This window comes from Bombina bombina, chromosome 9 (assembly GCF_027579735.1).
Source record: "Bombina bombina isolate aBomBom1 chromosome 9, aBomBom1.pri, whole genome shotgun sequence".
Classification (NCBI taxonomy): domain Eukaryota; kingdom Metazoa; phylum Chordata; class Amphibia; order Anura; family Bombinatoridae; genus Bombina; species Bombina bombina.
This window is the reverse complement of record NC_069507.1, coordinates 129,813,043-129,957,221: the sequence shown is the minus strand read 5'-3', so window position 1 is coordinate 129,957,221 and position 144,179 is coordinate 129,813,043. Positions and strand designations below refer to the sequence as shown.

At 39.4% G+C, this 144,179-nt stretch overlaps 2 protein-coding genes across 2 annotated transcripts in view; one reads left to right on the top strand and one right to left on the bottom strand.

Moving 5' to 3' along the window:
* The window catches only part of LOC128640063 (uncharacterized), a 248,683-nt gene extending 243,139 nt beyond the window's left edge, over window positions 1-5,544 (bottom strand). Inside the window, exon 1 of the mRNA XM_053692382.1 lies at window positions 5,527-5,544. The gene's annotated coding sequence lies outside the window, so the exon portion shown is untranslated. The remainder of the gene's footprint in view (window positions 1-5,526) is intronic.
* Window positions 5,545-25,743: 20,199 nt separating this feature from the next.
* Window positions 25,744-96,703, top strand: CAPG (capping actin protein, gelsolin like). Its single transcript, XM_053692380.1, has 10 exons — window positions 25,744-25,965; window positions 26,075-26,104; window positions 27,843-28,012; window positions 28,204-28,358; window positions 65,624-65,788; window positions 68,625-68,774; window positions 69,930-70,025; window positions 80,671-80,797; window positions 96,288-96,376; window positions 96,456-96,703. The coding sequence occupies exons 2-10, from the start codon at window positions 26,082-26,084 to the stop codon at window positions 96,519-96,521; spliced, it is 1,041 nt and encodes a 346-aa protein (XP_053548355.1). The 5' UTR covers window positions 25,744-25,965; window positions 26,075-26,081; the 3' UTR covers window positions 96,522-96,703.
* Window positions 96,704-144,179: the final 47,476 nt, after the last annotated feature.

The following is a 144,179-nucleotide window of genomic DNA, read 5'->3' as shown; positions in this document are numbered from 1 at the left end:
GGTTTTCTTAGTCAGGGCAGCATCAGTATGGGAGGCGCAGTGAGAATTATGTCCCACAAGTTCCCATTGCTCTAAAGCCACCAAAAGCTCTACTGTAGAGACTGATATGGACTACGGCTACACCCTAAAACAAAGCAGCACTCTCTGGTACTACTTTAAAAATAATAAACTCTGGATTGAAGAATCTAATCTAACACCTCAATTTACCTCTTCCTATAACTAACGTAGGCAAAGAGAATGACTGGAGTGGGAGGGAAGGGAGGAGCTATTTATCAGCTCTGCTGTGGTGCTCTTTGCCTTCTCCTGCTGACTAGGAGGTGAATATCCCACAAGTAAGGATGAAATCCATGGACTCATTGTGTCTTTAAAAATAAATATTTATAAGGGGAACCTTGTATCCAAGCTTCAGTGTGCGGGGGGGGGGGGGGGGACTGCATGAAGAAGGATCGGATAGAAGAGAGATCTGATGGTACACAGAAGACGGAAGATGGGAAAAAAAGGACCTCCACCATCAAGAAAGAAGAGGAGCTCCACCTGAGCTGATCCCATAGGACCTGGAGTCAAGTTGAGTGAGTAGAAACATTGGGGGGGAGTTTCCTTATGTTTTTATTTTTTGGGCAAAAAAGCTATATTCCTTTAAGGGCACTGCCCTACCAAATGCCCTTCTAAGGGCAATGCCCAACCAAATTCAGTGCAACCGTTTTTTTAATAAATTGCTTTTTTATTTTATGGATAAAAAGTGCTATATTCACTTTAGGGCACTGCCCTACCAAGAGCCCCATTTCAGGGCAAACTTTTTTTAGGATAGGGTTTTGTTTTTTTTACTTAGGATTTTTTTAGAATATGGCGTTTTTATTTTATGGGCAAAAGAGCTATATTCACTTTAGGGTGCTGCCCTACCAAACGCCCTTATCAGGGCAATTGTTAGAGTAGGTTTTTTTTTAAGGTAGGCTTTTTATTTAGGGGGTGGGGGTTACTTTAGTTTTAGAATAGGGAATTTTGTGCCAAGTAAAAGAGTTTAATCAATTTAGCCACAACTGGGTATTTTTTATTTTTGGTTGTGCTTTATAGTGTAGGGCTAGTTTGCATTGGGGGGTTGTGGTAATTTAGGGGTTAATAGGTTAGGGGGGTTTATGGCCATATAGGGGTAAAGTAGTGTAGGAGTAGTTTGCGGTGGGGGGTTATGACTGTATAGGGGTTAGCACGTTGGAAAATGTATTCCAGTGGGCTATTGGCGGTTTATGAGTTAATAGGTTAGGAGTTTGCGGTGGTGGGTTATGTCGGTTTAGGTGTGCATAGGTATATTTATTAGGCTTGTTGCTATATATTTAAAATGGATCATTTACTTTACATCGCCAATGTCAGTGCTGATGCTGCCAGCATCGCCACTCATTGAGATATATAGTAATACGCCTCTCACTGCCTTTAAACAGTAATATCGGCACTTTTGAATATTTCACAGAAATAAAACCTTTAGGAAAAGTTGCTCACCCAAGCTCTATTCCATTAATGAGTAATGTTAAACAGGTGCAAAACTACAATACAATTTAAAATATATATATATTAAGCAAGAAAGAGAGGTGTTTCATTAAGAACCCCCCATAGTTACCAGCACACTGGTTTGTTAATAAATTAAGGACATTTTTTAAATTCTACAAAAGGCAAAATTTTATTATAGAATAAATATATACCATGTTAAAAATAGAATCAGAAAAAAATCCTAATGGCCCCTCACAAATATAGCTAAAGCCGGCTATAGAGTATATTTTTATACCTATATAAGCAGTCCTGAAATTGCCTCTGTTAATGAGTCTGAGGTAATTAGGACCCAGTTTGTTTGTCTGCTGCCAATACTTTTTAGGAAATGGCTGCAAAATGGAAGCAGGGTACTTACCTGTTTGTGGTTTGCAATGGGGCTTCTTTTGTACATACGTTTTAATCAGTTTGTTTAGTAAGATTTTAACGTCATCTTTGTGATGAGGTTATCAGTGGTGTCTCCAAAACTTAATTATTAGGGGGCACTTCCCAGAGGCCCACTTGTGTTTTGTGGGAAGGGTTGTGACAGGACAGGAGGGACATGTGGTTAGTGGGTGGGGCTGGGAGGAGCTGGGGGAATCGAGTACAGATAGGTGGTGGAAAAACCGAGAGACAATCACAGTTAGGGGGGTATATGGAGGTGACACCACTGGCCGGTATCCTTCATAGTTCAACATATTCTATGCATTGAGACATGGCCACCCTTAGCATTTGTGGGGCCTTGGGCAAGAAAAATGTGTGGGCTTCACAGACCAGTCCCCTTATTCAACTCCCACTGTATGCCCTGCCCCCTGTATAGCCCACCTCTGTCCCAACATTCAGTACAGGATGTACATTGCACTTTCTCATACCCTCACCCCTGATGACAGTGCAGGCCCCACGAAAAAGGGGCTGTGCCCCTCGCAGCCTACATTAAGATTTTAATGATTAAGATACTTAATTTATTATAATTGGAAGTGACACAACTCGTGGGACAAGGGGTAGATTCATTCTTTACGATTCTGCAATTTTCAGGTTGTGATGTTGCACCAAGTTTTTTCTACACGTTATTACCTTTTATGAGCAGGTTTTATTGAATCTATGCCAGTATATTAAATAAATGCAAATATTATAAACTAATAAAAGTTTTTTTAAGACAATTATAAAACCAGGTAATAAAACAACAGCTTAGCTATAAAATAATAAATGATATGTAAAACTCAGAGTTACTAATACAGAAATACGTAATTGTGCAGATCTTGCAGCAGGCTAAATTGGCCGGCAGCCAGTATGTCAAATTAAACATACTTCTATGAAGTTAATCACAAAGCTGCCTGACGGGAAAAAAAAAAAACTCGCAGGCAGCCACAAGTGTTTGCAACAAGTATAGTGAATGCACGTGAAAAACACTAAAGTGAAACTTAAAGGGACAGTAAAGTCATAATTAGACATTCATGATTTTAAACAACTTTCCAATGTAGTTATATTATTTAATTTGCTTCCTTCTTTTGTTATCCTTTGCTGAAAGCTTTATCTAGGTAATCTCAGGAGCAGCAAAGAACCTAGGTTCTAGCTGCTGATTGGTGGCTGCACATATATATACCGATAGTCATTGCCTCACCCATGTGTTCAGTTAGAAACCAGTAGTGCACTGCTGCTCCTTCAATAAAGGATACAAAGAGAATGAAGAAAATTTGATAATAGAAGTAAACTGGAACAGTGTTTAAAATTGCATGTTCTACCTAAATCATGAAATATATTTTTTGGGTTTTGTGTTCCTTTAAGGTTATGACCATTTAAATAAAAGAGTCAAGGGCTTGTAATGTGAAGGAAAGGAGTATGCAGGAGCCAATGAAACGCCGGCTAAACTTGAGGAGAGATGATTTTGAGCAGAGGTAAAATGTCCGTCGATGTGCCTATGTAGTTAAAGGGACATGAAACCCCAAAATTATCTTTCATGATTCAGGTAAAGGATGCAATTTTAAACAACTTTTCAATTTACTTCTCTTTTATTTAATTTGCTTTGTTCTCAGTGTCCTTTGTTGAAAAGCATACAAATGTAGGTTCAGGATCTGGGTGCTGATTGGTGGCTGCACATATATGCCTATTGTCATTGGCTTCACTATGTGTTTACCTAGCTCCCAGTAGTTCATTGCTACTCCTTTAATAAAGGACATCAAGAGAATGAAGACAAATTGATAACAGAAGTAAATTGGAAAGTTGTTTACAAATGTACACTCTATATATGAATCATGAAAGAAAACATTAATGTCCCTTTAAAAGTCACTGTAGTAAGGAATGTGGCAAAATATAATTATGGTTTCAATTCAAATAGAGAGTAGTGAAAGGGTGGCAGGAAAATGTGAATATGCGATACTGAAACTTCTAGTGTCTACACAACAAAAAACAGAAAAAGAAACTTGATTTCCGATTTGTTGTATTTCTGCGTACAGTGGCAAATGTATTTTCTAGTTAAATTTGTTTTTAATTTGTTGAGGTCCATTCATCATTGAGTGAATAGAACTACTGACAGTATGTGTGTGTCATTCTATATGCACAAATTCAGTTTCAAATTTATCAAAAAAGGGTCCATTAAAGGGACACTGTACCCAAAGTTTTTCTTTCATTATTCAGATAGAGCATGCAATTTTAAGCAACTTTCTAATTTACTCCTATTATCAATTTTTCTTCGTTCTCTTGCTATCATTATTTGAAAAAGAAGGCATCTAAGCTTTTTTTTTTGGTTTCAGTACTCTGGACAGCATTTTTTTATTGGTGGATGAATTTATCCACCAATCAGCAAGGACAACCCAGGTTGTTCACCAAAAATGGGCCGGCATCTAGACTTACATTCTTGCATTTCAAATAAAGATACCAAGAGAATGAAGAAAATTTTATAATAGGAGTAAATTAGAAAGTTGCTTAAAATTTCATGCTCAATCTGAATCACAAAAGAAATTTGTAGGGTACAGTGTCCCTTTAACATAACCAATAAATAGCAACCCCTTAGTTGACAGATGTTTATTATCACCTACATGCATGTGTTTTTTCTCTCTCTTTTAATCTTAGTTGGATGTATAGAATTTGAAAAGCCCAGAAATCATTTGAAACTTTGCATGAAAAGTGTTTTCTGACTGACTGATGGATTATCCCTATGAAAAATACGTTTTAGAATAAATTTGAAATTGAAAACCAATGAGATGTAGGTGTGTGTTAAAGGGACAGTCAACACCAAAATTGTTATAGTTTAAAAAGATAGACAATGCCTTTACTACCCATTCCCCAGCTTTGCACAACCAACATTGTTATATTAATATACTTTATAACATTTAAACCTCTAAATGTCTGCCTGTATCTAAGCCACTACAGACAGCCTCTTATCACATGCTTTTTATTTGCTTTTCACAACCAGAGATTGCTAGTTCATGTGGGCTATATAGATAAAAATTTGCTCATGTCCTTAGGTTGAGCACAGCACACTGAACAGCACTAATTGGCTAAAATGCAAGTCAATAGATAATAAATAAATAGTCATGTGATCAGGGGGCTGTCAGAAGATGCTTAGATACAAGTTAATCAAAGAGGTAAAAAGTGTATTAATATAACTGTGTTTGTTATGGAAAAACTGGGGAATTGGTAATAAAGGGATTATCTGTCTTTTTAAACAATTACAATTTTGGAGTTGTCTGTCCCTTTAACTACTGTACCAAACGGTTTCTGAGCTTCCACTAATTTTCTTATATACAGTATAGCCCAGATTGCTTACTTTATTATACACAGAGCTTTCTGGGCACATGACTATCCAAGATGGACTTTAACCTTTTATTTCTCTCTAGGTTTGATATGATTTAACCACAGAGGATTGTTTTACTTTTCTGCTATAAGGACTGAATTTTAAAGGGACAGTATACACTAATTTTCATCTAACTGCATGTAATAGACACTACATTAAAGAAGAATATTCACAGATGCTGATCTAAAAATCCAGTATAAAACCTTTTAAAAACTTACTTAGAAGCTCCCAGTTTAGCACTGTTGATGAGGTTTGGCTGGGACACCCAGTAAAAGGGGCTGGGAATTCAAGAAGAGCAGAGACTTCCCCCTCTCCCACTTCCCTGCAAATTAAAAGACAGCATAAACAGGAGCCAGCTGGAGTCTGTAAATGCATGTATACATCTGACACTGTGGGGCTTGGTTAGGAGTCTGAAAATCAGCACAATGTTATTAAAAAAATAAGCAAAACTATACATTTTTATAAAAACACTCCCAGGTTGGTTATATAAATGAATCATCTACAAAAAATGTGTGCAAAGAAAAATTTAGTTTACAAAGTCAAATTTAAGTTTTTACAAAATCAAAGAGAGGCTCTGCTGTTCATGCTGATTTTTTTTTTTTTTTTTTTTTTTAGCTTTACTATAAATCGTGACGTGAGGCACTTGTGCAAACATGAATCTTCTCAATCCCACTTCCTTTTGTGGGTTATGTTTTGCAAGATTAAATATGTTTGCTTGTTATTCAACCACATGAAGTGCTTTAAATATATTTTACTTTAGGTATTGAAACTAATATTTCATGTTACGGTTTACATATCAAGCTGTATATTTCAGACTCTTTAGCTGCAATTAACTGTTCTCTGTTACTAATTAAATGTTTTTAATATGCAACAAATTGCCATTGTTTAATTGTAACCTACACCTGATTATTATAAGCATTTAATTATAGACTTCTAATATGCTTCAAGCTAATATAAATTCAGCGCAATTTCTATACAGTGCTATAAAAATGTAGTCTGCATTAAAGGGACAGAATACTGTAAATAGTTTTTCCCTTAACGTATTTCCAATGACTTGTTATACCAGAGTATAGAATGTATGATAAATTGCATTTTCAGGTTTATTTGTGCATATAAATAAGCCGGTTTTGTGCTTTTAAACCACAGCCTATTCAAATGGGTTTAGCTTGCAGGTAAAATCAGATCTCATTATTTTATCACTTTGTGTACCGAAGGTGGATTCTTTCACCACCCAGCCATTTTCGGAATCCACCGGGATGCAGCAAAGGGAAACAGAGCATTACAAAAGCAACAACTAACCGCCTGCATCAAGTATTAAAAAAAAAAAAAGACTGCACGAAGTATTAACCCATACACTGCAAACCATCACATCGCTAAATAATAAAGTAATTAACCCCTTAATCACTTAAACATCAACCACCCACATTGGAATACACCTAATTACCCTATTAACCTCTAAACCGCAAAACCCCTACATCGCAATCAACCTAATTATCCTATTAACCCCTTAACCGCAAAACCCCTACATCGCAATTATTATTATTATTATTATACTTTATTTATGAAGCGCCATCATATTCCACAGCGCTGTCCATGGATACAGATAATTTAAATAAAACAATAATATAAAACTTCTAAGACTAAGAGATAGGACAGAATTTACAAACACATACAGGAGGAATCGAGGGCCCTATTACAGTGGGATCTTACAATCTAGAAGGGTAGGAGGTTGAGAAGCATGAGGTGAGGACTGCAAGATTGAGAAAGATGTTAATGCAGAGTTAGATGAGAAAAATGTTGTTAGGTAAGACAAATATTATTGAGTTGGGTGGTAGGCTTCCCTGAACAGAAAAGTCTTCAGGGAGCATTTAAAGGAAAAAATATTAGGGCAAAGCCTGACAACATGAGTGAGAGTGTTCCAGAGGGTCGGTGCTGCACGACAGAAGTCTTGCAGTCTAGCATGAGAAGAGGTGATAGTTGAAGATGCAAGGAGAAGGTCATTGTTGGATCTTAGTGGGCGGGCTGGAGTATACTTGTTTATTAGAGAGGATAGGTAGAGAGGAGCGGTGTTGGTGAGTGCTTTGTATGCAAGGGTGAGAATTTTGAATTTAATTCTGCTGTGTATGGGGAGCCAATGAAGTGACTCACAAAGAGGTGCAGCAGATACAGAGCAACGGGAAAGGTGGATCAGTCTGGCAAGGGCATTTAGGATGGATTGAAGAGGGGAGAGGCGGGAAAGAGGAAGGCCAGTAAGTAGGTTATTGCAGTAGTCAAGTCGGGAAATAACAAGGGAGTGGATTATTTGCTTTGTGATGTTAGCGCACAGAAAAGGTTGAATCTTGGAAATGTTGCGTAGATGGTTGCGGCAGGATGTAGAAAGCGATTGGATATGGGGGGTGAAGGATAGATTTGAGTCAAGTGTAACTCCGAGGCAGAGGACTTTGGGCGATGGGGAAATGGTGATGCCGTCAACAGGGATAGAGAAGTCGCAATAAATCTAATTAACTTATTAACCCTTTAAACCGCCAAAACCCACAACGCAAATAACAATTTTAATAACTAAGTACCCTAACCTAACACCCCCTAACCTAACACCTCCTAACCTAACACTCCCTTAAATTATCCCAAATTACCTAAATTCATACATTCTTAAGTTACAAAAAAAAAAAGTTTACAAAAAATTAAAAAGGCTAACATTACAGAAAATAAAAAATCAAATTATCAAATTTAACAAAATTAAACCTAATCCCTATGAAAATAAAAAAGCCCCCCCAAAATAAAAACACCCCCTACTCTAAGAATAAGATACCAGTAGCCCTTAAAATGGCTTTTTGCAGGGCATTGCCCCAAGATAATCAGCTCTTTAACAAAAAATATACAAAGTCCCACCTAACAGTAAACCCCACAAAATAAAAGAACATAACACTAAACCTAAACTACCCATTGCCCTGAAAAGGGCTTTTGTTTGGGCATTGCCCTTAAAAGGGCATTTAGCTCTTTTACTGCCCATTTCTAATCTAAATAAAACAAACCCCCCCAAAAAAAAACCTTAAAAAAACCTAAGTCTAACCCCCAGGTTGCTACTCAACGTTCCTGAAGTCTGGCGGAGAAGGTCCTGTTCCAGGCGGTGAAGTCTTCTTCCTAGAGAAACCTGGTGACCATGGAACTGAAGGCCGATGACCGTGGAGCCATGGAGCATTGAGGATCCTCTTCGTACAATCTCCGCCGTACACTGAATAGTGAATTCAAGGTACGCGATTAAAGATGGCGTCCCTTGAATTCCTATTGGCTGATTTGATTTTAGAGCTACTCAAATCCTATTGGCTGTTCAAATCAGCCAATAGGATGAGAGCAAGTGAAATTCTATTGGCTATTCAAATCAGCCAATAGAATTTCACTTGCTCTCTTCCTATTGGCTGATTTGAACAGCCAATAGGATTTGAGTCGCTTTCATTCTATTGGCTGATTTGAATTTGAAGAATCAAATCAGCCAATAGGAATACAAGGGATGCCATCTTTAATCGTGTACTTTGAATTCACTATTCAGTGTATGGCAGAGATCGTACAAAGAGGATCCTCCCTGCTCCATGGTCGCCGGTCTTCAGTTCCTGGGTCGCCGGTCTTCAGCTCCACGGTCTTCAGTCTTCAGCTCCGCTCCACGCAGGATGTTCCTGGAAGAAGAGGTAGCGCTTGGAAGAATACTTCACCGCCTGGAACAGGATCTTCTCCGCCGTGCTTCAGGAACGGTGAGTAGCAACCTGGGGGTTAGACTTAGGTTTTTTTGGGGGTGTTGTTTTATTTAGATTAGGGATGGGCAGTTAAAGAGCTAAATGCCCTTTTAAGGGCAATGCCCAAACAAATGCCCTTTTCAGGGCAATGGGTAGTTTAGGTTTTTTAGTGTTAGGTTCTTTTATTTTGGGGGTGGGGGGTTTACTGTTAGGTGGGACTTTGTGTATTTTTTGTAAAAGAGCTGATTATCTTGGGGCAATGCCCTGCAAAAAACCCTTTTAAGGGCTACTGGTAGTTTATTCTTAGAGTAAGGGGTGTTTTTATTTGGGGGGGGGGGGGGCTTTTTATTTAATAGGGATTAGGTTTAATTTTGTTAAATTTGGTAATTACATTTTTTATTTTCTGTAATGTTAGTCTTTTTTTATTTTTTGTAACTTTAGAATGTATTAGTTTAGATAATTTGGGTTAATTTAAGGGGGTGTTAGGTTACTTAGTTATTTGAATAGTTATTTGCGTTGTGGGTTTTGGCGGGTTAAAGGGTTAATAAGTTAATTAGGTTTATTGCGATATGGGAGTTTCGCAGTTTAGGGGTTAATAGGGTAAATAGGTTTATTGCAATGTGGGGGTTTTGCTGTTTAGGGGTTAATAGGGTAATTAGGTTTATTGCGATGTGGGGGTTTTGCTGTTTAGGGGTTAATAGGGTAATTAGGTTTATTGCGATGTGGGGGTTTTGCTGTTTAGGGGTTAATAGGGTAATTAGGTTTATTGCAATGTGGGGGTTTTGCTGTTTAGGGGTTAATAGGGTAATTAGGTTTATTGCGATGTGGGGGGGATTGCGGTTATATTTAAGACAGTAGTCCATTATAATTATAGTATTGCTACACCTGTAGCTTAAATATTTATATAAAAGAACAGTTACAAAACAGGTTGTTTCAACATCTGTAGTTTAAAAAAGAATTAGACTGCCCTCGGTATATGTATAAAATGTGAACTCCTGCACATGCTCAGTAGGATATGGTGCATAATTTCATAATGGAAGAAAACAGAAAAGTCTAATAAAACTGCTTGCTCTATCTGAATCATAAAACTTTAATTTTTACTTTAGCGTACCAATTTTAAACAATTTTCCAATATACTTCTATTATCTAATCTGCTTTGTTTCTCATACGTAAGTATGCTCAGGAGCAGCAATGCACTACTGAGAGCGTTGCTTTTTTATCTAATTTACTTGTACGTTTCTTTGTACGATATATCACTGTTGTTGATGTTTCGTACTGAAAGACGAACTTTATACCCACCGCGGGCGAGAGAATCAACCTCATGGAACCAACAAGCTCTGAAACAAATAGGAAAAAGAATCCACACAATAGCTTGTTCCTTGTTTAGAAACATTTTTATTATTGCTTTCTATGAATATAATCGATTGTTGTTAGTTTTAACCTAGTAAAGGAACATCTGTTACATAAAAAAACTGTAATACATTATTAAAGGGATATGAACAAAAACCTTCTTTTGTGATTTAGACAGCTTAACACACACACATATATATATATATATATATATATATCAAATATATATCAAATTTGCTTTGTTCCCATGATATTTTTTGTTAAAGAGATACCTAGGTAGGCATTTGAAGTACAGTACTGCATGCCAGAAAAGAATGCTGTCATCTCCTGCTCTTGCAAATGGATAACATTCTTGCAAAACTGCTGCCATATAGGGTTTCATAAACGGACAGGCTTCTAAGCTTAACCCATTTGAGTGCTAAGCACTTTCCCACCTGGGTGCTAAGCTGATTTAAGGGGTTTTCTATTTTATTAAATATATATATATATATATATATATATTTTCTAACTTTTTCTTTTTCTTTCAGATCCCCAATACTTATACCGTTATTATTACCTTTCCAACGGTGGGTCTTGGGGGTCTGTAGCTGCATAGATGCCTGAGATACAGGCTTCTATGCAGCATGCCCCCTTCCCCTATACTGTACATTGTCTTTTTTTAATAAAGTTGCACAGTGATGTCATCACGTCATTGCGCTTGATGTCACCACACAAAACGTGAAGTCCCGGCGATGCCTGTCACTATACAGGGCCGATCGCCGGGGTAGGAGCGGGTGTGAGCCCCCAGATCTCCCTCAAGTTGGGAGAGTGCTAGCAACGGCTCTGAGCCGTCGTTAGCACCTGAGTGGGAAACTCTGCGACGGCTCAGAACCGTCGTTAGCACTCAAGGGGTTAAAGGGACATGAAACCCATATATTTCCATTCATGATTCAGATAGAACAAGCTATTTTAAACAACTTTTTAATTTACTTCTATTATCTAATATGCTTCATTCTCTTGATATCCTTTGCTGAAAAGCATATCTAGACAGACTCAGTAGCTGCTGATTGGTGGCTGCACATAGATGCCTTGTGTGATTGGCTCACCCATGTGCATTGCTATTTCTTCAACAAAGGATATCTGAAAAATGAAGCAAAATAGATAATAGAAGTAAATTGGAAAGTTGTTTAAAACCGAGTTCTCTCTCTGAATCATGAAACATTTTAGGTTTAATGTCCCTTTAAGTCCCTATTTTTCAACCAAAGATACCAAGAGAACAAAGAAAAAATGATAATAGAAGTAAATTAAAAAGTTGTTTAAAAATGCTTGCTCTATCTGAATCATGAAAGAAAAAAATTGGTTTAATGTCCCTTTTAGTGTCTGCTTTCAGAAGCAGCAATGTAATGTGGCTTTATAATGTCCAATTTTATTGTCTTTCACAATGAAAAAACAATCTTATTTTTACACCCAGCCCTAGGTTAGTGCAACACACTTGAACGCCCTGCTTGAGAATTACTGCTTTTTGATTTTCAGAAATAGGAAACAGCAGAACCCTGTAGAATGGAAATGAAAATGACCTCTGTATTTTTTAATCCGGTTCTCACATTTTCATTCATGTGTGCATGACTGGTCATGACTCCTTGTTCTAACCTTCTCATCTATATAACTTAGCAAACATCCAGAATCACTCCTCATCAGAGCAGAATACATGACACCAGCATGCTTGGATGACCTTGCATTGAAAGAGCAGTGATTTATGTAATTTAGAATCTATACCACCCAATCAAGTAGTCAGTCAAGAAGAAGAATTATGAAAAGCTCAACCATCATGCACTTGAATGACCATTAAAGGGACATTAAACACTACATAAATGCTAGCTAGAATGAGCATTCAAAGAAAAGATTAGTTTGAAAATAACATGTAGATGTATTTTTTTAAAGTTTCATTAGTTGTTTAAATATTGACAAAATAATTGTAAAGTTTTAGTGTCTATAAAACAATGGGAGCTGCCATGTTGTAACTTAGGTTACCTTCTCTGCTGTGGCTAATTACGGACAGGTATAAATAGGTCACTAGAGTGTGTAGCCAATGGTTGTGTGGTTGGGCACTTCCATTTCTAACAGGAACTGAAAAGCTCACAATTTCAGAATGAAATTACAGGAAAAAGAGACAAAATAAATAATGATAGTATATTGGAGACTTTATATATATATATATATATATATATATATATATATATATATACACACACACACAAGTTATCATTTTATATTACCATCTGCAGAGATTTAGATAGAAGGTAATCACAGAGGTAAAAAGTATATTAATATAAGGGTGTTGGTTATGCAAAACTGTGGAATGGGTAATAAAGGGATTATCTATCTTTTTCATCAGTAAAAATTCTGGAGTAGACTGTCCATTTAATCCAGAGAACGTGGGCCAAGTATCTGAGTGGCAAAGCTGAAGATGAGAAAAAAATAAACAAGGGATTTAAGATAATTAGGATCTTTTGAGAATTAGTAAAAGGGTTTAGGGCTTCAGAAGTCATTAAACACTTAATACATTTTATAAACATAGAAATGAGGTTATCCTATTCCTCCTTGGGTGCCGCCATGTTGAAATCTAGCTTTCACTATATTCCAGTGCTAATGTGTGTTTACACATGTGCAGTAACTCTCCTTCACATACCTGCAGTGAAACCAAAATGGTGGCACCTATAATTAGAGGGAGGTGCGCACAATTTATTTAGGCCTAGATTTAGAGTTGGGCGGTAGCCGTCAAAACCAGCGTTAGAGGCTCCTAACGCTGGTTTTTAACGCCCTCTGGCATTTAGAGTCAGTCATTAAAGGGTCTAACGCTCACTTTCCAGCCGCGACTTTTCCATACCGCAGATCCCCTTACGTCAATTGCGTATCCTATCTTTTCAATGGGATCTTTCTAACTCCGGTATTTAGAGTCGTGTCTGGAGTGAGCGTTAGAAATCTAACGACCAAACTCCAGCCGCATAAAAAAAGTCAGTAGTTAAGAGCTTTCTGGGCTAACGCCGGTTTATAAAGCTCTTAACTACTGTGCTCTACAGTACACTAACACCCATAAACTACCTATGTACCCCTAAACCGAGGTCCCCCCACATCGCCGCCACTCTATTAAAACATTTTAACCCCTAATCTGCCGACCGCCACCTACGTTATCCTTATGTACCCCTAATCTGCTGCCCCTAACACCGCCGACCCCTATATTATATTTATTAACCCCTAATCTGCCGCCCCCGCTATCGCTGACCCCTGCATAATATTATTAACCCCTTATCTGCCGCTCCGTACACCGCCGATACTTACATTATCCCTATGTACACCTAATCTGCTGCCCCTAACACCGCCGACCCCTATATTATATTTATTAACCCCTAATCTGCCCCCCACAACGTCACCTCCACCTGCCTACACTTATTAACCCCTAATCTGCCGAGCGGACCGCACCGCTACTATAATAAAGTTATTAAGCCCTAATCCGCCTCACTCCCGCCTCAATAACCCTATAATAAATAGTATTAACCCCTAATCTGCCCTCCCTAACATCGCCGACACCTAACTTCAAACATTAACCCCTAATCTGCCGACCAGAGCTCACCGCTATTCTAATAAATTTTTTAACCCCTAAAGCTAAGTCTAACCCTAACACTAACACCCCCCTAAGTTAAATATAATTTAAATCTAACAAAATAAATTAACTCTTATTATATAAATGATTCCTATTTAAAGCTAAATACTTACCTGTAAAATAAACCCTAATATAGCTACAATATAAATTATAATTATATTGTAGCTATTTTAGGATTAATATTTATTTTACAGGTAACTTTGTATTTATTTTAACCAGGTACAATAGCTATTAAATAGTTAAGAACTATTTAATAGCTAAAATAGTTAAAATAATTACAAAATTACCTGTAAAATAAATCCTAACCTAAGTTACAATTAAACCTAACACTAGACTATCAATAAATTAATTAAATACAATACCTACAATTATCTACAATTAAACCTAACACTACACTATCAATAAATGAATTAAATACAATATCTACAAATAAATACAATTAAATAAACTAACTAAAGTACAAAAAATAAAAAAGAACTAAGTTACAAAAAATAAAAAAATATTTACAAACATTAGAAAAATATTACAACAATTTTAAACTAATTACACCTACTCTAAGCCCCCTAATAAAATAACAAAGCCCCCCAAAATAAAAAAATGCCCTACCCTATTCTAAATTACAAAAGTTCAAAGCTCTTTTACCTTACCAGCCCTGAACAGGGCCCTTTGCGGGGCATGCCCCAAGAAATTCAGCTCGTTTGCCTGTAAAAAAACACATACAATACCCCCCCCCAACATTTACAACCCACCACCCACATACCCCTAATCTAACCCAAACCCCCCTTAAATAAACCTAACACTAAGCCCCTGAAGATCTTCCTACCTTATCTTCACCATACCAGGTTCACCGATCGGTCCTGGCTCCAAAATCTTCATCCAAGCCCAAGCGGGGGCTAGACATCCATCATCCGACGGCTGAAGAAGTCCAGAAGAGGGTCCAAAGTCTTCATCCTATCCGGGAAGAAGAGTAGATCCGGACCGGCAACCATCTTCTTCCAAGCGGCATCTTCTATCTTCATCCGATGAGGACCGGCTCCATCGTGAAGACCTCCAGCGCGGACCCATCTTCTTCCGACGACGTCCAACTGAAGAATGACGGTTCCTTTAAGGGACTTCATCCAAGATGGCGTCCCTCGAATTCCGATTGGCTGATAGGATTCTATCAGCCAATCGGAATTAAGGTAGGAAAATTCTGATTGGCTGATGGAATCAGCCAATCAGAATCAAGTTCAATCCGATTGGCTGATCCGATCAGCCAATCAGATTGAGCTCGCATTCTATTGGCTGTTCCGATCAGCCAATAGAATGCAAGCTCAATCTGATTGGCTGATCGGATCAGCCAATCGGATTGAACTTGATTCTGATTGGTTGATTCCATCAGCCAATCAGAATTTTCCTACCTTAATTCCGATTGGCTGATAGAATCCTATCAGCCAATCGGAATTCGAGGGACGCCATCTTGGATGATGTCCCTTAAAGGAACCGTCATTCTTCAGTTGGACGTCGTCGGAAGAAGATGGGTCCGCGCTGGAGGTCTTCACGATGGAGCCGGTCCTCATCGGATGAAGATAGAAGATGCCGCTTGGAAGAAGATGGTTGCCGGTCCGGATCAACTCTTCTTCCCGGATAGGATGAAGACTTTGGACCCTCTTCTGGACTTCTTCAGCCGTCGGATGATGGATGTCTAGCCCCCGCTTGGGCTTGGATGAAGATTTTGGAGCCAGGACCGATCGGTGAACCTGGTATGGTGAAGATAAGGTAGGAAGATCTTCAGGGGCTTAGTGTTAGGTTTATTTAAGGGGGGGTTGGGTTAGATTAGGGGTATGTGGGTGGTGGGTTGTAATGTTGGGGGGGGGGGTATTGTATGTGTTTTTTTACAGGCAAAAGAGCTGAATTTCTTGGGGCATGCCCCGCAAAGGGCCCTGTTCAGGGCTGGTAAGGTAAAAGAGCTTTGAACTTTTGTAATTTAGAATAGGGTAGGGCATTTCTTTATTTTGGGGGGCTTTGTTATTTTATTAGGGGGCTTAGAGTAGGTGGAATTAGTTTAAAATTGTTGTAATATTTTTCTAATGTTTGTAAATATTTTTTTATTTTTTGTAACTTAGTTCTTTTTCATTTTTTGTACTTTAGTTAGTTTATTTAATTGTATTTATTTGTAGATAATGTATTTAATTCATTTATTGATAGTGTAGTGTTAGGTTTAATTGTAGATAATTGTAGGTATTGTATTTAATTAATTTATTGATAGTCTAGTGTTAGGTTTAATTGTAACTTAGGTTAGGATTTATTTTACAGGTAATTTTGTAATTATTTTAACTATTTTAGCTATTAAATAGTTCTTAACTATTTAATAGCTATTGTACCTGGTTAAAATAAATACAAAGTTACCTGTAAAATAAATATAAATCCTAAAATAGCTATAATATAATTATAATTTATATTGTAGCTATATTAGGATTTATTTTACAGGTAAGTATTTAGCTTTAAATAGGAATAATTTATTTAATAAGAGTTAATTAATTTCGTTAGATTTAAATTATATTTAACTTAGGGGGTGTTAGTGTTAGGGTTAGACTTAGCTTTAGGGGTTAATACATTTATTAGAATAGCGGTGAGCTCCAGTCGGCAGATTAGGGGTTAATGTTTGAAGTTAGGTGTCGGCGATGTTAGGGAGGGCAGATTAGGGGTTAATACTATTTATTATAGGGTTAGTGAGGCGGATTAGGGGTTAATAACTTTATTATAATAGCGGTGCGGTCCGCTCGGCAGATTAGGGGTTAATAAGTGTAGGCAGGTGGAGGCGACGTTGTGGGGGGCAGATTAGGGGTTAATAAATATAATATAGGGGTCGGCGATGTTAGGGCAGCAGATTAGGGGTACATAGGGATAATGTAAGTAGCGGCGGTTTACGGAGCGGCAGATTAGGGGTTAATAATAATATGCAGGGGTCAGCGATAGCGGGGGCGGCAGATTAGGGGTTAATAAGTGTAAGGTTAGGGGTGTTTAGACTCGGGGTACATGTTAGAGTGTTAGGTGCAGACGTAGGAAGTGTTTCCCTATAGGAAACAATGGGGCTGCGTTAGGAGCTGAACGTGGCTTTTTTGCAGGTGTTAGGTTTTTTTTTCAGCTCAAACAGCCCCATTGTTTTCTATGGGGGAATCGTGCAAGAGCACGTTTTTGAAGCTGGCCGCGTCCGTAAGCAACTCTGGTATCGAGAGTTGCAGTGGCGTTAAATATGCCTGTACGCTCCCTTTTTGGAGCCTAACGCAGCCATTCTGTGAACTCTCAATACCAGAGCTATTTAAAAGGTGCGGCCAGAAAAAAGCCAGCGTTAACTACGCGGGTCGTTACCGACAAAACTCTAAATCTAGGCCTTAGTGTTTAATGTCCCTTACAGAGCTTATTTTACTAAAAGGGGGTTTCTATAGTGTGATGGAAATTGGAGAATGCAGAGTTGGGAAATGAATAAAGGATACAGAGGATGATATAGTGGTGTATATTGTGTGAAATGTAAGATCTATAAAAAGAAGTTTGGATAAAAGTGACCTGGAAAAGAAATGTGATAAAGATGTGAGGTTTATTACCACAACTAGACTCTTGGAGCCCAGAGAGAAGAGTAAGTACCAGAATTAATTAGCCATTCTGATGGATGTAGAATGAGGTCTGATTGCTGTTAGTAAGGAGATGAGTAGTGTCAGGGAGGAAGCAATAGGTGACTAGATTTGCATGGAAGAACAATCCATGTTAGAGGTGATTATAAGCTACATAGGTTTGATTGGCATGTGTATGTGTAGAGAGTGTCTGGTACTTCTGTATCATTTTTCTTTTTCTGCGGTATACGCACATATGCTGTGAAAGTGCACCAGCATTTAAAGGGACACAAAACCCAAATTTTTTGTTCATGATTCAGATAGAGCATGCAATTTTAAGCAACTTTCTAATTTACTCCTATTAGCAAATTTTCTTCATTCTCTTGGTATCTTTCTTTGAAACGCAAGAATGTAAGTTTTGATGCCGGCCCATTTTTGGTGAACAACCTGGGTTGTTCTTGCTGATTGGTGGATAAATTCACCCACCAATAAACAAATGCTGTCTAGGGTCCTAAACCAAAAAATGGCTGGCTCCTTAGCATAGATGCCTTCTTTTTCAAATAAAGATAGCAAGAGAACAAAGAAAAATTGATAATAGGAATAAATTAGAAAGTTGCTTAAAATTGCATGTTCTATCTGAATCACGAAAGAAAAAATGTGGGTTCAGTGTCCCTTTAAACATCATGCCTGCTCAGCAGTGGCATGTATAACAAAAAATAAGTCTTTACTAGACATGTGCATGGCGGAAAAATTCGGTTCGGATCGATTCGGAATTTTTCGAAGTTCGGTTCGGATCGATTCGAATTCGGAAAATTATGAATCGATTCGTTTCGGATTCGTTTCGGATTCATTCGGATTCGAAGAAATTCGGCTGGATTCGGTTCGATTCGGTTCAATTCGGTTCGTAAATTCGGCATTTCGGTAAGTGTCAGGTGGGATTAGACTAGTATTATACTGTATATTAGGTGTTAACCTAACATACTGTACAATACTAGTGTAATCCCAATGGCCATCCGAATTTACGAATCGATTCGGTTCGATTCGGTTCGATTCGGAAAATTCGGCAGAATTTTAATTCGGAAATTCGGTTCGATCCGAATCGCCGAATTTTCCGAATTTTCCGAATTTCCGAATCGAACCGAAACGAATCGCACATGTCTAGTCTTTACAGGCACAATAAACACCACTGCCAGCTATTGAGCTTCAGCACGGACCCTACAGCATATGTAGCTCAAAAACAGTAATACATTTTACTAGAAGCATTTTTGGTAATGGAAGCATAATGCATTTCAATTTTGACCTTTCTATCCTTAAAGGGATACTAAGTCCAACATTTTTCTTTAATGATTCAGATAGAGCATGCAAGTTTAACCCCTTAATGACAGAGGACGTACCAGGTACGTCATAGGAAAAAACTCCCTTAATGACAATTGACGTACCTGGTACGTCCTCTGTTGTCTGAAGTGCAGGAAGCGATCACGATTGCTTCCAGCTGCTTCCAAGGGATTGTAGAGATGCCTCAATATTGAGGCATCACTGCAATCCCCTATTTTACATACCGATGCAGAAAGGGCCACTCTGTGGCCCTTTCTGCATCGGCCACTGATACTAACAATTTTGTTGGTTGGTGGGAGCAGCCTTTATCTGTATTAGCCTCAGTTAATTTCCCAAAGCGATCTGACTTCTTTTGCTGTTATTACCGGAGCGGCGTTTGCGGCTGGGGGGGCAGGTGTGTGCGCGCGTGCGCGCGCAGGCAAATTATGCCAAAAATGAAAGTAAAAAAAAAAAGACCGATGTGGAAGCAGGGGGATCTTAGCTCTTTAGTAAGGGATCTGGGAGGGGGAGGGATGTAGATCGTTTAGGGGGGCCAGCTACACTACAGAAAACAAGTATTACATATAAAAAAGTAAAAAAAAAAACTATTTTGGGGGGCAAATTGGGTACTGGCAGACAGCTGCCAGTACCCAAGATGGCGGCAAATAGTTAGAGGGGGAGGTTTAGAGAGATGTATTGGGGGGGATCAGGGAGGTTGTGGGGTAAGGGGGGATCCATCACTGCAGACTGTATGAAAAAATTAAAAAAATAATAATAAATTATTTTTATTTCAGTACTGGCAGACTTTCTGCCAGTACTTAAGATGGCGGTGACAATTGTGAGGTGGGGGAGGGAAGAGAGCTGTTTGAGGGGGGTCAGGGGGGGATCAGGGGGTGGGATGTGTCAGGTGGGAGGCTGATCTCTACGCTAAAGCTAAAAATTAACCCTACAAGCTACCTAATTAACCCCTTAACTGCAGTATTAAACGGCCTTATTATTACCAAAAAGCAACGCCAAAGCCATATATGTCTGCTATTTCTGAACAAAGGGGATCCCAGAGAAGCATTTACAACCATTTGTGCCATAATTGCACAAGCTGTTTGTAAATAATTTCAGTGAGAAACCTAAAATTGTGAAAAATGTAAGTTTTTTTTTTTTTATTTGATCGTATTTGGCGGTGAAATGGTGGCATGAAATATACCAAAATGGGCCTAGATCAATACTTTGGGATGTCTTCTAAATATAAAAATATACATGTCAAGGGATATTCAGGGATTCCTGAAAGATATCAGTGTTCCAATGTAACTAGCGCTAATTCTGGAAAAAAGTGGTTTGGAAATAGCAAAGTGCTACTTGTATTTATGGCCCTATAACTTGCAAAAAAAACAAAGAACATGTAAACATTGGATATTTCTAAACTCAGGACAAAATTTAGAAACTATTTAGAATGTTTGTTTTTTTTTGGTGGTTGTAGATGTGTAACAGATTTTGGGGGTCAAAGTTAGAAAAAGTGTGTTTTTTTTCAATTTTTTCCTCATATTTTACATTTTTTTATAGTAAATTATAAGATATGATGAAAATAATGGTATCTTTAGAAAGTCCATTTAATGGCGAGAAAAACGGTATATAATATGTGTGGGTACAGTAAATGAGTAAGAGGAAAATTACATCTAAACACAAACACTGCAGAAATGTAAAAATAGCCATTGTCATTAAGGGTAAGAAAATTGAAAAATGGTCCGGTCATTAAGGGGTTAAGCAACTTTCTAATTTACTCCTATTATCAATTTTTCTTCGTTCTCTTGCTATCTTTATTTTAAAAAGTGTGAATGTAAAACTTAGGAGCTGGCCTATTTTTGTTTCAGAATCTGAGTTATGCTTGCTTATTGGTTGGCTGAATATAGTGACCAATAAGCAAGCGCTATCCAGGGTACTGAACCTAAAATGGGTTGGCTCCTAAGCTTTACATTCCTGGTTTTTTAATAAAGATAGCAAGGAACAAAGAAAAATTGATAATAGGAGTAAATTAGAAAGTTGCTTAAAATTGCATGCTGTATCTGAATTATGAAAGAATACATTTGGGTTTAGTGTCCTTTTAATGAGGAAACAGAGTCGTAGGTTAAAGATGTCCACAAATTTTTTTTTTTTTTTTTAAACTTGTCAATCTCCCACAGTTAAATTGTGTATTTGACTCTATCAAAGAGTCCAGAACTGATGTATTTTAACAACTTCAGATTTGTTAGTCTGTTAGTTGTGCTTGCCGGGACAAAATGCACCTTGCAGCCTTTTAAGAAATTAACACAATGTGTGAGTTTAAAAATGTTTGTAATGCATTATAACCTTGTTTCCTGCAATTGTTATTTAATAGTTAAAGGGACAGTCTACTCCAAAATTATTTTTTGTATAAAAAGATAGATAATCCCTCTGTTACCCATTCCCCAGTTTTGCATAAACAACATGGTTATATTAATATACGTTTTACCTCTGTGATTACCTTGTATCTAAGCATTTTTGACAGCCCCCTGCTCCCATGGCTATTTATTCATTATCTATTGAATTGCATTTCAGCCAATTAGTGCAGTGTCATGCACAACTCCACGGGAGAGAGCATAATATTATTTATGTGACACACATGAACTAGCAGTCTCTTGTTGTGAAAAGCTTATAAAAAAAAAGCATGTGATAGGAGGCTGTCTGTAGTGGCTTAGAAACAGGCAGAAATTTAGAGGTTAAATTGTTTTAAAGTATATTAATATAACATTGTTGGTTGTGCAAAGCTGGATAATGGGTAGTAAAGGCATTATCTATGTTTTTACACAATAATAATTTTGGTGTTGACTGTCCCTTTAAATTCCACCACTTGCGTTATTCAGAGGACCCAATACTGATTGATAGCTGGAATAGACAAAATGAGCCACTGTCATTATGTTAGCAAAATCAAAACAGTTCTATTTGCAGATCTCTGCTGAATCCAAATAGGGACTGATAAGTGGCAAGGTTAGGTTTTTGACGCCTGCCATGTATCCTTTCTGTTGTCAGATTTGGAATAACATCATTTTTATTCTAAAATGACAGAAAAAGGGGCAAAATAAATAATACAATTATATTGCAAAGTTGCTTCACCACATAAAATTAAACATATTATATTAAAATCACAAAAATGTTTACTGTCCCTTTAAAGGAATATTGTAATGTAAAATCCACCCTGCTTTTTATATTATATTGTTTACAAATAGCTCTTTTATCTTAATTTTGTTTTTTTAAAATAGCTGATTTTGCCCATTGAAACCACCACCTATACTGAAAAGCTATGTAAACAAGAGGCAGCTAAATAAATCTACCTCCCAGCAGGGGGGGGGGGGTGCTTTGAATACAGTGAACTCTTATCAGCTCCTTGCTCGAGTGTATTGTCCCTTTAAGGGTGAGAATTTTAAAATCGCTTTACAAAACCTGAATATGGAGTACTCTGAGAATCTGGATTGGCTGCACATTCCAAACCATTGGTGGCACTAGATATAGGCAGCTACTCCACAGCTGGAGTTAGCCAATGTCATTATCTGTCACTCTCTCCCAGGATGTAATGTAGCTAAAACTAAACACATACTTGAAAGCTTAAGTTAATGTGAGTGCATTCCATATCCAGGTTTTATATTTAGTCTCTGGGAGAATTGCATTTTAGTAGGAGCACCCTCACAGGTGTTGTCTGCATCAACAACCAACAAGGTAAGCGAGAGGATGTATTATCGCTTGTCCAAAAGCTGTAACTGAATCCTCACATAATTATTTTACAGTCTGCCCCAGGAGTTAGTGTGAATTAATCTACCTGCTTCTGTTTAGAACCCCTGTGAATAGAATAAAGGTAATTACCACATGGATACTAAATTCCAGTCCATGTGTTTTAACCCTGGTCATTAAACTTTTTTTTAAATCTGTCATTACTTGGTGATCAGACAGACCACATAAAAAGAAAAAGACATCACTAATTTAACAAACTATAAAAAAAAAGATACAGTATATTCTATATAACAAATTCAGCAGATGTGGAAAAATCCAGACCTCCCCTAAAAACTAAGGAATTTCAGAACTATTTTTCTTTTCTTTAGCAAGAATTCTAATATTTTATTTTGGAAAAATAAAAGGAATTAATTCTGTGTGGAACTAATTCTTGTACTCTCACTTGCTTGCACTAAATCAAGGAAGTCCCATTTCCATGTGATACGTTTAAAAGCTATTTTGATTTACCATATTACTGTGTCATCATATAACATGTTTTTCAGTCTTGGCCAAGGGTAAATAATTGCTTTTAAAGTTTATTTTAAAAATGTTTTGGATGATTTCTATGTTGTTTGTGCATTTCTTTATTTTTTATATAAAATAGCTATTTTGTTTCTAAAAACAGTTCTGAAATCCTTTCTGTGCGGTGCTAAATTACTTTTATTTCAACTGGTCCACATTATCACAGTTCAAACAAATTTAAGCTAATATCTATAAAAACACTCACACTGCCCATGTAACATTGCTGCCAGGTATATAAACTTCTGCTAACCCCATAGGGCTATGATGCAATAAATTCAATGGCTTTACTCTATCCATAACCCGCACTGGGAGGGTATAAGCTCCTGTTAACCAATGTAACCACTCACCTGTTTCACAATGGGTGACCAGCAGTTTTGTTGGTTAGTGATGTAATAGACTGCAAAATCTCATTCCAACCACAGGGCTTGTGGCAGTTGTTAATCTTGTGATTTCAAAATAAAAAAACAAAAAGCTCAGGATTAACCCTTTCCTGCCGGGACTAACTTGTCTACTTCGGAACAAAGTTCTAATGTAAACAAATTTAAATCACGCAATCGTTCATGCGAGCGCGCAATTTCAATGTTGGGATCAGGTCGGGGGGAGTGCCTATGACGCTAGGCACACCCTCCAGCCTGCGATCCCATTTACCAAGCTGCTATGGCTTCATGCCGTCCTAACGATGCTTAAGCCCAGCGCAGTTAGGACGGCAGGGAACATCCTAACAGTGGGAAGGGGTTAAAGGGATAGTCTAGTCAAAATTAAACTTTCATGATTCAGATAGAGCATGTGATTTTAAGTAACTTTCTAATTTACTCCTATTATCAATTTTTCTTTGTTCTTTTGTTATCTTTATTTGAAAAAAGCAAGAATGTAAGCATTGGAGTCGGCCCATTTTTGGTTCAGAACCTAGGTAATGCTTTCTGATGGGTGTCTAAATGTAGCCACCAATCAGCAAGCTCTACCCAGGTGCTGAACCAAAAATGGGCCGGCTTCTAATCTTACATTTAAATAAAGATACTAAGAGAACAAATACATTGATAATAGGAGTAAATTAGAAAGTTACTTAAAATTGCATGCTCTATCTGAATCAAGAAAGTTTAATTTTGACTTAACTATTCCTTTAACCCTTTCCTCCCGAGGATAAAGTGTCTACATCGGAACAACTGTTCCGATGTAGACAAATTGAAATCGCACGATCGCGAGATTTCAATTATTGGATCAGGTCTGGGGAGCGTCCCTATAACGCTAGCAAAGCCCTCCAGACCGCGATCAAATCCAGGAAGCTCAGAAGGCTTCAGGACAGCCGTTAGCTATGATGTTGTATTCCGTCATAACGCGCTAAAGCCCAGTGCCGTTTGGACGAAATACAACAGCATAACAGCGGCAAAAGGTTAATGGCATGCAATGTGGTTATTTTGCGGTATGGTGATTACGTCACAGGTGATCAATTTTAATAGTGTGCAGCAATAGGTGACGTGTGCAATTAACCTGTTGTATTAAAAACAATAGAGATGTGTGTATGTCTCTTTAAGGGATTTGAATGGGGCATTATCTGTATAGTGGGTATGTGTGTGTTTGTTGGGTTATGGATTTCACTCTTATTTTTATTAGTGTAAAAGTGCTTAATTATTTATTTAATTGATTGAGCAGGAAGCATTTGTATCTGGTGACTATATCATTGAATATAGTGGAGCGTGGGGGTTTTGTGTGTTTTTTCCTGGTGCAGAACCAAAATTACATTTTGAAAACTTTTGGGACACTGTTTTATAAAATCTTTCTAGCTTCTGAATTCGATAAGTTTAAAAAAACGCTGCGTAAATGCGTTGTTCATTTAGTGAGAATTTGGATTATGGTCAGGAAAACAGGACTGGCACATGAGATAGAGAGATATATATATATATATATATATATATATATATATCTAATTTTCAAAGAAACCATAATAAAAAAAATGCTGCAAAAAATGATTATGATTACATGACACTGAATATGGATCCATAAACAATAAGGATCACATGATAGATTCAAAGAAATGTTGTTCTAGTAACATGATATTGTATCTGTCTATATGACAAAGCAAATAGGGGCACGCCCAAGAAGATGATCTATCCTTGTGTATTACTCAATTCAGACAAACCACAGGGTGGAGTGAGGCCTCAATTATATCTATATATATATATATATATATATCTATATCTATATCTATATCTATATATATATATATATATATATATATATATATATATATATATATAAATATATATATATATCGTCCAGCAATCTCTAATCTTTAGATCTATATATCTGCATTTTAAGTTTCTATTCCCAAACAATTGTATATTTTATTAACTTGATATATTCTCTTTTTGTTGTAAAAACTTCTTAGTCTCTCTTTATTTACTTATTTTCATTTTCCTAGTTTCCTTTATATCTTAATCCCAACGCCCTCTTCCTCTTTCCTAAAGCCCCCCCCCCCCCTCTCCTCTTTCGACTCTCTTATTACGTTCTTGTCATTTGCAGGAGTGGTAGTGTTTTGTTACCTATTCTCACTGGCAAATGAGAGAGGTTTCCTTCTTCCTGTCTGTGCAAAAGAAGGTTTCACAAGATATTGAGTCACTCTCATAGCTAAACCCCCCCCCACCCACCTCCTTTTTACTTGAAAAAAACCACACTTCAAACAACATTAAAACAGGCGAGGCAGGACAGAGGGCTGTTGAAGTCAGAAAAGCGTAAACCGAGGTGAGAGAGATTCAGTGAAAATTCAGAAATCAAATTTAAAGTTTAAGAAAGATTTATATTTCAGCTCACTGTGCTTTATATTTTATCTTCTCTTGTTTTTTTTCTGCAGCGTTAAAATGTACGGAGCCCCCAGTGCAAAGTAAGTAGATGGCAAGAACGTGCATGTGAAAATATTAAAGCTACAGTAAAGTTAAAATTAAACTTTTAGGATTCGGATAGAGCATGTCCTTTTAAACAACTTTCAAATATGCTTCTGTTATCAAATTTGCTTTGTTCTTTTGGTATCTTTTATTGAAGAGTAAACCTATATAGGATCATAAGAGTTCAGGAGTGTGCACGTGTCTTTAGTACTTTACGGCAGGAGTGTTTTGCAGCATTATTTGTAGCTTTGTTATATAATGTTGCAAAACACTGCTGCCATAGAGGGAAAAAAAAGTGCACACTCCTGAGCTCTTATGATTCTACCTAGTTTTACTCTTCAATAAAGATACCAAGAGAACAAAGCAGATTTGATACCAGAAATAAATTGGAAAGTTGTTTAAAATTGCATTCCCTATCTGAATCATGAAAGTTTAATTTTGACTTTACTGTCCCTTTAAGATGCCAAGCAAGAATTTTCTAAAATCAAGTTATTTATATGTTATCAATGTATCTTTATAACCTGATTTGGTCTAGAAAGTAAGAATAATTCATATAGCAATATTCCATAATCTGCTTGTATGCAAACACTTGTCTTAATAAATATATATATATATATATATATAGTCAGGTAGAAAACAGCACTCTCTGGACTTAAGTTTTAAACAAATAGTTTAATTAGTAACGTTTCGGGGAATGCTCCCCTTCATATGTATATGTGTGTGTGTGTGTGTGTGTGTATATGTATGTATGTATATATATATATATATATATATATATATATATATATATATATATATATATATATATACACACACACACACACAATATAATATGGATAATGCAGAAAGCTAAATTGTATTTCATGTTGTTTGCATACACCAAAGACTTAAAAGGACACGAAACACAATTATTTCCCCACTATTTAGATAGAGCATACCACTTTTTGCATAATTCTCATGGTATTCATAATTTTTTTTTTTTTAAAAAGAATATATCTAGGTAGGCAGGTAGTGTGCATGTGTTTTGGAGCACTATATAGCAGCAGTTTGTGAAAACACTGCTGCCATCTTGTGTTCTCGCAAATGTACATTGTTAAAAGCATTCTTGCAAAACTGCTGCTATATAGTGCACCAGACATGTGCATGCTCATGAGCTTGCTTATTTGCTTTTCATAAAGGATACCAAGAGAACAAAGTAGATTTGATCATTTAAATAAAATATATTTATTTATTTTTAAATTGACACTCTGGGGCCGATTTATGAAAGTCCACCGCACATCGATAAATGCCAACAGCATTTATTATTGCACAAGCATTTCACTAGAAATGCTTGTGCAATGGCGCCCCCTGCACATTTGTGGCCAATCAGCCGCTAGCAGGTGGTGTCAATCAACCCAATTGTATGCGATCGGGCAGATTGCTGTCCGCCGCATCAGAGCAATTTTAAACATCTTTGATATAAAAATGGTATATTTGCTTCATTTACTTTGTATGCTTTGTTGAAGGAGCAGTTATGCACAACCAGATGAGCCAATGCCAAGAGGCATATATTGCAGCACACAAATCAGCAGCTAGCTCCCAGTAGTGCATTGCTGCTCCTGATTAAGTATGCTTTTCAACAAAGGCAACCAACAGAATTAAGCAAATTTGCAGATAATTGTCACAATTATGTTATCACTCCCTGTGTTTTTTCTTTGACTTTGTAGCTAATTATAACCTCCTTGTTTCTTACACCAGGGATCTGATTTTTCCCTCATCTGTGTCGGACCTTGGCTTGCATGTCTTCCGAATTGAGAAGATGAAGCTGATACCAGTATCCACTGAAAGCCATGGAGTTTTTCATTCTGGGGACACCTACCTTCTGATATACAACTCTCCTGAGGATCACAATATTTATGTTTGGAATGGTGAGATGGGGGGGGATAGGGAATTTTATGTATGTTTGACTATGGATTCAGAAGAAGTAGACGAAGCGTACAGCATCAATGAATGAATGAAGAAATTAATTTATTAAATATTGTTGCCTGAAATGTGCTAAACCAAAGTACATTTCCTCTCTTCCTCATCACTGTAATGTCTACCCTATTTCTAATTTCAGGGAGTGATACCTCTGTGGATGAGAAAGTAGCGGGCGCCATTTATAGTTCACAGCTGCACTTGCACATGGGAGAAAAACCTACTCAAAATCGTGAAACTCAAGCGAATGAAAGCTCAGAATTTATGGCACTTTTTCCTCGTGGCATAACTTATCTGGTGAGTCTGAATCACAAAAGAATTAATGAATGCATAACAATGTTATAACAGTATATGAGCTCTTTCTGCTTTAAATGTCTGTTTCTAAACATCGAAAACACACTTTTTTTCAAAATTTAATTAAAGGACACTATCAGATTGTATGTTTTGGATGTTCATTTTAGGGCACATATGAGGTCTTTAGCAGATCCCCAGCATATTGCTGATTTTCATGTTCCTTTAAAGGGACAGTGTACTGTAAAATTGGTTTCCCCTTAAAGCAGTGGTCTCAAAGTACCGGTCCTGGGGCCATATGTGGCCCTCAAGATAGTTTAATCTGGCCCTCCCTTGTTTATTAGGTAAATTTATTTGGCCCCATCACATTTTTTAGGGTTCTAAGAGGTGTAACAAGTTGATGTTCTATATAGGCACATTAAAAACATAAATATAAAGTCAAGTGTTGACTCCCATTATGCACTGATAATTGACACTTTTTATTCAGTTCCAGAATGATCACTTCACTTGGCACTCACAAGTTCCTACCATGCATTGCTACTTGGGTAAATGTCACTTCCAGTTTCTATTATGACCAGTTCCAGAACACTCACTCTATCCAAGTGGCCCCCATAGGAGAAAAACACTTGATACAATGAGCTTGATACCCCTGCCTTAAAGGGATACTAAACCCACATTTTTTTTCTTTCATGATTCAGATAGAGCATGACATTTTAAGCAACTTTCTAATTTACTCCCATTATCACATTTTTCTTTGTTCTCTTGGTATCTTTATTTAAAAAGCAGGAATTTAAAGTTTAGGGGCCAGACCATTTTAGGTTCAGCACCCTGGATAGCGCTTGCTTATTGGTGGCTACATTTAGCAAACGAATAAGCAAGAGCACCCAGGTTATGAACCAAAAATCGGCCGGCTCAGGGACAGTTCACACCAAAATGTTCTCCCCTTTACATTGTTCCCAATGATTTATTTTACCTGCTGGAGTGTATTAAATTGGCTACAAGTAGCTCCTTTACCCCTAATTTGGCATTTAAAATACTGAAAGTTTCTATACTGAATAGCCTAAGGAAACACAGCCAGCAGAAGAAATTACACTCTCAGTGGGGTGCAGGATAGTTAAAGGGACACTGAACCCAAATATTTTCTTTTGAGATTCAGATAGAGCATGCAATTTTAAGCAACTTTCTAATTTACTCCTATTATCAATTTTTCTTCGTTCTCTCGCTGTCTTTATTTGGAAAAAGGCATCTAAGCTTTTTTTGGTTCAGAACTATGGACAGCACTTTTTTATTGGTGGATGAATTTATCCACAAATCAGCAAGGACAACCTAGGTTGTTCACCAAAATAGGCCGGCATCTAAACTTACATTCTTGCATTTCAAATAAAGATACCAAGAGAATGAAGACAATTTGATAATAGGAGTTAATTAGAAAGTTGCTTAAAATGTCATGCTCTATCTGAATCATGAAAGAAAAATTGTGTTCAGTGTCCCTTTAAGTAATAAAATGATAATTTTCCATTGTTCTCTCTAAGTATTGAGCTTTGGTTTTCTAGACAAATATAAGATAAGGAAGCAAATGTGTGTACACAAAGTTATAACATAATGAGATCTGATATTACCTGAAACTAAACCCATTGTAATAGGCTGTGGTTTAAAAGCACAAAACCAGCTACTTCATAAACACAAACCTGATAATGTAATGTCTCATACTTTGTATACTCTGCAGCTGGTATAACAAGTCATTGAAAATACATTCATATAAAAACAATTTCACAGTGTACTGTCCCTTTTAAGCTTTACATTCCTGCTTTTTAACCCTTTCATGACATAAACGAAACCTTGAATTTCAGCTATATGTCTTTTCAACCATAATTTACCCCTTTCACATTAAGTGCACCCACACTAATTATATATTGTTTTTTAGAGGACAGATAGGGCTTTCTTTTGGCATAAAAGATTTATTTCTCAACTATAATTTTATATAAAAAAAATCAAAGTAAGTGTGAGAAATTAAGAAATTTGAAGCTTTCCAAATGATTTGATTGTGAATATCATCATCCTGATATATGTTACTGCAATAAAACACCCATACTTGTGTTAAGCGATGTCCCATGAGTATAACGATACCCCCCATGTACAGGTTTTCTGAGTTTTCTGGAATTTACAAGGCCCAACATACGGCCTACCCATTTACATAGAAATCTGGCACATTCATTTTCTGGGCTTAAGTTGCCTTTCATACATTATAGCAGCCCAGGAATGAAAATGACCCCATCATGGCATACCATTTACAAAAGTAGACACCCTAGGTTATTCCAAAAGGGCCATGTCACGTCTTTTTGTGAAGCCCCTTAGTCACAACACCTGGCCAAATGTAGTGGTCATTTTTGTTGTATGCGTTTTTTACACAAACACTGCACTTTGGCTGTTTGTCATCAAGCTTTTATGTTTTGCTGCTATAAAACACACATATTAGTGTTTGTCAAGGTCCTACGAGTAAAACAGTACCCCCCATGTACAGGTTTTATGGGGTTTACAGAAGTTACAGGGCCAAATATGGGGTCTGCCCATTTCAGTTTTTATGCATGGAAATTTGGCACCTTAATTTTCTGTGCCTATGTCCTCTTTGAGACATTATAGCAGCCCAGGAATGAAAATTACCCCATCATGGCATACCATTTTCAAAAGAAGACACCCTAGGGTATTCCAAAAGGCCCATGTCACATATTTTTGTGAAGCCCCTTAGTCACAACACCTGGCCAAATGTAATGGTCATTTTTTTTTGCATGCGTTTTTTGCACAAACACTGCCCTTTGGCTGTTTCTGTCATCAACCTTTTATGTTTTGCTGCTATAAAACACACATATTTGTGTTTGTCAATGTCCTAAGAGTAAAACAGTACCCCCCATGTACAGGTTTTATGGGGTTTACAGATGTTACAGGGCCAAATATGGGATCTGCCCATTTACATAGAAAATTGGCACATTCATTTTATGGGCCTTTGTCCTCTTTGAGACATTATAGCAGCCCAGGAATGAAAATTACCCCATCGTGGCATACCATTTATAAAAGTAGACAACCCAGGGTATTGAAAAAGGACTATGTTTAGTCTTTGTTTGTAGCCACTTAGTCACAACATCTGGCCAAAGGTAATGTTCATATTTCAGTTTTAGTTTATCACAAAAACACTGCCTTTTTGCTGTTTATATCATCCTTTTATGTTTTACTGCTATAATACACCCATCTTTGTGTTCAGCGATGTCCCATGAGTACAACAATACCCCCTATGTACAGGTTTTATGTGGTTTTAGGAAGTTACAGCGCCCAATATAGGGTCTGCCAATTTGCATGGAAATTGGGCACATTGATTTTATGGACCTTTGTTGCCTTTGAGACAGTATGGCAGCGCAGGAATGAAAATTACCCCACCATGGCATACCATTTGCAAAAGTAGACAACCCAGGGTATTAAAAAAGGACTATGTTTAGTCTTTTTTTGTAGCCACTTAGTCACAAAACCTGGTCAAATTTAGTGGTCATATTTTTTTATTTGCTTTTTTCACACAGACTTTGCATGTTTTCTATTTAGATCAACATCATTATATTTTTTACTGCTATATAACACCAATATCTGTGTTCAGTGATCTCCCATGAGTGCAACAATACCCCCTATGCACAGGTTGTATGTGGTTTTAGGAAGTTACAGGGCCCAATATAGGGTCTGCATAGAAATTTGGCACATTGATTTTCTGGCCCTATGTTGCCTTTGAGACAGTATGGCAGCCCAGGAATGAAAATTACCCCCCTCATGACATACCATTTGCAAAAGTAGATAACTCAGGATATTCTAAAAGGAGTATTTTAGTTGTTTTGTATAACTTATAATGGCCTTAGAGTGGATGGGCTTAACATATAAAGGGACAGGACAAGGTCAGGGGATTTATGAAGTTAGGAATACAGAATAATAAAATAAAATAAATTAGGAACACATACAGATTGCTTTCAAATTAAAAGTTTAACTCTGTGTGATATATTCGAAAGCAATCAGTGATACAGAGGCCAGGTTGAGAGGGGCAGTCAGGGCAATGGTAACTAGAATCCCTCCTCCCTCCTTTTTTATAGCAGACTCTGCATCTTTTCTGGGGTGTTAATTTGCAGGCAGTGGGGGGGATCCTAGTGGGAAAATGCCTGCCACAGAGTCGCTCAACATTTTCAGATTGAACAGTGGGAGGATTAGGGGTCTGGTTAAACAAAATATCAGATGTTACATTTAACACAAATTCCAAAAAAGTATAAGTTTTCCCTGTGCCTGTTTTTTTGTACAGCACATATGCATTATATACTGCGATCTGCATAATATAAAAGGCTACTTTTTTTGTGCCAAGTTCTAGTTTTTCTTTGAATTAGATATGGCTGCAGGCACTGGTCAGCTAAATCTACCCCCCCCCCCATGTTTTTGTTGTACTCCACAATGCACTTTGGCTTTCGGATCTGTGCAGATCTTCCCTTCACAGACACTGGCACTGTAGCTTCATCGTGCATTGTGGAGAGCATGTACACATCTTTTTTATCAGTGTACCGAAGGGCCAGTAGCTCATTGTGGCGTAAAGCTGACGTTGTGCCCCTACTTTTTTTTCCATATGTCAGCTTCTGGGGGAAACCTTTGCGATTTTTTCTTGTTGTGCCACAGGCCACGGTTTCAAAATAAAACAAAAATTTTAATAGCTCTGTGCTGGTGTAAAAATTATCGAGCCACAAATGGTACCCTTTATTTAGCAGGGGTAGTAGGAGATCCCACACAATTTTCCCACTTGTGCCAACTGAATCTGGGCAGCCAGGTGGATCCAAGTGGCTATCCTTTCCCTGGTAGATGCGAAATGCCCTGGTATACCCAGTACTGCATTCACAGAGCTTATAAAATTTTAACCCATAGCGGGACCTCTTGGATGGTATATATTGCTTGAAAAGCAATCTCCCCTTAAATTTCATGAGGGACTCATCAATGCAAATGTCCTGCTCAGGTATGTAAACTTCTTTAAATTTTTGGTACAGGTGGCTTATCAGGGGCCTTAGTTTATATAACCTGTCATGCAGGGGGTCATTTTTGGGGGGGCACTTGGTATTATCATTAAAATGGAGAAACCGCAGCAATTGTTCATATCTGTCCCTCTTCATAACCCCTGGAAAAAGAGGGGTAGCCAGGATGGGGTTCTGGCTCCAGTATGAACGAATGCTGGGTTTCTTCACAATCCCCATTATTAATGTCAGGGCCCAAAACTTTTTAATCTCTGGTATGTCAGTGGGGTGCCAGCTATTTTTTCTGACATACAGAGATTGGGGATTTTTGGACAGATACTGGCTGGCATAAATTTGTTTGAGCAACTATATGCTCAAACATGGTATCTGTCAGAATCAGGGACATATAGTTTATTGGCTCACATACTGGAACATCACTTGTGATGCCAGGAGTCTCAGTAAATTCTGGCATTTCTGGGGCAGTGAAATTTGGGGGTATCCAATTTTGGTCATTTGTGCGACGCCTCCTTTTAGGTGGCGGGCAGGGAGCACCAGCATCAGATGTATCACTCAGGGGCTCTATATCTGATGCCGTAAGGGTTGCGCTGTCAGACAGAGCAGAGAGGGTTTCACTCCCTGAATCTGCGGCAAGAATGGCATAAGCCTCTTCTGCTGAATAGCGTGCCATAAGGGATTTTTTTCAGTACAAATTACCACTTCACCACCACCAATTACCACTTCACCTTCCCCAAAATCCCACTAAACCACCCCAATTACCACCCACCCTATTCCCTATTTTTTTTTTTTTTATTTTTTTTTAATTATGATTTTTTTCTATATATATATATATATATATATATATATATATATATATATATATATATATATATATATATATATATATATTATATATATATATATTATATATATATATAATTTTTTTTTTTTTTTTTTTTTATTTTTTTATAAACTAAAAAAAAAAAGGAACTGGGAAGGGTAGTGATTGGGAACAGCAGGGAAGGGGTTAATAATAACTAAAGATCCCCACAAATAAACTTTTGGGCAATGATCAAAGCCCTGACAGGCTGATCACTGTGATATTAGGCTGATCACAGTAGCAGCTCAGTGATCAGCAGCAAAAACAATATATATATATATATTTGTAACCCCCACAAATAAACCCCCAACGCTTTTGATCAACACTGATCAAAGCCCTAACTGGATAACCAAGTTATATTAGGCTGATCACAGTAGCAGCTCTGTGATCAGCAGCAAAAAAATATATATATTTTGTTTGTAACTATATTTTTTTCTCCCTCTCCGCTTTCTACAGCACACACCAACACTAAACTGTCTTCCTCTCTCTCTCAGATCGCACTGAGAGCAGAGAGGAAGCGGATACACTTGTAACAGCCAATGATTCCACTCATTGGCTGCTACAGTGTTACAGGGGACAATCGATACACCCCCTCCATGCTGATTGGATCCTGGGGGAGTGCCAGAGGTGCTAGGCACATCCCCCAACCGGATCCACAACAAACAAAATATCGGAGGGGGCACAGGAGCTGAAAACCGTTATGCCGTTCTATTCCGTCATAACGGCTCTATAGCCCAGTGTAATTATGACGGAATGGAACGGCATAACGGCGTTAAAAGGTTAAATAAAGAAAGCAAGAGAACAAAGAAATTGATAATAGGAGTCAATTAGAAAGTTGATTAAAATTGCATGCTCTATCTGAATCATTAAAGGAAAAATTTGGGTTTAGTGTCCCTTTAAGCTCAATTACTGTGATTTTATTTTTTTAGAACTCTGTTAAAAAAAATCTTTATTAATAATAATTATTATTATTATTATTATTATTATTATTATTATTATTCAAGTAGTAAATAGATATTGCCCACATTACCTATATGCACTAAAACTGGAATAACCTTAGGGTTGCCACCTCGGCCATGGTTTCTTGGACACTTATGAGTTACACATGCTGCAGGGTGTTCAGAGGGGAACATGAATTGCACCTCTGGATAGCACACAAATAGTGATCCTGGAAAACACTATTCATGTTCCTCCCTGCAGGATGTGTAACTCATATGTGTCCAGGAAAACATGGCCGAGGTGACAACCCTAAATAACATACATTTTCACCTATTTTACTCTTATAAAAACTTGCAAACCCATTTTGGCTTATCCAAACACATTTTTGTTTAAGAAAGCATTGCTGAAATCAAACTTAAATGGACACTAAACCCAAAATGTTTCTTTTGTGATTCAGGTAGAGAATGCATTTTTAAAGAACATCCCAATTTACTTCTATTATCTAATTTGCTTCATTCTTTAGATATCCTTTAGTTGAAGAAATAGCAATGCACAAGAGTGAGCCAATCGGATGAGCCAACTATGTGCAGCTACTGAGCCTATCTAGATATGCTTTTCAGCAAAGGATATTAAAGAGAATGAAGCAAATTAGATAATAGAAGTAATTTAAAAAGTTGTTTAAAATGTCATGCTCTTTCCAAATCATGAAGAGAAAATTTGGGTTTCATGACCCTTTTAATCTATAAAACTTGTAGTCAGATTTAAATACTCACATCAGCACATTCATTTATGATATGTCTGGACCTGTCAGTTATTACATTAATCATTTCATACCATTTCAGTAACTGCATAATGTAGTCAAACAGTAGATAAATAGGGGTGAATTAATTATCTGACATGGTTTTTACTTTTTGTTTTGGATGTGTATATTTTGGTTCCTTGAAGGTGTGTTACATATTTTAACACAATTTTTTTTTTTTTTGTATTTGTGTAGGTGTTTTAAAGGGACATACACCATAAACATTTTTCTTTCATAATTCAGATAGAGCATACCATTTTAAACAACTTTCTAATTGACTTGGTATTCTTTGTTGAAGGAGTAGCAATGCGCTAATAGGAGCTAGCTGAACACTGTGTGAGGCCGTAACAAGGGGCAAATATGTGCTTTCACTAATCGTCAGCTAGCGCCCAGTAGTGCACTGCTGCTCCTAAGACTACCTAGGCATGCTTTTCAACCGAGGATACCAAGAGAATGAAGTAAATGACATAATAGAAGTAAACTGGAAAGATGTTTAAAATCACATTTTCTGTCTAAATCATGAAAGAAAAATTTTGTAGACCAGAAGCAAATTAAATAATAGAAGTAAATTATAAAGGTGTATAAAATAGAATGCTCTATCTAAATCATGCAAGTTTCATTTTGATTCTACTGTTCCTTTAAATAGTAAATGATATGGCAGCAGCATTTAATTAAAACTGTGGCAGCTTCTTTGATTAACTGAAATGGCTGAGGAAACTTGGCAAATAAAATCACACAACCTTTAAAGGGACACTGAACCCAATTTTTTTTTCTTTTGTGATTCAGATAGAGCATGACATTTTAAGCAACTTTCTAATTTACTCCTATTCTTCATTCACATTTTCTTCATTCTCTTGGTATCTTTATTTGAAAACATAATTTATGTAAGAACTTACCTGATAAATTCATTTCTTTCATATTAGCAAGAGTCCATGAGCTAATGACGTATGGGATATACATTCCTACCAGGAGGGGCAAAGTTTCCCAAACCTCAAAATGCCTATAAATACACCCCTCACCACACCCACAAATCAGTTTAACGAATAGCCAAGAAGTGGGTTATAAGAAAAAAGTGCGAAAGCATAAAAAAAAAAAGGAATTGGAATAATTGTGCTTTATACAAAAAAATCATAACCACCACAAAAAAGGGTGGGCCTCATGGACTCTTGCTAATATGAAAGAAATGAATTTATCAGGTAAGTTCTTACATAAATTATGTTTTCTTTCATGTAATTAGCAAGAGTCCATGAGCTAGTGACGTATGGGATAATGACTACCCAAGATGTGGATCTTTCCACGCAAGAGTCACTAGAGAGGGAGGGATAAAATAAAGACAGCCAATTCCTGCTGAAAATAATCCACACCCAAAATAAAGTTTAAATGAAAACATAAGCAGAAGATTCAAACTGAAACAGCTGCCTGAAGTACTTTTCTACCAAAAACTGCTTCAGAAGAAGAAAACGCATCAAAATGGTAGAATTTAGTAAAAGTATGCAAAGAAGACCAAGTTGCTGCTTTGCAAATCTGATCAACCGAAGCTTCATTCCTAAACGCCCAGGAAGTAGAAACTGACCTAGTAGAATGAGCTGTAATCCTCTGAGGCGGAGTTTTACCCGACTCAACATAGGCATGATGAATTAAAGATTTCAACCAAGATGCCAAAGAAATGGCAGAAGCTTTCTGGCCTTTTCTAGAACCGGAAAAGATGACAAATAGACTAGAAGTCTTTCGGAAAGTCTTAGTAGCTTCAACATAATATTTCAAAGCTCTAACAACATCCAAAGAATGCAATGATTTCTCCTTAGAATTCTTAGGATTAGGGCATAATGAAGGAACTACAATTTCTCTACTAATGTTGTTGGAATTTACAACCTTAGGTAAAAATTCAAAAGAAGTTCGCAACACTGCCTTATCCTGATGAAAAATCAGAAAAGGAGACTCACAAGAAAGAGCAGACAATTCAGAGACTCTTCTGGCAGAAGAGATGGCCAAAAGGAACAAAACTTTCCAAGAAAGTAATTTAATGTCCAATGAATGCATAGGTTCAAACGGAGGAGCTTGAAGAGCCCCCAGAACCAAATTCAAACTCCAAGGAGGAGAAATTGACTTAATGACAGGTTTTATATGAACCAAGGCTTGCACAAAACAATGAATATCAGGAAGATTAGCAATCTTTCTGTGAAAAAGAACAGAAAGAGCAGAGATTTGACCTTTCAAGGAACTTGCGGACAAACCTTTATCTAAACCATCCTGAAGAAATTGTAAAATTCTCGGAATTCTAAAAGAATGCCAGGAAAAATGATGAGAAAGACACCAAGAAATATAAGTCTTCCAGACTCTATAATATATCTCTCTAGATACAGATTTACGAGCCTGTAACATAGTATTAATCACAGAGTCAGAGAAACCTCTTTGACCAAGAATCAAGCGTTCAATCTCCATACCTTTAAATTTAAGGATTTGAGATCCTGATGGAAAAAAGGACCTTGCGACAGAAGGTCTGGTCTTAACGGAAGAGTCCACGGTTGGCAAGAGGCCATCCGGACAAGATCCGCATACCAAAACCTGTGAGGCCATGCTGGAGCTACCAGCAGAACAAACGAGCATTCCTTCAGAATCTTGGAGATTACTCTTGGAAGAAGAACTAGAGGCGGAAAGATATAGGCAGGATGATACTTCCAAGGAAGTGATAATGCATCCACTGCCTCCGCCTGAGGATCCCGGGATCTGGACAGATACTTGGGAAGTTTCTTGTTTAGATGAGAAGCCATCAGATCTATTTCTGGAAGTTCCCACATTTGAACAATCTGAAGAAATACCTCTGGGTGAAGAGACCATTCGCCCGGATGCAACGTTTGGCGACTGAGATAATCCGCGTCCCAATTGTCTATTCCTGGAATATGAACCGCAGAGATTAGACAGGAGCTGGATTCCGCCCAAACCAGAATTCGAGATACTTCTTTCATAGCCAGAGGACTGTGAGTCCCTCCTTGATGATTGATGTATGCCACAGTTGTGACATTGTCTGTCTGAAAACAAATGAACGATTCTCTCTTCAGAAGAGGCCAAGACTGAAGAGCTCTGAAAATTGCACGGAGTTCCAAAATATTGATCGGTAATCTCACCTCCTGAGATTCCCAAACCCCTTGTGCTGTCAGAGACCCCCACACAGCTCCCCAACCTGTAAGACTTGCATCTGTAGAAATTACAGTCCAGGTCGGAAGAACAAAAGAAGCCCCCTGAACTAAACGATGGTGATCTGTCCACCACGTCAGAGAGTGTCGTACAATCAGTTTTAAAGATATTAATTGAGATATCTTTGTGTAATCCCTGCACCATTGGTTCAGCATACAGAGCTGAAGAGGTCGCATGTGAAAACGAGCAAAGGGGATCGCGTCCGATGCAGCAGTCATAAGACCTAGAATTTCCATGCATAAGGCTACCGAAGGGAATGATTGTGACTGAAGGTTTCGACAAGCTGAAATCAATTTTAGATGTCTCTTGTCTGTCAAAGACAGAGTCATGGACACTGAATCTATCTGGAAACCCAAAAAGGTTACCCTTGACTGAGGAATCAATGAACTTTTTAGTGAATTGATCCTCCAACCATGATCTTGAAGAAACAACACAAGTCGATTCGTATGAGATTCTGCTAAATGTAAAGACTGAGCAAGTACCAAGATATCGTCCAAATAAGGAAATACCACAATACCCTGTTCTCTGATTACAGACAGAAGGGCACCGAGAACCTTTGTAAAAATTCTTGGAGCTGTAGCTAGGCCAAACGGCAGAGCCACAAACTGGTAATGCTTGTCCAGGAAAGAGAATCTCAGAAACTGATAGTGAGCTGGATGAATCGGAATATGCAGATATGCATCCTGTAAATCTATTGTAGACATATAATGCCCTTGCTGAACAAAAGGCAGGATAGTCCTTACAGTTACCATTTTAAATGTTGGTATCCTTACATAACGATTCAATATTTTTAGATCCAGAACTGGTCTGAAGGAATTCTCCTTCTTTGGTACAATGAAGAGATTCGAATAAAACCCCAGCTCCTGTTCCAGAACTGGCATAATTACCCCAGCCAACTCTAGATCTGAAACACATTTCAGAAATGCTTGAGCTTTCACTGGGTTTACTGGGACACGGGAAAGAAAAAATCTCTTTGCAGGAGGTCTTATCTTGAAACCAATTCTGTACCCTTCTGAAACAATGTTCTGAATCCAAAGATTGTGAACAGATTTGATCCAAATTTCTTTGAAAAAACGTAATCTGCCCCCTACCAGCTGGGCTGGAATGAGGGCCACACCTTCATGTGGACTTAGAAGCTAGCTTTGCTTTTCTAGAAGGCTTGGATTTATTCCAGACTGGAGATGGTTTCCAAACTGAAACTGCTCCTGAGGATGAAGGATCAGGCTTTTGTTCTTTGTTGAAACGAAAGGAACGAAAACGATTATTAGCCCTGTTTTTACCCTTAGATTTTTTTATCCTGTGATAAAAAAGTTCCTTTCCCACCAGTAACAGTTGAGATAATAGAATCCAACTGAGAACCAAATAATTTATTACCCTGGAAAGAAAGGGAAAGTAGAGTCGATTTAGAAGACATATCAGCATTCCAAGTTTTAAGCCATAAAGCTCTTCTAGCTAAAATAGCTAGAGACATAAACCTGACATCAACTCTGATAATCTCAAAAATGGCATCACAGATAAAATTATTAGCATGTTGAAGAAGAATAATAATATTATGAGAATCATGATCTGTTACTTGTTGCGCTAAAGTTTCCAACCAAAAAGTTGAAGCTGCAGCAACATCAGCCAATGATATAGCAGGTCTAAGAAGATTACCTGAACACAGATAAGCTTTTCTTAGAAAGGATTCAATTTTCCTATCTAAAGGATCCTTAAAGGAAGTACCATCTGCCGTAGGAATAGTAGTACGTTTAGCAAGGGTAGAAATAGCCCCATCAACTTTAGGGATTTTGTCCCAAAACTCTAATCTGTCGGACGGTACAGGATATAATTGCTTAAAACGTTTAGAAGGAGTAAATGAATTACCCAAATTATTCCATTCTCTGGAAATTACTTCAGAAATAGCACCAGGAACAGGAAAAACTTCTGGAATAACCACAGGAGATTTAAAGACCTTGTCTAAACGTTTAGATTTAGTATCAAGAGGACCAGAATCCTCAATTTCTAATGCAATTAGGACTTCTTTAAGTAAAGAACGGATAAATTCCATTTTTTTTTATCAGCATCAACCTCTGAGACAGAATCCTCTGTATCAGAAGAATCATTAGAATCAGAATGATGATGTTCATTTAAAAATTAATCTGTATAAAGAGAAGTTTTAAAATACTTTTTATGTTTACCAGAAGGAGGAATAACAGACATAGCCTTCTTAATGGATTCAGAAACAAAATCTCTTATGTTATCAGGAACACTCTGAACATTAGATGTTGATGGAACTGCAACAGGTAATGGTACTTTACTAAAGGAAATATTTTCTGCATTAACAAGTTTGTCATGACATTTAATACAAACAACAGCTGGAGGAACAACTACCAAAAGTTTACAGCAGATACACTTAGCTTTGTTCCAGCACCAGGCAGCGATTTTCCAGTAGTATCTTCTGACTCAGTTGCAACGTGTGACATCTTGCAATATGTAATAGAAAAAACAACATATAAAGCAAAATTGATCAAATTCCTTAAATGACAGTTTCAGGAATGGGAAAAAAATGCCAGTGAACAAGCTTCTAGCAACCAGAAGCAAAAAATAACGAGACTTAAATAAAGTGGAGACAAAAATTGACGCCCACATTATTTGGCGCCTAAATGCTATTAGCGCCAAAAATGACGCCACATCTGGAACGCCAACATTTTTGGCGCGAAAAACGTAAAAAATGACGCAACTTCCGGCGACACGTATGACGGCGGAAACAGAAAAAAATTTTCGCGCCAAGAAAGTCCGTGCCAAGAATGACGCAATAAAATGAAGCATTTTCAGCCCCCGCATGCCTAACAGCCCACAGGGAAGTCAAATTTTAAGGTAAGATAATGATATATTCAAATGCATTATCCCAAATATGAAACTGACTGTCTGAAATAAGGAAATGTTGAACATCCTGAGTCAAGGCAAATAAATGTTTGAATACATATATTTAGAACTTTATATAAAAAGTGCCCAACCATAGCTTAGAGTGTCACAGAAAATAAGACTTACTTACCCCAGGACACTCATCTACAAGTTGTAGAAAGCCAAACCAGTACTGAAACGAAAATCAGCAGAGGTAATGGTATATATAAGAGTATATCGTCGATCTGAAAAGGGAGGTAAGAGATGAATCTCTACGACCGATAACAGAGAACCTATGAAATAGACCCCGTAGAAGGAGATCATTGAATTCAAACAGGCAATACTCTCCTCAAATCCCTCTGACATTCACTGCACGCTGAAAGGAAAACCGGGCTCCAACCTGCTGCGGAGCGCATATCAACGTAGAATCTAGCACAAGCTTACTTCACCACCTCCATAGGAGGCAAAGTTTGTAAAACTGAATTGTGGTTGTGGTGAGGGGTGTATTTATAGGCATTTTGAGGTTTGGGAAACTTTGCCCCTCCTGGTAGGAATGTATATCCCATACGTCACTAGCTCATGGACTCTTGCTAATTACATGAAAGAAATGCAAGTTTAGATGCCGGCCCATTTTTGGTGAACAACCTGGGTTGTCCTTGTTGATTGGTGGATACATTTATCCACCAATAAAAAAGTGCTATCCAGAGTTCTGAACCCAACAAAAGCTTAGATGCCTTCTTTTTTTTTTTTTTTTTTTTTTTTTTTTTTTTTTTTTTTAAAGATGGCAAGAGAACGAAAAGAAAAAATGTATAATAGGAGTAAATTAGAAAGTTGCTTAAAATTGCATGCTCTATCTGAATCACAAAAGAAAAAAAATTGGGTTCAGTGTCCCTTTTAATAAAATGCTTTCACATAGGAATTCTGATGATTTTGAATAGGGGCAATTGATTGCTAGAATTTTTAAAACCGTAGAAAAAATAAAATACAAGAAAATTGAATATATTAAACATTACAGTATAATTTTAATTACTAACAGAACTCAATGCTAGTATACACAGTGCTGATTCCACTAAGTGCCCAATTTTGAAATCTTTCATCTCAAGTGGTTATGTAAAAAAGATCTGTCAGTGTTAGAAGATTAGTCACAGAATTCTATCAAATGTTACATTGATAGCTGTGCATGTTGGTAAAGGGCATATACCCTACATTAAAGTAAAAATTATAATTAAAGTATGCATTCAAATTTGTATGAATTTGCAAACAGAAAAAAAAGTGAATTTAAGTTTTGCAGCAAATTAATATTATGGTTTGTTTACAAAGCAAGCAGCAACATATTACGCAGCACTTTAACATTAAAGGGACAGTCTACTCCCAGAATTTTTATTGTTTAAAAAGATATATAATCCCTTAATTACCCATTCCCCAGGTTTGCATAACCAATACTGTTATATTAATACACTTCTTATCTCTGATTACCTTGTATCTAAGCCTCTGCAGACTGCCCTTTTATTTCAGTTCTTTTGATAGTGCTGGCTTATAAATAACTCCATGGAAGTGAGCACAATGTTTATCTATATGGCACACCACATGAACTAGCGCTGTCTAGCTGGGAAAAAGAGAGAGCCTTTAAGGGCTTAGAAATTAGCATATGAGCCTACCTAGGTTTAGCTTTCAACAAAGCAAATTTGATCGTAAATTGGGAAGTTCTTTTAAAATTGCAAGCCCTATCTGAATCATGAACGTTTCAATTTGACTAGACTGTCCCTTTAAGTATATAGTTGTAGAGTACAATAATCAGGATAGATTTACATAAAGGATAGAGGAAGAGGACCCTGCCCTTGAGTCACTGTAAGTTGTAAACCATCTTTAGGTAAGAAGAACAAAGTATCCTGGAAAAACTGTATTTTATGTACACAGTAAACGTGTTTTTGAAATCACATTGTATATTAAATGAAGTTAAAATCCAGTATAAAATTCAAAGCATGCTTTGTTTGTTTTATAGTAAAATGATTGTTGCAGCACTGAGCAGTGGGATGATCCAGCATGTTCCTTGGGCATGTGTGAAGGTTTCTCACAGCTGTCATCCTATACTCTAAGCATGCTACACCTGCAGGTCTTGCTGCATTATTTATCAAAATATAAACTAGAGAGTTTATCTTAAAATATGCAATGTGCATATTGCATTGTGTAAAAAAAAAAAAAAAAAAAAAAGTGTGAAACTAGAAGTAAATGTAAATTATGCAGAAAACAGCACAATTTGATTTGCATTTCCTTCAAGAAAAAAATGTATATGCGGGGTGCTTCTGTCACATTCACTCCCCCTGCGAGATTCTACATTCCAAAGAGCTTCATTACTTTTTGGTTAGCAGCTCTCCAGTCAGTTGCACTTTTAAGTTGAATTGAGTAAGGTCTACCCATGCAAGGGTCAGTGTGATATTTTAATCCATGTCAGTAAACTTTAGAGAATCAGCCCCTCAAACTCTTCCAAAATATGTAAGGGCGGACTGTCCCTCTATGGAGGGCACCTGTAGGCACATGCCTACTCTGCCTTATTAAAAATCCAGCCCTGGGGACATGCCCATCACACACAATCTGGGTTTACTTGGCTGCATGCTGAATCCTAAAGTGATGGTAAATTCTCCAGCATAAAATCACATATTATTATAAAAGCTCCTATGCTAACTGGCATATCGATCTGCTTTTAGCATTAAAAAGTCCAATCTACCTTAATAATTAAGGTTTTTGTCCGTCTCCGTTAAAGGGACAGTCAAGTCCAAAAAAACTTTCATGATTTAAATAGGGCATGCAATTTTAAACAACTTCCCAATTTACTTTTATCACCAATTTTGCTTTGTTCTCTTGGTATTCTTAGTTGAAAGCTAAACCTAGGAGGTTAATATGCTAATTTCTTAGACCTTGAAGACAGCCTCTAATCTGAATACATTTTGACCACTAGAGGGCATTAGTTCACATGTTTCATATAGATAACATTGAGCTCATGCACGTAAAGTGACCTAGGAGTGAGCACTGATTGGCTAAACTGCATGTCTGTCAAAAGAACTGAAATAAGGGGGCAGTCAGTAGAGGCTTAGATACAAGATAATTACAGAGGTAAAACGTGTATTATTATAACTGTGTTGGATATGCAAAACTGGGGAATGGGTAATAAAGGGATTATCTTTCTTTTTAAACAACAAAAATTCTGGTGTTGACTGTCCCTTTAACTGCTGTAATGCAGCCTCTGTCACATAATTTCTCTTTGGCTTGTTTGACTGGCAGTTGTTTTAGCCAATCGGAGCCTCATCATGCGCCCCATGTAAAGTATTGACTGCAAGAAGAACTCCGCATGCGCAACTCGCTACGCTGTTTGCACATCAGAAACAGTAAACAGTGATTTCTGTTGCACAAACAGCGTAGCGAGTTGCACAGTTCTTCTTGCAGTCAGTTACAAGCACGGTAGCGTGCTGTCAATACTTTACCTGGGGCGTATGGTGAGGCTCTGATTGGCTAAAACAACTGCCAGTCAAACAAGCCAAAGAGAAATTCTTTGACAGAGGCTGCATTACAGCAGTTATCGGAGCCGGACAAAACCCTTAATAATTAAGGTAGATTGGACTTTTTAATGCTAAAAGTAGATCGATATGCCAGTTAGCACAGGAGCTGTCATAATATGTGACTATATGCTGGAGAATTTACCATCTCCAGACTAAATTTTCCCAGCATGTCCCTTGATGCAGAGGAGAGATGTGGTTTAATAGCAAACAGTGAATAGTGTTAATATAGGTGGGCTTAAAGGGACATGAAACCCAATTTTTTTTCTTTCATGATTTAGAAAGAGCATGCAATTTTAAACAACTTTCTAATTTATTTATATTATTTAATTTGCTTCATTTTCTTTATATCCTTTGGTGAAAAGCATATCTAGATAGGATAAGTAGCTGCTGATTGGTGGCAGCACATAGATGCCTTGCTATTTAAGCAACAAAGGATATCTAAAGAATTAAGCAAATTACATAATAGAAGTAAATTGGAATGTTGTTTAAATTTGTATGATCTATCTGAATCATGAAAGAAAAATATTGGGTTTAATGTCTCTTTAAAGTTTTGTGCAATGTAGTGGCCTATGCACTGCTCTCATACCAGGTACCTGCAGAGACTGTTTGCTTAGGTACACAACCCGGCACAATCATTGTATGTATTTATTCCAAAGTGCCAGGTCTAGTGGTATTAGTTTGTTTGGGGATCTGCCTTACATTTTAACGACATGTATGAATTTTTTTAATTGTTTTGCTATATGTCCTTATTGTTGTTCATTTTTTCCAATGGATCAAGCAGAAACAAATAATTAGTTCAATCAGTAGTGGTCTGGTAGTGAATACTAATAAAATATATATATATATATATATACTGACCATATTGCCGCTTTAAAAAGGGACACATATGAAAAATACATATGTCAGGACTGTTTTCAGGGCTGTTTAAAGAAATGTTTTGTATAAGAAACCTGACATATGCATTTTTCATATGTGTTCCTTCTTAAAGCGGCAATATGGTCAGCCTATATATATAATTATTACAATATATTTGTCCAGAAAATTAATGTGGTCACTTTAAACCTTGTTAATTTAACTAGTAATGAAATGCGGCAGGTTAACCATAGTTACAGTTCCCTAATGTTCTGCACTAATATACCACATGCACTAAAAATGAAAATTGCTTGTTTTGCCTCTATTCTTGGACACTACAGGACATTAAAGCACTTAGCAACTAATGAAGAATTAGCAATGTGCACAGTATGCATTGTTGCTACCAAACCCAAAAGATCAAACAATGATTGTACTCTAACACCACCAAAACACTATGTATCACTTACATTGGAACAAAGCACTACCCCTGCTCATGTAACACAAGCTATCTATTAGCAAAGATGTACTGAAATGGTAGCAACATTATAACTAATTATATGTCCAGCCACTGGAGAGGTCAGACAAGGCATCAAACACTAGTTCAATAACACTACACTTAGGGCTCGATTTATCAAAGCCCTACAGCTGCAAGTTCTCACAAGAACTTGCTCACCGTAATTTAACAAGCAGCAGTCACCAGACTGCCGCTTCCCTAACCTCTTCGCCACCTCTAAGGTGGCGAAATTCAATCTTCGCAGTCTAGACCGACCGAGGAGATTGACAGCTCCTGCCCGCACGTGATTGGCTGTGCACGGACAGGGGGCGGGATTGCACGCGAGCACAAAATTTCACTTGTGTGCAATGGGGATTACCTGCGGGTAAATTCGCCCCGCCACAGGCGAGCTGAGGCGTACAGGGGCGCATATACGCGCCCCTGTCCACCTCAGCTTTGATAAATCTAGCCCTTACTCATTCAACATCATGTGATTTATAACTATTAGATTAGTGATCTTGTGAATACCTTATGTTCTCAAAAGAAGGTCAGGGTTGTAAGGATTCCTAGTTTCACATAACCAACACGGTTATATTAATATACTTTTTTACCTCTGTGATTACCTTGTATCCAAGCCTCTGCTGACTGTCCCCTTGTTTCAGTTCTTTTCACAGATTTGCATTTTAGCCAATCAGTGCTGACTCCTAGGTAACTCCATGGGAGTGAAAACAATGCTATCTATATGGCACACACAAACTAGCGCAGTCTAGCTGTAAAAAAAACGTTCAAAATGCACTGAGATAAGAGGGGGCCTTAAAGGGCGTTGAAATTAGCATATGAACCTACCTAGGTTTAGCTTTCAACAAAGAATACCAATAGAACAAAGTAAACATCATGATATAAGTTAATTGAAAAGTTTTTTTTAAAATGGCATGTCCTATCTGAATCATGAAAGTTTAATTTTAACTAGACTGTCCCTTTAAAGTTTCACCCACAGCATTCTCCTGCAGATGGGTTAAACACAGAATCATGCTCCAGGTACACTCCTGTGCTGATCCATGTCAGGATGCAGCCTGTAAATATGGCATACATATGTATGCTTGCCCCTTACTGGCTCAACAGCTTTATCCGAATTTGGAGTGCAACTTTGACTGTGATTAAACCCATGGCTATTCATTCCAAGCAATTTAGAATTAGCACAGATCTTCTAATATAGTGGAACAGACTTCACCTTAAAGGGACATACTACTCCATATGCTAAATCACTTGAAACTGATGCAGTATAACTGTAAAAAGCTGACAGAAAAATATCACCTGAGCATCTCTATGTAAAAAAGGAAGATATTTACCTCACAATTTCCTCAGCTCACCAGAGTAAGTCCTGTGTAAAAAGTTCTACTTCAGCTGCTGTCCAGCTGCAGGTAAAAATAAATTAAGAAATGAACTGCAACCAATCAGCATCAACAGTGCAAGGTCATTAAAGGGACATTAAACACTAAATACATGCTAGATAGAATGATGCATTCAAAGAAAAGATTAGTCCATGACTAACATGTAGATGTGTATTTTAAAGTTTCATTAGTTGTTTAAAAAGTGACAAAATAAGTGTAAAGTTTTAGTGTCTATAAAACACCGGGAGCTGCCATGTTGTAACTTGTGTTACCTTCTCTGCTGTGGCCAATTAGGGACCGTTATAAATAGGTCACTAGAGTGTGCAGCCAATGGTTGTGCTGGATTTAACAGTGTTCTGCACTTCCATTTCTATCAGGAACTGAAAAGCTCACAATTTCAGAATGGAATTACAGGCAAAGAGGACAAAATAAATAATGAAAGTATATTGCAGAGTTGTTTTATATATACAATTTATCATTTTATATTACCAGCTCAAAGTGTTTAATGTCCCTTTAACTCTTTTACTGTGATCTCATGAGATTTCACTTAACTCTCGTGAGATTTCATAGTAAACTTCCTTAAACTGAATAGGGAAATAACACGTGTGCATGAGGCCCACTCCCTTGCAGATCCCGGGACAGCCATACTGATTTGCTGCTTAAAGTCCTTTACAAAGGGTTGTGAATACTTAGGATATTTTGAGGTAAAATGTCATCTTTCTTTTTTACATACAGCTTTTTACAGCTATGCTGCATCACTTTCAAGGGTTTCAACATTTGGGTATCATAGTCCTTTAAGAACCAAGAAATTGTTTAAAAATAAAATTTGCTGATGCAATAGAACATTTTTCCTTTTTTACTAGTATGTCCTGTTAAAGGGATTGTAAAGTCCAAATTAAACTTTCATGATTCAGACAGGGCATGTAATTTTAAACAACATTCTAATTCATTTTTATCATCAAATTTGTTTTGTTCTCTTGCTATTCTTAGTTGAAAGCTAAACCTAGGTAGGCTCATATGCTAATTTCTAAACCCTTGAACGCCGTCTCTGCATTTGACAGTTTTTCACAGCTAGAGGGCGTAAGTTCATGTGATTTATATAGATAACATTGTGCTCATGCATGTGAAGTTATTTAAGAGTCAGCACTATTTGCCTGAAATGCAAGTCTGTCAAAAGATCTGAGATAAGGAGGCAGTCAGCAGAAGCTTAGATACAAGGTAATTACAGAGGTAAAAAGTATATTAATATAACCGTGTTGGTTATGCAAAACTGGGGAATGGGTAATAAAGGGATTATCTATATTTTTAAACAATAAGATTTTTGGTGTTTACTATCCCTTTAACGACACGTCGTACAGGGTACGTCACACACAAACGGGTCTTTAAAGACCAGCGACGTACCCTGTACGTCGTTAGGGGTTTAAAGCAACTGGAAGCAAGGTATTGCCGTGATATCTCAATATTGAGGCATCACTGCAATACCTTTTTTCCAAGACCGATGCAGAGAGAGCCACTCTATAGCCCTCACTGCACCGGTAGCGATGGTGCCGATCGTTGGTGGGTGGGAGCAGCTGTAGGAAGGCAGGTGGGCGGCCCATCGCTACCCGGCATCTGGTTCCTGTATGGGCAATGTGCACGCCAGGAGCATGCAGGGGGGGGGGGCTGCAGGAGGCACAGCAATCACTGCCACCAATGTACTTGAATAGGAAGGAGGGAGAGGGAAAAATGATCAAAAGGATCTGGGAGGGGGAGAGGGGTATTGAGTGGGGCAGCTACACTACAGAAAAATTTAAATGATATAAAAACAAACAAAAAAAAACACCTTTTTTTTGGGAGGCAAACTGGGTACAAGTGCCAGTACCCAAGATGGCAGCAAATAGGTAGCTGGGGGGGGGATCAGGGAGGTTGGGGACTGGGGGGGGGGGGGATCAGGGAGGTTGGGGACTAAGGTGGGGTCCATCACAGCTGAACAGATATATATATATGTTTCTATCAAGGGGTCATGAGCTCAAGCTAAAGGGTAGTAGATTCAGGAGTAATTTGAGGAAGCACTTCTTTACAGAAAGAGTGATTGATTTATGGAATAAACTTCCTCAAGAGGTAGTAGCAACAAACACTGTGGGGGACTTTAAAAATGCATGGGACAAGCATAGGGCTATCCTACGAACTAGATAAGTTTATACTGTTAGGTAAGGTGGGGCAGACTTGCTGGGCCTATGGCTCTTATCTGCCGTCAATATCTATGTTTCTATGTTTCTATGTTTCTATATATATATATATATATATATATATATATATAATTTAAGAAGAAAAAAAAGCCTTTTATTTTAGTACTGGCAGACTTTCAATTGTGGGGGAGGGAAGAGAGATGTTTGGAAGGGATCAGGGGGTGGAGTGTGTCAGGTGGGAGGCTAATCTCTACACTAAAGCTAAAATGAACCCTTCAAGCTCCCTAATTAACCCGTCACTGCTGGGCATAATAAAAGTGTGGTGCGCAGCGGCATTTAGCGACTTTCTAATTACCAAAAAGCAATGCCAAAGCCATATGTCTATTTCTGAACAAACGGGATCCCAGAGAAGCATTTACAACCATTTGTGCCATAATTGCACAAGCTGTTTGTAAATAATTTCAATGAGAAACCCAAAGTTAGTGAAAAAGTGAACGTGTTTTTTTTTTTATAGATAAATATATCAAAATGGGCCTAGAGCAATACTTTGGGTTGTCTACTACACTACCCTAAAGCTAAAATTAACCCTACAAGCTACCTAATTAACCCCTTCACTGCTGGACCTAATACAAGTGTGGTGCGCAGCGGCATTTAGCGGTCTTCTAATTACCAAAAAGTAATGCCACAGCCATACATGTCTGCTATTTCTGAACAAAGGGGATCCCAGAGAAGCATTTACAACAATTTGTGCCATAATTGCACAAACTGTTAGTAAATAATTATATTGCGAAACCTAAAGTTGGTGAAAAAGTGAACGTTTTTTTTTTTTTTTTTTTTTTGATCGCATTTAGCTGTGAAATGGTGGCATGAAATATACCAAAATGGGCCTAGATCAACACTTTGGGTTGTCTACTAAAAAAAATGTAGACATGGCCTTGTCACTGTCTGTAACATAACTTCCTGTGATGTGACAGAATATGCAAATATGTGTACACAATGAAAAAAAAATCTCATGTTGACAGGGTGTAAGGTGTATTTTCCCACGGGGGGGTGTCAGCGCAGGCCAAAGCCTGGGGCCTAGTGTACCACCTGAGGCATATGTAGATTATCTGATAAGGGCCCCTTAGAATGACTCAGACCACGCAGCATTATGATCGAAAGCCAATTCTGTTTATTGCACAGTGCAAGCCTTTCTTATAGTGACATACAGGGTTAAGGGGATGACACGTTAGGACCGCGTCATCTTACACAGTTATACAGAGCAATTTACAAGGAAAAACTGGAACATGAGTTTCTCATAACAATATTTACAGAGTCATAACAAACTACCATCTGCAGAGACAACCGAGTGTCTAAAGCCTCTTGTTTACATTATCTTATTCTATCTTACTTCTAGGCATTAGGCCAGGGTACATTGGCAAGGCCGAATAGCTAAAGAAACTCATAACATGCATATAATTCTCACTGCATAATACCCCAGTATAATAAAGTCTATTCATTACAAAATGGCTGCGAAGAACAAGATGGCTGCGAAGAACAAGATGGCTGCCATCAGGTTCATATTACCCCTAACATACCATCCTTTTATTCTAACAGAATAACATAAAAATAGACAGGCATAGAAAATTAGTAAAGCCTTATATTATGGTAACAGAACTCTATAAGAATACTAAAGAGAAAAATATTCGCATGTCGTGATATACTTTTATAGGCTAATTGTCACTGCATATAGGTACAGTCCCTCCAATACCTTCCATCTATCTTCCAGCCTTCCCAAAACTACCGGTCCACCGGCACAGAGACCCAACCAGCCCCCATCTACCCCCAAACAACGCTGCATCTTCTATCTCTCCACCTGCATTGCTAGCACCCCCCAATATGTCCAACAGTTCCTTTTCCACAGTAAAGCATGACATAGCAACAGCACAACTGTCTCTAGGTGGCCTCTGATCACTTTAAGAACAGTCTTTGTCCATTTGAGAGCGCTGCACCTTGACACTTTGCTATAATACAGTTCTCCAACAGTTCATTTGCAGTAGGGGTGCTTATCCACGATTCTTCCGCAGGGAGATACTGGAAATCTGATGGTTTGTTCATGGGGTAGACAAGGCAACCAGTGGATACCCATGGCAAGCAGACACTCGAGTCACAGGGAGTCTAGGAAGCAAACAGAAACAGTACAGGATGAGTACACACCGCAATACAATCACAATTATGTCCAAATAAAACGTCACTTTCATCCTATGTCATTTAAAATCAAACAAAACATTGTTGATATATAATACAACCTAAATACATTGACATTTCTCAGAGAATAATTTACAACTTCTCTATACACTTTTAAATGATACTTCATGAATACTACGCAAGTGAAAACCTGTCAGACTTCCTCAAGGGCCTGACTGTTTATGCTAAAACTCATGCTAAGGCCTGCCCTGTAGTAAGAATGGAAAAAAGAAAACAGTTAATGAAAATAAATGAATTTCTTTACAATATCACTTTGAACTTCTAAAAAATAAAAGAACCTTGTGTTGCTTTATTCTGGATGGCTGCTATCTATAATGCTTATAATTCTCCAACCTAAATTCTCTCACACTCCTATATGAGGAAAGCATACAAACAGAACATCATTTAAAACTACAAGCTCTTTTAAAGGTAAACACATCTTTATGGTAAGAATTACTCTCTTTGACAAACATCAGGAATGACCAAATTCACTTTGCAGATACCATACTAATTAATAAAAGGGAAAAAATACCTTTGCTTTCATAAACTATAATTATGCTATTCCCTGAACAAACATTTCTCTGTATATTTACTATAAACTTCTAGCTTAGATGTGTCCTCCTTATGTTCTAAAGGGTGAAGGGTCTAAAATATTATGCTATGTTGCAGCATTTTCCTTGAACATATTTTCTTATACTCAGTGGGCCATTCAATAGAGTACAATACTGCGAAGTTCACAGTTACCTTTATCTAAAAAGTTACTATGTTAAGCACATAAACTACAATGTGCACTAATACCAATGAAGCATATGATTTCTTAGACCAAATATGATCAATAAAAATAAAACAAATACAAGAAAATACAAAACAAGCAATATAAGGAATGGGGTTAAAACAATACTCCCCTAATTTAATTGGTTGACCCTGTAACAGCATAACAGGACTTCCATATCGAGCGGTAAGGCACAGTCCAGAGAAGGATAGTCTTTATGTCCTGAAGACACACATCAGAGGAAACAGTCATGGATTACCCAGAGTCCAGTTCTGGGGCTGGTACCAGCATGCAAAGCAAAGAATGGATCCAAAGATAGTTCAGTAACTTTTTTTTTTACTGCAGTATGATGGTTAAAACAAGCTTGACAAAAGGTCTTTCATCTTTATCTTTTCTTTCTTTAAAGGTTTACTTGCTTTCAATCTTTAATCTTTTGAAGAGTGCACTTATGGAATTTTGCCTGTACAGATTTTACCTAAATATGGAAACTCAAAAATAATTCAGTTAGTGTGTTTCAATCTCTGAAGACAGCATACTCTCATCCTGCAAATACAAATATAGTGTTAAGAACCACATAGAAAAATAAAACATTTTAGGCATGTGAAATTAACACAATAACATTGTACGAGGAGATTCAAAACGTTTTAGGTTCACCTCCTAAAAGCAATCACCCCCATTACATAAAGATATTCATCAATACTCATCAATACTTCCCCCATGTTTGCGTGAAACATCTCATGTGACACGCAAACACAAGATAACAAGAAACTAAACGATAACTCATGCACTCCACTCATGCAGAGACAATTCTCAATAGCAAGCAAAATGAAATACACTTCACAATTCAATATGCTGTCCACAAAAGAGAAAAACATAACAAACAATGAAAACCAATCGTTCTTGTCTTACACAAAACGAAACATTAGCTGCTGACACAAATTTCAAACAACCACAATTAACTTAGAATGCAACACATATTCTGACATTCGCTGAAATGCAACACACTCAGAACACGTCAAACAATTAAAAACATCCACTATGTACAAAACTTTAATATCACACAAAGAAAGCAATCACAGCAGATGCCCAAGAAACTTAAGTTGCAGATTGCACAAATAAAATTGCGCTTATTTGGGAAAGATCAGATAACCACAGTAGCCACTGTTAAAGGGACATTCTAGGATAAATGAAAATTCATTATTCAGATAGGACTTTTAATTTTAACCAACCTTCCTAGATTAAACCAAACATAGGTAGGCTCATATGCTAATTTTTTAAACCTTTGAGGACTGCCTCTTATCACAGGCTGTATAAATCTCATTACAACACCAAGAGACAGAATACACGTAAGCCATATAAATAAAACTAAAACTGTGATCAGATAAATTAGCAAGTTATATAAATGCAGTAGAATCAGATAAACTGTGCATCATTTGTTTTAGGGGTGTTTATTTCTAGACACCTTATAGACCACGGCTTAACTGTTAAGCAGCAATCAAAGTCATTGCAATAATAATGGTAGACTAGTTAATAACCAAATAACTATATATATTTTAAAGTGTCACTGAAATCACTTCATTAAATAATATCTCATTTATTTATTGAACGCAGTGGGGGTTATTTTAAATAACAAAGAGTTATATCTGTGAGATACAGTTTGACAGCCACAGAAATAAAATTATCATTTTTAAGCTATATTCTGTGACAGAATATAATATAAATACTTGTTTCTTTGTAGTGAGCAATTTATATTTATCATTTTTTTATAACATAGAACACCAGTACTGCCGCTTTAAATGTACAGTGCAAATTGTTCTCTCTGTAACAAAGCCAAACACAAGAGAGAAACTTCTTTTCTTTTTTTTTTTAAAGGAAACCAAAACATGCACAGTGTTATCAGTCTTTCTCAAGGATAGTGAAGCAAGCTCAAAGTTTCATTTCTACTTAAAGGAGAAACACTGTTTACTGCTTAAAAATATAAAATTCACACTAAAACTTGATAAATGCTAATTAGTTTAACCACAACAAAATTATTGGATTTAACGTTGTATATAATTTGATATTCCCCATTCTGCAGCTCTCCAGCCAAATATAACAACCGCATATAACACAAAAAAAATAAGCTTTCTGAAAAAGAAATACTAATACAATTTCCCCTTTAAATTAATCCCAATGATCCTTATAATAAAAAAATGTATACTGACGTTCATTAAATAGCCTAAACAAGCATAAGCAGCATAAGAACGCACTCACAGTGGGATGCAGGCTAATTAAAGGGACATTTTAACCAAACTAAAAATAATCTGTAATTGAAACTGCCAACACAGTGAAATATACTAGTGTTAGGCTTACAGTAAACCTCATCGTCTTTTATGTAAATATTCCCTTAAATTCTCAGATGTTATACCAGTTTTCCTGTATCCCTTTAAATATTTTCTCTCCTGTTTTTTTCTGGTTTTTTTTTTTTCTTTTCTGTCCACTAGTCTCACGGATCCCTCCACTAAAATTGTAGACAACTTATCACTTCAGTTTGCATTACAGAGAGAATTAAGTTATGCTGCAAAAAAAATATCTGCTATCTGAACAGCAAATTTAAAATAAATATATACAAAGAAAGGTCTCTAAAAATATATTTAGCAAACTACTAATACAGGGTTATTGCACTGGTTCTTTAAATAATAAAATGACAATTTTCTATTGCTCCGTCTACGCACTGAGCTCTGATTTTCCAGACAAATATAAGATAATATGCCGCTTGTATAACAAGTCATGGACAATACATTAATAGCAACACCTTGTTACAGTGAACCGTCCCTTTAAGGACTAACCATTCATCACGCAAATTACATATGTATATCCTAACCATAATTTAGGCTGCTTGTATGATTTACCACACCAATTTCACCTCTGTACTGTAGCATGACCTGCAGATTAATTTACTTGCAACAAAAACGGACGCCCTTTTAGAAAAACTTTCAATTACAGCCTATAAATATATTTCATTGTGTGCACCCACGCCGTGCACAGACCTTACAAATATAACATACGTTAACCCATTAATCATACCAGAAACAATTTCATATTTACCAGAGCGTGACAAAAAATCACACACCATCGCACTTTCAAAGCCGTTACTTCACTTGCAAAAACAATATCATATCTTTACATGCCGAACAACAATTATCACTTAAAAATAAAACTGCATATGAATACCACATACTTAAAACATGCTGGTGACTTTAAAATACAGGTATATAAAATAACATTACCAAATATCTTCTAAAAACGTCTGATTTCCCAGCAGAGAAACAGAAGGAAACATTATTACGATACAGACACACAAGTTCATTCCATCTCGCATACCAGAGATTCACTCCCTTTTTTCCTTTCTCAGAAAAACATCTAATTTCTAGCGTACGACATACATATATATATATAAAAAACACTAGATTAACTTTTCACCATGTCCACAATGTATTTTTTTTTTTTTTTCCGATTCCACGCAAAATGGCCATTTTTTTTGCCTGGAGTGGGATAATCATTTTCAAATAATACATTCTGTTTTTGGTTTAAAGCAAATCTGTTACACTCATACCACAGTGAGAACCTACAGACCATCACACATTATGCATCTCAATATACAAAATTTCATTTTTGTTACTGCAAGCAAACAAAAAAAATCTTACAAACGGAGACAGGATTTCTTTTCTCTCTTTTTTTTTTTTCTTTTCTTCTGAGCTATGTGCGCTCTCAGTGGTGGCCCCCCTTCTTTGCCTGCTACATTCTTTAACACAGAGATTTCTCTATTTATCAAACAGCAGTACTTACTGACAGTGTTTTAAAAAAATATTTCTGTCTTTTGCAGAAACTATTAACTCTTCTTTTCTTTTACCTTATACATGTAATTTTCTCTGTGCATTCTTATCAATAAGCAGTTCCCCTTTCTCAATACAATAATAGCCACAATAATAACATGCACAGCCACTTAATATTTTCTATGCACAGCATCAAAAAACACACAAACAAAGCAAAGCAAGCATCAGATATCAACATGAGCTTCAGGTGGGTAGCAAAACTCTATTATGGGAATGAATATGGGAAACTTCAACACACGTGAGACTTACTCACTTCACTGCCAAGTTCGCCCGGAGTAGCTTATCTTAAAAGCTCCCCGTCAACTGGCATACATATATTACTTGCGCGCTTATCACCGACAGGACTCACAATACCTGTCGTGTCCCAGCACAGGACTGATTACCTGTCTGGAGGGGTATCACAACTGCCGGCAGGACTCTAACCTCCGCAAACCTGTGCTTCAACCACAGGAACCCCTTTAACCTTATATCATATATTACACCTTTTTTTTTTTTCTTTTTTTTTAAAAAAAACACAAACAACTAAATTTAGGTTCAGATTCACAGAAGGAAAGCATGGTAAAAGCACTCATACTTACGCACTGCGAATCCCACAAACTGCCACCAAGAATTGTAAGGTGTATTTTCCCACGGGGGGTGTCAGCGCAGGCCAAAGCCTGGGGCCTAGTGTACCACCTGAGGCATATGTAGATTATCTGATAAGGGCCCCTTAGAATGACTCAGACCACGCAGCATTATGATCGAAAGCCAATTCTGTTTATTGCACAGTGCAAGCCTTTCTTATAGTGACATACAGGGTTAAGGGGATGACACGTTAGGACCGCGTCATCTTACACAGTTATACAGAGCAATTTACAAGGAAAAACTGGAACATGAGTTTCTCATAACAATATTTACAGAGTCATAACAAACTACCATCTGCAGAGACAACCGAGTGTCTAAAGCCTCTTGTTTACATTATCTTATTCTATCTTACTTCTAGGCATTAGGCCAGGGTACATTGGCAAGGCCGAATAGCTAAAGAAACTCATAACATGCATATAATTCTCACTGCATAATACCCCAGTATAATAAAGTCTATTCATTACAAAATGGCTGCGAAGAACAAGATGGCTGCGAAGAACAAGATGGCTGCCATCAGGTTCATATTACCCCTAGCACAGGGCTATAGTAGAAACTTCTTTTTTTAGTCTACATCAGTGCAGGCCAACTTCCTAATAGGTGGAGGGCCACAAATCAATTTATTTTTAAAAGGACATTAAATAAATGCTAGATAGAATGATGCACTCATAGGAAAAAAATAGTCTGAGAATAACGAGTAGATATATTTCTCTTGTTAAGTGTATCCAGTCCACGGATCATCCATTACTTATGGGATATTAACTCCTCCCCAACAGGAAGTGCAAGAGGATTCACCCAGCAGAGCTGCTATATAGCTCCTCCCCTAACTGCCATTCCCAGTCATTCTCTTGCACCCAACGAATAGATAGGATGTGTGAGAGGACTGTTGTGATTATACTTAGTTTCATACCTTCAATCAAAAGTTTGTTATTTTATAATAGCACCGGAGTGTGTTATTCCTTCTCTGGTAGAATTTGAAGAAGAATCTACCTGAGTTTTTCTATGATTTTAGCCGGAGTAGTTAAGATCATATTGCTGTTTCTCGGCCATCTGAGGAGAGGTAAACTTCAGATCAGGGGACAGCGGGCAGATTAATCTGCAAAGAGGTATGTAGCAGCTTATTATTTTCTGACAATGGAATTGATGAGAAAATTCTGCCATACCGATATAATGTAAACTCAGCCTTAAATGCAGTAGCAGCAACTGGTATCAGGCTGTCATGTATGTATATTTTACACTTCAGTATTCTGGGGAATGGCACTTCACTGGAATTATACTGTATGCATAAGACTTTAGCCTAATTTGCAGGGACTAGCAACAGGCTTTTTAATAACACTCAATTTATTAATGTTAAACGTTTTTTGCTGGCATGTAAAATCGTTTAATTTTCTGAGGTACTGGGTGAAAAAATGTTTTGGGCACTATTTTTTTCCACTTGGCAGTCGTTTTATTTAATTTATGACAGTTTACTGATCTCTCTCACTGTTATGTGTGAGGGGGAGAGGTGCTTTTGCTACGCATCAAAAAATTCAGTCAGAAGTTTATTGTCTTCCCTGCATGATCCGGTTCAGAACTCAGGGGTCTTCAAAACTTGTTTTGAGGGAGGTAATCACTCACAGCAGAGCTGTGAGATTGTAGTTGACTGTGATAAAAAAACGTTTATTTCTGTATTTTTTTTATTTTTATTTTTCTGCTATCAGGGTTAGTTATCCTTTGCTAATGGGAGCAATCCTTTGCTAAAATTGTGTTTTTTACAAAGATTTGATGCTATAACTTTTCAGTTTATTAATTTTCAACTGTCATAACTTTTTCTGTGCTTCTTATAGGCACAGTACGTTTTCATATTATAGTAAATTACTTGAAAAGTATTTCCAAGTTGCTAGTTTATTTGCTAGTGTGTTAAACATGTCTGATTCAGAGGAAGATATCTGTGCTATATGTGCTAAAGCCAAAGTGGAGCCCAATAGAAATTTATGTACTAACTGTATTGATGCTACTTTAAATAAAAGCCAATCTGTACAAATTGAACATATTTCACCAAACAACGAGGGGAGAGTTATGCCGACTAACTCGCCTCACGTGTCAGTACCTGCATCTCCCGCTCGGGAGGTGCGTGATATTGTAGCGCCGAGTACATCTGGGCGGCCATTACAAATCACATTACAGGATATGGCTACTGTTATGACTGAAGTTTTGGCTAAATTACCAGAACTAAGAGGTAAGCGTGATCACTCTGGGGTGAGAACAGAGTGCGCTGATAATATTAGGGCCATGTCAGACACTGCATCACAATTTGCAGAACATGAGGACGGAGAGCTTCATTCTGCGGGTGACGGTTCTGATCCAAACAAACTGGATTCAGATATTTCAAATTTTAAATTTAAGCTGGAAAACCTCCGTGTATTACTAGGGGAGGTGTTAGCGGCTCTGAATGATTGTAACACAGTTGCAATACCAGAGAAAATGTGTAGGTTGGATAAATATTTTGCGGTACCGGCGAGTACTGACGTTTTTCCTATACCTAAGAGACTTACTGAAATTGTTACTAAGGAGTGGGATAGACCCGGTGTGCCGTTCTCACCCCCTCCGATATTTAGAAAGATGTTTCCAATAGACGCCACCACACGGGACTTATGGCAAACGGTCCCTAAGGTGGAGGGAGCAGTTTCTACTTTAGCTAAGCGTACCACTATCCCGGTGGAGGATAGCTGTGCCTTTTCAGATCCAATGGATAAAAAGTTAGAGGGTTACCTTAAGAAAATGTTTGTTCAACAAGGTTTTATATTGCAACCTCTTGCATGCATTGCGCCTGTCACGGCTGCAGCAGCATTTTGGTTTGAGTCTCTGGAAGAGACACTTGAATCAGCTCCATTAGATGAGATTACACACAAGCTTAAAGCCCTTAAGTTAGCTAACTCATTTATTTCAGATGCCGTAGTACATTTAACTAAACTTACGGCTAAGAATTCCGGATTCGCCATTCAGGCACGCAGAGCACTGTGGCTAAAATCCTGGTCAGCTGACGTTACTTCTAAATCTAAATTGCTTAATATACCTTTCAAAGGGCAGACCTTATTCGGGCCCGGGTTGAAAGAAATGATCGCTGACATTACAGGAGGTAAAGGCCATGCCCTGCCTCAAGACAGAGCCAAACCTAAGGCTAGACAGTCTAATTTTCGTTCCTTTCGTAATTTCAAAGCAGGAGCAGCATCAACTTCCTCTGCACCAAAACAGGAAGGAGCTGTTGCTCGCTACAGACAAGGCTGGAGACCTAACCAGTCCTGGAACAAGGGCAAGCAGGCCAGGAAACCTGCTGCTGCCCCTAAGACAGCATGAATCGAGGGCCCCCGATCCGGGAACGGATCTAGTGGGGGGCAGACTTTCTCTCTTCGCCCAGGCTTGGGCAAGAGATGTCCAGGATCCCTGGGCGTTAGAGATCATATCTCAGGGATACCTTCTAGACTTCAAATTCTCTCCCCCAAGAGGGAGATTTCATCTGTCAAGGTTGTCAACAAACCAAATAAAGAAAGAGGCGTTTCTACGCTGCGTACAAGATCTTTTATTAATGGGAGTGATCCATCCGGTTCCGCGGTCGGAACAAGGACAAGGGTTTTACTCAAATCTGTTTGTGGTTCCCAAAAAAGAGGGAACTTTCAGGCCAATCTTGGATTTAAAGATCCTAAACAAATTCCTAAGAGTTCCATCGTTCAAAATGGAAACTATTCGGACAATTTTACCCATGATCCAAAAGGGTCAGTACATGACCACAGTGGATTTAAAGGATGCTTACCTTCACATACCGATTCACAAAGATCATTACCGGTATCTAAGGTTTGCCTTTCTAGACAGGCATTACCAGTTTGTAGCTCTTCCATTCGGATTGGCTACGGCTCCGAGAATCTTCACAAAGGTTCTGGGTGCTCTTCTGGCGGTACTAAGACCGCGAGGAATTGCGGTAGCTCCGTACCTAGACGACATTCTGATACAAGCTTCAAGCTTTCAAACTGCTAAGTCTCATACAGAGTTAGTACTGGCATTTCTAAGGTCGCATGGATGGAAGGTGAACGAAAAGAAGAGTTCTCTCTTTCCACTCACAAGAGTTCCCTTCTTGGGGACTCTTATAGATTCTGTAGAAATGAAGATTTACCTGACAGAAGACAGGTTAACAAAGCTTCAAAATGCATGCCGTGTCCTTCATTCCATTCAACACCCGTCAGTAGCTCAATGCATGGAGGTGATCGGCTTAATGGTAGCAGCAATGGACATAGTACCCTTTGCACGCCTACATCTCAGACCGCTGCAATTGTGCATGCTAAGTCAGTGGAATGGGGATTACTCAGACTTGTCCCCTACTCTGAATCTGGATCAAGAGACCAGAAATTCTCTTCTATGGTGGCTTTCTCGGCCACATCTGTCCAGGGTGATGCCATTCAGCAGGCCGGACTGGACAATTGTAACAACAGACGCCAGCCTACTAGGTTGGGGCGCTGTCTGGAATTCTCTGAAGGCTCAGGGACAATGGAATCAGGAGGAGAGTCTCCTACCAATAAACATTCTGGAATTGAGAGCAGTTCTCAATGCCCTTCTGGCTTGGCCCCAGTTAACAACTCGGGGGTTCATCAGGTTTCAGTCGGACAACATCACGACTGTAGCTTACATCAACCATCAGGGAGGGACAAGAAGCTCCCTAGCAATGATGGAAGTATCAAAGATAATTCGCTGGGCAGAGTCTCACTCTTGCCACCTGTCAGCAATCCACATCCCGGGAGTGGAGAACTGGGAGGCGGATTTCTTAAGTCGTCAGACTTTTCATCCGGGGGAGTGGGAACTTCATCCGGAGGTCTTTGCCCAAATACTTCGACGTTGGGGCAAACCAGAGATAGATCTCATGGCGTCTCGACAGAACGCCAAGCTTCCTCGTTACGGGTCCAGATCCAGGGATCCGGGAGCGGTTCTGATAGATGCTTTGACAGCACCTTGGACCTTCGGGATGGCTTATGTGTTTCCACCCTTCCCGATGCTTCCTCGATTGATTGCCAGAATCAAACAGGAGAGAGCATCAGTGATTCTAATAGCACCTGCATGGCCACGCAGGACTTGGTATGCAGATCTAGTGGACATGTCATCCTGTCCACCTTGGTCGCTACCTCTGAAACAGGACCTTCTGATCCAGGGTCCCTTCAAACATCAAAATCTAATTTCTCTGAAGCTGACTGCTTGGAAATTGAACGCTTGATTTTATCAAAACGTGGTTTTTCTGAGTCAGTTATTAATACCTTAATACAGGCTAGGAAGCCTGTTACCAGAAAGATTTACCATAAGATATGGCGCAAATACTTATATTGGTGCGAATCCAAGAGTTACTCATGGAGTAAGGTTAGGATTCCGAGGATATTGTCTTTTCTACAAGAAGGTTTAGAAAAGGGTTTATCCGCTAGTTCCTTAAAGCGACAGATTTCAGCTCTGTCCATTCTTTTACACAAACGTCTGTCAGAAGTTCCGGACGTTCAAGCTTTTTTGTCAGGCTTTAGCTAGGATCAAGCCTGTGTTTAAAACTGTTGCTCCACCATGGAGTTTGAACTTAGTTCTTAATGTTTTACAGGGGGTTCCGTTTGAACCCCTTCATTCCATTGATATCAAGTTGTTATCTTGGAAAGTTCTGTTTTTAATGGCGATTTCCTCGGCTCGAAGAGTCTCTGAGTTATCTGCCTTACATTGTGATTCTCCTTATCTGATTTTTCATTCAGACAAGGTAGTTCTGCGTACTAAACCTGGGTTCCTACCTAAGGTGGTCACTAACAGGAATATCAATCAAGAGATTGTGGTTCCATCTTTGTGTCCTAATCCTTCTTCGAAAAAGGAACGTCTGCTACACAATCTAGATGTAGTCCGTGCCCTGAAATTTTATCTACAGGCAACTAAGGATTTTCGACAAACGTCTTCCCTGTTTGTCGTTTATTCTGGTCAGAGGAGAGGTCAAAAAGCTTCGGCTACCTCTCTCTCCTTTTGGCTTCGTAGCATAATACGGTTAGCCTATGAGACTGCTGGACAGCAGCCTCCTGAAAGAATTACAGCACATTCTACTAGAGCTGTGGCTTCCACTTGGGCCTTTAAGAATGAGGCTTCTGTTGAACAGATTTGCAAGGCTGCAACTTGGTCTTCTCTTCATACTTTTTCCAAATTTTACAAATTTGACACTTTTGCTTCTTCGGAGGCTGTTTTTGGGAGAAAGGTTCTTCAGGCAGTGGTTCCTTCCGTATAAAGAGCCTGCCTGTCCCTCCCGTCATCCGTGTACTTTAGCTTTGGTATTGGTATCCCATAAGTAATGGATGATCCGTGGACTGGATACACTTAACAAGAGAAAACATAATTTATGCTTACCTGATAAATTTATTTCTCTTGTAGTGTATCCAGTCCACGGCCCGCCCTGTCACTTTAAGGCAGGTAATTTTTCCATTAAACTACAGTCACCACTGCACCCTATGGTTTTCCTTTCTCTGCATGTTTTCGGTCGAATGACTGGTAATGGCAGTTAGGGGAGGAGCTATATAGCAGCTCTGCTGGGTGAATCCTCTTGCACTTCCTGTTGGGGAGGAGTTAATATCCCATAAGTAATGGATGATCCGTGGACTGGATACACTACAAGAGAAATAAATTTATCAGGTAAGCATAAATTATGTTATTTTTTAATTTTTTATAGTTTAAATATTGACAAAATAAGTGTAAAGCTTTAGTGTCTATAAAACAATGGGAGCTGCCATGTTGTAACGTAGGTTACCTTCTCTGCTGTGGCCAATTAGGGACAGTTATAAATAGGTCACTAGACTGTACAGCCAATGGCTGTGTGGAATATAACAGTGTTCTGCACTTCCATTTCTAACCGGAACTGAAATGTTCACAATTTCAGAATAGAATTACAAGAAAAGAGGAGAAAGTATATTAAAGATTTATTTTATTTATTTTTATTTTCGTCTGAGGAAGGGGATACGGTCCCCGAAACGTCACATAAATAAATACTTTGATTTAAAGGACCAGTGAGTGCAGCCATTTGTTTATATATATATATATATATATATATATATATATATATATATATATATATATATATATATATGTATGTATATTACCATCTCAAAGTGTTTATGGGCCACATATAATTTTATAGCTATTAAAAACACCAATAACATATTTACTAAATCTGCACAGTGCCAGCTTTTAGGTAAGGTAGCAGCGTACCTTATATCTGCTATTCAACTTCTCTCCACCAGAGGGCTCTTTTGAATTGTGACCACCTTGTTTGCCCACCCACCAGAAGCTCCCAAAGTACACATTTTTAGTTCCACTTTTTCCTAGGGCCACAAAAACCTACAGCACATATACTTATTTCTGCTTATTCTCTGGGGCCACTAGGACTAGTGCAGAGGGCCACATTTGGCCCATGGACCGACAGTTGCCCATCACTAGTCTACATGCTCTACGTTATTTATAACTATACATTGAAAATGAAGCAAATATTCATCTTCAGTGAGCTAGGTTGCAACAATTTAGTAGGTTTTGGTTTTATCATTGGAATTTGCATTAATTCATATCTCTTCTCTCAAACTTAAACAGGATGGAGGGGTGTCATCAGGTCTTCAGCAAGCTTCTAAGAATCCAGATATTCCAACCAACCACTTGTACCATGTGAAGGGAAGAAAACATATTCGGGCTGTGGAGACAGAGTTGAAATGGGACAGTTTCAACAAGGGGGACTGTTTCATCTTGGATGCAGGAAAGGTGACTGATTGCACATATGCACTATTAGTTGCAAAGCTGACATCCAGCAACATCATCTGACCTACACTTTGGAATTGTGCAGGTTTACAAAAACAAACAAAAAAATGCAGCAACCTTGTATAATACATTATTTTGCTTTCTATATTCGAAGCTGTGAAACACATGTAGCTCAAACTATAAAACAATAAAAATAAAACCGTACTGCAGAGGCGCATACACAGATGTTTTCCCAGAGGCATAACTAGATACCATAGCCGCCCCCCCCCCCCTAAAAAAAGTGAATTTGATACATATCATTTTTTTTATTTTTTTAAAAACATTTAACACAGAAAAAAAATGTGGATCAGCTTACATGTCTGCAAAAGGAGGTACCCTGTGCCCACAGTCTGTGTGAGATGGTCTGACCCCTATTACTGTATATAGTGACATTGCTTAACCCACCAGTACTGTATATAGTGAGTCAGTGACACATTCTGTAATCTGTCAGTGAGATGGCTGGCCTGACCTTACCCGCCCCAGTTCTTTATAAAGTGACCACAGTAGTCTGTGACATAGTCCAGCCCCCCAGTACTGTATATAGTGGTACTGTATAGTGACACTGTTTACCCCCTCCCCCCCCCATGCTGTAGTAACAAGGCCTGTAATTTGCTGGTTCCACAAACATATACACACACATACATAAATACACACACAGTCACATACATACATACACAAACATACACACACACATACATGCATAAATACACACACATAAGCACACACACACAGTCACATACATACACACACACACACACACATAAACACCAATGGGTAAATCAGAAAGACTAACCCCTGTAGTCAGAGACACTAGTGAAGCGTCATGTCACACTCGCATGATATCAGTGCAGGCAGTGGCAGATCAATGTTTTTTATTAATTTTTTTCTGGCTCTGCACCCCCTGTAGTTTTGCCCCTGTGTTTTTTCCCTCACACAACACTTACTGTTCTTCCCAATAAAGGCAGATTTTCCATGTGACATACTGGCTCATTTATAATATGAATAATATGCTAGGAACTTTTTTTTTTTTTTTTTTAGAAAGCTATAATATATCATGATTAATCTTATTCACATAAAATGTGTCTTTCATGATTAAACATGCTATATATAGCTTTGTTATTCACATCAAATATGTATTTTATTAGTGCTGAATTATCATTGTATGTTTTAGGTTCCGTGGTTAGTGGTGTTCATTTGCAGTGATTTTATTTATGCACATAATATTTGTGTGCAGAAACACCTCCACCAGCCGTTACAGCCAATCACAAACCAAAATGTCATATATGCGCCCCATCCTGAGGTCACATGGTGCCTACGTAAGAGGCTGTTAAGGAAACTGTGGCCATAATTTATATCATGCACACGCAATACCGATTTGGGGCACACAATATAGCTGTATCTTGGGGAGCAATTATTTTGTGCACAAGCCCTACTGATTGTAACACTGCTTTAGAATTAAATAATTATTAAAGGTGTACTAACCCTCACAACACTTTAGTCCAAATGTAAGATCAATGTTCTGAATTTGAAAGTCCCTTTATTCCCCACCCCAGGGATGTCTCAAGCACCTTTCTTCAGAGAAATATTTATATTCAGGAAGGCATAGAGAAAAAATCTCCAGACATAGCAGTCTCTCATAGGAATTTGGAGGAACTATACAAATAAATGATGATAACAATAATAGTATGACAAATTGGGTTGTGTGAGATTAGCAACACGTAAAATTACATTAAACACTTTGAGATGGTAATATAAAATGATAAATCATATAGATAAAAACAACTCTGCAATATACGTGCATTATTTATTTTGTCCCCATTTCCTATAATTTCATTCTAAAATTGTGAGCTTTTCAGCTCCTGTTAGAAATGGAAGTGCAGAACACTGTTATATTGCACACAGCCATTGGCTGCACACTATAGTGACCTTTTTATATCTGTCCTAATTGGCCACAGCAGAGAAGGTAACCTAAGTTACAACATGGCAGCTCCCATTCCTTTCTAAATACTAAAACATTACACTTATTTTGTCAATATTTAAACTAATAAAACTTTTTTAAAAAAACACATCTACATGTTATTCTCAGACTAATCTTTCATTTGAATGCATCATTCTCTCTAACATTTATTTAGCGTTTAATGTCACCTTTAACTTACATTTCCTGGCCCGTATCAGGGATTGCAAGACTGGGGTAGCGTCTCCGCTGCTATAGGCAGAATAAAGTAACCTGGGATGGTGGTCAACTAGTGGATTCAACTCCAGATGGGCTTTAGGTGATCCATAGTTTCACTTTGTAGAAACACAATATTTGTATACATGGGAGAGTAGCGGAAGGGACGAGAGTTCCCACACTGGGGTAATTATTCATAATTCAAGACAGTTTAGAGCTCTAGAAGTAGCCCACTCATGTAAATAAACTCCCAATGACATAAGAAATATAATGCAAAGGTGATCATTTTAGAATGTGAGTCTATATGTTGCAGTCTGATTGCAGGAAACAAGGTTTATATTAAAACTAAATCATTTCTATGTACACTACACATCTCTGGTGAAACAGCATAACCTGCTGTTCTACAAGGCCTTGGCTTTCATGTATTTGTAAATCAACTAATATGAAAGTGAGTTGCCACTGAAATATATAAAAAAAAAATAAGTTAACATTCATTTAACACTTACAATTCAGCAATTGTTAATACATAGAAGCTTTGGCAGCATATAGAAAAAAAACTGAAAATAGGCTACCTATGTAATGTATTTGTATAACATTTAACATCTCTCAATTATTTCTTTTATGGTACAGATTATTTATGTATGGTCAGGGTCACAGTCAAATATGCTGGAGAGAAACCGAGCACGTGACTTAGCCTATCAGATTAGAGACACCGAAAGACGTGGTGCTGCAAAGGTAGAGATTATACAAGAAGGGGAGGAGCCAGAAGAAATGATACAGGTAAGAAACTAAATAGAAGATTGCAAAATACAGTAAGAAAAAGTTAGTGTAATAATAAAAATATCTTTATGGGAGAATTATAAGAAAAGAATGGGTATCCGTATTTAGAGTCCGTTGCTCAGTAATTATTTTTGATAGAGTTGAAAATGTTCAGGGATATCTTTACTTAAAGAATACTGGAAAGAGGTGCTGAACTGTGAAAGGACAGCACTGCCCAATGGAATGATACCCACCCAAAATGTGCCTTTCACAAAAGAGAACTTTCCTGTGGTATATCAGTCTGTCTCCAGACCTAAGGACAGTCCATCGCTGAAATACTAGGTGATCATCTTCTGAACAAAGGATTTTTTTTTCTCAATGAAAATCACCCTTCGAGACCTGGTCTTTGTAAAGTTGATGGGGGTAACCAGACGTGGACTCCCTGCTCAGTGTACCAAGGGATATTGCTGCACTGACATGGCCAATATAGGCTAAAACGTACATCTGGTATTAACGGTAAAAATAATTTGTTTAGAAGAGAATTGCCTGGTATTTCGGGGCTGGACTGTCCTTACGGATGTGGTCAGACTTATATAATACAGGGAAATTCTTTTCTGTTCAAGGCAAAATCTGGACTAAAGGAGGCGGCATCCTCCCATAGCGCAGGCTAATTTATTAGTGCTGTCCATTCCAAGTTGAGCACTTCTTTCCAGTATTCTAAATATGCAAATCACCCTTTGAGACTTGGCCTTCATAAGGGTGATGGGGGTAACTAGACGTGGACTCCCTGCTCAGTATGCCTAGAGGAAATGGCTGTACCTCCATGACAAGGCCCATATAGCCTGAAACCTACAACTGGGGTTAGCGGTACACATCCTTAGCTCAGAAGAGAATTGCTTGGTATTTCGTGCTGGACTGTCCTTATGGATAGGGATAGACAGACATACTGCAGGAAAGTTCTCTTCTGCAAAAAGCACATTCTGGATAAAGGAGGCAGCAACCTAGGGGTATCGTCCAATAAGGCAGGCTACTGAGTGCTGTCCATTCCCAGTTGAGCACAACTTCCCAGTATTCTATATCTAAACTTAAAGCTTGTTTAAGGATAATTTTGGTATGGTAACTGTTTATCCTTTTAATCTATGGAAACTACAACTCTCTCAATTGAACTATCTGTAGATTTTAGGTAACCGTCCAGAGTTTATAAAAGAAGGGAGTCCAGAGGATGACAAGGAAGCGGATGAGAAACACACAAGAGGAGCAGTGCTCTATCAGGTGAGTGGCACAATGAAACACTAATGGATAAATAACATTCAAATCTCAATAAAACCCTGAAATGTTTTTCCTTAATGACCGCGATGTACCTTGTACTTCTGAATATAATAGTGCTTTTAGACTCTCCCTCCCGCAGGCTTGCTAAAATAGCGCGGCTTTGCTACTGGTGGATAGACTGCACTATTGAAAAAGACACCACCATAGAAAGACCAGCGACATACAGGGTACATTGCTGGTCATTAAAGGGACACTCTACCCAAAAATTTAATTTCGTGATTCAGATTGAGCATGAAATTTTAAGCAAATTTCGAATTTACTCCGATTATCAAATTTTCTTCATTCTCTTGGTATCTTTATTTGAAATGCAAGAATGTAAGTTTAGATGCCGGCCCATTTTTGGTGAACAACCTGGGTTGTCCTTGCTGATTGGTGGATAAATTCATCCACCAATAAAAAAGTGCTGTCCAGAGTATTGAAACCAAGAAAAAGCTTAGATGCCTTCTTTTTTAAATAATGATAGCAAGAGAACGAAGAAAAATTGATAATAGGAGTAAATTAGAAAGTTGCTTAAAATTGCATGCTCTTTCTGAATTACAAATGAACAAATTTGGGTTCAGTGTCCCTTTAAGGGATTCAAATATTTTTGTCATAACTCTTTAGGAACTGGGGGCAATTTGCATGCTAAAGGGACAATGTACTCCAGAATTTTTGTTTAAAAAGAGAGTCAATTTTTCTATGAGCTAACAGTTTGAATTTTTCTCCAATCAGCGCTCAAGCTACAATAAAAGTGTCATAGGGGGAGAGGACTGATTGGACAATCATTTAAACAGTTAGCTCACAGGAAAAACATAATTTATGTAAGAACTTACCTGATAAATTCATTTCTTTCATATTAGCAAGAGTCCATGAGCTAGTGACGTATGGGATATACATTCCTACCAGGAGGGGCAAAGTTTCCCAAACCTCAAAATGCCTATAAATACACCCCTCACCACACCCACAATTCAGTTTAACGAATAGCCAAGAAGTGGGGTGATAAAAAAGTGCGAAAGCATATAAAATAAGGAATTGGAATAATTGTGCTTTATACAAAATCATAACCACCACAAAAAAAGGGCGGGCCTCATGGACTCTTGCTAATATGAAAGAAATGAATTTATCAGGTAAGTTCTTACATAAATTATGTTTTCTTTCATGCAATTAGCAAGAGTCCATGAGCTAGTGACGTATGGGATAATGACTACCCAAGATGTGGATCTTTCCACACAAGAGTCACTAGAGAGGGAGGGATAAAAATAAAGACAGCCAATTCCTGCTGAAAATAATCCACACCCAAAATAAAGTTTAACGAAAAACATAAGCAGAAGATTCAAACTGAAACCGCTGCCTGAAGTACTTTTCTACCAAAAACTGCTTCAGAAGAAGAAAATACATCAAAATGGTAGAATTTAGTAAAAGTATGCAAAGAGGACCAAGTTGCTGCTTTGCAGATCTGGTCAACCGAAGCTTCATTCCTAAACGCCCAGGAAGTAGATACTGACCTAGTAGAATGAGCTGTAATTCTCTGAGGCGGAATTTTACCCGACTCAACATAGGCAAGATGAATTAAAGATTTCAACCAAGATGCCAAAGAAATGGCAGAAGCTTTCTGGCCTTTCCTAGAACCGGAAAAGATAACAAATAGACTAGAAGTCTTACGGAAAGATTTCGTAGCTTCAACATAATATTTCAAAGCTCTAACAACATCCAAAGAATGCAACGATTTCTCCTTAGAATTCTTAGGATTAGGACATAATGAAGGAACCAAAAGTTCTCTACTAATGTTGTTGGAATTCACAACTTTAGGTAAAAATTCAAAAGAAGTTCGCAACACCGCCTTATCCTGATGAAAAATCAGAAAAGGAGACTCACAAGAAAGAGCAGATAATTCAGAAACTCTTCTAGCAGAAGAGATGGCCAAAAGGAACAAAACTTTCCAAGAAAGTAATTTAATGTCCAATGAATGCATAGGTTCAAACGGAGGAGCTTGAAGAGCTCCCAGAACCAAATTCAAACTCCAAGGAGGAGAAATTGACTTAATGACAGGTTTTATACGAACCAAATTATCCCATTCTTTGGAAATTACTGCAGAAATAGCATTAGGAACAGGAAAAACTTCTGGAATAACCACAGGAGCTTTAAATACCTTATCTAAACGTTTAGAATTAGTATCAAGAGGACCAGAATCCTCTATTTCTAAAGCAATTAGAACTTCTTTAAGTAAAGAACGAATAAATTCCATTTTAAATAAATATGAAGATTTATCAGCATCAACCTCAGAGACAGAATCCTCTGAACCAGAGGAGTCATCAGAATCAGAATGATGATGTTCAAAAAATTCATCTGTAGGGAGAGAAGTTTTAAAAGATTTTTTACGTTTACTAGAAGGAGAAATAACAGACATAGCCTTCTTTATGGATTCAGAAACAAAATCTCTTATATTATCAGGAACATTCTGCACCTTAGATGTTGAGGGAACTGCAACAGGCAATGGTACTTTACTAAAGGAAATATTATCTGCTTTAACAAGTTTGTCATGACAATCAATACAAACAACAGCTGGAGAAATAGCTACCAAAAGTTTACAGCAGATACACTTAGCTTTGGTAGATTCAGCACTTGACAGCGATTTTCCTGTAGTATCTTCTGGCTCAGATGCAACATGAGACATCTTGCAATATGTAAGAGAAAAAACAACATATAAAGCAAAATTGATCAAATTCCTTAAATGACAGTTTCAGGAATGGGAAAGAATGCCAAAGAACAAGCTTCTAGCAACCAGAAGCAATAAAAAATGAGACTTAAATAATGTGGAGACAAAAGTGACGCCCATATTTTTTCGCGCCAAATAAGACGCCCACATTATTTGGCGCCTAAATGCTTTTTGGCGCCAAAAATGACGCCACATCCGGAACGCCGACATTTTTGGCGCGAAATAACGTCAAAGAATGACGCAACTTCCGGCGACACGTATGACGCCGGAAACGGAAATAGAATTTTTGCGCCAAAAAAGTCCGCGCCAAGAATGACGCAATAAAATGAAGCATTTTCAGCCCCCGCGAGCCTAACAGCCCACAGGGAAAAAGTCAAATTTTAAGGTAAGAAAAAATGGTCAAATCAAAATGCATTATCCCAAATATGAAACTGACTGTCTGAAAATAAGGAAAGTTGAACATTCTGAGTCAAGGCAAATAAATGTTTGAATACATATATTTAGAACTTTATAAACAAAGTGCCCAACCATAGCTTGGAGTGTCACAGAAAATAAGACTTACTTACCCCAGGACACTCATCTACATATAGCAGATAGCCAAACCAGTACTGAAACGAGAATCAGCAGAGGTAATGGTATATATAAGAGTATATCGTCGATCTGAAAAGGGAGGTAAGAGATGAATCTCTACGACCGATAACAGAGAACCTATGAAATAGACCCCTTAGAAGGAGATCACTGCATTCAAATAGGCAATACTCTCCTCACATCCCTCTGACATTCACTGCACGCTGAGAGGAAAACCGGGCTCCAACTTGCTGCGGAGCGCATATCAACGTAGAATCTAGCACAAACTTACTTCACCACCTCCATCGGAGGCAAAGTTTGTAAAACTGAATTGTGGGTGTGGTGAGGGGTGTATTTATAGGCATTTTGAGGTTTGGGAAACTTTGCCCCTCCTGGTAGGAATGTATATCCCATACGTCACTAGCTCATGGACTCTTGCTAATTGCATGAAAGAAATTGACTTTTGAAGTGGGCGGCAGAGCATGTGGTGTTGGAATTTCATAACTATATTAAAAAGTAACTTATAGTGCATCTACATTGCAACTAATGAATTAAAGGGACACTTTTTTCATGATTCAGAAAGAGCATGCACTTTTAAAAAAAGCTTCCAATTTACCGATTTTAATCTAATTTGATTTATTCTTTTGATATCCTTTGGTTTTTTTTTTGTTTTTTTTAAAGCCACCTAGGGTGCTGGCTCCTAAGAAAATGAAGAAAAAATTGATAATAGGAGTAAATTAGAAAGTTGCTTAAAATTGCATGCTCTATCTGAATCATGAAATAAAACAAAGTGTTTCATATCCCTTGAATTACTAAAATCCAAAGCTTTTCTTTTTCATGCATCATTAATTACAGCTGAAACCTGGAAAACAGAATTTATGCTTACCTGATAAATTACTTTCTCCAACGGTGTGTCCGGTCCACGGCGTCATCCTTACTTGTGGGAATATCTCTTCCCCAACAGGAAATGGCAAAGAGTCCCAGCAAAGCTGGCCATATAGTCCCTCCTAGGCTCCGCCCACCCCAGTCATTCGACCGACGGACAGGAGGAAAAAATAGGAGAAACTATAGGGTGCCGTGGTGACTGTAGTTAGAGAAAATAATTAATCAAACCTAATTAAAAAACCAGGGCGGGCCGTGGACCGGACACACCGTTGGAGAAAGTAATTTATCAGGTAAGCATAAATTCTGTTTTCTCCAACATTGGTGTGTCTGGTCCACGGCGTCATCCTTACTTGTGGGAACCAATACCAAAGCTTTAGGACACGGATGAAGGGAGGGAGCAAATCAGGTTACCTAAACAGAAGGCACCACGGCTTGCAAAACCTTTCTCCCAAAAATAGCCTCAGAAGAAGCAAAAGTATCAAATTTGTAAAATTTGGCAAAAGTGTGCAGTGAAGACCAAGTCGCTGCCTTACATATCTGATCAACAGAAGCCTCGTTCTTGAAGGCCTATGAGGAAGCCACAGCCCTAGTAGAGTGAGCTGTGATTCTTTCAGGAGGCTGCCGTCCGGCAGTCTCGTAAGCCAATCGGATGATGCTTTTAAGCCAAAAGGAAAGAGAGGTAGAAGTCACTTTTTGACCTCTCCTCTTACCAGAATAGACGACAAACAGAGAAGATGTTTGTCTGAACTCTTTTGTAGTTTCTAAATAGAATTTTAGAGCACGGACTACATCTAAATTGTGTAGCAAACGTTCCTTCTTTGAAACTGGATTCGGACACAAAGAAGGTATAACTATCTCCTGGTTAATATTTTTGTTGGAAACAACCTTTGGAAGAAAACCAGGCTTAGTACGCAAAACAACCTTATCTGAATGGAACACCAGATAGGGAGGAGTACACTGCAGAGCAGATAGCTCAGAAACTCTTCTGGCAGAAGAAATAGCAACCAAGAACAAAACTTTCCAAGATAACAACTTAATATCTATGGAATGTAAAGGTTCAAACGGAACCCCTTGGAGAACTGAAAGAACTAGATTTAAACTCCAGGGAGGAGTCAAAGGTCTGTAAACAGGCTTGATCCTAACCAGAGCCTGAACAAATGCTTGAACATCTGGCACAGCTGCCAGTCGTTTGTGTAGTAAGACAGATGAAGCAGAAATCTGTCCCTTTAGAGAACTCGCTGATAATCCTTTATCCAAACCTTCTTGTAGAAAGGAAAGGATCTTAGGAATTTTGATCTTATTCCATGGGAATCCCTTGGATTCACACCAGCAGATATATCTTTTCCATATTTTATGGTAAATTTTTCTAGTTACCGGTTTTCTGGCTTGAACCAGAGTATCTATCACAGAATCTGAAAACCCACGTTCAATCTCCAAGCCGTCAGCTGGAGGGAGACCAGATTTGGATGTTCGAATGGACCCTGTACAAGAAGGTCCTGTCTCAAAGGTAGCTTCCATGGTGGAGCCGATGACATTCACCAGGTCTGCATACCAAGTCCTGCGTGGCCACGCAGGAGCTATCAAGATCACCGAGGCCCTCTCCTGCTTGATCCTGGCTACCAGCCTGGGAATGAGAGGAAACGGTGGAAACACATAAGCTAGGTTGAAGGACCAAGGCGCTACTAGTGCATCCACTAGAGTCGCCTTGGGATTCCTGGATCTGGACCCGTAGCAAGGAACCTTGAAGTTCTGACGAGACGCCATCAGATCCATGTCTGGAATGCCCCATAATTGAGTTAATTGGGCAAAGATCTCCGGGTGAAGTTCCCACTCCCCCGGATGGAATGTCTGACGACTCAGATAATCCGCCTCCCAGTTTTCCACTCCTGGGATGTGGATCGCAGATAGGTGGCAGGAGTGATCCTCTGCCCATTCTATTATTTTGGTCACTTCTCTCATCGCCAGGGAACTCCTTGTTCCCCCCTGATGATTGATATAAGCAACAGTCGTCATGTTGTCTGATTGGAATCTTATGAATCTGGCCTTTGCTAGCTGAGGCCAAGCCCTGAGAGCATTGAATATCGCTCTTAGTTCCAGAATGTTTATCGGGAGGAGAGACTCTTCCCGAGACCAAAGTCCCTGAGCTTTCAGGGATTCCCAGACCGCGCCCCAGCCCACTAGACTGGCGTCGGTCGTGACGATGACCCACTCTGGTCTGCGAAAGCTCATTCCCTGGGACAGGTGGTCCAGGGTTAGCCACCAACGGAGTGAGTCTCTGGTCTTCTGATCTACTTGAATCACTGGAGACAAGTCTGTATAGTCCCCATTCCACTGTTTCATCATGCACAGTTGTAATGGTCTTAGATGAATTCGCGCAAAAGGAACTATGTCCATTGCTGCAACCATCAACCCTACTACTTCCATGCACTGAGCTACGGAAGGACGAGGAATAGAATGAAGAACTTGACAAGCGTTTAGAAGTTTTGACTTTCTGACTTCTGTCAGGAAAATCCTCATTTCTAAAGAATCTATTATTGTTCCCAAGAAGGGAACTCTTGTCGACGGAGACAGGGAACTTTTTTCTATGTTCACCTTCCATCCGTGAGATCTGAGAAAGGAGCCTTTGCCTTTGAAAGAGACGACGCTTGTATTAGAATGTCGTCCAAGTACGGTACTACTGCAATGCCCCTTGGTCTCAGAACCGCTAGAAGGGACCCTAGTACCTTTGTGAAAATCCTTGGAGCAGTGGCTAACCTGAATGGGAGGGCCACAAACTGGTAATGTTTGTCCAGAAAGGCGAACCTTAGGAACTGATGATGTTCTTTGTGGATAGGAATATGAAGATACGCATCCTTTAGATCCACGGTAGTCATAAATTGACCTTCCTGGATTGTAGGTAGAATCGTTCGAATGGTTTCCATTTTGAACGATGGAACTCTGAGAAATTTGTTTAGGATCTTTAAATCCAGAATTGGTCTGAAAGTTCCCTCTTTCTTGGGAACTACAAACAGATTTGAGTAAAATCCCATTCCTTGTTCCGCCGATGGAACTGGGTGTATCACTCCCATCTTTAACAGGTCTTCTACACAATGTAAGAATGCCTGTCTCTTTATTTGGTTTGAGGATAAGTGAGACATGTGGAACCTTCCCCTTGGGGGTAGTTCCTTGAATTCCAGAAGATAACCCTGAGAAACTATTTCTAGTGTCCAAGGATCCTGAACATCTCTTGCCCAAGCCTGAGCAAAGAGAGAGAGTCTGCCCCCTACTAGATCCGGTCCCGGATCGGGGGCTACTCCTTCATGCTGTTTTGTTAGCAGCAGCAGGCTTCTTGGCCTGCTTACCCTTGTTCCAGCCTTGCATCGGTTTCCAGGCTGGTTTGGTTTGTGAAGCATTACCCTCTTGCTTAGAGGATGCAGAATTTGAGGCCGGTCCTTTCCTGAAGTTACGAAAGGAACGAAAATTAGACTTATTCTTGGCCTTGAAAGGCCTATCTTGTGGGAGGGCGTGGCCCTTTCCCCCAGTGATGTCTGAGATAATCTCTTTCAATTCTGGCCCAAAGAGAGTTTTACCCTTGAAGGGAATATTAAGCAATTTTGTCTTGGATGATACATCCGCTGACCAAGACTTTAGCCAAAGCGCTCTGCGCGCCACAATTGCAAACCCTGAATTTTTCGCCGCTAATCTAGCTAATTGCAAAGCGGCATCTAAAATAAAAGAATTAGCCAACTTAAGTGCGTGAACTCTGTCCATAACTTCCTCATATGGAGTCTCTCTACTGAGCGACTTTTCTAGTTCCTCGAACCAGAACCACACTGCTGTAGTGACAGGAACAATGCACGAAATGGGTTGCAGAAGGTAACCTTGCTGTACAAAAATCTTTTTAAGCAAACCCTCCAATTTTTTATCCATAGGATCTTTGAAAGCACAATTATCCTCGATAGGAATAGTAGTGCGCTTGTTTAGAGTAGAAACTGCCTCCTCGACCTTAGGGACTGTCTGCCATAAGTCCTTTATGGGGTCGACCATAGGAAATAATTTCTTAAATATAGGAGGGGGGACAAAAGGTATGCCGGGCTTCTCCCACTCCTTATTCACTATGTCCGCCACCCGCTTGGGTATAGGAAAAGCGTCGGGGTGCAACAGAACCTCTAGGAACTTGTCCATCTTGCATAATTTTTCTGGAATGACCAGGTTGTCACAATCATCCAGAGTAGATAACACCTCCTTAAGCAGTGCGCGGAGATGCTCTAATTTAAATTTAAATGTCACAACATCAGGTTCAGCCTGTTGAGAAATTTTTCCTGAATCTGAAATTTCCCCATCTGACAAAACCCCCCTCATGGCCCCTTCAGATTGGTGTGAGGGTATGACAGTGCAATTATCATTAGCGCCCTCCTGCTCTTCAGTGTTTAAAACAGAGCAATCGCGCTTTCTCTGATATGCAGGCATTTTGGATAAAATATTTGCTATGGAGTTATCCATTACTGCCGTCAATTGCTGCATAGTAATAAGCATTGGCGCGCTAGAAGTACTAGGGGCCTCCTGCGTGGGCAAAACTGGCATAGACACAGAAGGAGATGATGTAGAACTATGTCTACTCCCTTCATCTGATGAAACATCTTGGGCAATTTTACTATCTGTGGCAGTACTGTCCTTACTTTGTTTGGACGCTATGGCACAATTATCACATAATTTTTAAGGGGGAGACACATTGACTTTCATACATATAGAACATAGCTTATCTGAAGGTACAGACATGTTAAACAGGCTTAAACTTGTCAATAAAGTACAAAAACCGTTTTAAAACAAAACCATTACTGTCTCTTTAAATTTTAATCAGAGCACACTTTATTACTGAATATGTGAAAAAGTATGAAGGAATTGTTCAAAATTTACCAAAATTTCACCACAGTGTCTTAAAGCATTCAAAGTATTGCACACCAATTTTCAGAGCTTTAATCCTTAAAATAACGAAACCGGATCCGGTTACAGTTTTAACCCCTCTACAGTCCCAGCTACAGCCTTTGCTGCGACTCTACCAAACCCAGGGGGGAATACGATACCAAAAGAAGCCTTCTAGGAACTTTTCCAACTACTTTCAGATCCTCACACATGCATCTGCATGTCTTGCTCTCAAAAGTAACTGCGCAGTAATGGTGCGAAAATGAGGCTCAGCCTACAACTGGGAAGGCCCTTCCTGACTGGAAAGGTGTCTAACACAGTGCCTGACATTAAAAAAACGTTCCCCAAGTTTATAAGTGTGAATAACAAGCATAAACATGTATAAAATGCCCAAATAAAGCAATCGATTTTGCCCATAAAAGTGTCTACCAGTTTTATAGCCCATATTAAGCCCTTTATTCTGTTTGAGACTAAGAAAATGGCTTACCGGTCACCATGAGGGGAAATGACAGCCTTCCAGCATTACACAGTCTTGTTAGAAATATGGCTAGTCATACCTTAAGCAGAAAAGTCTGCTAACTGTTTCCCCCAACTGAAGTTACTTCATCTCAACAGTCCTATGTGGAAACAGCAAACGATTTTAGTTACTGTCTGCTAAAATCATCTTCCTCTCAAACAGAACTATTCATCTTTTTCTGTTCAGAGTAAATAGTACATACCAGCACTATTTTAAAATAACAAACTCTTGATAGTAGAATAAAAAACTACAACTAAACACCACATACTCTTAACCATCTCCGTGGAGATGTTGCCTGTGCAACGGCAAAGAGAATGACTGGGGTGGGCGGAGCCTAGGAGGGACTATATGGCCAGCTTTGCTGGGACTCTTTGCCATTTCCTGTTGGGGAAGAGATATTCCCACAAGTAAGGATGACGCCGTGGACCGGACACACCAATGTTGGAGAAAATAGTCTGTTAGCGTTAGACAATTTATCTATTATGATGTACAGAGTTTGTTTATCTTAAAATCACTTGCGCTCTCTCACTGGTTTTCAAACCTGTTCTCTAGCACTAAAGTCAAAATTACACTTTCATGATTCAGATAGAACATGCAATTTTTAAGCAACTTTCTAATTTACTCATATTATAACATTATCTTCTTTCTCTTGGTATCTATATCTGAATCCTGAAAGAAAATCTTTGAGCTTCATATGCCTTTTAAGGTCTTCTGTGAGAGCACCCCTTTACCATCTTCCTGGTCGCTTGTGCTGTAGGTGATTTCAAATGAGGGGTCATGTCTATAGGTGGCGTGCCAAGTACCAAGACATGGGCTCTATAAAAGCCCCTGTCCCTTACAGCCAAAGCAAAGAGGAAGTACCACCTCTCTTTTCAGCCACCACATACCATAGACACCTGAGTGTATGATGGAACCACCACCTACACCTGACTACATATATAATATAAGGAGGTTAATTGAATGTTCACAAAGCTGCGCCAGTTTTAAAAGTCATAAAACTTAACAGTTCTCCACTTTCTTAGGTCTCCAATGCCAGTGGGAAAATGCAGGTAACTCGTGTGGGTGAAGGAGGCACCTTTCAAAAGCAGCAATTGATCTCAGATGACTGCTTTATCTTGGACTGTGCTGGCAAAATCTTTGTGTGGAAAGGTAGGCAAACATAGAATTGGACGATCGATAAAAACAAAATGGCGTATCAAGTTTCCCCATATTACATGTTACTTTTTTCTTAGGATAGCCTAATGCATGTCCAGGGCATTTTTTTATTATTTTACAGTCCTTGAGTTTACCACCTCTATAAGAAGTTTATTCCATGAATAAAAAGACTCAACACCATAAATAAGGTCCTGCTGTCAGTTGTTGATTAAAACCCCATCTAATGCTAAGATGGTAATATTTTACAAATCCTTTTTTGTTGCAGTTTAAGTGTTGATATGAATTTAAATCATCACTAATAGAAAATCTTACGAAGGGATATGGAGGCAAATGACCCAAAATAATCCTTAAATCATAAAAATATACTACCTAAGGAATACCAAAGGCATTATTAGAGCAGGAGTGGACAATTATTGGCTAGATTACCGCAGAATTAACCACAGTTAAAATACATCCCATTGGAATACATCAATGAAAGAAAAAGTAGCACCAGTGAATGCTCCTTATCTAAAAAATACTCAAATATAAAACACTTTCTATATCTAATATTTGCACAATGTTTACACACAATATGCAACAATGTTCTTTGATAAAAAATGAATTACTTGATACATAATTTCTTAATATAAGTTCCATAATTACTATCAAGAAAACAGTCTCAAACTCAATGGCCTCTAGTTATCAAGCCGTCAACCTCAAATACGCTGGAATTCCGCAGCGTATTTGTGGCGAGGCTGATTCGCCTAAGTTATCAAGCCCTACAGACCGGCAAAAGTAGAATTTTGTGATGTAAGCTACGATCCGCCGGACTCAGTCCGACACAGATTGATTCTTACGTCACTCCAGATGTGCCGAACGCAAGTTCGGCACAATCGGACTACTTTTGGAAGTTATCAAATGACTACCAGGTATGCTCGGCACTTTTCCGGTCCAGCGTACCTGGTTTTCAATCCGCCGCCCTGGATGCGGCGGATCCCATAGGATGCGGCGGATCCCATAGGAATCAATGGGAGTCTGACCATAGCGAAAGTTCATGTTCGCTGCTGCCCGACATCCCATTGATTCCTATGGGAGCTGTCTACACCTAACACCCTAACATGTACCCCGAGTCTAAACACCCCTAATCTGCCCCCCTACACCTATATTAAACATGTTAACCCCTAAACCGCCGCTCCCGGGGCCCAACGCCACTCTAATAAACGTATTAACCCCTAAACCGCCAATCCCGGAGCCCACCGCCACTCTAATAAACCTATTAACCCCTAAACCGCCGCTCCTGGACCCCGCCGCAACTATAATAACTATGTTAACCCCTAAACCGCCGCTCCCGGACCCTGCCACAACTAAATAAATATGTTAACCCCTAAACCGCCGCTCCCGGACCCCGCCGCCACCTATATTAAACGTATTAACCCATAATCTGCCCCCCCATACCGCCGCCATCTATATTAAACTAATTAACACTAACCCTAACACCCCCCTAACTTAAATATTATTTTAATAAATCTAAATAAAAATTACTCTTATTAACTAAATTAATCCTATTTAAAACTAAATACTTACCTATAAAATAAACCCTAAGATAGCTACAATATAACTAATAATTATATTGTAGCTATTTTAGGATTTATTTTTATTTTACAGGCAAATTTAAATTTATTTTAACTAGGTACAATAGCTATTAAATAGTTATTAACTATTTAATTGCTACCTAGATAAAATAAAGACAAATTTACCTGTAAAATAAAAACTAACCTAAGTTACAATTACACCTAACACTACACTATCATTAAATAAATTATTCCTATTTAAAACTAAATACTTACCTGTAAAATAAACCCTAAGATAGCTACAATGTAATTAATAATTACATTGTAGCTATCTTAGGATTTATATTTATTTTACAGGCAACTTTGTATTTATTTTAGCTAGGTGGTTAATAGTTAATAACTATTTAATAGCTATTGTACCTAGTTTAAATAAATACAAAATTACCAGTAAAATAAATCCTAACCTAAGTTACAATTAACCCTAACACTACACTATCATTAAATTAATTAACTACAAGTAGCTACAATTAAATAAAGTAACTAAAGTACAAAAACAAACAGTAAATTACAGAAAATAAAAAAAGATTACAAGAATTTTAAACTAATTACACCTAATCTAAGCCCCTTAATAAAATAATAATAAAAAATAATAAAAGTCCCTACCCTATACTACATTACAAAGTAACCAGCTCTTTTACCAGCCCTTAAAAGGGCTTTTTGCGGGGCATGCCCCAAAGTAATCAGCTCTTTTGCCTGTAAGAAACATTAAAACCCACCACCCACATACCCCTACTCTAACCCACCCAAACCCCCCTTAAATAAACCTAACACTACCCCCCTGAAGATCTCCCTACCTTGAGTCGTGTTCACCCAGCCGGGCCGAAGTCCTCATCCAAGGGGAGCTGAAGAGGTCTTCCATCCGATAGAAGTCTTCATCCAGGCGGCGTCTTCAATCTTCATCCATCCATCCGGAGCAGAGCCATCTTCAAAGCAGCCGATGCGGATCCATCCTCTTCAACCGACGCCTACTTGCCGAATGAATATTCCTTTAAGTGACATCATCCAAGATGGCGTCCCACGAATTCCGATTGGCTGATAGGATTCTATCAGCCAATCGGAATTAAAGTAGGAAAAAATTTGATTGGCTGCTTCAATCAGCCAATCAGATTGAAGTTCAATCCAATTGGCTGATCCAATCAGATTGAGCTCACATTCTTTTGGCTGATCGGAACAGCCAATAGAATGTGAGCTCAATCTGATTGGATCAGCCAATTGGATTGAACTTCAATCTGATTGGCTGATTGAAGCAGCCAATCAGATTTTTTCCTACCTTAATTCCGATTGGCTGATAGAATCCTATCAGCCAATCGGAATTCGAGGGACACCATCTTGGATGACGTCACTTAAAGGAATATTCATTCGGCGAGTAGGCGTCGGTTGAAGAGGATGGATCCACGTTGGCTGCTTTGAAGATGGCTCCGCTCCGCTCCAGATGGATGAAGATTGAAGACGCCGCCTGGATGAAGACTTCTATCGGATGGAAGACATCTTCAGCGCCCCTTGGATGATGACTTCGGCCCAGCTGGGTGAACACGACTCAAGGTAGGGAGATCTTCAGGGGGGTAGTGTTAGGTTTATTTAAGGGGGGTTTGGGTGGGTTAGAGTAGGGGTATGTGGGTGGTGGGTTTTAATGTTGGGGGGGTTGTATTTTTTTTTTACAGGCAAAAGAGCGGATTACTTTGGGGCATGCCTTGCAAAAAGCCCTTTTAAGGGCTGGTAAAAGAGCTGGTTACTTTGTAATGTAGTATAGGGTAGGGACTTATTATTTATTTTTTATTATTATTTTATTAGGGGGATTAGATTAGGTGTAATTAGTTTAAAATTCTTGTAATCTTTTTTTTTTAATTTTCTGTAATTTAGTGTTTGTGTTATTTTGTACTTTAGTTAGTTTATTTAATTGTAGCTACTTGTAGTTAATTAATTTAATGATAGTGTAGTGTTAGGTTTAATTGTAACTTAGGTTAGGATTTATTTTACAGGTAATTTTGTATTTATTTTAGCTAGGTGGTTATTAAATAGTTAATAAACATTTAATAGCTATTGTACCTAGTTAAAATAAATACAAAATTGCCTGTAAAATAAATATAAATCCTAAGATAGCTACAATGTAATTATTAATTACATTGTAGCTATCTTAGGGTTTATTTTACAGGCAAGTATTTAGTTTTAAATAGGAATAATTTATTTAATGATAGTGTAGTGTTAGGTGTAATTGTTACTTAGGTTAGTTTTTATTTTACAGGTAAATTTGTCTTTATTTTATCTAGGTAGCTATTAAATAGTTAATAACTATTTAATAGCTATTGTACCTAGTTAAAATAAATTTAAATTTGCCTGTAAAATAAAAATAAATCCTAAAATAGCTACAATATAATTATTAGTTATATTGTAGCTATCTTAGGGTTTATTTTATAGGTAAGTATTTAGTTTTAAATAGGATTAATTTAGTTAGAGTAATTTTTATTTAGATTTATTAAAATAATATTTAAGTTAGGGGGGTGTTAGGGTTAGTGTTAGACTAGGTGTTAATTAGTTTAATATAGATGGCGGCGTTATGGGGGGGGGCAGATTAGGGGTTAATAAGTTTAATATAGGTGGCGGCGGAGTCCGGGAGCGGCAGTTTAGGGGTTAAACAATTTATTTAGTTGCGGCGGGGTCCGGGATCGGCAGGATAGGGGTTAATAAATTTATTATAGGTGGCCGCGGTATGGGGGGGCAGGATAGGCGTTACTAGGTATTATGTAGGTGGCGGCGGGGTCTAGGAGCGGAGGTTTAGGGGTTAATAACTATTTAGTTGCGGGGGGCTCCGGGGCGGTGGTATAGGGGGTAGAACAGTATAGTATAGTGTGAGTGCTTAGTGACAGCTTATCAATAAAGCTGTAAAAAAGCCGAAGAGCAGCGAGATCGGATGAGCGATGAGCGATAACTCTCTTTTTGACAGATTTTTTTGATAACTTTTGCGAACGTATTCAGGTCCGCGGCGGCAATGTGAGGCGAGCTTAGGCGAGTGTATTGGGGCTGGCGAAGGCAGGTACGTACGGAGCTTCATAACTAGAGGGACAGTCTAGTCAAAATTAAACTTCCATGATTCAGATAGGGCAATACGATTTTAAACAACTTTCCAATTGACTGTTATTATTAAATTTGCCTTGTACTCTTGGTGGTATTTTTGAAAAGCTAAACCTAGGTAGGCTCAAACTGATTTCTAAAACATTGAAAACCACCTCCTAGCTCAGAGCATTTTGAAAGTTTTTTTTTAAAGTTAGACAGTACTAGTTCATGTGTGTCATATAGATAATTGTGCTCACTCCCGTGGAGTTATTTAGGAGTCATCACTGATTGGCTAAACTGTATGTCTGTCAAAAGCACTGAGATAAGGCAGTCTGCAGAGGCTTAGATACAAGGTAATCACAGAGGTAAAACATATATTAATATAACAGTGCTGGTTATGAAAAACTGGGGGATGGGTAATAAAGGGATTATTTATCTTTTTAAACAATAAAAATTCTGGTGTAGACTGTCCCTTTAAACAGTCTCTTTGGAAGCAGTTAAACACCAGAGGATCAGTTTTATTATCCTCCACAAAAAAATCTATTGGACAAAGCACAGAAAACAGAATTTATACTTACCAATAAATTTCTTTCTGGATGAGGAGTCCAGAGGTGTCCATAACGTGGGATATACTTCCCACCACCAGGTGGAGGTCAAGAACCCTCACAAGAACTTTTAATCCCTCCCAACTCCATATAACTCTATAGGGGGGTCCTATGCACTCTACTCATCTCAAAAGAAATATATTTATCGGTAAGTAATAAATTGTTTTCTTTCGTAGGAGGCACAAAGATGGAACAATTTCCTGGTTAATGTTCTCAAAAGATACAACCTTAGGAAGAAAATCATATTTAGTTCTAAAGAACCGTTTTTTTTCCTGATGGGAAAAAACTAAAAGTGAGTGAGAGAATAAATAGCTAGAAGAAAGAGAACCTTCCAAGACAACAATTTTAGGCCCAAATTATGCATGGGTTCAAATGGAGCACCTTGCAAAACGGATAGAACTAGATTCAGATTCCAAGGTGGAGAAATAGGCCTAATAACAGGGCAAATTCTCATCAAGACTTGGACAAAAGCTTGATCATCAGGCAACTTAATCAACTTCTCATGGAATAAAACAGACAGGGCCAAAATCTGACCCTTTAAAGAACAAGCCGATAAACCTTTTGCCGGACAATCCTGGAGAATTCTTGGAATCCTAAAAGATTTCCAAGAAAAACCTCTAGAAGAACACCAAAGAAAATAAGATTTCCAAACTTTATGGTGACTGGTTTCCTGGCTGGCAAAAGTGTGGAAATCACAGAATCTGAGAAACCTCTACTCAAGGACTAGGCGTTCAACCACCATGCTGTCAAATTCAGAGATTTTAAATCTTGATGATATAATGGACCTTGAGATAGATCTTCCCTCAGAGGAAGAATCCAAGGAAGGGAGGAGGACATCTGCATGAGATCCGCATACCAAGTTCTGCAGGGCCATGCCAGAACTATGAGAATTACTGAAGCCAGTTCCTCTTTGATTCTTGCAATGATTCTTGGAAAAAGAACAAACGGGGGAAATTGATAGGCCAGTTCCAAGGACAGACTAGAGATCATTTGATCTCTTAACCTTGCACAATAAACTGGAAGGACCCAGAAATTGCACATAGAAATATGTTTAAAATTAAGGTAAAAACTCTTACACACTTATAGCTCTTATGAAGGTACTCACAACCTCCTGGCAAGGAAGGGTTACATTTAAAAGCCTACAGGATGCCTCAGGGAAGGAATCTCCTCCTCTATTTAATTCTATGCAGTTAGCGGTTCTCTTCATTTAAAGGAATAGTCTAGTCAAAATTAAACTTTCATGATTCATATAGAGCATGCAATTTTAAGCAACTTTCTAATTTAAAGTTATTTTTTTCTTTGTTCTCTTGGTATCTTTATTTGAATGTAAGCTTAGGAGCCGGCCCATTTTTGGTTCAGCACCTGGGTAGCGATTGCCGATTGGTGTGTAAATGTAACCAATCAGCAAGCGCTACCCAGGTGCTGAACAAAAAAGGGGCTAGCTCCTAAACTTACATTCTTGCTTTTTCAAATAAAGATACAAAGAGAACGAAGAAAAATTAGAACGTGAAAGTTTAATTTTGACTAGACTATCTCTTTAACGGTTCTCATAAGGATACAGTAACCAATTTTGAAAATAAAAGTTAAATTCAATTTTTTGAGGAACTAAAAAGGAGAGCTGCTAAGGGGAATCTACAAAATAATGTGGGGAAATTTGGAGCCCAGATTTCTAAATTTTAGGTGTCAAGCACATTGGTCATTTCCAGCTTTTTCACATGGCACTTTACCTAACTATGTAATAGAGTACCAAACCAAAGTAACTGTTCAGCACTCAGTGGAGTAAATCTGTACAAGCTGCTAGGGTCTATACCAAAACCCAAACAATTATAGCAAACAGTCCAGAATGCAGCAGCACTGTTTATATAAAAACTTATTAAGCCAAAAATCACATACGTTTCGGACCTTAGTCATGTATAAAAATATACTGATACAATTCCACATTATATACCTAAAACCCCTCCCACTTAATCAGGTAAAACACCTGTGTATACCTGTGTTCTACTCCCCCTAGTGCAAAAAATTCCTTTTCCTAACAATGTTTACAAATTATTTCTCTATATTTATACAGATATACTATACATTATACATTTCTTTCTCATCATAGGCATATGTATGTTACACAAATAAGTTGACATATATATCACATGAAAAAGTTTAGTACCTCTAACTATAACTCTTAAGTTTATACACATAAAAGCTGATTTGTTCAAAAGACACTCAAATCCATTTCTCTATTCATACCCCCTGGTCACATAGTACCCAACATATAGATCCAGTAAAGTTCTTTCTGCTTCAAACATTTTTCCGTATTGCCCCCTCTCCTGGGCTTTTGCACATGATATATTATTTGAAACCTTATTTGGCCAAGGCTATGGCCTGCTGTCAAAAAATGGTGTGCCACAGGTGCATCTAATATTCCTGTTCCAATGTTACTTTTATGTTGGTTCATCCTTTCACGCACCTTGTGGGTGGTTTCCTCTACATAGCCCCACCCACATGGGCATTTGATAAGGTACACAGCACACTCCCGTGTTACGGGTGAAATACCCCCTAATCCAAAACTCCTTGCCAGTACATGGGTGGGTAAATATGGGACCCCGTATCATGTTATTGCAAATGGTACAATTCAGGCAGGGAAAATATCCACTATTTTTCTTCCTTGTACCATCTTCCTACCAGGGCCTATATCCGCCCTTACAAGAATATCCTTTAAGTTTTTACATCTCTTATATGCTGGCATAGGGAATTCCTGAAACTCCCTCACATCCGGATTACAACTACTTAAAACTTATTAATGCTTCCGTATGATCCCCTGTATTTTGCTACTCAGTGGGGAATACTGACTAACAAAGTCTATTCTATCTATCTTTTTCTTTACTTTTCCTTTTGTTCAAACAACTTCTGTCTAGTGGTCTCCATTGCATTTTCTATGCCCTCTTGTACCAGCTTGGGTGGATATCCTCTCTTTAGGAAGGCACACCCAAACTATCTCAGCCTTTTGCGTGCCAATCTCTCGTTGGATACAATGCGTCTTATGCGCAAAAATTGGCTTTTTGGCAAAGACTGGCTGAGAGTGGGGGGATGTGCACTACTGTAATGTAGCAAATTATTGCAATCTGTTTCTTTACTGTGTAGATCTACTGATAAACCATCTCCAGATGTATACACCTTGGTATCAAAGAAACCTTTTGTGGAATCTAATTCCCACATAAGAGACAGGTGATTTTAAATAAAATACAAAGTCTGGACTTGAGTGAAGGCAAGGGTATTTTGTATAGTATGGATGTGGTAAGTCTGTACACATCCATTACCCATAAGGCAGGTATTGGGGCTGTCAATAAGGTACTCTGTGACAATATGGAAATAAGCGAGAAACAAAGACAATTTATTCTGGAATTACTGGGCATTGTGCTCAGATGTAATTATTTTTTTATTCCAGGATGAGTACTTTTTTACAGCTCCAAAGCACAGCTATGGGTCCCAATATCGTCCCTACATACACAAATATCTTTATGAATGTTTTTGAAATATGGCACCACATGATGGCGCTATATTGATGTGTTCGGAGTGTGGATGGGCGACATTGGAACTCTGGAAGAATTCTTTGTGGATTTGAATAGAGCCACCCTTAATATCAAATTTAAACTGGTACATAGTGAGGAGTGTATTAACTTCTTTGATACCAAGGTGTATACATCTGGAGATGGTTTATCAGTAGATCTACACAGTAAAGAAACAGATTGCAATAATTTGCTACATTACAGTAGTGCGCATCCCCCCACTCTCAGCCAGTCTTTGCGCGTAATACGCCTTGTATCCAACGAGAGATTGGTACGTAAAAGGCTGCGTGAGATTGGATGTGCCTTCCTGAAGACAGGATATCCACCCAAGCTGGTACAAGAGGGCATAGAAATGCAATGGAGACCCCTAGACAGAAGTTGTTGGAACAAAAGGAAAAAGTGAAGAAAAAGATGGATAGAATGGTCTTTGTTAGTCAGTATTCCCCACTGAGTAGCAAAATACAGGCGATCATACAGAAGCATTGGAAAGTTTTAAGTAGTTGTAATCCAGATGTGAGGGAGTTTCAGGAATTCCCTATGCCAGCATATAAGAGGTGTAAAAACTTAAAGGATACTCTTGTAAGGGCGGATATAGGCCCTGCTAGGAAGATGGTACAGGGATAAAAAAAATAATGGATGTTTTCCCTGCCTGAATTGTACCAATTGCAATAACATGATTTGGGGCCCCACATTTACCCACTCATGTACTGGCAAGAAGTTTTGGATTAGGGGGTATTTTACCTGTAACACGGAGTATGGGGCTATGTAGGGGAAACCACCCGTAAGTTGCATGAAAAGACAAACCAACATAAGAGTAACAATAGAACAGGAATATTAGATGCACCTGTGGCACACCATTTTTTGACAGCAGGCCATAGCCTTAGCCAAATAAGGTTTCAAATAATAGATCATGTGCAAAAGCCTAGGAGAGGGGGCAAAAGGGAAAATGTTTGAAGCAGAGAGAACTTTACTGGATCTATATGTTGGGTACTATGTGGCCAGGGGGTATGAATAGAGAAATGGATTTGAGTGTCTTTTGAACAAATCAGCTTTTATGTGTATAAACTTAAGAGTTATAGTTTAGAGGTACTACACTTTTTCATTTGATATATACAGGGAGTGCAGAATTATTAGGCAAATGAGTATTTTGACCACATCATCCTCTTTATGCATGTTGTCTTACTCCAAGCTGTATAGGCTCGAAAGCCTACTACCAATTAAGCATATTAGGTGATGTGCATCTCTGTAATGAGAAGGGGTGTGGTCTAATGACATCAACACCCTATATCAGGTGTGCATAATTATTAGGCAACTTCCTTTCCTTTGGCAAAATGGGTCAAAAGAAGGACTTGACAGGCTCAGAAAAGTCAAAAATAGTGAGATATCTTGCAGAGGGATGCAGCACTCTTAAAATTGCAAAGCTTCTGAAGCGTGATCATCGAACAATCAAGCGTTTCATTCAAAATAGTCAACAGGGTCGCAAGAAGCGTGTGGAAAAACCAAGGCGCAAAATAACTGCCCATGAACTGAGAAAAGTCAAGCGTGCAGCTGCCAATATGCCACTTGCCACCAGTTTGGCCATATTTCAGAGCTGCAACATCACTGGAGTGCCCAAAAGCACAAGGTGTGCAATACTCAGAGACATGGCCAAGGTAAGAAAGGCTGAAAGACGACCACCACTGAACAAGACACACAAGCTGAAACGTCAAGACTGGGCCAAGAAATGTCTCAAGACTGATTTTTCTAAGGTTTTATGGACTGATGAAATGAGAGTGAGTCTTGATGGGCCAGATGGATGGGCCCGTGGCTGGATTGGTAAAGGGCAGAGAGCTCCAGTCCTACTGAGATGCCAGCAAGGTGGAGGTGGAGTACTGGTTTGGGCTGGTATCATCAAAGATGAGCTTGTGGGGCCTTTTCGGGTTGAGGATGGAGTCAAGCTCAACTCCCAGTCCTACTGCCAGTTTCTGGAAGACACCTTCTTCAAGCAGTGGTACAGGAAGAAGTCTGCATCCTTCAAGAAAAACATGATTTTCATGCAGGACAATGCTCCATCACACGCGTCCAAGTACTCCACAGCGTGGCTGGCAAGAAAGGGTATAAAAGAAGAAAATCTAATGACATGGCCTCCTTGTTCACCTGATCGGAACACCATTTAGAACCTGTGGTCCATCATCAAATGTGAGATTTACAAGGAGGGAAAACAGTACACCTCTCTGAACAGTGTCTGGGAGGCTGTGGTTGCTGCTGCACGCAATGTTGATGGTGAACAGATCAAAACACTGACAGAATCCATGGATGGCAGGCTTTTGAGTGTCCTTGCAAAGAAAGGTGGCTATATTGGTCACTGATTTGTTTTTGTTTTGTTTTTGAATGTCAGAAATGTATATTTGTGAATGGTGAGATGTTATATTGGTTTCACTGGTAAAAATAAATAATTGAAATGGGTATATATTTGTTTTTTGTTAAGTTGCCTAATAATTATGCACAGTAATAGTCACCTGCACACACAGATATCCCCCTAAAATAGCTATAACTAAAAACAAACTAAAAACTACTTCCAAAACTATTCAGCTTTGATATTAATGAGTTTTTTGGGTTCATTGAGAACATGGTTGTTGTTCAATAATAAAATTAATCCTCAAAAATACAACTTGCCTAATAATTCTGCACTCCCTGTATGTCAACTTATTTGTGTAACATACATATGCCTATGATGAGAAAGAAAATTTATAATGTATAGTATATCTGTATAAATATAGAGAAATAATTTGTAAACATTGTTAGGAAAAGGAGTTTTTTGCACTAGGGGGAGTAGAACACGGGTATAAACAGGTGTTTTACCTGATTAAGTGGGAGGGGTTTTGGGTATATGTGGAATTGTATCAGTGTATCTTTATACATGACTAAGGACTGAGGCCCGAAACGTATGTGATTTTTGGCATAATAAATCTTTTTTGTTTATATAAACAGTGCTGCTGCATTCTGGATTGTATGTAATAGAGTACCAGTGATAGTTCTTGGCTATGTGTAGTTGAGTCACTTGCCTTAACTGCAGAAACCATCCACTGATCTTGCTTGCTGAGGCCTTACTCACTCACAGAATGCTGATGCAGTAGTGAGCCCATCCAGTGCAACTAGAGATACTGTGGAAGATATTTGCGGATATACCAGTAACCCCTTTGGTAGAGGCTTAGGGACAGGGTCCCCATAACACCAAAGGGCAATTATGGCTGAGAGATTTACCTGTAAGGGTACTGATATTGCCATAAAAGAGGTATTCCTTTCCCCTGTTACACTTATGTGAATCTTCTGTGAGTGAAACTGGGAGGGGTACAAGGTTTAAAGTCAGGTCTGAGCTCCCAATAACAAATAGAAAATAAAATCTTGATTGCAGAGCACTTCACTCAACCTCTCACCTCGGAGGCCAAGACCTAACTGGAGAGAGAGTAGAGGTGGGAAGTATTAAAAGCTTGTCAGGGTTCTTGACCACCACCTGGTGGTGGGAAGTATATCCCATATGCTATGAACACATCTTATGAAAGAAAAAAGTGCATCCCAGACACACGGTAGCATTTATATATACTGTACATAAAAACATTTACTAAAATTAAAAATTAGGCAATCACATTACAAAGAAGGTCCACACTGAGGGGATCTATCTTTAAAGCTTCCACCATAGCAATCTTCTGAAATTCCACTGAGCCCTCTCCTCATAGATCTCCCTGATGCTGTCTTGTTAGCGGTGTGGCTCTGTAGCACCATCCCTACATGTTTAATGTCCACACTACACAGCCGCTCTCAAGGGTGAGCTGATATCATCTCGTATAAATGACTTACTCAATCTATCAAGACTACCCTTTTCAAGGGAGCTATTCAAAAGAGAATGCCAGAGAAAACCAGAGTCCATAAATAAACTGGGAGAAAAATAAATATAAATGTATGCACATAAAGGTTGTTGGTAGCCTTCAAAGGCTATTAGAGTCTGACTAGACATTTAAAAAGGGACAGTAAACACCTTGTGTACATATACATTACATTTACTATAGTGTAGGGAACCCTCCCCATCCCTTCAAACAGCTCTCTAAGCCCCCTCTAATAGCCGCTATCTTAGGTGTAGCGATCCATCCTCCCCAATTATTTATCACTGGGGCCCCAATCATTTTTGTAGTATAGCAGCCGATCCCTCCCCCAAAAAATTCTCTCTAGGTAGGGAAATGCCCCTTCCTCCCCCTCATGCGATGTCACCAGCCTCCCTCCTACACCACCCACCACAGCACCGCAAGCCGATGCAAAATGATCAGCCCTCCCTTACCATATGAAGGCAGATGACCTCTAGCTGAGGTCTTAGCTTTCAAAGCTGGCAGCCGGGACCACAGCATGAGGCAGAAGGTTGGATGTAGGTACCAAGTCAACAGGGTACACTAGGCAAAGTACCCTGTGACATATCCCCTTAAGCCACCAGGACATAGGTACTAACAGTGCAGACACCCATATTTTATGTTTAAATATTTTTATTGAGTTTCACACGAGAAAAAAAAACAAAACAACATTTTTCTCTTTGTGTTTGACATTCTTCATAGTACAGATTTATAACACAAGGCTCCCTCGGGCGAGAAACCCCCTCAAAAAATAACCTGAGAAGGAGATTTAAACAATGTACTTCTTGACTTAAGTTCTTATATAAATACTAAACATGTAAATCAACAATGCGTATTTCCCACTATAAAAGTTCCCCAACCACTTGGGCCCAAGAGGTTATCCTTCAAGTCTATATCTTGCAGTGTTACCTATTGCATAGGAATAATATATATCTCCAAAAATCAAACACGAAAAAAATGAACCTAAAAGCGGAGGGGGGACAGGATAGGTCTCAGTGACACCAATTTTTTTTTTAACTATGTTGCTAAGGAAACATATATCATGACACCTCCTTCCATCTGGGAGCATTGCCGTATTTACGGCCTCTGTTTCTCACTGTTTAACCAGTAGTACCATATGTTGTTTCTCTATTGTTCATTATGCCTGCTGCTGTTTCATACATATTATAAGTATATTGTAATTAATTGTACACTTGACTAGGATGGTGCACCCATCTTCCAACATTTTGCTATGCAGGTTCTAGACACCCATATTTTAAATGGACATAAACCCACATTTCTGCTTGCAAGATTCAGCTAGAACATATTATATAGTTTGTTTTCTCTTGCTATACTTAGTTGAAAATGATACCTAGGTAGACTCAGGAGCTGCCGATTGGTGGTTGCACATATAGTGCACTGCTGCTTCTGCAACAAAGGATACCAAGAAAATGAAGCAAATTAAATAGAGCATACCATTTTAAACAACTTACCAATTTATTTCCATCTGCGCCACAAAAGAAAATATTTGGTTTCATGTCCCATAGCTGATGGGTGAGAGCTGATTACCAGTGCTCTAAGATTATTTCACCTGTGCTCTAGTTAAGATATAATGAATATCTGGCCTTTTAAGGGTCCTGAGGACTGGAGTTGGAAAACACTACTATAGAATAGCCTATCAGCCAAACATCCTTTCTACTTCAATTATTTTTCAATAGCCAAACCGCACCTACCATTTGCCTTATAGGAGGAGACAATCTGGGCTTTAGTCTGCAAACAACAAACCTAACCACTTCTGTAAATTTAGTATAAATGTAATTGTTTTGCAGTTATCAGTTAAATCCAATTATAGGGAAAGATATGAAGCAAGATAAAAGCCCTGTAAAAGTCAGTAGGGGGCATTCTGAGAGTTAAAAATGGCTTCATTTTCAGAACGTAATTACATGAAAAGGGAGCAAAATAAACAATGACAATATTGCAAAAGTTGTTTCATTATGCATAAACATTTTATATAAAAAAAAATCTCAAGGTGTTTACTGTCCATTATAGTTGCCTAAATTGTAGTTTTGCTACAATTATGACTCTAAATAGGTAAAAACTGACTTAGCGTTCAGAGGTTGATAGAGAAGCATTTATGAGGATTTCAAAGGGCGGTTTGTTCTGCCAACTCCATGTAGATATGTCAAATATACCATTTAGTTGCCGATTATGACGTTATCCTGTTTGTTCCCAATACTAATATCCATTATATCTGAAATTTTATTCACAGATCACTAGATATTGAAAAATGCTTACCTTTTAAAGATTATTAAAGTGACACTCAAGTCAAAATAAACTTTTATGATTCAGATAGAGCATGCAATTTTAAGACACTTTCCAATTTACTTCCATTATCAAATTTTTCACAATCTTTTTATATTCACACTTTCTGGGGAACAAGGTCCTACTGAGCATGTGCACAAGCTAACAGGGAATACGCATACTAGTCTATGATTGGCTGATGTCTGTCACATGATACAGGGGTAAGGAAAATGGGAGAAAATATAAATGTCAGAAAAAAATCTACTGCTTATTTGAAATTCACAGTAACTTTTATTGCATTGTCTTATGTACTTGTTAATTATTTAATTGTACTGCATAGAGTGGTCCTTTAAACTTCTACTACATGTGAAAATTCCTATTCTGCCGTCACTCAATTATGTTATCTATGTATATGTCTAATACGTTATCATTCAGTTTCAGCTAATTGTATTTACAAATATAATCAAAGCGCATTTGTGTTGTCTTATGTGCTGTTGCAGGTAAAAAAGCCAATAAGGAGGAACGGGAAAGCTCTCTGGAAATTGCAAATGAGTTTCTGTCTCTTATGAAATATTCTCTCAAAACCCAGGTGAGTTTGCGGCTTTTTTTTCTTAGTTATTTTTCACAGTTGTCTCATTTCCCATTTACTTTGTTTTTTTTTCTTCTAGGTTCAGGTCATCTCTGAAGGTAATGAATCACCCCTATTTAAACAATTCTTCTCCAACTGGATTTAAATAAGCATTGAAAAAAGAACGTCACATGGATCTGTAATACAAGTTTTTTTTTTTTTTTTTAACTTTTGGTTACCTCGAAGGATATAATATGCACGAGCAATGGCTCAGATTCCACCTATTATATCTGGGATTTTCATTATAGATTTTTTTTTTTTAATTAAGAATAAAATATGTTTAATTCAGTTTTTTTGTGCCCGGACTATATTTTCTAAGGCTTTCACATTCTAAAGCACTATGCAAAACAAGAGTATAGGACCATACAGATTTACATAAACTGAAAAGCAATTAAGGAATCTAATATATAGTAAAAAACATAATTTATGTAAGAATTTACCTGATAAATTCATTTCTTTCATATTGGCAAGAGTCCATGAGCTAGTGACGTATGGGATATACAATCCTATCAGGAGGGGCAAAGTTTCCCAAACCTCAAAATGCCTATAAATACACCCCTCACCACACCCACAATTCAGTTTAACGAATAGCCAAGTAGTGGGGTGATAAAGAAAGGAGTAAAAAGCATCAACAAAGGAATTTGGAAATAATTGTGCTTTATACAAAAATAAAATCATAACCACCATAAAGGGTGGGCCTCATGGACTCTTGCCAATATGAAAGAAATTAATTTATCAGGTAAATTCTTACATAAATTATGTTTTCTTTCATGTAATTGGCTAGAGTCCATGAGCTAGTGACATATGGGATATCAATACCCAAGATGTGGAACTCCACACAAGAGTCACTAGAGAGGAAGGGATAAAAATAAACAGCCATAATCCCCTGAAAAAATAATTCACAACCCAAAATATAAATTTATTCTTTAAATGACAAGAAAAACTTAAAACATCAGCAGAAGAATCAAACTGAAACAGCTGCCTGAAGAACTTTTCTACCAAAAACTGCTTCTGAAGAAGCAAATACATAAAAAAAACTGTAGAATTTAGTAAATGTATGTAAAGAAGACCAAGTTGCTGCTCTGCAAATTTGATCAACTGAAGCTTCATTCTTAAAAGCCCACGAAGTGGAGACTGATCTAGTAGAATGAGCTGTAATTTTCAGAGGCGGGGCCTGACCCGACTCTAAATATGCTTGATGAATCAAAAGTTTTAACCAAGAAGCCAAGGAAATAGCAGAAGCCTTCTGACCTTTCCTAGGACCAGAAAATATAACAAATAGACTAGAAGTCTTCCTGAAATCTTTAGTAGCTTCAACATAATATTTCAAAGCTCTTACCACATCCAAAGAATGTAAGGATCTTTCCAAAGAATTCTTAGGATTAGGACACAAGGAAGGGACAACAATTTCTCTACTAATGTTGTTAGAATTCACAACTTTAGGCAAAAATTTAAATGAAGTCCGCAAAACCGCCTTATCCTGATGAAAAATCAGAAAAGGAGATTCACAAGAAAGAGCAGATAGCTCAGAAACTCTTCTAGCAGAAGAGATGGCCAAAAGGAACAACACTTTCCAGGAAAGTAGTTTAATTTCCAAATAATGCATATACTCAAATGGAGGAGCCTATAACGCCCTCAAAACCAAATTAAGACTCCAAGGAGGAGAAATTGATTTAATGACAGGCTTAATACGAACTAAACCTGTACAAAACAGTGAATATCAGGAAGTTTAGCAATCTTTCTGTGAAATAAAACAGAGCAGAGATTTGTCCCTTCAAGGAACTTGCAGACAAACCCTTATCCAAACCATCCTGAAGAAACTGTAAAATTCTAGGAATTCTAAAAGAATGCCATGAGAATTTATGAGAAGAACACCATGAAATGTAAATCTTCCAAACTCGATAATAAATCTTCTAGAGACAGATTTATGAGCTTGTAACATAGTATTAATCACTGAGTCAGAGAAACCTCTATGACTTAGCACTAAGCGTTCAATTTCCATACCTTCAAATTTAATGATTTGAGATCCTGATGGAAAAACGGACCTTGAGACAGTAGGTCCGGTCTTAACGGAAGTGGCCAAGGTTGGCAACTGAACATCCGAACAAGATTTTGGAGATCACTCTCGGAAGAAGAACTAGAGGCGGGAAAATATAAGCAGGTTGATAACACCAAGGAAGTGTCAGCGCATCCACTGCTTCCGCCTGGACAGGTATCTGGGAAGTTTCTTGTTTAGATGAGAGGCCATCAGATCTATCTCTGGAAGACCCCACATCTGAATAATCTGAGAAAACACATCTGGATGGAGGGACCACTCCCCCGGATGTAAAGTCTGACGGCTGAAATAATCCGCCTACCAATTGTCTACACCTGGGATATGAACCGCAGAAAATAGACAGGAGCTGGATTCCGCCCAAGCAAGTATCCAAGATACTTCTTTCATAGCTTGGGGACTGTGAGTCCCACCCTGATGATTGACATATGCCCCAGTTGTGATATTGTCTGTCTGAAAACAAATGAATGGCTCTCTCTTCAACAGAGACCAAAACTGAAGAGCTCTGAGAATTGCACGGAGTTCTAAAATATTGATTGGTAATCTCGCCTCTTGAGATTCCCAAACCCCTTGTGCTGTCAGAGATCCCCAAACAGCTCCCCAACCTGAAAGACTTGCATCTGTAGTGATCAGAGTCCAGGTTGGCCGAACAAAAGAAGCCCCTTGAACTATACGCTGGTGATTTAACCACCACATCAGAGAGTGTTGAACATTGAGATTTAAGGATATTAATTGTGATATCTTTGTATAATCCCTGCACCATGTGAAAACGAGCAAAAGGAATTGCGTCCGATGCTGCAGTCATGAGGCCTAAAACTTCCATGCACATAGCCACTGAAGGGAATGACTGAGACTGAAGGTGCCGACAGGCTGCAATCAATTTCAAATGTCTCTTGTCTGTTAGAGACAGAGTTATGGACGCTGAATCTATCTGGAAACCTAAAAAGATGACCCTTGTCTGAGGAATCAAGAAACTTTTTGGTAAATTGATCCTCCAACCATGTTTCCAAAGAAACAACACTAGTTGATTCGTGTGAGATTCTGCAGAACGTAAAGACTGAGCTAGTACCAAGATATCGTCCAAATAAGGAAACCCTGCAATACCCTGCTCTCTGGTTACAGAGAGCAGGGCACCGAGAACCTTTGAAAAGATTCTTGGAGCTGTTGCTAGGCCAAATGGAAGAGCAACAAATTGGTAATGCTTGTCTAGAAAAGAAAATCTCAGTAACCGATAATGATCTGGATGAATCGGAATATGAAGGTATGCATCCTGCAAGTCTATTGTGGACATATAATGTCCTTGCTGAACAAAAGGCAGAATAGTCCTTATAGTCACCATCTTGAAAGTTGGTACTCTTACATAACGATTCAAAAATTTCTGGTCTGAATGAATTTTCTTTCTTTGGGACAATGAATAGATTTGAATAAAACCCCAGACCTTGTTCCTAAAAAGGAACTGGCATGATTACCCCTGAAAACTCTAGGTCTGAAACACACTTCAGGAAAGCCTGAGATACGTGAGAGAAAAAATCTTCTCACAGGAGGTCTTACTCTGAATCCTATTCGATACCCCTGAGAGACAATGCTCTGAATCCATTGATTTTGGACAGAATTTATCCAAACATCCTTGAAAAACCTTAATCTGCCCCCTACCAGCTGAGCTGGAATGAGGGCCGCACCTTCATGCAGACTTAGGGGCTGACTTTGGTTTCTTGAATGGCTTGGATTTATTCCAATTTGAGGAAGGCTTCCAATTGGAAACAGATTCCTTGGGGGAAGGATTAGATTTTTGTTCCTTATTTTGACGAAAGGAACGAAAACGGTTAGAAGCCTTAGATTTGACCTTAGGTTTTTTTATCCTGAGGCAAAAAAACTCCCTTTCCCCCAGTAACAGTTGAAAAATAGAATCCAACTGGGAACCAATAAATTATTACCTTGGAAAGAAAGTGATAGTAATCTAGACTTAGATGTCATATCAGCATTCCAAGATTTAAGCCACAAAGCTCTTCTAGCTAAAATAGCTAAAGACATGGATCTAACAGCAATTTTGATATCAAAAATGGCATTACAAATAAAATGATTAGCATGTTGCAGCAAGTGAACAATGCTAGAAATGTCAGAATCCAATTCTTGTTGCACTAAATTCTCCAACCAAAAAGTTGAAGCAGCTGCAACATCAGCCAAAGAAATTGCAGGCCTGAGAAGATGACCTGAATATAAATAGACTTTCCTTAGATAAGATTCAAGTTTCCAAGCTAAAGGATCTTTAAAAGAAGTACTGTCTTCCATAGGAATAGTAGTACGTTTAGCAAGAGTAGAAATAGCCCCATCAACTTTGGGGATCTTTTCACAAAACTCTATTGACATTGCTGGCAAAGGATACAATTTTTTAAACCTTGAAGAAGGAATAAAAGAAGTACCCGGCTTATTCCATTCCTTAGAAATCATATCAGAAATAGCATCAGGAATAGGAAAAACCTCAGGAGGTTTAAAAACAGCGTTTAAAAGTTTACTAGTCTTAACGTCAAGAGGACTGGCTTCCTCAATATCCAAAGTAATTAACACTTTTTTTTAACAAAGAACGAATATACTCTATTTTAAATAAATAAGTAGATTTGTCAGTGTCAATATCTGAGGAAGGATCTTCTGAATCAGATAGATCCTCATCAGAGGATGATAAATCATTATGTTGTCGGTCATTTGAAATTTAATCAACTTTATGAGAAGTTTTAAAAGACCTTTTACGTTTATTAGAAGGCGGAAATGCAGACAAAGCCTTCTGAATAGAATCAGTAACAAATTCTTTAAAATTCATAGGTATAGCATGTACATTAGAAGTTGAAGGAACTGCAACTGGCAATGTACTATTACTGATGGATACATTCTCTGCATGTAAAAGTTTATCATGACAACTATTACAAATGACATTTGGAGATATAATTTCCACAATCTTACAACAAATGCACTTAGCTTTGGTAGAACCGGTGTCAGGCAGCAAAGTTCCAACAGATACAGGATCAGATTGAGACATCTTGCAAAATGTAAAAGAAAAAACAACATATAAAGCAAAATGATCAATTTCCTTATGACAGTTTCAGGAATGGGAAAAAATGCAAATAGCATAGCCCTCTGAAATAGAGAAAGGCAAAAAGCAATGGGGTATAAATTAAATGTATGACGCACAACGTAACTGAAATTTTTTTGGCGCCAACAACATCTGGAAATGACACTCGCGTCACTAACGACGCAACCCTGTGTAAAGACTCGGCGTCAACTACGACACCGGAAATGACGAACTTGCGTCAATGGACGTACTTTCGCACCAAAAAAATGACGCAATAAAGTCTAGCAATTGGCGCACCAGCGGGTCTAATACAGCCCGCAATCTGCAAGAAAATAGTCAATTTTGAAAAAAAGACTAAACCCCAGGTAAGAAAAATTATTCTTAAAATGTTAATTTTCCCCAAATATGAAACTGACAGTCTGCACAAGGAAATACATGAACCTGACTCATGGCAAATATAAGTACAATACATATATTTAGAACTTTATATAAATGCATAAAGTGACAAACCATAGCTGGGGTGTCTTAAGTAATAAAAAACATACATACGAAAAGACACTCGTCCACATAAAGCAGATAGCCAAACCAGTACTGAAACAGTTATCAGTAGAGGTAATGGAATATGAGACTATATCGTCGATCTGAAAAGGGAGGTAGGAGATGAATCTCTACGACCGATAACAGAGAACATATGAAAGAGATCCCCCTTAGGAAGACCATTGCATTCAATAGGTGATACTCTCTTCACATCCCTCTGACATTCGCTGTACTCTGAGAGGAATCGGGCTCCAAAATGCAGAGAAACGCATGTCAATGTAGAAATCTTAGCACAAACTTACTTCACCACCTCCATAGGAGGCAAAGTTTGTAAAACTGAATTGTGGGTGTGGTGAGGGGTGTATTTATAGGCATTTTGAGGTTTGGGAAACTTTGCCCCTCCTGGTAGGATTGTATATCCCATACGTCACTAGCTCATGGACTCTTGCCAATTACATGAAAAAAACATAAATTATGCTTACCAGATAATTTAATTTCCTTCTGTATACGGAGAGTCCATGGCTTCATTCCTGTTGGGAAATACTGAACCTGGCTACCAGGAGGATGCAAAGACACCCCAGCCAAAGGCTTAAATACCTCTGCCACTCCCCTCATCACCCAGTCATTCTGCCGAGGGAACAGTAGGCGAAATATCAGGGTATAAAAGGTGCCAGAAGATAAATATAATTTAGGGGGCCATCCATCGGATAACACGTGCAGGGGCCGTGGACTCTCCTTATACAGAAGGAAAGTAAATGCTATGGTAAGCATAATTTATGTTTTCCTTCTTAATATAAGGAGAGTCCACGGCTTCATTCCTTACAGTTGGGAAACACATACCCAAAATCTAGAAGACACTGAATGATAATGGGAGGGACAAAAAGAGGGGGACCCTAATCTGAAGGCACCACAGCCTGCAAAACCCTTTCTCCCGAAGGCTGCTTCAGATGAAGCAAAACATAAAACTTGTAAAATTTAGAAAAAAATTATGTAAGGAGGACCAGTAGCCACCTTATAAATCTGATCCATAGAGGCCTCGTTCTTAAAGGCCCAAGAGGAAGCAACTGCTCTAGTAGAATGAGCCATAATCCTTTGAGGAGACAAGCGGATAACACTCCTTAACCAAAAAGATAAGGAAGTCGAAGAGACCTTCTGACCCTTACGCTTCCCAGAGTAGGCAACAAATAAGGAAGTTTATCTAAATTCGTTAGTAGCCTAAAAATAGAACTTCAAAGCGCAAACCACGTCCAAATGATGAAGCAAACGTTCCTTTGAAGGAGGATTAGGACACAAGGAAGGAACCACAATCTCTTGATTGATGATGCGGTCTGACACGACCTTAGGAAGAAACCTTAACTTAGTAAGTAGGACAGCCTTATCAGAATGGAACACCAGATAAGGAGGCTCACATTGCAAAGCAGCAATCTCAGAATCTCTGCACACAGAAGCAATAGCCAGTAGAAAAAGAACCTTCCAGAACTACTTAATGTCAATTTCATGCAGAGGCTCAAACGGAGCCCATTGCAAAACCTTAGAACAAGATTCAGGCCTTAGATCTGAACACAGGTCTGATCCTAATCAAAGCCTTAACAAAAGACTGCACATCTGGAAGCTCCAAGAGCCTCTTGTGCAGTAAAACAGACCAGGCCGAAATCTCTCTCAGGGAACTGGCAGAAAGACACATCTCCAGTCCATCCTGGAGAAACCATAGGATCATGGCAACCTTAACCCTATGCCAGGGATATCCACGATCTTTACACCAGAATAAGTAGGTTCTCCATACCTTATAATAGATGCGATGAGTAACTGGCTTACGAGCTTGAATGACTATTAACTCTCTCAGAAAAACCTCTCTTGGCTAGGACTAAGCATTCAATCTTCACGCAGTCAGCCTCAGAAAATCTAGATTTTGATGAACAAAAGGACCTTGTTCCAGCAGATCCTTGTGACAAGGTAACTTCCATGTAGAAGATGACATCCCCACCAGATCTGCGAACCAAATCCTTCGCAGCTACGATGGAGCAATCAGTATCACTGATGCCTGCTCCTGCTTGATGTGGGTCACTACACGAGGAAGGAGTGGTAACGGCAGGAAAAGGTCAATTAGATTGAACCTTCAAGGCACCGCTAATGCATCCATTAGCTCCGAATGAGGATCCCTGGACCTCGACCCATATCTGGGTAGCTTGGAATTGAGACGAAACGCCATGAGATCTATCTCCGGCATCCCCCACCTGCTGCATATCTCTGCAAACACCTCGGGATGGAGAGACCATTCCCCCAGATGAAAGGATTGTCTGCTGAGAAAATCCACTTCTCAGTTGTCCACACCCAGAATGTGGATCGCTGACATCTGATAAACTGGGACAAACCCAGAAGGGGCCAAGCCTTCAGGGCATTGAAGATTGCCTGAAGTTCCGGAATGTTGATCGGGAGGGAGCCTTCCTCCTGAGACCACAGGCCCTGTGCCTTCTTAGCACCCCAAACAGCCCCCCATCCTGATAGACTTGCGTTCGTAGTCAATCTCCCAGGATGGTCTTAGAAAGGATGTCCCTCAGATGATCTGGATAGAGCCACCAAGAGAGCGATTCTTGCGACCGGTTGTCCAGTGAAATCTATTGAGACAGATCTGAATGATTGCAGTTCCACTGTCTCAGAATGCACAGTTGCAACGGTCAGAGCCGGAACCTGGCAAGGGAATGATGTCCATGCTGGACACCATGAGACCAATTACCTCCATACACTGAGCAACAGATGGCCTTAAAGTGAATGTCAATTTTGATGAATTAGTGCACGGTTTTTAATAATCCTATCAAAAACAAAAGGCACTTTAATTCATCAAATTGACATTTCACTTGTTTTCTTCAAAAACTTACCTTTTAATCCTGACAGCAACTCCAGCGATTCCCCCGGAGGTCGGAAGCCTCTGCAGACGTCAGAAATCACGAATCTGGCTTCCTCTAATCATGGCTTCCCCCCGGGGGAATCTTGGCCTGATGCAACGCCGTGATTGGAGGAAGCAGGATTCGTCATTTTGGTCCCGCAAAGACGGCTTGCGACGGGTGGAGGAAATGCTGGAACGGCTACCAGGATTAAAAGGTAAGTTTTTTTTTATTTTTATTAAGACATTTACAAAATACAAACATAACTATGCATTATAGTGAGGTCTACAGACATTGTGATTCGAGGTAACTGTAGATAATTTTATATAACTTGGGTTAAGCAATAAACTCATAACATACTTGTTAAATCTGCTTGTGTCTGAGGATCGCCTGTAGATCTACTCTCGTTTATAGAGGAGTATTGTTATGTTTTGAAGCTAAGAAGGTCTTATTTTTCTGTAGTAAGGGATAGAGAGAATGTATTTTTGTGATAGTTACGCCTTCCTTACAAGAGAGTCTGAGGTGATTAGTAGAAGTCAGGTATCGTAACTACTATGTGTATAGGAGGTAAGCAGATAAAGAATTACAGCGGGCCAGAGCCGCTTAGATTTGAAAAGAGAAAAAAAGAAGGGAAAGGAAAGAATTAGGGAGAAGTTCCCTTTGAAAATGGGGGGGGGGGGGGGGAAGAAGGCAGAGCTGTAAAAGTCTGGTCTTTTTTAGTTGGTTTCAATATTATAAGGGAATAAGGAGGCTAGCTGGGGAGATATGAGGGATTTTTCGAGTAAGTATTGTGTAAATGGGGTAAAGGATGTACAGGTTGGTGAGGTGAAAACACCCCTCTAGAGAGTATTAAAGTCTGTGGGAAGTAGAGATCATCAAGTGAGATAGGTTTCTAAAGGGTAAAGTCTATGTCTTCTGTGTAAAGTGTGGAATTATGAATCCCGGAGTGGGAAGGTCATTATGGATCAAGTGTATGAGGGGAGTGTGAAGACCTGAGTGTCCTAGTAGTTATATTAGAACATTAGAGCCATGTAACTAAGAATGTTATTGGCGTATGGTTAAAAATCAACATACATGTTCGGAAGGGTGTGTGAAGATTATTATAACAGTATAGGGATGCATAGACTATTAAAAGGTATCTGTAGTCTGCTGTGGAGGTGTCCGTGTGCTGACTGACCGAGTAATATATAAATGTAAACCTCTCCGTAGTTCTATGTGTTAAGGCAAGGTATAAACTTGTAACAAGGTAAAAATAACTGTGAAACTGAGAGCATCAATACAAACATTTTTTGTTTAACCATAAACAGAACTTCATAGGTTATTAACTAATTAGTCACCTCCATCTCACCTCTTACGTTACTTTTAAGATCATTTCAGGAGCTATGAGGTGGAGGTGAAAAGAACACATTCTAAAAGGAAAAACATGGTTAGCTTATGCTTAAATTAGACAGATGTTAAAATCAACTGGACCACCTGTCTGGGTGGAAGAAGATGTAGTCATAAATTAGTGGCAATAGGCACAGAGCTAGCGTGAGGGTAAGATATGTACCCATGTGTGACCTCAGTAAAAGCCTGGGTCTTGCAAAACCTCCCGATAGGGAAAAACATAATTTATATAAGAACTTACCTGATAAATTCATTTCTTTCATATTAGCAAGAGTCCATGAGCTAGTGACGTATGGGATATACATTCCTACCAGGAGGGGCAAAGTTTCCCAAACCTCAAAATGCCTATAAATACACCCCTCACCACACCCACAAATCAGTTTAACGCATAGCCAAGAAGTGGGGTGATAAGAAAAAAGTGCGAAAGCATAAAAAATAAGGAATTGGAATAATTGTGCTTTATACAAAAAAAATCATAACCACCACAAAAAAAGGGTGGGCCTCATGGACTCTTGCTAATATGAAAGAAATGAATTTATCAGGTAAGTTCTTACATAAATTATGTTTTCTTTCATGTAATTAGCAAGAGTCCATGAGCTAGTTTAAATCCTATAATGAAAAAAACTGAAATTATAAGCAGAAGAATCAAACTGAAACAGCTGCCTGAAGTACTTTTCTACCAAAAACTGCTTCAGAAGAAGAAAACACATCAAAATGGTAGAATTTAGTAAAAGTATGCAAAGAAGACCAAGTTGCTGCTTGGCAAATCTGATCAACCGAAGCTTCATTCCTAAACGCCCAGGAAGTAGAAACTGACCTAGTAGAATGAGCTGTAATCCTTTGAGGCGGAGTTTTACCCGACTCGACATAAGCATGATGAATTAAAGATTTCAACCAAGATGCCAAAGAAATGGCAGAGGCCTTCTGACCTTTCCTAGAACCGGAAAAGATAACAAATAGACTAGAAGTCTTTCAGAAATTCTTAGTAGCTTCAACATAATATTTCAAAGCTCTAACTACATCCAAAGAATGCAATGATTTCTCCTTAGAATTCTTAGGATTAGGACATAATGAAGGAACCACAATTTCTCTACTAATGTTGTTAGAATTCACAACCTTATGTAAAAATTTAAAAGAAGTTCGCAACACCGCCTTATCCTGATGAAAAATCAGAAAAGGAGACTCACAAGAAAGAGCAGATAATTCAGAAACTCTTCTGGCAGAAGAGATGGCCAAAAGGAACAAAACTTTCCAAGAAAGTAATTTAATGTCCAATGAATGCATAGGTTCAAACGGAGGAGCTTGAAGAGCCCCCAGAACCAAATTCAAACTCCAAGGAGGAGAAATTGACTTAATGACAGGTTTTATACGAACCAAAGCTTGTACAAAACAATGAATATCAGGAAGATTAGCAATCTTTCTGTGAAAAAGAACAGAAAGAGCAGAGATTTGTCCTTTCAAGGAACTTGCAGACAAACCTTTATCCAAACCATCCTGAAGAAACTGTAAAATTCTCGGAATTCTAAAAGAATGCCAGGAAAAATGATGAGAAAGACACCAAGAAATATAAGTCTTCCAGACTCTATAATATATCTCCCTAGATACGGATTTACGAGCCTGTAACATAGTATTAATCACAGAGTCAGAGAAACCTCTTTGACTAAGAATCAAGCGTTCAATCTCCATACCTTTAAATTTAAGGATTTGAGATCCTGATGGAAAAAAGGACCTTGCGACAGAAGGTCTGGTCTTAACGGAAGAGTCCACGGTTGGCAAGAGGCCATCCGGACAAGATCCGCATACCAAAACCTGTGATACCATGCTGGAGCTACCAGCAGAACAAATGAGCATTCCTTCAGAATCTTGGAAATTACTCTTGGAAGAAGAACTAGAGGCGGAAAGATATAGGCAGGATGATACTTCCAAGGAAGTGACAATGCATCCACTGCTTCCGCTTGAGGATCCCTGGATCTGGACAGATACCTGGGAAGTTTCTTGTTTAGATGAGAGGCCATCAGATCTATTTCTGGAAGTCCCCACATTTGAACAATCTGAAGAAATACCTCTGGGTGAAGAGACCATTCGCCCGGATGTAACGTATGGCGACTGAGATAATCCGTTTTCCAATTGTCTATACTTGGGATATGAACCGCAGAAACTAGACAGGAGCTGGATTCCGCCCATACCAGAATTCGAGATACTTCTTTCATGGCCAGAGGACTGTGAGTCCCTCCTTGATGATTGATGTATGCCACAGTTGTGACATTGTCTGTCTGAAAACAAATGAACGATTCTCTCTTTAGAAGAGGCCAAGACTGAAGAGCTCTGAAAATTGCACGGAGTTCCAAAATATTGATTGGTAATCTCACCTCCTGAGATTCCCAAACCCCTTGTGCTGTCAGAGACCCCCAAACAGCTCCCCAACCTGTCAGACTTGCATCTGTTGAAATTACAGTCCAGGTCGGAAGAACAAAAGAAGCCCCCTGAACTAAATGATGGTGATCTGTCCACCACGTCAGAGAGTGTAGTACAATCGGTTTTAAAGATATTAATTGTGTATTGTGGATATCTTTGTGTAATCCCTGCACCACTGGTTCAGCATACAGAGCTGAAGAGGTCGCATGTGAAAACGAGCAAAGGGGATCGCGTCCGATGCAGCAGTCATAAGACCTAGAATTTCCATGCATAAGGCTACCGAAGGGAATGAATGTGATTGAAGGTTTCGACAAGCTGAGATAAATTTTAGACGTCTCTTGTCTGTCAAAGACAGAGTTATGGACGCTGAATCTATCTGGAAACCTAAAAAGGTTACCCTTGTCTGAGGAATCAATGAACTTTTTGGTAAATTGATCCTCCAACTATGATCTTGAAGAAACAACACAAGTCGATTCGTATGAGATTCTGCTAAATGTGAAGACTGAGCAAGTACCAAGATATCGTCCAAATAAGGAAATACCACAATACCCTGTTCTCTGATTACAGACAGAAGGGCACTGAGAACCTTTGTAAAAATTCTTGGAGCTGTTGCTAGGCCAAACGGCAGAGCCACAAACTGGTAATGCTTGTCTAGGAAAGAGAATCTCAGAAACTGAAAGTGATCTGGATGAATCGGAATATGCAGATATGCATCCTGTAAATCTATTGTGGACATATAATGCCCTTGCTGAACAAAAGGCAGGATAGTCCTTATAGTTACCATTTTGAATGTCGGTATCCTTACATAACGATTCAATATTTTTAGATCCAGAACTGGTCTGAAGGAATTCTCCTTCTTTGGTACAATGAAGAGATTTGAAAAAAACCCCAGCCACTGTTCCAGAACTGGAACTGGCATAATTACTCCAGCCAACTCTAGAACTGAAACACATTTCAGAAATGCTTGAGCCTTCGCTGGATTTACTGGGACACGGGAAAGAAAAATCTCTTTGCAGGAGGCCTTATCTTGAAGCCAATTCTGTACCCTTCTGACACAATGTTTTGAATCCAAAGATTGTGAATTGAATTGATCCAAATTTCTTTGAAAAATCGTAATCTGCCCCCTACCAGCTGGGCTGGAATGAGGGCCGCACCTTCATGTGGACTTGGGAGCTGGCTTTGATTTTCTGAAAGGCTTGGATTTATTCCAGACTGGAGATGGTTTCCAAACTGATACCGCTCCTGTGGGTGAAGGATCAGGCTTTTGTTCCTTATTGTGACGAAAGGAACGAAAACGATTATTAGACCTAAATTTACCTTTAGACCTTTTATCCTGTGGTAAAAAAGTTCCTTTCCCTCCAGTAACAGTTGAGATAATAGAATCCAACTGAGAACCAAATAACTTATTACCCTGGAAAGAAAGGGAAAGCAAAGTTGACTTAGAAGACATATCAGCATTCCAAGTTTTAAGCCATAAAGCTCTTCTAGCTAAAATAGCTAGAGACATATACCTGACATCAACTCTAATGATATCAAAGATGGCATCACAAATAAAGTTATTAGCATGTTGAAGAAGATTAACAATGCTATGAGAATTATGATCTGTTACTTGTTGCGCTAAAGCTTCTAACCAAAAAGTTGAAGCTGCAGCAACATCCGCTAAAGATATAGCAGGTCTAAGAAGATTACCTGAACATAAATAAGCTTTTCTTAGAAAGGATTCAATCTTCCTATCTAAAGGATCCTTAAAGGAAGTACTATCTGCCGTAGGAATAGTAGTACGTTTAGCAAGAGTAGAGACAGCCCCATCAACTTTAAGGATTTTGTCCCAAAATTCTAATCTGTCAAATGGCACAGGATATAATTGCTTACAACGTTTAGAAGGAGTAAATGAATTGCCCAAATTATTCCATTCCCTGGAGATTTCTTCAGAAATAGCAGCAGGGACAGGAAAAACTTCTGGAATAACTACAGGAGATTTAAAAACCTTATTTAAACGTTTAGATTTAGTATCAAGAGGACCAGAATCCTCTATTTCTAATGCAATTAAGACTTCTTTAAGTAAGGAACGAATAAATTCCATTTTAAATAAATATGAAGATTTATCAGCATCAACCTCTGAGACAGAATCCTCTGAACCAGAGGAACCATTATCAGAATCAGAATGATGATGTTCATTTAAAAATTCATCTGAAAAATGAGAAGTTTTAAAAGACCTTTTACGTTTACTAGAAGGAGGAATAACAGACATAGCCTTCTTAATGGATTTAGAAACAAAATCTCTTATATTAACAGGAACACTCTGAGTATTAGATGTTGACGGAACAGCAACAGGTAATGTAACATTACTAAAGGAAATATTATCTGCATTAACAAGTTTGTCATGACATTCATTACAAACAACAGCTGGAGGAACAGATACCACAAGTTTGCAGCAGATACACTTAACTTTGGTAGATCCAGCACCAGGCAGCGTTTTTCCAGAAGTATCTTCTGACTCAGTGTCAATCTGGGATATCTTGCAATATGTAATAGAAAAAACAACATATAAAGCAAAATTGATCAAATTCCTTAAATGACAGTTTCAGGAATGGGAAAAAATGCCAGTGAACAAGCTTCTAGCAACCAGAAGTAAAAAATAATGAGACTTAAATAATGTGGAGACAATACTGACGCCCATATTTTTTTAGCGCCAAAAAAGATGCCCACATTATTTGGCGCCTAAATGCTTTTGGCACCAAAAATGACGCCACATCCGGAACGCCGACACTTTTGGCGCAAAAAAACGTCAAAAAAATGACGTAACTTCCGGCGACACGTATGACGCCGGAAACAGAAAAAAAATTTGCGCCAAAAAAGTCCGCGCCAAGAATGACGCAATAAAATGAAGCATTTTCAGCCCCAGCGAGCCTAACAGCCCACAGGAAAAAAAGTCAAATTTTAAGGTAAGAAAAAAATTGATTTATTCATATGCATTATCCCAAATATGAAACTGACTGTCTGAAATAAGGAACGTTGAACATCCTGAGTCAAGGCAAATAAATGTTTGAATACATATATTTAGAACTTTATATAAAAGTGCCCAACCATAGCTTAGAGTGTCACAGAAAATAAGACTTACTTACCCCAGGACACTCATCTACATGTAGTAGAAAGCCAAACCAGTACTGAAACGAGAATCAGCAGAGGTAATGGTATATATAAGAGTATATCGTCGATCTGAAAAGGGAGGTAAGAGATGAATCTCTACGACCGATAACAGAGAACCTATGAAATAGACCCCGTAGAAGGAGATCATTGAATTCAAATAGGCAATACTCTCCTCACATCCCTCTGACATTCACTGCACGCTGAGAGGAAAACCGGGCTCCAACCTGCTGCGGAGCGCATATCAACGTAGAATCTAGCACAAACTTACTTCACCACCTCCATAGGAGGCAAAGTTTGTAAAACTGATTTGTGGGTGTGGTGAGGGGTGTATTTATAGGCATTTTGAGGTTTGGGAAACTTTGCCCCTCCTGGTAGGAATGTATATCCCATATGTCACTAGCTCATGGACTCTTGCTAATTACATGAAAGAAAACAAAATTTATGCTTACCTGATAAATTTCTCTCTTTTGCGATGTACCGAGTCCACGGATTCATCCTAACTTGTGGGATATTGTCCTTCCTGACAGGAAGTAGCAAAGAGAGCACCACAGCAGAGCTGTCCATATAGCTCCCCTTTTAACTCCACCCCCCCCAGTCATTCGACCGAAGGCCAAGGAAGAAAAGGAGAAACTATAAGGTGCAGAGGTGACTGAAGTTTACAGAAAAAAATACTGTGTCTTGAATAGACAGGGCGGGCCGTGGACTCGGTACATCGCAAAAGAAAGATATTTATCAGGTAAGCATAAATTTTGTTTTCTTTTGCATGATGTACCGAGTCCACGGATTCATCCTAACTTGTGGGATACCAATACCAAAGCTTTAGGACACGGATGAAGGGAGGGACAAGACAGGAACCTAAACAGAAGGCACCACTGCTTGCAAAACCTTTCTCCCAAAAATAGCCTCCGAAGAAGCAAAAGTATCAAATTTATAAAATTTTGAAAAGGTATGAAGCGACGACCAAGTCGCAGCCTTACAAATCTGTTCAACAGAAGCATCATTTTTAAAAGCCCATGTGGAAGCTACCGCTCTAGTAGAATGAGCTGTAATCCTTTCAGGAGGCTGCTGTCCAGCAGTATCATAAGCCAAACGGATGATGCTTTTCAGCTAAAAGGAAAGAGAAGTCGCCGTAGCCTTTTGACCCCCTACGCTTTCCAGAATAGACAACAAAGAAGATGTTTGAAATTTTATTTGCAGGCAACCAAAGATTTTCGTCAAAGTACGAACCACATCCAAGTTGTGCAACAGACGTTCCTTCTTACAAGAAGGATTAGGACACAGAGAAGGAACAACAATTTCTTGATTGATATTCCTGTTAGTAACAACCTTAGGTAGGAACCCAGGCTTAGTACGCAAAACCACCTTATCAGCATGGAACACAAGATAAGGAGAGTCACATTGTAATGCAGATAGTTCAGAAACTCTTCGAGCTGAAGAGATAGCAACTAGGAACAAAACTTTCCAAGATAAAAGCTTAATATCTATGGAATGCATGGGTTCAAATGGAACCCCCCTGAAGAACTCTAAGAGCTAAATTTAGACTCCATGGTGGAGCAATAGGTTAAAACACAGGTGTAAGAAATCACTTGTTTATGTGACAATTCTTTACTTATCTTTAGTACTTTAGAAGTAGAACTGTGGTAATATGTTAATGTAACAAACTGGGAAATATGCTTGCTAGTAAGGAAGCATATAATCCTAATCTGTATTTATATTGCCTCAATAAGCTTCCAATATCAAAGAGTAATGAATACAGGAATGCTTTAGAGGCAGAACAAAGGATATATATTTCTCAAGACAGGAGCAGTAACTAGTTAAGGAAAATACCCTGATTAGTACTCATAGCATGTTTAATATGGCACACTGCAGGTGAGGAGTTAATATAACCATTTAGTAATGGTAGTGCTAGTAGCTTGCTGGAAGATTTATACAGTGTAACACATAGAGGAATGTCAATATTATGGCAAGCTTAAATATGGAAGTAGTGAGAGTAGCAGACTTAGAACACTACAAGTAAAAGCTTATACGGAACCTGATAACCTCATGTGACGCTATACTTGTTGCAAGCTGAAGGCACTGTGAGTGCTTGAGATCCGGAAGGCTGTGTCAGAGCAGCTGGAAGTCTGTGCACGCTGTGAAGTTGGAACGCTGCCAGGCCTGAGCAGCGTGTGAGGAGTGAATGGCTTGCAGTGACGTCAGAGGAAGCCAGGTAGGAAGACAACAAGCAGCGCTTTTGCCAAGGTGTGCAAGTGAAGTAGTTTAAATGCAGCCGAGTACTTTCTTTCACCAGGATACAAGCTGGAGTTGTGAGTTAATCACTTCAATAAACCAGCAAAGAGTAATTAGACAGTGCAGGCTTTATAGGCAGGAGGAGACAATGTTAAGGTGGTATAGGCTTGATATGGCAAAGTATATATTAAGGTGGAATGTGTAAGATAGGACCATGACATACTCCCCCCCCAAGGAAACATCAAAGAGGTTTCAGGGAGAAGGACGATCCGGATGCCTCCGATGAAACAAAGAGACCAACCTATCTGCAGAGAGATTCGAAGCGGGTTCCCAAGAGTCCTCCGAAGAGTCGTACCCAGACCAATGAACCAGATACTGCAGTTCACCATGCCAACGTCTAGAGTCCAGAATGGCCTGGACCTCGTACTCAGGATCCGGGGTAGGAGAACCCAGGGAAGTGGCTGATAGAGGGGTAGAAGAGTAGCAAGGCTTGATGAGGGACACATGAAATGTCGGGTGAATGCGGTAAGTGGGAGGAAGCTGTAGAGTCACCGTAACCGGGTTTGGAAGAGCAATGATAGAAAAAGGACCAACAAAAAGTTTGTTAAACTTCTTGCAAGGAGTTGGAATCCTCAGATTCTTTGCCGATAACCAGACTTTTTGTCCTACAGCGTAGGTAGGATGAGGGCGATGGCGTAGGTCATAGAACCTCTTTTGGGTGGCCTGTGCTTGCTTGATGTTATCCTGTATGGCGACGTAAGTCTGCTTGATGGAATTGACGAGATCATTCACCTGAGGACAAGGTGAGTGTGTCATAGGCAATGGATGAAATCGGGGATGGTAGCCTGAATTGATATAAAAGGGAGAAAACCCCGTAGAAGTATTGGTGGTATTATTATATGCAAACTCAGCATGTGGGAGGTACGTGGCCCAAGATTCTTGTTTGTGGGAACAGTAGCAACGTAAAAATTGCTCCAGCCACTGGTTGGTTCTCTCACACTGTCCATTGGTCTGTGGGTGGTACGATGTGGTCAAACACTGATGTATGTCTAGTGAGGTACAAAGATGTCTCCAAAATTTTGAGGTGAATTGTGAGCCTCTGTCGCTGAGTACTGTAGTGGGTATTCCATGTAAACGAATAATCTCTCTAAGAAATAACTGAGCTGATTTTTGTGCAGTGGGTAGAGTTTCGGTTGGAATGAAATGTGCCATCTTTGACATGAGATCCACAACAACAAAAATGACGGTGTAACCTTCAGATTTAGGCAAATCAACTACAAAGTCCATGGAGACAGAAGTCCACGGAAATTCGGGAATAGGGAGGTTCTGTAGTAAACCCAGAGGTGGTTGGTGTGAGGGCTTACAGGTTTGACAGGTAACGCAGAGTTTGATGTATTCTTTAACAGTGGTTCTCATAGAAGGCCACCAAAAATACCTCTGTAGAAGGTCAAGTGTCTTGTGTATACCCATATGACCTGCTAATAATGAATCATGGGCAATGGACACTGCGTGATCTCGCAGCGAGGGTGGAACATATAGCCTTGAATCCTTGTAGAGGATTCCAGCATTATCAGGGGTAAGCGTGTAAGCGGTCTTAGTAATGTCTTGTTGTTGATGTGTTTTTAGATCTGTGAGATCATTTGATAGAAGACCTACAAAAGAAGATTTTGGAATGATGGTGGATGGAAATTGAGTAGACTCAGGCTTTTTATCCCTTCTAGATAAAGCATCTGCCTTTCCATTCCGTATGCCAGGACGGTAGGCAATGTGGAAGGAGAAACGAGAGAAGTAGAGGCTCCAGCGGAGCTGTCGAGCAGAAAGAGTTCTGTTTGTCTGGAGATACTGTAGATTCTTATGATCAGTAAATATCACTATAGGTTGCTCCGTACCCTCCAATAAATGCCTCCATTGGTCAAAGGATGACTTAATAGCCAACAACTCCTTTTCACCAACTGGATAATTCAGCTCAGCTGGTGTCAGGAGCCTAGAGAAATAAGACACAGGATGTAATGAGTCCTTAGGAGTGGATCTCTGGGATAACACGGAGCCAATGGCATATTCTGATGCGTCAACCTCTAATACGAATTGACACTTTGTGTTTGGTAGATGGAGTATCGGAGAGGTGGTAAAGAGATGCTTTAATTGGTCAAAGGCGGTTTGAGCCTCAGGTGTCCAACAAAATGGAGTCTTTCCCTTAGTCAGATTTGTCAGGGGTTTTGTGATGGCAGCAAAGTTTTGAATAAAGCGTCTATAAAAATTTGCGAAGCCCAAGAACCTTTGAACTTCTTTCACAGAAGAGGGTATAGGCCATGATGATATGGCTGAAATTTTGTTATCCTCCATCTTTATCTGACCCTTACTGATGTGATAACCCAAGAAAGACACCTCTGTGACGTGAAACAAACATTTTTCTAATTTAACATAGAGTCTATGTGTTTGTAGTCTAGACAACACAAGCCTGACATGTTGTATATGTTCTGTCAAAGAGGGTGAGTAAATAAGAATGTCGTCTAAGTAGACAACCAAAAACGTGTCAAGGACATCTCTAAAAATATCATTAATGAAGTTCTGGAATGTCGCCGGGGCATTGCACAGACCGAATGGCATAACCGTATACTCATAGAGACCATACCTAGTCCTAAATGCGGTCAGCCACTCGTCCCCGGCTCTTATTCTGACAAGGTTATAGGCACCCCTCAGATCTAGTTTAGTGAACACTGTGGCGCCACGTAACCTCTCAATCAGTTCTGGGATGAGAGGTAGTGGGTATCTGTTTTTTATTGTTATTTTGTTCAGCTCGCGATAATCTATTATCGGGCGTAAAGACCCATCCTTGTTCTTTACAAAAAACATAGCTGCTGCTGCAGGTGAGGTGGAGGGACGGATGAACCCTTTTTTTAAATTCTCAGTAATATAAGTTTTAAGGTGTTGTAACTCAGGTCTTGAGAGGGGATAAATATGACCATGAGGTATGGTTGCACCAGGCAGCAGATCTATGGGGCAATCATAGGCCCTATGGGGAGGCAATACCTCTGCCTCTTTTTTATCGAAAACGTTTGAAAAATCAGAATATTCAACTGGTATGACAGGAGTGGATGTGATCAAAATATGTTTCCTAGAGAAGCAAGTGTTAGAACAGTAAGAGGAGGGGAAGGAGAGAGAAAGAGTGGACCAATGCAGAGTGGGTTGGTGTAAACGAAGCCAAGAGATTCCCAGTACAATAGGGTAAATAGGAGAGGATATGATATCGAAAGTAATTGTTTCAGTGTGACCAGAGGGAGTTGTGACTAACAGAGGGACAGTTTGATGTGACACCGGACCAGAAGCTAAATGTGACCCGTCAATGACTTTGAGAGGCAGTGGAATGCTTTTTAACTGAAAAGGAATTTTATTAGAATGAACCAAACGAACATCAATGAAATTGGTACAAGCGCCTGTATCAACGATGGCGTTACTGCTGATCCTGTGCTGATCCCACTGTAATTGTAAAGGTAAGGTAAAGTAAGTTGATGTAGCTGACTTTGTGTGAAGACAGTTACTATTTGATTTTGTCTTACCTCGCTTTTGCTTCAGAAGCAGGGGACAATCCTTAACCACATGCTGCGTACCAGCACAATACATACACAGATTGAGATTACGGCGTCTGGTCTTTTCTTGCATAGTGAGAGGTCCTCTCAGAAAGCTAATGTCCATAGGCTGGTCAGGGGGAGCAGTAGCAGTAGGCGGAGTCGGGAGCAAGCGGCGTGTGGGGTGGCTAGAACTACCTTTTTCCTGCCTTCGCTCTCGGAGCCTGCGATCTATAGTAGTTGTTAAAGTATAGAAATCCTCTAGGCGATCTGGTATGCCAGTTCTGGAGAGTTCGTCCTTTACTTCCTCTGACAACCCCATTCGATACTGATTCTTGAGAGAGACCTCATTCCAGAGCGAATCTCTGGCCCAAATCTTGAAACGAGTAATATACTCCTCCACTGGAGCTTTTAACTGTTTGAGTCCTCTGAGTTTAGTCTCAGCAGTAATCTGACGATAAGGATCATCATAAAGGTTGGATAAAGCCTTTAAGAAGGCATCAAAAGAATTCAGAATTGGGTCCTGGGACTCATAAAATGAGTCAGCCCAGGCCCGAGGTTCCCCTCGCAGGTATGAGAGAACAGTTAATACTTTGGATCTGTCTGTAGGATAAGTTCTCGGTTTTAAATCGAATAACAACAGGCAGGCGTTTCTGAACTGGCGAAAAGTGGATCTATCACCAGTAAATTTCTCAGGGTAAGAAACCTGGGGCTCAGCCTGGTGGTCATTTCCAGCATTCCTATTGGCCAACACTTCTCTAAGACAGGCTTTGAGACTTTGGTTTTCCACCTGTATATCTCTAAATGCCTGAGTTAAGTTGTCCAGGCGCTGGTTTAAATTATGTAGCTGGGGGGCCACATCTGATGGCTCCATAGTTACAAATTTTTTTTTTTTTTTTTTTTTTTTTTTTTTTTTTAGGCTGGTTTATTATGTAAGAAATCACTTGTTTATGTGACAATTCTTTACTTATCTTTAGTACTTTAGAAGTAGAACTGTGGTAATATGTTAATGTAACAAACTGGGAAATATGCTTGCTAGTAAGGAAGCATATAATCCTAATCTGTATTTATATTGCCTCAATAAGCTTCCAATATCAAAGAGTAATGAATACAGGAATGCTTTAGAGGCAGAACAAAGGATATATATTTCTCAAGACAGGAGCAGTAACTAGTTAAGGAAAATACCCTGATTAGTACTCATAGCATGTTTAATATGGCACACTGCAGGTGAGGAGTTAATATAACCATTTAGTAATGGTAGTGCTAGTAGCTTGCTGGCAGATTTATACAGTGTAACACATAGAGGAATGTCAATATTATGGCAAGCTTAAATATGGAAGTAGTGAGAGTAGCAGACTTAGAACACTACAAGTAAAAGCTTATACGGAACCTGATAACCTCATGTGACGCTATACTTGTTGCAAGCTGAAGGCACTGTGAGTGCTTGAGATCCGGAAGGCTGTGTCAGAGCAGCTGGAAGTCTGTGCACGCTGTGAAGTTGGAACGCTGCCAGGCCTGAGCAGCGTGTGAGGAGTGAATGGCTTGCAGTGACGTCAGAGGAAGCCAGGTAGGAAGACAACAAGCAGCGCTTTTGCCAAGGTGTGCAAGTGAAGTAGTTTAAATGCAGCCGAGTACTTTCTTTCACCAGGATACAAGCTGGAGTTGTGAGTTAATCACTTCAATAAACCAGCAAAGAGTAATTAGACAGTGCAGGCTTTATAGGCAGGAGGAGACAATGTTAAGGTGGTATAGGCTTGATATGGCAAAGTATATATTAAGGTGGAATGTGTAAGATAGGACCATGACAACAGGCTTAATTCTAACTAAAGCCTGACAAAAAGCCTGAACGTCTGGAACATCTGCCAGACGCTTGTGCAACAAAATAGACAGAGCAGATATCTGTCCCTTTAGGGAACTAGCTGATAATCCTTTCTCCAATCCCTCTTGAAGAAAAGACAAAATCCTAGGAATCCTGATTTTACTCCAGGAGAAGCCTTTGGATTCGCACCAAAAAAGATATTTACGCCCTATCTTATGATAAATTTTCCTGGTAACAGGCTTTCGAGCCTGAATCAAGGTATTTATGACTGACTCAGAGAAACCCCGCTTTGATAGAATCAAGCGTTCAATCTCCAAGCAGTCAGTTGCAGAGAAATTAGATTTGGATGCTTGAATGGACCTTAAAGAAGGTCCTGTCTCAATGGCAGAGTCCATGGTGGAAGGGATGACATGTCCACCAGGTCTGCATACCAAGTCCTGCGTGGCCACGCAAGCGCTATCAAAATCACTGATGCTTTCTCCTGTTTGATTCTGGCAATCAGACGTGGAAGGAGAGGGAAAGGTGGAAACACATAAGCCAGGTTGAACGACCAGGGTACTGCTAGAGCATCTATCAGTACAGCCTGAGGATCCCTTGACCTGGAGCCGTAACGAGGAAGTTTGGCGTTCTGACGAGACGCCATCAGATCCAACTCTGGTGTGCCCCATAGCCGAACCAGCTGAGCAAACACCTCCGGATGGAGTTCCCACTCCCCCGGATGAAAAGTCTGACGACTTAGAAAATCTGCCTCCCAGTTCTCTACACCTGGGATATAGATCGCTGACAGATGGCAGAAGTGAGCCTCTGCCCACTGGATTATCCTTGAGATCTCTTTCATCGCTAAGGAACTCTTTGTTCCGCCCTGATGATTGATATAAGCCACAGTCGTGGTGTTGTCCGACTGAAACCTGATGAATCTGGCCGAAGCCAGCTGAGGCCATGCCTGGAGAGCATTGAATATCGCTCTTAATTCCAGAATATTTATCGGTAGGAGAGCCTCCTCCCGAGTCCACAAACCCTGAGCTTTCAGGGAATTCCAGACTGCACCCCAGCCCAGAAGACTTGCGTCCGTCATCACTATAACCCATTCTGGCCTGCGGAAACACATTCCCTGGGACAGATGATCCTGTGACAACCACCAAAGAAGAGAGTCTCTGATCTCTTGATCCAGATTTATCTGAGGAGATAAATCCACATAATCCCCATTCCACTGATTGAGCATGCATAGTTGCAGTGGTCTGAGATGCAAGCGAGCAAACGGAACTATGTCCATTGCCGCTACCATTAGTCCGATTACCTCCATACACTGAGCCACTGACGGCCGAGGAATGGAATGAAGAGCTCGGCAGGTGGACAAAATCTTTGATTTCCTGACCTCCGTCAGAAATATTTTCATGTCCACCAAGTAGAAATGAAACTCTTATGAGGGGAGAAAGAACTCTTTTTTACGTTCACTTTCCACTCATGAGACCTTAGAAAGGCCAATACTAAGTCCGTGTGAGACTTGGCTAGTTGGAAGGACGACACTTGAATTAGAATGTCGTCTAGATAAGGCACCACTGCTATGCCCCGTGGCCTTTGAACCACCAGAAGGGACCCTAGCACCTTCGTGAAGATTTGTGGCGCTGTGGCCAACCCGAAAGGAAGAGCCACAAACTGATAATGCTTGTGCAGAAAGGCGAACCTGAGGAACTGGTGATGATCTTTGTGGATAGGAATGTGCAGATACGCATCCTTTAAGTCCACGGTGGTCATATATTGACCCTCCTGGATCAATGGTAAGATAGTCCGAATGGTCTCCATCTTGAAAGATGGAACTCTTAGGAATTGGTTTAGGATTTTGAGATCCAGAATTGGGCTGAAGGTTCCCTCCTTTTTGGGAACTATAAACAGATTGGAGTAGAACCCCTGCCCCGCTTTTGGAACTAGGCAGATCACTCCCATGGTAAAAAGGTCTTCTACACAGCGTAAGAACACCTCTCTTTTTGTTGGGTTTACAGACAATTGAGAAAGATGGAACCTCCCCCTTAGAGGGGAATCCTTGAAATCTAGAAGGTATCCCTGGGTTACAATTTCTACTGCCCAGGAATCCTGAACGTCTCTTGCCCAGGCCTGAGCAAAGAGAGAGAGTCTGCCCCCTACTAGATCCGGTCCTGGATCGGGGGCTACCCCTTCATGCTGACTTAGTGGCAGCAGCAGGCTTTTTGGCGTGTTTACCCTTGTTCCAAGCCTGATTAGGTCTCCAGGTTGGCTTGGATTGAGCAAAGATCCCCTCTTGCTTTGCAGAAGGCGAAGAGGTAGAGGGACCACCCTTGAAGTTTCGAAAGGAACGAAAATTATTTTGTTTGGTTCTTGTCTTATTTGACTTATCCTGAGGGAGGGTATGACCCTTTCCTCCAGTAATGCATGAAATGATCTCTTTCAATGCAGGCCCGAATAGGGTCTTACCTTTGAAAGGGATGGAGAAAAGCTTAGATTTAGATGACACATCAGCTGACCAGGACTTAAGCCATAAAGCTCTATGCGCTAAAATGGCAAAACCTGAATTCTTAGCCGCTAATTTAGCAAGATGAAAAGCGGTGTCTGTAATAAAAGAATTAGCCAACTTAAGAGCCTTAATTCTGTCCAAAATATCATCTAGTGTGGTCTCCATCTGAAGAGCCTCTTCTAGAGCCTCAAACCAAAAGGCAGCTGCAGTGGTTACAGGAACAATGCATGCTATAGGTTGAAGAAGAAAACCTTGATGAACAAATGTTTTCTTTAGGAGACCCTCTAATTTTTTATCCATAGGATCAATGAAAGCACAACTGTCTTCAATAGGTATAGTTGTACGCTTAGCCAGGGTAGAAATAGCTCCCTCCACCTTAGGGACCGTCTGCCATGAGTCCTTTATGGTGTCAGAAATGGGAAACATTTTCTTAAAAACAGGAGGGGGAGAGAACGGAATACCTGGTTTATCCCACTCCTTAGCAACAATGTCCGAAATCCTCTTAGGGACCGGAAACACATCAGTGTAAACAGGAACCTCTAAAAATTTGTCCATTTTACACAATTTCTTTGGAACTACAATAGGGTCACAATCATCCAGAGTAGCTAAAACCTCCCTGAGCAATAAGCGGAGGTGCTCTAGCTTAAATTTAAATGCCGTCATATCTGAATCTGTCTGAGGGAACATCTTTCCTGAATCAGAAATCTTCCCTCAGACAGCAAATCCCTCATCCCTACTTCAGAACATTGTGAGGGAATATCGGATACGGCTACTAAAGCGTCAGAAGGCTCAGCATTTGTTCTTAACCCAGAGCTACTGTGCTTCCCTTGCAACCCAGGCAGCTTAGATAAAACCTCTGTGAGGGTAGTATTCATAACTGAAGCCATATCTTGCAAGGTGAAAGAATTAGACGCACTAGAAGTACTTGGTGTTGCTTGTGCGGGCGTTACTGGTTGTGACAATTGGGGAGAACTAGATGGCAAAACCTGATTTCCTTCTGTCTGAGAATCATCTAATGCCAAACTTTTATAAGTCAAAATATGCTGTTTACAATTTATAGACATATCAGTACAAGTGGGACACATTCTAAGAGGGGGTTCCACAAAGGCTTCTAAACAAATTGAACAATGAGTTTCCTCAGTGTCAGACATGTTTAACAGACTAGTAATAAAGCAAGCAAGCTTGGAAAACACTTTATTTAATGAAAAAAACACAATTTGCAAAAACGGTACTGTGCCTTTAAGAGAAAAAACATAATTTATGCTTACCTGATAAATTTATTTCTCTTGTGGTGTATCCAGTCCACGGATCATCCATTACTTGTGGATTATTCCCAACAGGAAGTTGCAAGAGGACACCCACAGCAGAGCTGTCTATATAGCTCCTCCCCTCACTACCATATCCAGTCATTCGACCGAAAACAAGCAGAGAAAACATAATTTATGCTTACCTGATAAATTCCTTTCTTCTGTAGTGTGATCAGTCCACGGGTCATCATTACTTGTGGGATATTAACTGCTCCCCTACAGGAAGTGCAAGAGGATTCACCCAGCAGAGTTGCTATATAGCTCCTCCCCTCTACGTCACCTCCAGTCATTCGACCAAGGACCAACGAGAAAGGAGAAGCCAAGGGTGTAGTGGTGACTGGAGTATAATTTAAAAAATATTTACCTGCCTTAAAAAACAGGGCGGGCCGTGGACTGATCACACTACAGAAGAAAGGAATTTATCAGGTAAGCATAAATTATGTTTTCTTCTGTTAAGTGTGATCAGTCCACGGGTCATCATTACTTGTGGGATACCAATACCAAAGCAAAAGTACACGGATGACGGGAGGGATAGGCAGGCTCTTTATACAGAAGGAACCACTGCCTGAAGAACCTTTCTCCCAAAAATAGCCTCCGAGGAAGCAAAAGTGTCAAATTTGTAAAATTTGGAAAAAGTATGAAGCGAAGACCAAGTTGCAGCCTTGCAAATCTGTTCAACAGAGGCCTCATTCTTAAAGGCCCAAGTGGAAGACACAGCTCTAGTGGAATGAGCTGTAATTCTTTCAGGAGGCTGCTGTCCAGCAGTCTCATAAGCTAAACGAATTATGCTACGAAGCCAAAAAGAGAGAGAGGTAGCAGAAGCTTTTTGACCTCCCCTCTGACCAGAGTAAACGACAAACAGGGAAGACGTTTGTCGAAAATCTTTAGTTGCCTGTAAATAAAATTTAAGGGCACGAACTACATCCAGATTGTGCAAAAGACGTTCCTTCCTCGAAGAAGGATTTGGGCACAAGGATGGAACAACAATCTCCTGATTGATATTCCTGATAGTGACTACCTTAGGTAAGAACCCAGGTTTAGTACGCAGAACTACCTTATCCGAGTGAAAAATCAAATAAGGAGAATCACAATGTAAGGCTGATAACTCAGAGACTCATCGAGCCGAGGAAATAGCCATTAAAAATAGAACTTTCCAAGATAACAACTTTATATCAATGGAATGAAGGGGTTCAAACGGAACACCCTGTAAAACGTTAAGAACAAGGTTTAAACTCCATGGTGGAGCCACAGCTTTAAACACAGGTTTAATCCTGGCTAAAGCCTGACAAAAAGCTTGAACGTCTGGAACTTCTGACAGACGCTTGTGTAACAGAATGGACAGAGCTGAGATCTGTCCCTTTAAGGAACTAGCGGATAACCCCTTTTCCAAACCTTCTTGTAGAAAAGACAATATCCTAGGAATCCTAACCTTACTCCAAGAGTAACCTTTGGATTCGCACCAATATAGGTATTTACGCCATATTTTATGGTAAATCATTCTGGTAACAGGCTTCCTAGCCTGTATTAAGGTATCAATAACTGACTCAGAAAAACCACGCTTTGATAAGATCAAGCGTTCAATTTCCAAGCAGTCAGCTTCAGAGAAGTTAGATTTTGATGTTTGAAAGGACCCTGAATCAGAAGGTCCTGTTTCAGAGGTAACGACCAAGGTGGACAGAATGACATGTCCACCAGATCTGCATACCAAGTCCTGCGTGGCCATGCAGGCGCTATTAGAATCACTGATGCTTTCTCCTGTTTGATTCTGACAATCAATCGAGGAAGCATCGGGAAAGGTGGAAACACATAAGCCATCCTGAAGGTCCATGGTGCTGTCAAGGCATCTATCAGGACCGCTCCCGGATCCCTGGATCTGGACCCGTAGCGCGGAAGCTTGGCGTTCTGTCGAGACGCCATGAGATCTATCTCTGGTTTGCCCCAATGTCGGAGTATTTGGGCAAGACCTCTGGATGAAGTTCCCACTCCCCCGGATGAAAAGTCTGATGACTTAAGAAATCCGCCTCCCAGTTCTCCACTCCCGGGATGTGGATTGCAGACAGGTGGCAAGAGTGAGACTCTGCCCAGCGAATTATCTTCGATACTTCCATCATTGCTAGGGAGCTTCTTGTCCCTCCCTGATGGTTGATATAAGCTACAGTCGTGATGTTGTCCGACTGGAACCTGATGAACCCCCGAGTTGTTAACTGGGGCCAAGCCAGAAGAGCATTGAGGACTGCTCTCAATTCCAGAATGTTTATTGGAAGAAGACTCTCCTCCTGATTCCATAGCCCCTGAGCCTTCAGAGAATTCCAGACAGCGCCCCAACCTAGTAGGCTGGCGTCTGTTGTTACAATTGACCAGTCTGGCCTGCTGAATGGCATTCCCCTGGACAGATGTGGCCGATAAAGCCACCATAGAAGAGAATTTCTGGTCTCTTGATTCAGATTTAGAGTGGGGGACAAATCTGAGTAATCCCCATTCCACTGACTTAGCATGCCTTTTGAAGTTTTGTTAACCTGTCCTCTGTCAGGTAAATCTTCATTTCTACAGAATCTATCAGAGTCCCCAGGAAGGGAACTCTTGTGAGTGGAAAGAGAGAACTTTTCTCTTCGTTCACTTTCCATCCATGCGACCTTAGAAATGCCAGTACTATCTCTGTATGAGATTTGGCAGTTTTAAAGCTTGAAGCTTGTATCAGTATGTCTAAGTACGGAGCTACTGAAATTCCTCGCGGTCTTAGTACCGCCAGAAGAGTGCCCAGAACCTTTGTGAAGATTCTTGGAGCCGTAGCCAGTCCGAATGGAAGAGCTACAAACTGGTAATGCCTGTCTAAAAAGGCAAACCTTAGATACCGGTAATGACTTCTGTGAATCGGTATGTGAAGGTAAGCATCCTTTAAATCCACTGTGGTCATGTACTGACCCTCTTGGATCATGGGCAAAATTGTTCGAATAGTTTCCATCTTGAATGATGGAACTCTTAGGAATTTGTTTAGGATCTTTAAATCCAAGATTGGCCTGAAGGTTCCCTCTTTTTTGGGAACTACAAACAGATTTGAGTAAAACCCTTGTCCTTGTTCCAACCGCGGAACTGGATGGATCACTCCCATTAATAAAAGATCTTGTACGCAGCGTAGAAACGCTTCCTTCTTTGTTAGGTTTGTTGACAACCTTGACAGATGAAATCTCCCTCTTGGGGGAGAGGATTTGAAGTCCAGAAGGTATCCCTGAGATATGATCTCTAACGCCCAGGGATCCTGAACATCTCTTGCCCAAGCCTGGGTGAAGAGGGAAAGTCTGCCCCCCACTAGATCCGGTCCCGGATCGGGGGCCCTCAATTCATGCTGTCTTAGGGGCAGCAGCAGGTTTTCTGGCCTGTTTGCCCCTGTTCCAGGACTGGTTAGGTTTCCAGCCTTGTCTGTAGCGAGCAACAGCTCCTTCCTGTTTTGGCGCAGAGGAAGTTGATGCTGCTCCTGCTTTGAAATTACGAAAGGAACGAAAATTGGACTGTCTAGCCTTGGCTTTGGCCTTGTCCTGAGGCAGGGCATGACCTTTACCTCCTGTAATGTCAGCAATAATCTCTTTCAAGCCGGGCCCGAATAAGGTCTGCCCTTTGAAAGGAATATTAAGCAATTTAGATTTAGACATAACATCAGCTGACCAGGATTTCAGCCACAGAGCTCTGCGTGCCTGAATGGCGAATCCTGAATTTTTAGCCGCAAGTTTAGTTAAATGTACTACGGCATCTGAAATAAATGAATTAGCTAACTTAAGGAATTTAAGTTTGTGTGTGATGTCATCTAGTGTGGATGATTGAAGTGTCTCTTCCAGAGACTCAAACCAAAATGCTGCTGCAGCCGTGACAGGCGCAATACATGCAAGAGGTTGCAATATAAACCCTTGTTGAACAAACATTTTCTTAAGGTAACCCTCTAATTTTTTATCCATTGGATCTGAAAAAGCACAGCTATCCTCCACCGGGATAGTGGTACGCTTAGCTAAAGTAGAAACTGCTCCCTCCACCTTAGGGACCATTTGCCATAAGTCCCGTGTGGCGGCGTCTATTGGAAACATTTTTCTGAATATAGGAGGGGGTGAGAAAGGCACAGCGGGTCTATCCCACTCCTTAGTAACAATGTCAGTAAGTCTCTTATGTATAGGAAAAACGTCAGTACTCGTCGGTACCGCAAAATATTTATCCAACCTACACATTTTTTCTGGGATTGCAACTGTGTTACAATCATTCAGAGCCGCTAATACCTCCCCTAGTAACACACGGAGGTTCTCAAGCTTAAATTTAAAATTTGAAATGTCTGAATCCAGTTTATTTGGATCAGAACCGTCACCCACAGAATGAAGCTCTCCGTCTTCACGTTCTGCAAACTGTGACGCAGTATCAGACATGGCCCTTGCATTATCAGCGCACTCTGTTCTCATCCCAGAGTGATCACGTTTACCTCTTAGTTCTGGTAGTTTAGCCAAAACTTCAGTCATAACAGTAGCCATATCTTGTAATGTGATTTGTAATGGCCACCCAGATGCACTCGGCGCTACAATATCACGCAGCTCCTGAGCGGGAGATGCAGGTACTGACACGTGAGGCGAGTTAGTCGGCATAACTCTCCCCTCGTTGTTTGGTGAAATATGTTCAATTTGTACAGATTGACTGTTTTCTAAAGTAGCATCAATACATTTAGTACATAAATTTCTATTGGGCTCCACTTTGGCATTAACACATATAGCACAGAGATATTCCTCTGAATCAGACATGTTTAACACACTAGCAAATAAACAGCAACTTGGAAATACTTTTCAAAGTAATTTACAAATAATATGAAAACGAACTGTGCCTTTAAGAAGCACAGAAAAATATTATAACAGTTAAAATAATTAAGTTATAGCATCAATCTTTGTCAGAATATACAGTTTTAGCAAAGGATTGTTCCCCTCAGCAAATGATAACTAACCCAGGCAGCAGAAAAAAATACACAAATAAACGTTTTTTATATCACAGTCAATACAATCAGCACAGCTCTGCTGTAATGATTACTTCCCTCAAAAAAGGCTTTGGAGATCCCTGAACTCTGTAGAGATGAACCGGATCATGCAGGAAGAAAATGAACCTCTGACTGAATTTTTCTGATGCATAGTAAAAGCGCCAAAAATGGCCCCTCCCCCACACACATAACAGTGAGAGGGATCAGTGAACTGCTCTAATTTAAATCAAAACTATTGCCAAGTGGAAAAATAGGCCCAAAACATTTTTTCACCCAGTACCTCAGAGAAAAAAACGTTTTTACATGCCAGCAAAAAAACGTTTTACCTCAATAATTAATTGTCATTTAAAACCTATTGCAAGTCCCTGCAAAATAGGTTAAGTCTATGTATACAGTTTAAAAACCAGAGAAGTACCATTTCCCAGAAAACTGAAGTGTAAAATATACATACATGACAGCCTGATATCAGCTACATCTACTGCATTCAAGGCTGAGTTTACATTATAACGGTATGGCAGGATTTTCTCATCAATTCCATGTCAGAAAATAATAAACTGCTACATACCTCTTTGCAGATTAATCTGCCTGCTGTCCCCTGATCTGAAGTTTACCTCTCCTCAGATGGCCGAGAAACAGCAATATGATCTTAACTACTCCGGCTAAAATCATAGAAAAACTCAGGTAGATTCTTCTTCAAATTCTACCAGAGAAGGAATAACACACTCCGGTGCTATTATAAAATAACAAACTTTTGATTGAAGATATAAAAACTAAATATATCACCATAGTCCTCTCACACATCCTATCTAGTCGTTGGGTGCAAGAGAATGACTGGAGGTGACGTAGAGGGGAGGAGCTATATAGCAACTCTGCTGGGTGAATCCTCTTGCACTTCCTGTAGGGGAGCAGTTAATATCCCACAAGTAATGATGACCCGTGGACTGATCACACTTAACAGAAGAAAGGAGAAACCATAGGGTGCAGTGCTGACTGTAGTTTAAAATTAAAAAATACCTGCCTTAAAATGACAGGGCGGGCCGTGGACTGGATACACCACAAGAGAAATAAATTTATAAGGTAAGCATAAATTATGTTTTCTCTTGTAAGGTGTATCCAGTCCATGGATCATCCATTACTTGTGGGATACCAATACCAAAGCTAAAGTACACGGATGAAGGGAGGGACAAGGCAGGTACTTAAACGGAAGGTACCACTGCCTGTAAAACCTCTCTCCCAAAAATAGCCTCCGAAGAAGCAAAAGTATCAAATTTGTAGAATTTTGAAAAAGTATGAATCGAAGACCAAGTCGCCGCCTTGCAAATCTGTTCAACAGAAGCCTCATTTTTAAAGGCCCATGTGGAAGCCACAGCTCTAGTAGAATGAGCTGTAATCCTTTCTGGAGGCTGCTGGCCAGCAGTCTCATAGGCTAAGCGGATTATGCTTCTTAGCCAAAAAGAAAGAGAGGTTGCCGAAGCCTTTTGACCTCTCCTCTGTCCAGAGTAGACAACAAACAACAATCTCTTGATTGATATTCTTATTAGATACCACCTTAGGTAAAAACCCAGGTTTGGTACGCAGAACTACCTTATCTGCATGGAAGATCAAATAAGGAGAATCACATTGTAAGGCAGATAACGCGGAAACTCTACGAGCCGAGGAAATAGCTACCAAAAAAAGAACTTTCCAAGATAAAAGTTTGATATCTATGGAATGAAGAGGTTCAAACGGAACCCCCTGAAGAACTTTAAGAACCAAATTTAAGCTCCAAGGTGGAGCAACAGGTTTAAACACAGGCTTGATTCTAACTAAAGCCTGACAAAATGCCTGACAAAAGAATAGATAGCGCAGAAATCTGTCCCTTTAAGGAACTAGCTGACAATCCTTTCTCCAATCCTTCTTGGAGAAAAGATAATATCCTGGGAATCCTGACCTTACTCCATGAGTAGCCCTTAGATTCACACCAATAAAGATATTTACGCCATATTTTATGATAGATTTTCCTGGTGACAGGCTTCCGTGCCTGAATCAAGGTATCAATGACTGACTCGGAGAAACCACGCTTTGATAAAATCAAGCATGGTTGAAAGGACCTTGAAGTAGAAGGTCCTGTCTCAGCAGCAGAGTCCATGGTGGAAAGGATGACATGTCCACCAGATCTGCATACCAAGTCCTGCGTGGCCATGCAGGCGCTATCAAGATCACTGATGCTCTCTCCTGCTTGACTTTGGCAATCAGACGAGGGAGCAGAGGAAACGGTGGAAACACATAAGCCAGGTTGAAGGACCAAGGCGCTGCTAGAGCATCTATCAGCGTTGCCTTGCGGTCCCTGGACCTGGATCCGTAACAAGGAAGCGTTCTGGCGAGACGCCATGAGATCCAGTTCTGGTTCGCCCCAACGAAGAACCAATTGTGCAAACACCTCCGGATGGAGTTCCCACTCCCCCAGATGAAAAGTCTGACGACTTAGAAAATCCGCCTCCCAGTTCTCTACACCTGGGATATGGATAGCTGATAGGTGGCAAGAGTGAATCTCTGCCCAGCGAATTATCTTTGAGACTTCTAACATCGCTAGGGAACTCCTTGTTCCCCCTTGATGGTTGATGTAAGCCACAGTCGTGATGTTGTCCGACTGAAATCTGATGAACCTCATTGTCGCTAGATGAGGCCAAGCCTGAAGAGCATTGACTATTGCTCTTAGTTCCAGAATGTTTATTGGAAGGAGTGACTCCTCCTGAGTCCACGATCCCTGAGCCTTCAGGGAGTTCCAGACTGCACCCCAACCTAGAAGGCTGGCATCTGTCGTTACAATTGTCCAATCTGGCCTGCGAAAGGTCATACCTTTGGACAGATGGGCCCGAGATAGCCACCAGAGAAGAGAATCCCTGGTCTCTTGGTCCAGATTCAGTAAAGGGGACAAATCTGTGTAATCCCCATTCCACTGACTGAGCATGCATAGTTGCAGTGGTCTGAGATGTAGGCGTGCAAACGGCACTATGTCCATTGCCGCTACCATTAAGCCGATTACTTCCATGCACAGAGCCACCGAAGGGCGAGGAATGGAATAAAGAACACGGCAGGAATTAAGAAGTTTTGATAACCTGGACTCAGTCAGGTAAATCTTCATTTCTACAGAATCTATCAGAGTCCCTAGGAAGGAAACTCTTGTGAGGGGGGATAGAGAACTCTTTTTCTCGTTCACCTTCCATCCATGCGACCTCAGAAATGCCAACACTATGTCCGTATGAGACTTGGCAATTTGGAAGTTTGACAACTGAATCAGGATGTTGTCTAAATAAGGGGCCACTGCTATGCCCCGTGGCCTTAGGACCGCCAGAAGCGACCCCAGAACCTTCGTAAAAATTCTTGGGGCTGTAGCTCACCCAAAGGGAAGAGCTACAAACTGGTAGTGCCTGTCTAGGAAGGCAAACCTGAGAAACCAATGATGATCTTTGTGTATCGGAATGTGCAGATAAGCATCCTTTAAATCCACTGTAGTCATGTATTGACCCTCCTGGATCATAGGTAGGATGGTATGAATAGTCTCCATCTTGAATGATGGAACTCTGAGGAATTTGTTTAAGATCTTTAGATCCAAAATTGGTCTGAAGGTTCCCTCTTTTTTGGGAACCACAAACAGATTTCAGTAAAATCCCTGTCCCTGTTCCTCCTTTGGGACTGGATGGATCACTCCCATAACTAGGAGGTCTTGTACGCAGTGTAAGAATGCCTCTCTCTTTATCTGGTTTGCAGATAATTGTGAAAGGTGAAATCTCCCTTTTGGGGGGGAAGCCTTGAAGTCCAGAAGATATCCCTGGGATATAATTTCCAACGCCCAAGGATCCTGGACATCTTTTGCCCACGCCTGGGCGAAGAGCGAAAGTCTGCCCCCTACTAGATCCGTTACCGGATAGGGGGCCGTTCCTTCATGCTGTCTTAGAGGCAGCAGCAGGTTTTTTGGCCTGCTTACCCTTGTTCCAGGTCTGGTTAGGTCTCCAGACCGTCTTGGACTGAGCAAAAGTTCCCTCTTGTTTTGCATTAGAGGAAGTTAATGCCGCACTTGCCTTGAAATTTCGAAAGGCACGAAAATTAGACTGTTTGGCTCTTAGTTTGGACCTATCCTGAGGAAGGGCATGACCTTTTCCTCCAGTGATATCAGCAATAATCTCCTTCAAACCAGGCCCGAATAGGGTCTGCCCCTTGAAGGGAATGTTAAGCAGCTTCGATTTTGAAGTAACGTCAGCTGACCATGATTTAAGCCATAGCGCTCTGCGCGCCTGGATAGCAAAACCAGAATTCTTAGCCGTTAGTTTAGTCAAATGAACAATGGCATCAGAAGCAAAAGAATTGGCTAGCTTAAGTGCTCTAAGCTTGTCAAGTATTTCATCCAATGGAGTCTCTACCTATAAAGCCTCTTCCAGAGACTCAAACCAGAACGCCGCAGCAGCAGTGACAGGCGCAATGCATGCAAGGGGCTGTAGGATAAAACCTTGTTGAATAAACATTTTGTTAAGGTAACCCTCTAACTTTTTTATCCATTGGATCTGAGAAAGCACAACTGTCCTCAACAGGGATAGTAGTACGCTTTGCTAGAGTAGAAACTGCTCCCTCCACCTTAGGAACTGTCTGCCATAAGTCCCGTGTGGTGGCGTCTATTGGAAACATTTTTCTAAAAACAGGAGGGGGAGAGAACGGCACACCTAGTCTATCCCATTCCTTAGTAATAATTTCTGTAAACCTTTTAGGTATTGGAAAAACATCAGTACACACCGGCACTGCATAGTATTTATCCAGTCTACATAATTTCTCTGGCACTGCAATTGTATCACAGTCATCCAGAGCAGCTAAAACCTCCCTGAGTAACACGCGGAGGTGTTCAAGCTTAAATTTAAATATAGAAATATCAGAATCAGGTTGCATCATCTTCCCTGAGTCAGAAATATCACCCACAGAAAGAAGCTCTCCTTCTTCAGCTTCTGCATATTGTGAGGCAGTATCAGATATAGTTCTTAAAGCGTCAGTATGCTCTGTATTTCGTCTAACTCCAGAGCTATCTCGCTTTCCTCTAAATACAGGTAGTCTGGCTAATACCGCTGACATTGTATTATCCATGACTGCCGCCATGTCTTGTAAAGTAAACGCTATGGGCGCCCTGGATGTACTTGGTGCCATTTGAGCGTGAATCCCTTGAGCGGGAGTCAAAGGATCTGACACGTGGGGAGAGTTAGTCGGCATAACTTCCCCCTCGTCAGATTCCTCTGGTGATAAATTTTTGAAAGACAGAATATGATCTTTATTGCTTAAAGCGAAATCAGTACATTTGGTACACATTCTAAGAGGGGGTTCCACCATGGCTTTTAAACATAATGAACAAGGAGTTTCCTCTATGTCAGACATGTTTATACAGACTAGCAAGCTTGGAAAACACTTTAAATCAAGTTAACAAGCAAATATAAAAAACTGTACTGTGCCTTTAAGAGAAACAAATTTTGTCAGAATTTGAAAAACAGTGAAAAAAGGCAGTAAATCAAATGAAATTTTTACAGTGTGTATAATAAGCTAACAGAGCATTGCACCCACTTGCAAATGGATGATTAACCCTTTAGTTCAAAAACCGGATAAAAAAAACGATAGACGTTTTTTAACAGTCACACCAAACTGCCAAAGCTTTACTGTGGGCCTACCTTCCCCAACAAACGATTTTGGAAGCCTAAAAGCCCTTTAGAGATGTCCTGTACCATTCAGGGGACTCCTGGAGGAAGCTGGATGTCTCAGTCTGTAGTAGTTAATGCACAAAAAAGCACTAAACGAGGCCCCTCCCACTCATAGTAACACAGTGGAAAGCCTCAGGGAACTGTTTCTAGGCAAATTTAAGCCAGCCATGTGGAAAAAAACTAGGCCCCAATAAAGTTTTATCACCAAAGTATATATAAAAACGTTTAAACATGCCAGCAAACATTTTATATTGTAAATATAAAAGAGTTTTACCTCAGAAAGTAAGCATGATACCAGTCGCTATTAAATCACTGTATTCAGGCTTACCTTACATAAATTTGGTATCAGCAGCATTTTCTAGCCTTCATTTCATCTTCTAGAAAAATATTAACTGCACATACCTCATAGCAGGCTAACCTGCACGCCATTCCCCCGCTGAAGTTATCTCTCTCTTCATACATGTGTGAGAACAGCAATGGATCTTAGTTACAACCTGCTAAGATCATAGAAATCCCAGGCAGATTCTTCTTTTTTCCTGCCTGGAACAAAATAGCACAACTCCGGTACTATTTAAAAATAATAAACTCTAGATTGAAGCAAAATAACAGCTACATTTCACCACTTATCTCTTACTACCTCCATGCTTGTTGAGAGTTGCAAGAGAATGACTGGATATGGTAGTGAGGGGAGGAGCTATATAGACAGCTCTGCTGTGGGTGTCCTCTTGCAACTTCCTGTTGGGAATGAGAATATCCCACAAGTAATGGATGATCTGTGGACTGGATACACCTTACAAGAGAAAAAGGCATACACAAACTGAAAAACAGGTTAAAATTGCTTCAATTTTTCTGAAATTTTAACAGTGTACCCACAAAGCTTTAGAAAGATTGCACCACAAGTAAAAAAGCGATAAACCCCCAAATGAAAAAAACGGATTGAAATATGTCTAAAACCGGTTAAAACCCCCTATTAGCACCTTGCCACAGCTCTGCTGTGGCCCTACCTGCCCTTAGGAAGCGATAATATGGGGTTTAAAGCTTCAATTAGTCCCTCAGAAGACTCTCAGGACAAGCTGCTTGCTGCTTGTAAATGTAGGCCCCGCCCACCTCACTCGATGTTGCTGGGGCCTACACAAAACTAACAAAGCCTGCCTGAAAGCCATGTGGGTTATAAACAACCCCAAAGAACCCTCCATAAAACAGAAAATGTTACTCCCAGACACAAAAACGTTTGTCCCAAATTCACATAACAAACGGAGTGCCCACAAAAAATTAACCCTTTATGCAAGCTAGTAAAAACCTCTGATAACACTAGGATTACTGATTAGCCTTTCCCTAATGGGGACACTGTCAGCCTTTCTGAGTTAACACAGTTCCTCACACTGAAGTTTTCCTGTACTCCTCAGCTTCTGTGGGAACAGCAGTGGACCTTAGTTACAAATGCTAAGATCATCATCCTCCAGGCAGAAATTTTCATCTATGTCCTGCCTGAGAGTAAATAGTACAACACCGGTACCATTTAAAAATAACAAACACTTGATTGAAGATAAAATAAAACTAACAGTTTAACACCTCTTCTTTTTACTCTTCCAGCTTAGAGCCAGCAAAGAGAATGACTGGGGGGTGGAGTTAAGGGGGGAGCTATATGGACAGCTCTGCTGTGGTGCTCTCTTTGCTACTTCCTGTCAGGAAGGACAATATCCCACAAGTTAGGATGAATCCGTGGACTCGGTACATCATGCAAAAGAAAATAAAAAGGGAAGAAAAAAAAGAACCCTATGGCCACAGCTGTGAGGAGTCTCTGAGGTTGAATATGTCATTCCAAATTAGGTTTCTGTCCCCTTTGTGTAACCATATTTCGGTTAGATGGGAGGTAGTGGCATGTTCACAAAATTAGAGATTGGTGTTATTGATTGGTGTTGGCTCCAGTCAGGCGCTGAGGGGTTTAGGGTATCAGTGGTTTCTGTGGTCTTTCGCTGTGTCTCCCGAGAGGAGGAGAGGCCTAGGGAGCGAAGGAGTTTCATACCCTGTTCTGGGGATGTGATCATGTAGGAGTGTTCTTGATGTTGGAGGAACAGTTTCACCGGGAAACCCCATCTGTATTTGATATTGTTGTGTCGGAGGGTTTGAGTGAATTGCTGGAAAGTTCTTCTTGCAAGGGTGTGTTGTGAGAGGTCTGGAAATATCTGCACATTTTGGTACGGATCTTGGAGGGATTTATTGGAAAAAGATGCTCTGAGGATTTTCTCTCTGGTTGAATAGAAGTGAAGCCTTATGATAACATCTCTAGGGGTGTCTGCATTTGAGTTGCGGGGACGTAAAGCTCTGTGGGCTCTGTCAATTAGTAGGTCTTGTGTCTGAGGTGAGTTCTTTGAGGCTGAGTAGTTCTTTAAACAGTCTGTTCAGGAATTCTGGTAGGTTTGCTGTGGTTATGGCCTCTGGGATGCCTCTGAAACTCAAGTTATTCAGTCGAGATCTATCTTCTTGATCCGCCAGCTTACCCACTAGATCTGTAATCTGCTCCGCTAGATTTGGAGCGTAGGAGAGATTTGCGCGATCTACCGCTAAATCTTCATGTTTCCTCTCTAGTGTTTCAGTGCGTTCTCCTAGTGATGAGACGTCACGTTTTAACTCACCAACTGACTGCCTGAGCTCCTGACGTAGGGAGATATAATGGGTGTCCAACTTGTCCGATAAGGACTTGATTGTGTCTAAGAATGTTGATTGATTAAACAATTCTTACTTGGTTGGTTGCCCATAATTAAATCATACCCAATTGGTACTCAAAAAGCTATTCTTTTTCCCTTCTTGAGCTCAGAAAGTTTCATGGATTTGGTCTTATTAGGAGACTTTCCTGCTGATTGGATAGTGCTCGGATAGAGCTATAGGTGGCGGTAACAGCAGGTGGGACTGAGGAAGGGAGCTCCGCGGCATTTAGTATATCTTGTTCATCCACTCTTTTTTTTTTCTTTCCCCCTGTCTTGTCTTGTTTTTTTTTTCCTTTGGTTTGTTTTTTGTTGGCTGGTTAAGAGTCATTTCAAATAATGATAAAAAATCCCAACATTGTGGTATTAATAAGGCATTTATTTTGTAGAAGAGTATTTAATGCAAATGATAAAAGTGTTGTATAGACCCGAATACAAACATGCCCATTATAAACTGATATAGTACTTGGTAATGTGCGTTGATGTATGCTGTGGTATCTCACAATTCTACTAATTGTATTTCGTGTTACTACACCCTGTGTGGTGTTTTTGTTGTTACGTTGTTTTTTTTTCTTTTTCCTACAATACCACTTGTCGGTTATAAAAAAAAGAAATAAAAAAAAAAAAAAAAAAAAAAGAATGTTGATTGGGACAGTGCTGATTGATCTCTTCGTGAGTACGTTTGCCACTAATCGTGGAGGAGTCTCTAAATTAGTCTTCTGAAAGGTCTTGATCTGAGACATTTTTACTGTGGAAGTGGTCCGTTAAGGTTCTTTTGGGGTTTTCTTGATGTTTGGTTTTTCCCCATAGCATGTGACATACTGGTAAATCTATTAACCACACCTCAGGTTCAAGTTGCACTCTACGTAATGATTGTGAGAAGGGCAAACGATGATTTCCTTGTTAGGAATGGAGTCTAGAGGGGGCACACCTACACCTCTACTGCAAGGCCTTTACCCTGCATGGCTTCCCGGCTGGGCAAGACTGGAATCGGGTGGTAAAGTTTGGGGGTGCAGCGGGTGGGGTCCAGTCGTGAGGGAGGTTTAGAGAGTGACTTGGGAGTGATATTAGGATTTCAGAGAAGAAGGCCTCTGATGGAGACCCCTCTCCTGGGGAAGTGCCCCCTATTGGGCAGAGTGGGATAAAGGGAAGCGGTTATGACCCACTGCCTACCTGCGGCAGCAGGAAAGGGAGGAGGGGGTCTCCAGGCCCTGGAGGGTCAGATTCCTTAGGATAGCGTGTAGAGGGGGTAGATCAGCTAGGCCTGAGTGGTTAACAGCTAGTTTCAGGGAGCAGGAATAAAAACTGCCTAAGGATCAATCCTCCCATGGCTTCCTCCTCTCAGTAGGATTGGATCTTGTATTGTCTAAATAATGAATTGATATTCCAATTACAAGGAGATAAGATGGGTGCTCTCTCTTAATGGGTGGAGGTTGAAACCTTAAAGGGACAGTCTACACCAGAATTGTTATTGTTTTAAAAGATAGATAATCCCTTGTTTACCCATTCCCTAGTTTTGCATAACCAACACAGTTATATTTATCTATTTTTTACCTGTGTGATTATCTTGTATCTAAGCCTCTGCAGACTGCCCCTTTATTTGTTCTTTTGACAGACTTGCAGTTTAGCCAATCAGTGATGGCTCCCAGGTAACTTCACGTGCACGAGCACAGTGTTATCTATATGAAAAACATGAACTAACACCCTCTAGTGGTGAAAAACCTGTTAAAATGCATTCTTAAGAGGCGGCCTTCAAGGTCTAAGAAATTAGCATATGAACCTCCTAAGTTAAGCTTTCAACTAAGAATACCAAGAGAACAAAGAAAAATTGTTGATAAAAGTAAATTGGAAAATTGTTTAAAATTACATGCTCTATCTGAATCATGAAAGGTTTTTTTGGACTAGACTGTCCCTTTAATAATCAGTCTAATTTCTCTATCTTATATCCCCCGTGGTAAATGTACATAGATTCTTTGATGTAAAAGCTGCCAGGCCTGCAGGACTTCAAAGATTACTTCAGGCTAATGTAATAAACTTTGTCATTTAGTTTAATAACAGCAGTATATGAGAGGTGCTGTAGGAGTTTGATACTGCTTAATACTGATTAAAATGTTGTTTGGAATTATGTTGAGGTCCTAATTCCCCTATGCACCCTTAACACTGCATACAGGATTAGATATCATATTGAGGGATGTAGTGTAGCCCAGTGGCATAGAATGGTTCTTGGTAGGATAGTATGTGGTGATAACAGTAGGCCCCTCTGGAGCAGGTATTTATGTGCAGTGTAGGGGGTTATACAACGTTATGCTGCCATTCTTGTTAGGTACCTCTACCCCCAGGATGGAAAAAAAAAAAGAGTACTTACTCGATTGTGTGATCCTGATTAGGCTGTGGTGCTGGGAGGTAAGGCCGGTAGCTCTTGACCTTATCGTGCCTGAGTCTCTATATGTTAAAAAAAAAAAAAAAAACAACCTCCGGAGCTGCAGAGTGGCGCCACACCCAAGATGGCTGCTGTTGGCGCGAACAACGGGCTGGCTGACTCGGAGCTGGAGGACAGCGTTTGTAGTGAGCATGCTGTGCGGCCAATCACCGGACCTTCCCCAGGCTGTCGGAAGAGGATCTGCTCCGGGGTAAGTAGTAGGAGGCACTTTACTGCAGTGCAAGGGCCGTGAGGGGCAACACGCAGCTCCGTGGAGAGTGTCCGGCTAACGTAAGGCTTGCGAGTGTCTCAGATCTTCCCAGAGACACAGCAGGCAATGCTGGGTAACTTCTCCGGCGTGTATATTAGTCGATATGGGTGCTTGCTTACCCGGGATAGTGATCACGCTGCCAAGGCAGCCCTCAGTGAAGGAGCGTAGCGATGAGATATGTCCGTTGTGGAGGGGATTCAAGGTTATTTCTTTGGGTGATATTCTTTTAGTAAGATAGCAGGGACCATCAAAGAGTTAAATTGACAAAATTAGTCCTAATAAAAAGGGATTAAAATGGTTTTAGGTAAATTTAAGTGAGAGAGCTCCTGCTCTGTGCGACCGCTCAGTGTGGCTGTCGACTCCGCCCCCCCAGGTGTTTTTATTTACGACAACGAGTGAAATGTCAATTTTGATGAATTAAAGATCCCTTGATTTTTAAAAACCGAGCACTAATTCATCAAAATTGACCTTGACTTAAGGAGGTCTGGAGGGGAAGACATATCGAAGCCAGCTTGCAACTTTTCTGGTCTGTTAGGAATATCCTCATGGATATGGAGTCTATTACAGTACCCAGGAATTCTACCCTGGTACTTGGAATAAGAACACTTTTCTAAGTTTATGTTCCATCCATGAGATCGAAGAAGAGAGATGAGAGATAAGAGATACCAAATGGTCCTCCGCAAGATGAAAAGATGGAGCTTGTACCAGAATATCATCCAAGTAGGGAGGTACTGCTATACCCCGGGTTCTGGCAACAGCTAGAATGGCCCCTAGAACCCTTGTGCTGGTCCAGGAATGTAAACCTTAGGAATGGGAAGTGATCCTTGTGGATTGGAACGTGAAGATAACCATCCTTCAGATCCATAGTGGTCATGAACTGTCCTTTCTGAACTATGGGGAAGGATGGATCTTATTTATTGTCTCGATCTTGACCGAAGGGACATTTAGAAAAATAAATTTATGCTTACCTGATAAATTTATTTATTTTACGATATAACGAGTCCACAGATTTCATCCTTACTTATGGGATTTCGCCTCCTGGTCAGCAGGAGGAGGCAAAGAGCTCCACAGCAGAGCTGTATAAATAGCTCCTCCCTTCCCTCCCCCTCCAGTCATTCGACCGAAGTTAGGAAGAGAAAGGAAAAGCCAAGGAGCAGGGGTGACTGAAGTTAAACAAAAATAAAAACCTGTGGACTCGTCATATCGTAAAAGAAATACATTTATCAGGTAAGCATAAATTTCCTTTTCTTTTACAAGATATGACAAGTCCACGGATTTCATCCTTACTTATGGGATACAATACCAAAGCTATAGGACACGGATGAAAGGGAGGGACAAGACAGGAACCTAAACGGAAGGCACCACTGCTCGAAGAACCTCTCCCCCCAAAAAACAACTTCAGACGAGTCAAACGTATCAAATTTGTAAAAATTTGGAAAAAGCGTGAAGAGACGACCAAGTTGCAGCAAATCTGTTCAACGGAAGCATCAAATTTAAATGCCCATAAGGAAGCCACAGCTCTAGTGGAATGAGCCGTAATTCGTTCAGGAGGCTGCTGTCCAGCAGTCTCATATGCCAAACGGAAGATACCCCTCAGCCAAAGAGAAAGAGGTAGCCGTAGCTTTCTGACCCCTACAGTCCCCAGAAAACACAATAAAAAATATGATTGACGGAATTCCTTAGACGCCTGCAAGTAAAACTTCAGGGCACGGACCACGTCCAGGTTATGTAATAGACGCTCCTTCTTAGAAGGATTAGGACACAATGAAGGAACAACAATTTCCTAATTAATATTCTTGTTAGAAACAACCTTAGGACGAAAACCAGGTTTGGTACGCAACACTACCTTATCGGAATGAAAAATAAAATAAGGAGAATCACATTGTAATGCTGAAAGCTCAGAAACTCTGCGAGCAGAAAAAGTAGCAACCAAAAATAAAACTTTCCAAGATAATTTAATATCTATGGAATGAAAATAAAACTTTCCAAGATAATTTAATATCTATGGAATTCATAGGTTCAAACAGAACCCCTTGAAGAACATTAAGAACTAAATTCAAACTCAAAAAGAGAAGCAATTGGTTTCAACACAGGCCTGATTCTAGTCAGAGCCTGGCAAAAAGATTGAACATCCGGAACATCTGCCAGACGTTTGTGTAGCAAAATAGATAAAGCAGAAATCTGTCCCTTTAAGGAACTTTCTGACAACCCTTTCCCCAATCCTTCTTGGAGATAAGACAAAATCCTAGGAATCCTAATCTTACTCCATGAGTAACCCTTGGATTTGCACCAAAAAAAGATAGATATTTACGCCATATCTTATGGTAAATTTTTCCAGTAACAGGCTTACGTGCCTGAATCAAGGTATCAATGACCGTATCAGAGAACCCTCTCAGATAAAATCAAGCGTTCAATCTCCAAGCAGTCAGCTGTAGAGAAATTAGATTCGGATGATGGAAGGGTCCCTGAATAAGAAGGTCCTGCCTCAATGGAAGCTTCCACGGTGGCAGAGATGACATGTCCACCAGATAGGCATACTAAGTCCTGCAAGGCCATGCAGGAGCGATGAGAATCACTGAAGCCCTCTCCTGTTTGATCCGAGCAATCACCCGGGGAAGGAGAACAAACGTTGGAAACACATAAGCTAGGTTGAATGACCAAGGTGCTGTCAAGGCATCTATCAGTTCGGCCTGAGGATCCCTGGACCTGGATCCATATTTCGGGAGCTTGGCATTCTGACGAGAGGCCTAAGATCCAGCTCCGGTCTGTACCATCTGAGAATCAGGGTGGCAAAGACCTCCGGATGGAGTACATATTCCCCCGGATGAAACGTCTGTCTGCTCAAAAAATCCGCTTCCCAGTTTTCCACTCCTGGGATGTAGATTGCTGACAGATAAGAGTGAGCCTCCGCCCACAGAATTATCTTGGATACTTCTATCATTGCTAAGGAACTCCTTGTTCCTTCCTGATGATTGATGTAGGCCACAGTCGTGATGTTGTTTGACTGAATCTTTTTTTTCCAGAATATTGATTGGAAGAAGAGACTCTGACCAAGTCCACACACCCTGAGCCTTCATGGAATTCCAGACTGCACCTCATCCTAGTAGACTGGCATCCGTTGTCACTATCACCCATGAGGGTCTGCGGAAGCATGTCCCTTGGGACAGATAATCCTGCGACAAACACCAAAGAAGAGAGTCTCTTGTCTCCTGATTCAGATCTATCTGAGGAGACAAATCTCCATTCCACTGTCTGAGCATGCTCAGGTGTAGCAGTCTGAGATGAAAACGAGCAAACGGAATGATGTCCATTGCCGCCACCATCAACCCAATAACCTCCATGTACTGAGCCACTGATGGCCGAGGATTGGACTGAAGGGATCGGCATGTATTCAGAATCTTTGAAACTGAAAAGCAGAGGGGCGCTTACGTTCCTGGGTTAAGTCTGTGAGCTGTGAAAAAGCCGGTTGCTCTGTTGAGCAGGAAGTAGATCCACTGTAATAGCGTGTTGCAGGTGTCAGTGATAGTCTGCTTCCTGTGTCACTGTAGTGATGAGCGCTGCCTGAGACAAAGGGGGGTGTATTCTCCAAACACCTCCAGCAGGTAGTAGTCTGTGAAAAGAAAGCAAAGACAGGCGCAGCCCAATTCAAGTGTAGTATTCTTTAATTCAGTGTAAGTGCACACATACAAATGGCTACTTACAAGAGGCACAAATAAAATCTGCATATAAAGGTATCTTTACATCCAAACTGTGTTATGATATAACATACAGCTATGAAACAAACTCTACGCGTTTCGTCTGAGGACGCCCAGACTTTCTCAAGAGATGAAAAATTAGAAGTGTTGCAAGCATGGTGCCTACCGGCTTTATAAAAGGGACCATTAATTGCATGATTAGTTACCAGCCAGTCAGAGTGTGGTGATACTGATTGGCAGGTGAGCTTGTTAAAGCTTTGCATTATTGTATGTTTGAAAAACATATAGGATTTGTTCAGTGTTACCACCTTGAATGCTATAGTAAACATTAAAATATGAACATAGATAAGAAAATAGACAATAAACTTTATGTTAAAAAACCTTGTTTGTTAAAAACTAGAAAGAATCTTAAAAACAATTTGTAGTTGTATACACTAAAATTAAAAATCTGATATTGTGTTTTTTTTTTTTGTGTTTTTTGAAAAAAAAGAAAAAAAAAATGTTTTTTTAAAAATAAAGCTACATGAAAGCTTGCAGGTCTAATTCTAGGTTTAGACCTGATGGTTGCATGGTGTTAAGTTGGTAAATCCACCATGATTCTCTGCGTCTGAGTGTTAGAAGCCTGTTTGGAAATATATTGGGGGGTATCCAGTCTATGACTTGGATTTTAAGGGATGCAGGATTTGAATTATGATGTAATTTGAAATGTTCTGGCACACTGTGTGTCATGAGGCCATTTTTTATATTATTGACATGTTCTCCCAGCCTTGTACGTATATTTCTTTTGGTTCTTCCTATGTAAATCAAATTGCAGCTGCATTTTAGCAAGTAAACTACATAGGTGGTACTGCAGTTGCTCTTATATTTCTGTTTGAATGTAATGTCACCCCCTGAGTTGGTAAAGGTAATCTCTCTATTTACATATTGGCACATGCCACATCTTGATACCCCACATTTGTAGGTGCCGGGTTTTTGTTGTAACCAGTGTGTTTTATCCTTAATTATACCAGGTTTATTGAAGTTACGCAATCTTGTGGGTGCTAAAATGTTTTTAAAATCCATATTTTTTCT

Bases quoted from the DNA above. Each gene is read 5' to 3' on its own strand.
- CAPG (XM_053692380.1), top strand. From the start codon at position 26,082: ATGTACGGAGCCCCCAGTGCAAA. The intron at 68,775-69,929 runs GTAAGAAACTAA...AACTATCTGTAG, and splicing joins AGCCAGAAGAAATGATACAG to ATTTTAGGTAACCGTCCAGA. The intron at 96,377-96,455 runs GTGAGTTTGCGG...TTTTTCTTCTAG, and splicing joins AATATTCTCTCAAAACCCAG to GTTCAGGTCATCTCTGAAGG.